Below are 144,179 nucleotides of genomic sequence, written 5' to 3'. Positions count from 1 at the left end.
AGCTACATGGATCCAGCACATTCCTCTCTCACCTGTCTACAACCCAGATGTTCATGTCGCTTTCACAGTGTTGCCTCCACAGTCATTTGATTTCCTGTTTTGTAAGCTTCTATTTCAGCTTGCCAATTTAGCTAGTGATTAATGAGTTAATTAATTAGCAAAGATTTTTAAAGCCTGATGAACAATATGCATACTATTTACTGCAAGGCTGAATAGTATAAACTCTAGCTCATTCAACTCTTTGACACTCTTGTAAAAAAAGAAAACAAAACACAAGGGCTTCCAGTTTAGTGCTGTGACTTCAGACATTGTGTTAATTATTTTAGCCACTGACCTACTGACCTTAGTCACATGAGGTTCCATTTTGTTTTAGTTTTTGAGACTGGGTTACACTGGATAGCCTTTGATGGCCTGTAACTCACAGTGTAGCTCTAATTAGTCTTGAACTCAAGATCCTTTGAATTTCTCCCAACACACTCATCTCAAGTTTTTTACTCCTTGATTTATTAGTTGATTTTAGTTCAACAATTTTCTGCTGGAGACAATTTCCCATAAATGCTTTAAAGTAATGACCATTACAATCAACATCTCTGTAATTACTCTGAACTTCACTATATGGAAGCTTACTAACGTCTATGCTCCATGAGAGACACACAAAAACATGCCTTGATTTTTTACCCTGTAATCTATGCCCTGTAAATTATCCTCAACGACTTTGTAGTGGACAGAAACTTGTGATTCTTAATGCCAAAAAGAGCTTCAGACAAGTCAAATAAGTGTTTCAGAAGTTACCGTGTCTGGGATGTGAAGAGAAAAGTATCAATATGGGTTTTCATAGGCCATAATGCCCAATAAAAGAGGTTCAACTTTAAGGTGACTTTCAAGGGGATCATGGCCTTTGTGGAGCCCATCCTGGACTGAAGGAAGGCAGCCCCATATGGAAGTGGGTTTGTTTTCCACATTCTACAGTTAGTACCGACTACACAGGCCTGACATGGCTGTCAGTGCCTATGAAAGAAGCTGTAAACCTGGAAAGAACAGCACAAATACCAAGCTTAGAAAAAAACTGTGATTAATTTATAAAGAAATAATAGAATTTCATAATATCCAGAGTTTTTAAAAAGCATTTATTTCGGGCTGGCGAGATGGCTCAGTGGTTAAGAGCGCCGACTACTCTTCCGAAGGTCTGGAGTTCAAATCCCAGCAACTACATGATGGCTCACAACCATCCGTAACAAAATCTGATGCCCTCTTCTGGAGTGTCTGAAGACAGCTACAGTGTACTTACATATAATAAATAAATTAAAAAAAAAGCATTTATTTCAACACTCTGAAAAGTGAGGAAAATAATCTGATTTGGTAAGATGGTTAACCAAACGAGGGCACAGGGAGTACACCAGGGCCAAATAAAAGGGCGAACAGGACTCAACGTGTGTCAAGGTCGGAACAGCATGAACTTCCACCTTTCTCTTTCCAATAATTAGACAAAGAAAAAGCAAATCTGTGTCAACATACATTCCATGTAACAGTGTTTGGGTTATTCTAATCTAGATGGAAATATGAATAGCTAACCACTTGGTTGATGAACCCAATAAAGTGAACAGGGCCCCTCATGTAAAGCCTAGAAGGAAATTTGTTGTTTGTTGTTGTTTTTTGTTTCTTTTTTTTTTTTTTTTCGAGACAGGGTTTCTCTGTGTAGCCCTGGCTGTCCTGGAACTCACTTTGTAGACCAGGCTGGCCTCGAACTCAGAAATCCGCCTGCCTCTGCCTCCCAAGTGCTGTGATTAAAGGCGTGCACCACCATGCCCTGCAGAAGGAAATTGATGTGGTATAATTCACTTTCTGCTTCATTAAAGATTAACTCATTTTTATCTATCCTTCTATTCTAAATTTGAAAGACAAATGAAGGTCACAGAGAACAACAGACAGAAAGAAAAAGAAAAGACAAATTAAAGAAAGACAGAAGCCTGACACCCCCTACATGTTAACAAGCAAAAATAATGTACTGTTGATTTGCTGTCCTTTGTGTATGGGAGTAGATAACCTCTTAAGGACATTTAAATGTTTTCCAGGTGGCTTTTGCTCTGTCAGAAACTACTATTTTGAAAGGGGGTAGAAATCTATAGCCTACAAATATCTAACTGATGAAAAGCTGTACTTGAATTATCTCTAAGTATTCTAGGAGTCACAGAATAGTTAAACACATATCTGTTTAGGAGTCATTCCCAATCAGTAGTAGCTGTTGCTTGAGTTGTCATTTACCCATAATCAGAAAAGGACTGGAGTTTGTGTCAACCTTCTCTAACCTTCAGCAAGAGAACAAGAGACTAAAGAAAATAGTCAGGATTGGTCCTATGGCCTTTTCATGTCACAAGACAATATGGTAGTAATGATTTTTGGACTGATTATTCATGAGTCCAAATTAACTTTCCTTTTGGCTGATTGGGCAAATTTGAGTATACCTTTAACAAGAATTTTTTTCTTGTCATTGTTGCTAAGATGCTAGTTTGTATATTGCATTTGAAAGGTGTGTAGTAAATGCATAGAGTATCATTATCTTTCAATATTAGCCATTATCCATCTTTACCATGAGAGCTCCTTCCAAAAGAAAATACCAATGTGGTTACAAGTTATTGGATGAGGGTAAGCCATGTCATGCTCCCCATCTAATCTATAAAATAGTAGATCAAACTGAACGATCTTTAAAGCTTAGCCTAATAGTCATTATGAGCCCATCTGCCAGTGAGCCCTACATGCCCAAATTTGAAAGATGGTGATGTGCTTGCTGTGTTTCAAATCCACTGAAGTGTGCATACTTTAATACAACATGGCCTATTTGTAGTTACACCCAGTGACTTCTCTTCCACAACCATTTGTCTTCCTTGTTCCAGTTTCAAGTTCTCAGTTTAACACTATGAATCTCTCAGGGACTTCTTGGGCTGATATCAGGGCTGGTCCCAGACTCAGGAAGATAGAAACTCTTGGTGGGAGTGAGACCTGGCTCTGCTCATGCTGTAGTGATGCACTCATTTAATTCTAGCACATGGGAACTTGAGGCTGGAGGATGGTAAATTCAAGGTAGACGTACTAATATATTAAGACCTTGCTTAAAACCAAAACCAAAAAAAAAAAAAAAAACAAAAAAAAAAACCAAAAACAAAAAAAAACCAAAAAAACAAAAACAAAAACAAAAAAACCCTAAAAACTAAACAGAAAAAGGAATGCCCAAGAGATGAAAGTGACAAGTTTAATTTCTGAAGTTGCTACTGATTCAGTTGTGTGCCCTGACAGCTTGCAGGTTGTATTACAGACACGAGGCACAGTTTATCAGAGGGGGTTGGGAGATACCATGACACCAGATTAGCTCTATTGCAACTTGCAATTTCCAGCTATTCACTTAAAGTTAAAAGGTATTCTATAAGCCTTCACAGCCTCTCAATTTAACCCACATAAGTGGAGCCTTTCCCTTATCCAGCCTTTAGTCAGCTCTGGTTTTCCCCACACTCTCTGTTCTTGTTGCCCTCACCTTAGTGTTTGGTTTCAGACACGGAAAACAAGGGCCTGAGATGCATATTTACATGCTAAAGCAGACCTGGCCTCCAAGTTCTCCCAGCAACCCTCAGTCCCTACCTGGCATACCCTGTCCTGAACCCTGAACTTTCCAGCCCAGGGGCTGGCTACCCTTCCCCCAGAGGCTCCTCCCTATATAATTTAAACTCTTTGGTCTCTTCTTCTCCTTCTTTCTCTCTGCATGCTCTTCCCTTTCTTTCTTTCTCTGCTCCCAACCCTATTTTCCCCATGTTGACTTCCCTGGAGTCAATGAACTTGTTCAACCAAGAGCAGCTTTCCAATAAACGTGACTTTAATATAATCTAATCTGGCTTAAATTAGCTCATGTATTGGTGGCAGAGAAATAACCTATCAGATGGTGCTGAACCGAGGAGAAATTGAGTCCCCAGCCCGATGGACCCGTCTTTTCTGCCTACATGGGAACCACTTCTGTGTCTCTATCCTTCTCCACTGGATACATCATTTCTTCGGACTCTGTAAATACCCATCCCCAGCTACTGCCTATCAAGGGCCCAGGACACTCCATACTCTCTCTGCTGAGTTGAGGCTGCTCCAGAGTTAGCCCATTCTGAACAAAGACAAGGTGTTTGTTTTAGGGGAAACTCTGACACAGAAATGCCTTATCTGGGATTATCACCCCCACATAAATCATTCCATCTCAGGCTATGAATTGGGTTTTCAATTTAACAGTGTTGGGATCTCTGGAGAATGCTGGAAAGATGGGTGCCATGGGATCTAAAATACAAATTTATTCAAATTTGTCTGAATATCTTGTGTCCAGTATTTTTGGAAGCTGTGCTGTTCTCCCACTCACCCTTCACGGCACTGAGCACAAAGTTTAGTTTGGGAGCCACTGTGCCACTTAGCCCTGCCCTACTCACCTAGCGCCCCCTAACCCCCGAGCCATCTTTCTTGTGTTTTCCCAGCATCAGCAAAAGCACTAGTACCAGCTAGATGTACAGTTTAGAACAGATAATCAGAGACAGATATTGTCTAACTCAGATATGCTTAGTAGGTGCTGGCCTCAAACCTGTCAGAGACCTGATGAATATGGCACTTAAAATCTTTTACTTATGATGCTTAAAAGGACAGAAACTACCAAATCCTAGCAGTGACATCCCCCAGGTCTCCAAGAAGATACAGACACAAGAAAGGACTCCACCCGGATTGTGGTATGATAGCTAAGGAGAAAACCATTGCCTTGGCTACTACTGAGGCCTGGCCTAACTGTGGACAAATAGGGACACCAGACATGCCTCCTGTTGCTTAAGTCAAAACAAGGTCAGTTTCCCAAGTTTCTCCTCCACAGGAAGGCCTCTCAATTTTTTTGGGCCTGGCAGCCAAAGATGGATCCTGCTCTGGGACCTGAGTTCTTAACAAAGCCATCGATATAACAGGAACCTAGTGGAGTGACTGTCTGGGTGGTAATGGGTAAGTCTATCATTTTAATTGACACATAGGACGTTTAGATAGATCCTTCCCAGGTCTCTGAGGGGTTTAAATTCAGTGATCAACCATCTATGTTTCATGGTAAATGATTAAATAGGAAAAGTTTATGCCATGTCTGAGGATATAAAAGCTTATAAGAAACTGTCTGAAGGTCTAGGAAGGTGTTTTGAGGTGGGTAAATGAAATTATGGTGGATTTGTCCTTTAGATAGGAAGCTTCAGGGAATCCATTCAAATCTGCCTTCCCTAGTCAAATGGCCTCAAAATAAGGACTGTCAATTAACAGCCTGTTTGCTCCTCCCACCTGCCTGCTCTTGAGAAGACGATCTACTCCCCTTTCCTTGGTCTTAGGAAACCCCCCCCCCCATCCAACTACAAAGACCATGGGCCTAAGAGTTTCAAATGTACACCCCACAAAACATTTTTCTCGCTAAACTGTATCTTCTACCCCAAAGAGCCACCGGGTTCTCTCAGAATCTGCATCCAGGAAAGCTCCAAAACTGTTCTCCACAGGTGCTCTGGCCACCCTCACAGACTGTTTCACCTGCTGTACAGTCTACCCCAAGATGGTCCCACCACCTGGACAGCAGTGAAATAACCAGCTCTTCACAGACGTAGGACATTCCAGCCTTTTGTCCACGCTTCAAAACTGCGCCTCAATGTCAGCAGGAAGATGACACTACCCTCATCCATTTATAATCAACTAAAGGCTGATTTCAGACCTTATGGTACAGGGACTGAGGTGCCTGTTGTACATGCCAAGGCAGGCCTGGCCTCCTGGTTCTCCCAGCATCCCTCAGTCCCTACCTGACACACTGTGCCCAGAACCCTGAACTTTCCAGCCCAGGGGCTGAGCTACCTTTCCTCTAGAGGCTTCTCCCTATATAATCCAGACATTTTGCTCTCCTTTCTTTTTCCTCCTCCTCCTCCTCTTTTCCTCTTCTTCCTGTTCTTTTCTTCCTCCTCCTTCTCCTCCTCCTCCTCCCCATCTTCTCTCTCTGCATGCACACTCTTTTCTCTCATTCTCTCTCTTCCCCTTACCCCTCCTTTCTCCATGGTGACTTCCTTCACCTTGGTCTTTGAGGCCAGTGAATTTGCCCACTGAAGAGCTGCTTCCCAATAAACCTGCCTTTAATACAATCTAATCTGTCTTAAATTGGCTCATTCACTATCAGCAGAGAAATAACCTATCACTCTCCACCTTGTTTTCTCTATTATCTGGAATGAACTCTACATGTGTCTCTCAGTCCAAACCTTCTGAGCCCTAGTGATAGCTACCGACTGAAACGTTCCCGCTAACATCCCTCATGCCCCACATGGGCCTGGCTCTGAGAATGCCCTTCACACTCAGGACTGCAACAGCCTTTGTCCACTGCACTTGTACAACTTGCTTACATGGAAGAGGGTTTTTAAACTCCATCTTCTCATCCTCCCCTCCAACTCCTGACTAAAACAGAACCTCCAGGGGCAGGGCTCTGCCTTCCCCCAGGTTAGTGGGGGACTCCCAGGCTGCTAGATAAGGTGTGCTAACTCTGAGCTAGATCAGAGATTGGCGAACTCATTTCACAAAAACACACTACATAAATATTTTGGGCTGAATGTTCTCAGTTCACAACTACCCTGCAGCATTTCCATTTGAGCTTTGCTATTAACTACAAAAGCTCCCACTAGATGACAGACAAAATATTCACACGTGTATGCAAATGAGTGTGGCTGTGTCCAATAAGGCTTTACTTATAATGGATGATGGTGGCTATAGTTCACTGACCTCTAAGGCATGCGATTATTTAGCTTGGTAAAAGTGACCAGTGTCCAAAAGGTTGTCTGCACTTGGTTTGTGCTTGTGGGACAAATTAATCAATAAAAGAACCCACTAAAGTGCTCTTGTAGCATCCCACTTTAAAAGAGAAGGTCACACTGTGGTATTACAGGAGGTTCTTGAATAAAGTCACACTGGCAGGTGGAAATTCTTTTAAAATTCTTTTCTAATATTAATTAATTAACTAATTAATTTATTTATTCACTTTGTATCCCAATATTAGCCCCCCCTCTTCCTAGTACCCCCTAACATTCACATAGATCCTCTCTGAATTTCCCCCTCCCCTTCTACTCTGAGAAGGGGGGCTTACCCTGTGTCATCAAGCCCCTGGAAAATCAAGTCACTGTTGGACTAGGAGCAGCCTCTCCCACTGACCAGATAAGGTGGCCTAGCTAGGGAAACAGGACTTGTGGAAAATCTTGGTGGTCTGGGTATATGGTAAATGGAAAGCATGGGACTCCTTTCTGAATTCAAATGTAGTCTGCACACGTTTTGGTTTTCTGTTTACAGAATATACTTGACTTAATTGGCTTCCGAACAAAGGGTTGGTTGAGGAATAATTTGTGAATTTTGAAAACTTTCTGAATAAATGCTGTTTCTGAAGGAGGAGAAGAACCAGGAGTCAGTCCCACTGAGGTTCCATTGAGTCCCAAGGTCAAGCTTAATTTACAAACCCCTTAGAAGGTGAAACATAGCCTCCCAACTGAACAGTCTCTCTGCACTCCCCGTTTCCTGGGCTGGGTGGGTGAAGCTGACTGCACTTTGCCGGCAGGATCAAAGTACATGAAAAGTCCCTGGGAGGAAGCAGCTGTTCTTCTGCGTCCTGCTAAAGAGCTTCAGAATTTCCAGGGAAATATAAACTTCCTGAAGGCCCCCGGGGATCTCCCCTTAAAATGCCAAGGCTTTGTTTATGCCGCTAGTAAGTACAATTATGGTGGGGATGGGTGGTTCTGAGGGAGACAGAGGCAAGCTACAGAAGATAAAGAACTTTCCAAAAAGAATTGAAATAGGTGGTATGGTGGGTGGGGGTGGGGGAGGCAGCATTAAGATTAGAACAGTCATTTCCCTCAATTCTTTGACTTGTTCCTTCAAATATTCAACGCTGTATAAGTCTGTTGGCTGGACTGCTTTTTCTTTAAGACCGTGGTAATTTAGGCTCCAGAGGTGGTGGAAGATTGATGCAGTCTAGGGGTCTTGATTTGATTCATTTTCTCTGCCAGTTAAGGAATTAAGTGGCAGGAAAAACCTAGAGTGCAACAGATAGCAGCAGAGAAAACTCAAGCACAGCAGACAGAACCTGCAGTTGAAGAAAGGCATTTCTGTTCATTTGGAATGAGGAACACATGCACATCCAGACACACAGAGAAAAATTCCCTCCGCAATGCACAGGAGTTGGGGTAGGACTTGGAAAGCCAAAAACACCAGTCTCTTCTCAAGGGCTGCTGGTTAAAGCTTCCGAAGGGTCTTCCTCCCAAACTTGGGGTTGGTCAGTTTGAAGGAATCGAGGATGGTTCATTATCCCACAACTGCTGTGTGACATGTTCTGAGCAGGCCTTAAACTTTTTGAAATAGTCCATCAATAGGGCCTGCTGATGGAAGACTCAAACAAACTCTACAAAACCATTGATTTAAGAAGCCAGCTTTTGTCTCAAGTTAGGAAGATAAGGATGAAGCTGTCTATCCTTGAAACTTACTACCTTTATTCGCTAGCCCTGGGCTCTCATCTTTCTCCCTACCAGGGAGTCTGTCTAATTCCCATTCTCTCAGGATGACTTCCCTGTTGACATCAAAGGCTCTAGTAACTAAGGCAAGCTTGTTCTTTCTGGCTACTCATTCTGGATAGATCAACGAGGGATTGACTAACTGGTCAAACAAGAAACACAGCTACAGTGGCATGGTGACTTGAACAGATAATCAGTGAATTAAGTTTTTAAAGTATTTTTAAATTTTGATTTATTAATTTAGGAAAACATCTCAGTATCACCATCATTTGTGAAGGCAAATATCAATAGGTTCAGGGAGAGGGCAGACCTAGAAAGTTATGTAGAATTCACCTGAGGATATGAAAAGTCTGTTAGCTGGCTTGCATTTTGCAGGAGAGGAAATTTACCTAAGATGTTCAATGCATTGTTTTAACTAAGAAATACCAAAGTGTCTTAAAGAGTAAGCAATTCAGGGAATCAGTGCTCAGTCATTTGTTGTAGACTGATAGGTAAGTCACCATTGTTTTTAAAAAGCTGGTATCTACCTATCATACCTGAGGGCACAGGGCAGAATGAATGGCTCAGTTTTAAAATAGTAGTGGCTAGTTTCCGAATTGTTTTTCTAGACATTTCAAGGACTTGGATGAAATATTTCAATTAGTCAAAGAAGCATGGCATGTCAGAGAGCATAAGAACTAGAAAGAACATGTATACTTTCATAGGCAAAAAGGAGATACACAAAGGATACTTTTAGTGTTGGAGAGATGATTCTGGGGGAAAAAGTAGTTTCGGATCAAGTATGAGAATCTAAATTTGACTGCCCAGAACCCATATAAAAGTCAAATGTCACTCAAGTATCAATTATCTCATAATTCCTATGAGTATGGGAAGTGGAGACAAGAAAATTCCAGGAAGGTAGAGGGTAAGCTAGTCTGGCATGTGTAGAGGAACAATAAGGAGACCCTGTTTCAAGGAAGGTAGAAGGTAGGAACTGACACCAGAAGTTGACAGCTGCCATGACATACTTGTGTTTACATTAGCATGCAGTAGGTTGTCCTGATGCTGCTTGTAGTATTCTAATGGTAATTTGGGCTCCCAAAACTGATTGCACCTGAGAAGAGAAAGTCTGAACATAGATTCTGTCTACAGTTAATTGTATTTGTTAAATAAAGATGCTAATAATAGCCAGTAGCTGGGCAGAAGGGGCAGAGGTAGGTAGGTTTACCAGGCTTAGGCTTGGAGTCAGAGAAGAGGAGGAAGAAAGAGAACATGAGGAGAGGAGAAGGTAGAGCCACCATGGGTTAAGGGTGAAGAGAACGTGGACCTGAGGGCTGCCTAATTGGAGCTAAGGGCACCCCTGCTATTTTATAGGTCAAGCTGGCTGTCAAATGAAGCACTATAAAGATACTGTGTGTACTCAACATGTAGCATGACTTCTTGATCTATTTAAAGAACCAAATGTTAACTTAGGGCTGGAGATTGACACGCATGTAAAATGCTGCTGGTGACCAGATTTGCTCGAGGTTCAGTGAGAGACACTGTCTCAAAGGAATAAGGCAGAGACTGATAGAGCAGGACCCTGAGGTCCATTTCTAGTCTGTGTATGTGTGTAGGCATACACATCTACAATTCATGTGTGTACATGACATACCTATACTATATATGTAGACACGGAGACAAGCGTTATTTATTAAATTGTAAGTTGTGAAGCACACACGAATAAGCAATGGAAAACTTTTTTTTTTCCTGCTCTACAGAAGCACAATTTTTAATGGGAGACTTCACTGTATGATACATGAAGATTCCATTCTTTTTGTTATTTGAGGAGTGAAAAGAAGGTTGATTTTTTTTTTTCTGTTAGCTTCCTTCTGGCAGAATTAACATGAATGCAGCCTTTGAGCAGTGCTTACCAAGTTCTAGTTCCTGCTGCATGTATTAATGGTGTGCTAATACAATCCTCCTTTAATCTTTTCAGGAGAGAGTTTTGTCAGTTTCTTAATTGACTTACAAAGTGTTTCAAAATGAGGAGTAATAGACACATGCAAATTAATTTATTTTCTATCAAACAATAAAGTTCATTGTTCAAAAGAAAACTTTGGCTTAAACTTTGTCTATATATTCTCTTCCATCTTGCTCGTATTATTTTCTTTTTGTGTGTGTGTGTGTGTTGAATCTTGTTATTTTGACCATAGGAAAAGAAAAAAAATTGTATCTGCAGATCCCCACTGAGAAGTATTTTTGTCTTGCTGAATGCATTAGTCAGGGTTCTCTAGAATGATAGAACTTATAAAATATCTCTGTATATTGAGAGAATTTATTGTGATGACAAAGTCTATTGTCCAATGAACCCAAGAACAGTCAGCTGTGAATGGGAAGTCCAATTAGCCATCCAGTCCCATGAGGCTAGTTCTACAGTTGTTCCAGCTGATCTTCTGTAGAAGTGGGTTCCAACAGATGTTATTTGTTGGCAAATAAATGCAAGCAGGCAAAGAAGAGTGAATCTTCCTTCTTTTGATGTCCTTATATAGGCCTTCATGAGATTAAAGATGTGTACTACCACACCTGTGTCTGGGACTTGCTTTGTCCCAGGTTGTCCTTGAATTCAGAGATCTCCTTGCCTCAATCTCCTGGGGTTAAAGGCATGTATTACTTTGCCTGGGCCTATGCTTTTCATGGCCACTATGCCTCCATGCCAAGATCTTCATGCCAAGATCCAGGTCAGAAACTTTTGTCTTCCAGACTCAATAGCTGGATCACAGGTGAGCCCTCCAGTTCTGGACTGTAGTTCATTCTAGATATAGTCAAGCTAACAATCAGGAATAGCCAGTACAGTTAACTTATAGATTTTACTTTTAATCATGTTGTATGCATGTGTATGTAAGCATGGGTGTGGCTACCTGTGTTGTTAGATCTTCTGGAACTGGAGTTACAGGTAGTTGTGAGCCATGCGATAAGAGTGCTGGAAACTGAACTTGGATTTAATGGAAATGAATTTCATGCTATTAACCATTTAATTACTTCTCCAGCATTGAACTTATAGCTTTTATTTTACTTTTTAAATCATTTGGTTTGTATTTTTTTCTATCAGAAAACCTTTGATTTTCACTTCCAAAGTTTTGGCCAGCTGTGCTAGTTTTGAATGGCCATCTTTTGACACTACAGTCAGACTGAAACCCTTTGAGGATTGGTTATTATTGTTCAGGACTGGCCACATGAGTTTCATGGGCACACTGTTACATCTGTACATCAGCCTGGGCCCTCTCAACTTCTTAGTGATACTTCTGTCAACTAGGACAATTATAGGAGATACAGATTTCAAAATTTTACATAAAGCCCAGAGAAAAACTTCAGATATATTCAGACACTCTCTTGAGAAAGTCTCTCACTGATCCTGGAGCTAGGCTGGTAGCCAGTAAGACCCAGAGATCCTTCTGTCCATCCACACCTACACAGCATCAGGGTTTCAGTAAATCTGGCATCATGCCTTAAACTCACAGTTAATGTAGACTGATTGGTTATGATGATGCCAATCTTATTGGAATATGCAGTGTAATTTGGTCCTGGATTAATAGCTGCACTGACCTATGCTCACTTCTTATCTTGTGTAATCAGGTCATATTAGGTAGGACTCTGCTGAGAACAAAGTAGTATTTCACTAGAATTACCCTCTCTGCCACTGCCTCAGCTCATATTGTATGTTTATAGGCTCAGCTATAACACTCATCATTCTTTTACCTGCTGTGCAACCTATTATCTGCTTCCCACCTATATTGGGCTCAAAATGGCTGTCAATTGGTAACAAAGGAAATGCCCCATAGCCTTGAGAATCTGAGGCGGACATTTTCTCAATTGAGGTCCTCTCTTTCTTGATGACCCTAGCTGTGTCAAGTTGATCAAACCCCTATCCAGCAAAGAAATAAAACATAGTGATAAGATTTCAAGATATTTGGAATTCAGACAAACTTGGGCATCTCCATGGTGAGTGTTTAAGAATATGGTGAAAGAGAAGCCAGAGTATAGCAGGGACTAGAGAGACTGGCCTTACTGTAGCTCTGTGAGGAAGATGTGGAATCAACCTTGGGAAGGAAAAGTGGGATGGAGATGGAGGAGCTATAAGCTCATGAGACTCTTCAAAGAGTCCTTATCTGCAGTACACAGCCTTAGATCTAAGATGTCAAAATAAGTTCACCTTGAGTTAACTCCTTGTCTTCAGGATTTAGAAGAAAGTCAACACATAAAATCTTCTTATAGGAGGGCATGGAAAGGTGGAGGGGATGGGCAGATTTTAGAAGATGTACTGCAGGGCCCTGAGTTGCTAAGGAGACTAAGAAAGTTGATCAGATTATGCAGAAAATAAAAGGTGTACTTATCTTTTGGCATCCTGTTGCTTAGTGTTTTCATAGATAATTCTCAAAGCACCTTGCCCAGGGAATTATTTAAATATAGCACTGAACTGCTTCTTGCTGAACTTGTTGCCTGTAACTTCCTCAATAAGGAACTCATATTCATCCAATGGAAAGTTGATAGAACTGTGGAGCTGTTACCCTGGGTCCTGCCTAGACTATGGATGCATTGGTGTCTGAAGGGACCAAAGTCTCCTGTGCTGAGAACTGATCATCTACGTATGCCAGGTTTTTAGCAACTAGTAACAATTTAAATTCATTAAAATTAAACAATTTAGTAAAATTACGTTTGTTCGCCATACAAACTTCTTGTCAAATGTCTGGCAGAAACCTTCAGGTCCTCAGAGAGGCCATGTTGGGCAGTGCAGATGATTGAAAAATTCTACTGCAAAGCACCCCTGGAGAGGAACTAGCTGCCACTGGGTTCAAGAGCAAATACAAATTTTACATCCTGAAAGATACTATTAAACATAAGATCTGGAACAAGGTTGGGATAAAATGTGGTCCCACAAGGGATCTGGGGCATGAGAAAAATAAAAATCTACTTCTGAGGATTAAACGTCTGGATGTTGGAGCCTGTAAAATGTAAGGCTCTCCTCATTTCATTTATTGAGATTAACAGTTCAAATTAGCTCCACACTCTCCAGAATCTCTCTGAGAATCTGTCTCCTTAGTCAGGAGTGGTTGGAGTTGACATATTGGTCAACAAGGGTATGTCCTCATTAATGCAATGGAGACTTGCTGCATAAGGTTGTTCTAGAGATGAGTTGGGCTTTCACATTTGATACAAATGCTAAATCCCTCTAGAAGTCCATGGAATGTGACTGCATCCAAAGAAGACAGAGGGAGCCAGGTGCTTATTTCATTCAAAGAATTTGAACACAGAAGCCAAATGCTGATGCTCTGAGTCTGGCTGAGTGAGCCAAACCCACCAACGAAGGGAATAAAAAATCCCACAGCAGCTGAGATCAGCCAGAATTCTCACAGTGATGGTGTATGCAAAAAGCAGTGGAAGAAATACAAGCCAGCCAGTCAGATTTTTTTTTTCCCCTTGGAGAAAACAGCTCTCTTTGTGTTCAGTGTCTCCTTTCTCCCAGGGCCTCTGATATGATAATATCTGAATGAGGCAGGATGGGGGGAGGCAAGCCCCACAGAATCAAAGCCAGCCTTCCCCCCAGATAATGGAGTTCTTTTCTTCCTGGGCCAAGCTTTTCTGACAGTCTCATTGAGTTCTTTCCCAGGAGGCTCCTCAGTTCCTGAAGCAATCTCCTGGCAGACCCACCCTGCCAGGCAGCCAGATACATCTGAATACCAGTAGCAAGCAATACAGCTGGATACTTGTTAGAACAGGAGTCACTGCAGCCTACCATGTGTCAGGATCTTTCAGGGTTGTGCTTAGTTGATTCCTCAAAATAAAACAAGAGAGTACCTGCTACATCCACTGGACCAAGAATTGAACTGAGATTCTGAGAAATTAAAGCTTGGTTAAAGGCTGGGAAGACAGCTTTGCTGATAAAATGCTTGGCTTTTGAGCACAGGGTTCTGAACTTGTCCCCCACAATCCCATATAAAAAGCTTGGTATGGTGCAGCATACTTGTAATCCTAATGTCGACAAAGCAGGTGAGTACTTAATTTATTGACCAGCCAGTGTAGCCAATTTGGATAGCTGTGGCCCAGTAATAGGACTTTGTCTACAAAACAATGTGAACAGTTCCTGAGGAAAGACATCAGATGTTGACTTCTGGCATCTACACAAAAGTGTACATGTAGTCACAAATACGTGCCCTCATCCTCACATAAAAATGAACATATCTGTTGAACACACAGGAATACACACAAACACATTTCCTTGAATCCTTGAGGCATACTTGATGACGAAGAATCTCAATCCAGATAGCCATAATGTTGAGTTTCTGACATTGCTATGACTACACTGCATTCTCAATCCAGTTTAACTGTCTTTGAAACTCAAGATCTGTTTTTTTCTGCTGTAGAATTTTGTGCTTGGAAGAATCATGAGTGGTAAGGAATGAGAGATAGAATTTAGCTTGTTGATATTGACAAGATTCTGGAGGCAGGGTCTCAATAAGCCTTTCCACCTTGTTCATTTTAGTCACAAAACATTCTCTGCAAATTGCTTAGAACTACAAATGTAGGGGGTAGAGAAACAGCTCAGTGATTAAGAGTACTGGCTGTTCTTTCAGGGAAATCAAGGTCAGTTCCCATCACATACATTAGGAAGCTCACAATGACCTGTAACTAATGGAATGGAACCCTTTTTACACTTGTGCATATATATATATACATATAAGCACATACACAAAATTTAAAAATTTAGAGAATTATATACCAATAGAAATGAGTATAGGTAATTCACATGGCAACCAGCTTTATGTTTTTCCCTTGGGTGTGTGTTTTTGACAAGATGGCATGTATAGAATTTTCTGGGGCTGACTTAAATTTATCTTACACGTGTTCGCGACCGGCCAGGAAAGACGCAACAAACCGGAATCTTCTGCGGCAACGCTTTATTGCTTACATCTTCAGGAGCCAGAGCGCAAGAGTGCAAGAGTGCAAGAGTGCAAGAGAGAGAGAGAGAGAGAGCAAGAGAGAGAATGGCGAAACCCCGTCCCTTTTAAGGAGAATTATCCTCCGCCTAGGACGTGTCACTCCCTGATTGGCTGCAGCCCATCGGCCGAGTTGTCCTCACGGGGAAGGCAGAGCACATGGAGTGGAGAACTACCCTTGGCACATGCGCAGATTATTTGTTTACCACTTAGAACACAGGATGTCAGCGCCATCTTGCAACGGCGAATGTGAGGGCGGCTCCCCACAAATTTATGCAGATAAAATCCACAATGATCAATCAAGTCTTGTTGGTGGTGGTGGGGGTCATATAAAAATTTAGTAAAATTCAACCGATGAGAGGCTAATATGAGTAAAATGTCTACTTGGGGTAGCTTTAAGATAATCACTTACCTCACATAAAACCTGACGCAGCAATGAATAAGAACCTGAGCTGATTGAAAATGAAAGAAATTTTCCCTTTTTCCTTTTTGATTTTAAAATATATTCATTGGTTGTACATATAGGTGCCTGTGTAGGCCAGAAGAGAGTATAGGATGCCACAGATCTGAAGTAACAGGTGGTTGTGTCCTGCCTGACATGAGGAATAGGGATAAAACTTCAGTCTCCTAGAAAGAAGACCAGCAAGTACTTTTTGCCATTTCCTCAGCATATGGAAAGTTCTTTCTAAGCAGTTATCCTAAAGTTGGGTTATTGTCTATGACTTTTGGAACATTTCTGCCTCCTGTGGCTGTCCTCTATGCTTCTTCTGGTAGAGGTGGGATTATCTAGGCAATTGATATCAACCCACAAAACTTCAGTAGAAGAGAAAGTTTGAGCCAAATGCTCAGAAAAATTCATAGGCTTATAAGAGTTTTTGTTTTTAAACTGTATGTTTAATATACCCAAATTTAAAGCAATTTTCAATGAGACCTGGCAATTCCATAAACTTATAATAGTCTCAAAACAAGATGCAAAATAAATTGACAGCTCAAAAATTTTGATTTTCTTCAGGTATTCTTTTCTCACTCTACATACTTTGGTTAGATAAGGACTATAGTGATGAGTCTATATATTCAATTCTTATTGCTATTTGTTGCCTTTTGGAAATAATTCTTGTAGGTCCCTACTACCCAACTGTTTTTAAATTTATTAAATTCATATCTTGGATTCAAGAACATTACTTAAGTGCCTCAGGCTACACATTGACCTGGCTTAGCAGACCACATTTCATGATTATTCAAGTCAACTTTATAAAACAGAGTGAAGAAAGCCACAAAAGATTATGAAGAGAAATAAAGAAATGAAATGCAGTCTTCGTCTGTCATGAAAAGAGAGGGTTAAAGTTAAAGGCATTAAACAGCAGTGGTTGATCAGAAAGGAGGCAAATACAGACTTCCTTTCAATGAGATTTACTAAAAGACCGGAAGGCTGTGATGGGTTTATGATGAGAAACAGGATATTAGACAAAAGCAATGTAATATATGGAGGGATAAACATGACGGGAAGGAACGGCCTCTTTTAAAACTTGAAGAGGAACTTCATCAAGAGTGAGAATAAGAGAAAAAAAAATAAGAGAGAGGAAAGAGGAAGTAGGAAGGAGGGAGGGAATCATAGAAGAAAACTTTCCTAACCTAAAGAAAGAAAGGGTATAAATGTACAAGAAGCTTACAGAACACCAAAGAGATTGGACCAGAAAAATCCTCCTGCCACATAATATTCAAAACACTAAATGTACAGAACAAAGAAAGAATCTTAAAATCTGCAAGGGAAAGAAGATTATAAAAAGAAATAAAGTCACATGCAAAGGCAGACATATCAGAATTATGCCTGACTTCTCAACAGAGACTCTAAAATCCAGAAGGCCCTGGAAAGATGTCTTCCAGACCCCAAAAGAGCAAAGATATCAGCCTAGGCTACTATAGCCAGCACAACATCCAATCACCATAGATAAAAAAAACCCAAAATATTTTATGACAAAATGAAATTTAAACAATATCTTCATACTAATCTAGCCCTACAGAGGATACTAGAAGGAAATGTCCAACACTAGGAGGGTAACTACACCTGAGAAAACATAAGAAATTAATCATCTCACAGCAAAACCAAAAAAAAAAAAAAAAGATAATCATCAGAACAACAGGAATTAACAAGAATTAGTCATTAATATCTCTCACAACCAATGGACTCAACTAACCAATAAAAAGACATAGGTTAACAGACTGGATACATAAACAGGATCCATCATTCTGCTGCATTCAAGAAACACACCTCAGCAACAAAGATAGTTACTTCTTCAGAGTGCATACCATGTATGTTCTTTTGTGGCTGGATTTCCTCACTCAGGATGATATTTTCAAGTTCCATCCATTTGCATTCGAATTTCATGAAGTCATTGTTTTTAATAGCTCAATAGTATTCCATTATATAAATGTACCACATTTTCTGTATCCATTCCTCTGTTGAAGGACATCTAGGTTCTTTCTAGCTTTTGGATATTATAAATAAGGCTGCTATGAATATAGTGGAGCATGTGTCCTTGTTATATGTTGGAGCATATGCTAAGTATATGCCCAGGAGTGGTATAGCTGGGTCCTCAGGTAGTACTATGTCCAGTTTTCTGAGGAACTTCAACACTGATTCCAGAGTGGTTGTACCAGCTTGCAATTCCACGAGCAATGGAGGATTGTTCCTCTTACTCCACATCATCATCAGCATCTGCTGTCACCTGAATATTTGATCTTGGCCAATCTGACTGGTGTAAGCTGGAATCTCAGGGTTGTTTTGATTTGCATTTCTCTGATGACTAATTATGTTGAACATTTCACTAGGTGCTTCTCAGCCCTTTGAGTTTCCTCAGTTGAGAGTTCTGTGTTTAGCTTTGTTCCCCATTTTTTAATAGGGTTATTTGTTTCTCTGGGGTCTAACTTCTTGAGTTCTTTGTATATATTCAATATTAGCCCTCTATCAGATGTAGGGTTGGTAAAGATCTTTTCCCAATCTCTTGTTTGCTGTTTTGTCCTATTGACAGTGTCCTTTGCCTTACAGAATCTTTGTAATTTTATGAGGGCCCATTTGTTTACTTTTGATCTTAGAGCATAAGCCATTGGTATTCTGTTCAGGATATTAACCCCAAAGCTCAGAATACCGAAAATACAATTCACAGAACACATGAAGCTCAAGAAGGAAGAAGACCAAAGTATGGAGGCTTTGGTCCTTCTTAGAAGGAGAAACAAAATACTCATGGGAGGAAATATGGAGACAAAGTGTGGAACAGAGACTGAAGTAAAGGCCATCCAGAGACTGCCCCATCTAGGGATTCATCCCATATACAATCACCAAACCCAGACACTATTGTGGATGCCAAGAAGGGTTTGCTGACAGGAGTTTGATATAGCTGTCTCCTGAGAGGTTCAGCCAGAGCCTGACAAGTACAGAGGCAGATGCTCACAGCCAACAATTGGACTGAGCACTGGGTTCACAATGGTGGAGTTAGAGAAAGGAATGAAGGAGCTGAACGGGTTTGCAATCCCATAGGAAGAAAAACAATATCAACCAACCAGATCCCTCAGAGCTCCCAGGGACTAAATCACCAACCATGGCTCCAGCTGCATATGTAGCAGAGGATGGCCTTGTTGGGCATCAATGGGAGGAGAGGCCCTTGGTCCTGTGAAGGCTCTGTGTCCCAGTGTAGGGGAGTGCCACAGTGGGGAGGCAGGAGAAGATGTGGGGGCAAGGAACACTTTCATAGAAGCAGGGGAAGGGGGGATTGGATAGGGAGTCTGGGTGGTGGGTGGGAAAGGGAATAACATTTGAAATGTAAATAAAGAAAATATCCAATAAAAAAAAGGGGGGGGGGAGATACTATTTCAGAGAAACAGTGTTCAAAAATGGTTTCCAAGCTAACAGACCCAAGAAACAAGTGAAAGTGGTCATTTTAATAGATAATAAAATAGACTTTCAGCCAAAAGCAATTAAAACAGATAGGGAAGGACACATCATAAAAATCAAAGGGAAAACCCACCAAGAAGACATCTCAATTCTGAACATCTGTGCCCCAATATGAAGGGACATCCACATTTGTAAAAGAAACATTACTAAAGCTTAAGTCACACATCAAATCCCACATAATAACATTGGGAGACCTCAACACAGCACTCTCACCAATGGACAGGCCATTGGAACAGAAACTAAATAGAGACTGAAGGTAGTCCACCAACAAACTACCAAACAGAAATCATCAGCCAACTTGAGCCCCGAGGTACCTTGCCAGTGGACTCGCCCGACACCCGCAAGGGCCCACACAGGATTCCCCACAGGATCCTAAGACCTCTGGTGAGTGGAACACAGCGCCTGCCCCAATCCAATCGCGCGGAACCTGAGACTGCGGTACATAGGGAAGCAGACTACCCGGGCCTGACCTGGGGCACAAGCCCCTTCCACTCCACTCGAGCCCCTGGCTACCTTGCCAGCAGAGTCGCCTGACACCCGCAAGGGCCCACACAGGATTCCACACTGGATCCTAAGACCTCTAGTGAGTGGAACACAACTTATGCCAGGAGTCTGGTTCGAACACCAGATATCTGGGTACCTTCCCTGCAAGAAGAGAGCTTGCCTGCAGAGAATACTCTGCCCACTGAAACTAAGGAGAATGCTACCCTCCAGGTCTGCTTATAGAGGCTAACAGAGTCACCTGAAGAACAAGCTCTTAACAGCGACAACTAAAACAGCTAGCTTCAGAGATTACCAAATGGCGAAAGGCAAACATAAGAATCCTATTAACAGAAATCAAGACCACTCACCATCATCAGAACGCAGCACTCCCACCCCACCTAGTCCTGGGCACCCCAACACAACCGAAAATCTAGACCCAGATTTAAAAACATTTCTCATGATGATGATAGAGGACATCAAGAAGGACTTTCATAAGTCACTTAAAGAATTACAGGAGAGCACTGCTAAAGAGTTACAGGCCCTTAAAGAAAAGCAGGAAAACACAGCTAAACAGGTAGAAGTCATTAAAGAAAAACAGGAAAACACATCCAAACAGGTAATGGAAATGAACAAAACCATACTAGAACTAAAAAGGGAAGTAGACACAATAAAGAAAACCCAAAGCAAGGCAACACTGGAGATAGAAACCCTAGGAAAGAGATCTGGAACCATAGATGCGAGCATCAGCAACAGAATACAAGAAATGGAAGAGAGAATCTCAGGTGCAGTAGATTCCATAGAGAACATTGACACAACAGTCAAAGAAAATACAAAATGCAAAAGGATCCTAACTCAAAACATCCAGGTAATCCAGGACACAATGAGAAGACCAAACCTACGGATAATAGGAATTGATGAGAATGAAGATTTTCAACTTAAAGGGCCAGCTAATATCTTCAACAAAATAATTGAAGAAAACTTCCCAAACATAAAGAAAGAGATGCCCATGATCATACAAGAAGCCTACAGAACTCCAACTAGACTGGACCAGAAAAGAAATTCCTACCGACACATAATAATTAGAACAACAAATGCACTAAATAAAGATAGAATACTAAAAGCAGTAAGGGAGAAAGGTCAAGTAACATATAAAGGAAGGCCTATCAGAATTACACCAGACATTTCACCAGAGACTATGAAAGCCAGAAGAGCCTGGACAGATGTTATACAGACACTAAGAGAACACAAATGCCAGCCCAGGCTACTATACCCGGCCAAACTCTCAATTACCATAGATGGAGAAACCAAAGTATTCCACGACAAAACCAAATTCACACAATATCTTTCCACGAATCCAGCCCTTCAAAGGATAATAACAGAAAAAAACTAATACAAGGACGGGAACCACGCCCTAGAAAAAACAAGAAGATAATCCCTCAACAAACCTAAAAGAAGACAGCCACAAGAACAGAATGCCAACTTTAACAACAAAAATAACATGAAGCAACAATTACCTTTCCTTAATATCTCTTAATATCAATGGACTCAATTCCCCAATAAAAAGACATAGACTAACAGACTGGCTACACAAACAGGACCCAACATTCTGCTGCTTACAGGAAACCCATCTCAGGGAAAAAGACAGACACTACCTCAGAGTGAAAGGCTGGAAAACAATTTTCCAAGCAAATGGTCTGAAGAAACAGGCTGGAGTAGCCATTCTAATATCGGATAAAATCAACTTCCAACCCAAAGTTATCAAAAAAGACAAGGAGGGACACTTCATACTCATCAAAGGTAAAATCCTCCAAGAGGAACTCTCAATTCTGAATATCTACGCTCCAAATGCAAGGGCAGCCACATTCATTAAAGACACTTTAGTAAAGCTCAAAGCACACATTGCACCTCACACAATAATAGTGGGAGACCTCAACACACCACTTTCATCAATGGACAGATCGTGGAAACAGAAACTAAACAGGGACACAGTGAAACTAACAGAAGTTATGAAACAAATGGACCTGACAGATATCTACAGAACATTTTATCCTAAAACAAAAGGATATACCTTCTTCTCAGCACCTCACGGGACCTTCTCCAAAATTGATCATATAATTGGTCACAAAACAGGCCTCAACAGATACAAAAATATTGAAATTGTCCCATGTATCCTATCAGACCACCATGGCCTAAGACTGATCTTCAATAACAACATAAATAATGGAATGCCAACATTCACGTGGAAACTGAATAACACTTTTCTCAATGATACCTTGGTCAAGGAAGGAATAAGGAAAGAAATTAAAGACTTTTTAGAGTTTAATGAAAATGAAGCCACAACGTACCCAAACCTATGGGACACAATGAAAGCATTTCTAAGAGGGAAACTCATAGCTCTGAGTGCCTCCAAGAAGAAACGGGAGAGAGCACATACTAGCAGCTTGACAACACATCTAAAAGCTCTAGAAAAAAAGGAAGCAAATTCACCCAAGAGGAGTAGACGGCAGGAAATAATCAAACTCAGGGGTGAAATCAACCAAGTGGAAACAAGAAGAACTATTCAAAGAATTAACCAAACGAGGAGTTGGTTCTTTGAAAAAATCAACAAGATAGATAAACCCTTAGCTAGACTCACTAAAGGGCACAGGGACAAAATCCTAATTAACAAAATCAGAAATGAAAAGGGAGACATAACAACAGATCCTGAAGAAATCCAAAACACCATCAGATCCTTCTACAAAAGGCTATACTCAACAAAACTGGAAAACCTGGACGAAATGGACAAATTTCTGGACAGATACCAGGTACCGAAGTTGAATCAGGATCAAGTTGACCATCTAAACAGTCCCATATCACCTAAAGAAATAGTAGCAGTTATTAATAGTCTCCCAGCCAAAAAAAAGCCCAGGACCAGACGGGTTTAGTGCAGAGTTCTATCAGACCTTCTAAGAAGATCTAATTCCAGTTCTGCACAAACTATTTCACAAAATAGAAGTAGAAGGTCCTCTACCCAACTCATTTTATGAAGCCACTATTACTCTGATACCTAAACCACAGAAAGACCCAACAAAGATAGAGAACTTCAGACCAATTTCTCTTATGAATATCAATGCAAAAATCCTCAGTAAAATTCTCGCTAACCGAATCCAAGAACACATTAAAGCAATCATCCATCCTGACCAAGTAGGTTTTATTCCAGGGATGCAGGGATGGTTTAATATACGAAAATCCATCAATGTAATCCATTATATAAACAAACTCAAAGACAAAAACCACATGATCATCTCGTTAGATGCAGAAAAAGCATTTGAAAAGATCCAACACCCATTCATGATAAAAGTTTTGGAAAGATCAGGAATTCAAGGCCCATGCCTAAACATGATAAAAGCAATCTACAGCAAACCAGTAGCCAGCATCAAAGTAAATGGAGAGAAGCTGGAAGCAATCCCACTAAAATCAGGGACTAGACAAGGCTGCCCACTTTCTCCCTACCTTTTCAACATGGTACTTGAAGTATTAGCCAGAGCAATTTGACAACAAAAGGAGATCAAGGGGATACAAATTGGAAAAGAGGAAGTCAAAATATCACTTTTTGCAGATGATATGATAGTATATATAAGTGACCCTAAAAATTCTACCAGAGAACTCCTAAACATGATAAACAGCTTCGGTGAAGTAGCTGGATATAAAATAAACTCAAACAAGTCAATGGCCTTTCTCTATACAAAGAATAAACAGGCTGAGAAAGAAATTAGGGAAACAACACCCTTCTCAATAGTCACAAATAATATAAAATATCTTGGCGTGACTCTAACTAAGGAAGTGAAAGATCTGTATGATAAAAACTTCAAATCTCTGAAGAAAGAAATTAAAGAAGATCTCAGAAGATGGAAAGATCTCCCATGCTCATGGATTGGCAGGATCAACATTGTAAAAATGGCTGTCTTGCCAAAAGCAATCTACAGATTCAATGCAATCCCCATCAAAATTCCAACTCAATTCTTCAATGATTTAGAAGGAGCAATTTGCAAATTCATCTGGAATAACAAAAAACCTAGGATAGCAAAAAGTCTTCTCAAGGATAAAAGAACTTCTGGTGGAATCACCATGCCTGACCTAAAGCTTTACTACAGAGCAATTGTGATAAAAACTGCATGGTACTGGTATAGTGACAGACAAATAGACCAATGGAATAGAATTGAAGACCCAGAAATGAACCCACACACCTATGGTCACTTGATCTTCGACAAGGGAGCTAAAACCATCCAGTGGAAGAAAGACAGCATTTTCAACAATTGGTGCTGGCACAACTGGTTGTTATCGTGTAGAAGAATGTGAATCGATCCATACTTATCTCCTTGTACTAAGGTCAAATCTAAGTGGATCAAGGAACTTCACATAAAACCAGAGACACTGAAACTTATAGAGGAGAAAGTGGGGAAAAAGCCTTGAAGATATGGGCACAGGGGAAAAATTCCTGAACAGAACAGCAATGGCTTGTGCTGTAAGATCGAGAATTGACAAATGGGACCTAATGAAACTCCAAAGTTTCTGCAAGGCAAAAGACACTGTCAATAAGACAAAAAGACCACCAACAGATTGGGAAAGGATCTTTACCTATCCTAAATCAGATAGGGGACTAATATCCAACATATAAAAAGAACTCAAGAAGGTGGACTTCAGAAAATCAAATAACCCCATTAAAAAATGGGGCTCAGAACTGAACAAAGAATTCTCACCTGAGGAATACCGAATGGCAGAGAAGCACCTGAAAAAATGTTCAACATCCTTAATCATCAGGGAAATGCAAATCAAAACAACCCTGAGATTCCACCTCACACCAGTCAGAATGGCTAAGATCAAAAATTCAGGTGACAGCAGATGCTGGCGTGGATGTGGAGAAAGAGGAACACTCCTCCATTGTTGGTGGGATTGCAGGCTTGTACAACCACTCTGGAAATCAGTCTGGCGGTTCCTCAGAAAATTGGACATAGTACTACTGGAGGATCCAGCAATACCTCTCCTGGGCATATATCCAGAAGATGCCCCAACTGGTAAGAAGGACACATGCTCCACTATGTTCATAGCAGCCTTATTTATAATAGCCAGAAGCTGGAATGAACCAGATGCCTCTCAACAGAGGAAAGGATACAGAAAATGTGGTACATCTACACAATGGAGTACTACTCAGCTATTAAAAAGAATGAATTTATGAAATTCCTAGCCAAATGGATGGACCTGGAGGGCATCATCCTAAGTGAGGTAACACATTCACAAAGAAACTCACACAATACGTACTCACTGATATGCGAATATTAGCCCCAAACCTAGGATACCCAAGATACAAGATACAATTTGCTAAACACATGAAACTCAAGAAGAATTAAGACTGAAGTGTGGACACTATGCCCCTCCTTAGAATTGGGAACAATACACCCACTGAAGGAGTTACAGAGACAAAGTTTGGAGCTGAGATGAAAGGATGGACCATGTAGAGACTGCCATATCCAGGGATCCACCCCTTAATCAGCATCCAAACGCTGACACCATTGCATATACTAGCAAGATTTTATCGAAAGGACCCAGATGTAGCTGTCTCTTGTGAGACTATGCCGGGGCCTAGCAAACATAGAAGTGGATGCTCACAATCAGCTAATGGATGGATCACAGGGCTCCCAATGGAGGAGCTAGAGAAAGTACCCAAGGAGCTAAAGGGATCTGCAACCCTATAGGTGGAACAACATTATGAACTAACCAGTACCCCAGAGCTCTTGACTCTAGCTGCATATGTATCAAAAGATGGCCTAGTCGGCCATCACTGGAAAGAGAGGCCCATTGGACTTGCAAACTTTATATGCCCCAGTACAGGGGAATGCCAAGGCCAAAAAGGGGGAGTGGGTGGGTAGGGGAGTGGGGGTGGGTGGGTATGGGGGACTTTTGGTATAGCATTGGAAATGTAAATGAGCTAAATACCTAATAAAAAATGGAAAAAAAAAAAAAAAGAAATCATCAGCCTAAGTCCAGCCCACTCAGGACACACCATACAGGAATCACACCTTCACTCCATGCTTTGGTTTGCCTTACACCACTTTGCTTAGTCTACACTGATGATGCTCTGGCACTGGTTAGCCTTGCATCGTGTTGCAGAACATTGCTTTTCATGATTTTGTAGAAAATAACTCACCAAAGAACTTCCTGTGATATTCTGGCAGCTTCTTGCCCCACCATGGACTTGTGTTGATCCTGCAGAACTTCAAGGTTTATTGTGGATATAGGTGCTGTTGCTGATTTGTGTTGCATCCCTAATATTTCAGACTGAGCCATTGGGAAACATCTACCTCTGGATCTCACCCAACCAAAGAATATTTATAATGTCCCTGTCTGCAAAGAATAACATGCACGAGTTATTTTACCAAGTAATCATCTGAGAGAATCTGTCTTATTGAGCTGTAACATTCCAGGGATTTCTGGTTTTCTTTCTGGAAACTTTCATCACTGAACTTTGGCCCCACCCAGCAGGCCTGGTTTGTTTTCCTCAACACAGCCACTTGGCTTGCCACTGCAGCTATCAGAAAATAGTCTCGATTACTTGATTAATTGAAGCCACATCCTGTCACTCGATTAGTGGCTCCTAGTCAGGCTTTTAGCTGCCCACCACATCTCATGTCTGGCCACCAGGTCTTCAATGACAGCAGAAGAGGTGCAGCACGTGACCTGCCCCCACCTTCCCTGCTAAAGAGCTGTAACATTTTTGCTCTTCCTGTCTGACCCAAGCCCCAAGGGACCTTTCTTCTCAGTTGGGCCACAGGTCCTCCTCGGATTTCTCTTGGCCTTCCCTGAATGGCCTTCTGGCTATGCTCTAATATGTAGACCAACAATGAAAGTCTCATTATATGCTTGAAAAGCCTTGGACAAAATCCAACACCCTTTTATGTTAAAAGTCTTGGAAAGATTAGGGACACAAGGTATGTACCTAAACATAATAACAAGCCAATAGCCAACCGACATCAATTAAAACAGAAAGAAACTTAAAGCATCCCCACTATATTCAGGGACAAGATGAAGATGCCCACTCTACACACTTATTCAATACAGTACTCGAAGTTCTAGTTAGAGAATTAAGACAACAAAAGGAAATCATGGGGATACAAATTGGAAAGGAGGAAGTTAAGTTAAAACTATTCACAGATGATATGATAATATATAAAAGCAACCCCAAAAAATCTATCAGAGAACTCCTACAGATAATAACAACTTCAGCAAAGTAGATAGACACAAATTAATTCAACACAAATAGTAGCCCTCCTTTATACAAAAGATAAATGGACTGAGAAAGAAATTAGGGGATAACCACAATAGGGAATAACTTTACAATAACCACAAATAATATAAACTATCTTGGTGTAACTCTAACCAAGCAAGTAAAAGATCAGTATGACAAGAATTTCAAGTCCCTGAAGAAAGAAATTGAGGAAGATATCAGTAGATGGGAATATTTCTCATGCTCATGGATTAGTAGGGTTAACAGTGAAAATGGCCATCTTACCAAATGCAATCTACAGATTCAATGCAATTCCCATCAAAATTCCAACAATTTTTATAGTTCTTGAAAGGGCAATTTTGAAAACAACAACAACAACAACAACAAAAACAAACCCAGGATACCTAAAACAATCCTAAACAATAAAAGAACTTCTGGAGGAATTATGATCCCTGATCTCAAGCTGTAGTGATAAAAACTGCATGGTATTGGTATAGAAACAGACAGTTTGATCAGTGGAATCAAATCAAAGACCAGAAATAAACTCACATACCTATAGACACTTGATTTTTGACAAAGAAGGCAAAACACTATTATGGAAACAAAAAAGAAAGCATCTTCAATAATTGGTGCTGGTCTAACTGGATCTCTGCATGTAGAATACAAATAGATCCACAATCATCATCCTACACAAAACTGAAGTACAAGTGGACCAAAGACCCCAATATAAAATTGGATACACTAAACCTATTCGAAGAGAAAGTGGGAAGTATATTTGATTGCTTTGGTATAGGAGACAACTTTCTGAGCAGAATACCCATTGCTCAGGCTCTAAGATCAACAATTGATAAATAAGACCTCCTGAAACTACAAAGACTCTGTAAGGCCAAGGACACTGTCAGTAGGACAACACAGCATCCTATGTACTGGGAAAGGATCTTCACTAACCCTATATCTGACAGAGGGCTAATATCTAAAATTTATAAAGAACTCAAGAACTTAGACACCAGCAACCCAAATAACCCAATCAAAAATGAAGCTGAATAGAATTCTCAACAGAAGAACCTTGATGAGAAGCATTAAAAAAAATGTTTAAAGTCCTTAGTAACCAGGAAAATGTAAATCAAAACAACTCTGTGATTCCATCTTACACAAACCAGAATGGCTAAGATCAAAACCTCAAGTGACAGTGATGGACCCTAAGGGGTTTTCCAGTCCCATACTCTCCTTACAGCTTCCTCTTCCCGCCTCTGTTCAAGGCTAAGCCAAGTTTCATTATCCACCAACAGGAACATTCTTGAGTAAAAAAATTTCTCAGAATGTACTGACTGATACTAACCTGACCCCCTGGAAAGTCCAAGGTAGAGTTCAAATACGTGTCATGCTTGCCAACCAATAGATTTAAAGGTCAATATGATTAGCCAATACGTTTGAACTGTAACCTTGTTGATGTTACCTGTGCCCCTAAAAAGTATAAAAGCTGCTTGTAATAGCCATTTAGGTTCACTTTTTCATCACTCGCCTCCAGGGACTGATTGAGGGTTGAACCCAATGCTTCAGAAAATAAACCTCCTGCTTTGGCATCGATCTGCATCTTGGTGTCTCACTGGAGGGGCATCTTGAAGTAAGTACAACTGATCCACAGTTGGGGGTGGGGGTGTGTTTTCCATTTGGGGGCTTGTCCGGGATATGAGTAGACCCCCCAAGTGACTGGAGGGGAAAGATCAAACTCAGGAACAGCAACAGGCATCTAAGTAAGTGTTTGTCTCTCTCTTCTGCTTTCATTTTTGGCTCCCGAGTATGGTGTCAGCTGGAAAGCCTCTGGTCTGATGTGGTCAATTGCTGTGGACAGATGTTCCTTAATGCTGTGACCAGGGGGGGGGGGGTCTGGAGGACACAGCAGGCACTCTGGAAGGAGTAGAGAGGAGTCTGCTTATTTTGGAAATGGCAAGACACAGTATCGGCAGGAGCTGAGTCTTGCTATACCCTGGCCTGGTTTCTGCACCCGAGGCAGGGGAGAACAATGTGTGTGTTGTCTTTCTTTGTGTTTGTTGGTGTTGGTTATTTCCATCTGTGTTCTTAGACTTAGCCTGATGACATTTTTAGACATGGGACATAGGGCAGACTGAATCTACCCCGTTAAACATTTTAGTTAACCACTGGAGGGAAGTTAGGAAAAGAGAAGAAAACTTGTCAGTAGTAGTAAAGAAGGACAAGTTAGTTATTCTCTGCTTCTCCGAATGGCCCAACTTCAGAGTAGGGTGGCCACCCGTAGGGACCTTCATCTTGCAGGTGATCAAAGCAGTAGAGGAAAGAGTCTTTAGACCAGGATCCCTTGGGCACCTGTGACCTTTACCTGGAAGAATCTAGTTGAGGACCCTACCCCCACCCCCCATGGACCTACCTCATATGTTCTGACCATCAGGAAAAAAGGAAACACAGCAGGAGGGATCCGGATGTGAGATGTCGATCCTCAAAGACCCTTCAACAGTGGGACTGTTGCTCCAAGACCATCCTCCTCCATATCACCCTACCCTTGCCGCAATGGCCCCATGAGTGCCAGTACTGGCCTGGGACCCTCAGCACATATGGAACTGGGGTCATTGTAACTCCCTTTACTTGAGGGAGGAGTGGGAGGAAACCCCCAACTTCCTGGTCTCACCAGGGAACTCGAAGTCTGAAAGCCACCTCCCCTGATCCCATGGTGGCTCTCTTGCTGAGGGTATATGGGCCTGTAGATGATAAGGGAATCACGTTGTGCAATATTGGCCCTTCTCTTTGGCAGACTTGTACAACTAAAAGGCTCAAGACCCTCCCCACTTCCTGATAGCCCCAAGGGGCTGATTATTCTCTTTGAGACTGTATTAATTTACTCATCAATCCACCTGGAATGGTATCCAACAACTCAGCAGAGTGCTCTTCATGACTCAAGAGTGAGAGAAGATAATGCAGCAAGTCTGAAAGAATGTCCCCTCAGACATGGAGGCACCATCGATTGAACAGTCTGTCATCGTTAGCAGGTTTCCCCTGACTAGACCTGACTGGGACTTTAATACGGCCGAAAGTAAGAGGCACCTGAAGGTCTACTGCCAGGCTCCATTGGCAGGTCTCAAAGGAACCATACAATGACCTCCAAATTTGACCAGGGTATGTGAGGTTAGACAGTGAACAGATTAATCATCTGCGGCCTTTCTAAATTAACTCATGGAGGCATTCCATTAGTATACACACTATGACCAGCAACAAGGAACACAGAGCTGGCTAATAGCAATATCAGGGAAAAGCTTCAGAGGCTAGAGGGAGGACAGGATAAGTCATTGAGGGATTTAGTGCAGGTTGCTGAGAAAGTCTACCATAACAGGGAGACAGAGGAGGAGAAGGAGCAAAGAAGGTGAAAGGAAGAGGAAAGATAGATGAAAAAAAGAAAAGTGGCAGGAAAGGAGTTTACAGAGAATCTTAGCTACAGTCGTTAAGGAAAGTAGAGAAGAGGAACTCTGACCAAAGAGATCCAGAAAACCCCTTGAAAAGGACCAGTGTGCATATTGCAAGGTGAGGGGCCACTAGGCTTGAGAGTACCCCAACAAACGGAAGCTGGCGGGTGGCAGGCAATCCCAGGCCTTGGGAAAAGCACCCCAAAATGTTGTAGGTGCTAGCCCTGGGTGAAGACAGTGATAGGAGAGACAGGGTTTGGACACCCTCCCAGAACCCAGGATAACTCTGAAAGTGGAGGGGAGACCCACTCAATTCTTGGCCAACAAAGGGGCTCAACACTCAATCCTCCTCCAAGATGATGGCCCCATTTCCAAGAACAAATCTTGGGTCCAAGGAGCCACTGGCACCAGAATGTATTCATGGACTACTCAAAGAACAGTGGACCTAGGGATGGGTTAGGTACCCCATTCATTTATGATCATCTCTCACTGTCCCTACCCTCTGTTGTGGAAAGACTTACTCTCCAAGATGAGGGCCCAGATACACTTTCTACCTGACAAGCTGCAACTGACTGACTCAAGAAGAGAGCCCATGGATGGAAGAAAGACCTCTCTGACTGACCCCTGCTGGGAGCCAAAGCTATTGGTTTTACAAACCTAAGCAGTTTTTTCCATGAAGGTCAGAGATGAGCGGGGGCTGCTGTGGTGCATGGTACAAATGTCATCTGGAATGGACCTCTAGCCCCCAGCACATTTGCACAGAAAGTGGAACTAATTGCCCACACCAAAGCCTTGGAACTTGGGGCTGGCAAGAAAAATAACAACTACATGAAGAGCAGGTATGCCTTTACCACAGACCACGTCCACAGGGCTATACCAAGAGAGAACTGCTCACATCAAAGGGAAAAGAAATAAAAATCAAGCTGAAAATCTTGGATCTAATGAAGCCAGCAACTGTAAGTATTATTTATTGCTGAGAACATCAGAAGGGAAGAGACTTAGTGGCCCGAAGCAATAACCAGGCAGATCAAGTGACTCAAGAAGTGGCTATGTAGGAGCCTATCCTGCTTATGGGCCTGGAAGAGACACATGCTGGTGAATGGAACTGGACTAAAGGATGAATTCACTTAAAATATGCAGAAGAAGAAAGGACTCAGATTGCTAGACACCCTACCCACTGTTACCCAGAGAAGGAAGAACAATGATGCACACAAGAAGGGAGAACTATACTCCTCAGAAAGCGAGCACAAGACTTGGCCAAATGCATAAATGGACTCATTTAGTGGATAAGCTCATACAACCAGTCAATGTATATGTAATAGACCTCATAGTTCTAGCCAGAGATAGTAGAACAGTGTAAGGTATGCCAGCAAGTGAATGCTTATGCAGTGAAGAGTAAACAGGGCAAAACAACCTAGTGAGGATGGCCTGAAGTATATTGGGAGGTCGATTTTACAAGTTAAGCCAGGAAAATATGGTGACAAATACTTTCTATAGTTTGTCGATACTTTCTTTGGTTGGGTTGGTGTTTTCCCCATGAAGCAGGAAACAGCAACCATGGTAGCCAAGAAGATATTAGAGGAAATTTCCCGAGGTTAGGAGTGCCCAAGGTAACGGAATCAGACAATGGTCCTGCTTTTGTTTCTAAGGTAATTCAAGGATTGGCAGAGACATTGGGGACTGATTGGAAGCTCCATTGTACATATTGTCCCCAGAGATCAGGGCAGGTAGAGAGAATGAATTGAACCCTAAAAGAGACCTTAAAAAATTTGTCCTTAGAGACTGGTGCTGACTGGGTGGTGCTCCTTCCCTTTGGCTGGTTCTGAGCCTGGAACACCCCTTACCATTTTAACCTGACCGTTTTTGAGATCCTGTATGGAACCACTCCCTTGACTCTGGTACTTGACCCCCCTTCCCCAGAGTGACTTTTCAGGCTGACAAGGACACTATGGCTGGATTGCAAGCTTTCCAGGTCAGCCACCAGGAATTGCGGCCTAAACTTAGTGCCCTGTATAACATAGGTACCTCAGAGTTTCTACATGAGTACCAAATTGGAGATTGGGTATACATGCTGAAAAATTGGAAGCAAAATGAAAAGGCTATTCCTGATGTCATTGACCACCCGACCTCCTTTAAAGTGGACGGAGTAACAATCTGGGCTCATGTAACTCATGTCAGACTAGCACCTGCTCCTGACGCCAACTGGATAGCAGCCAGACACCCACGGAACCCCTTTCTGCAATGCCAGAGAAACCATGAGATGGCTATGGTGTATCTTCCTTCTAGCGCTGAGCCTTAGCACCCCCTACAAGCCTACCAAAATGACTTGGCAAGTACTCTCAGCCGCTGAGGATGTAGTTTGGTCCACTACAGAGGAACACTCACTTTATATCAGGTGACTGGACCTTGACTTTGATCTCTGTAAGTTAGTGGTGGGGCTTGACTCCTGGGATATCCCCACCATAGAGACATAAGGGGAGGGATTACCCAAATGTGGGGGATAAGGGACTTGTGAATCTAAACTGTGTTTCAGAAACAGCCTTTAATCATGGCGGTTAGGGTTCGGACATCTGAGGTTGAGGAGTGTCCTACGAGAAGCCCCCATACATGTGTGCCCCTGAAATGGGAGAAAGCAGTCCCAGGCCCATCAGTGTTGGGGGCCAACCACTTTTTCTGTTCTACCTGGGGGTATGAAACATCGGAAAGCACATATTGGAGACCATTCTGGGGGTAGTTAAGGATTCAATAGCCAAGGTGAGAGAAGGGTTAGCCAAGGAGAAGAGAGAAAGAGAACAGAGTCTGGGTGAGCTCCAGTCTTGGCTTAACTTCCTCCCCTTGGTTAACCACCCTCATATTCACCTTGTTAGGACCCCTGACTGTTCTCCTGCCGTTGTTAACCTTTGGACCCTGCATATTGAACAAATTTATAGCCTTCATAAAAGAGATATCAGGAGCAGTGCAGCTGATGATCCTCCCCCAACAATAGGAGACCCTGAGGACAGAACCTCAAGGATGTTAGTTAGGTACCCAAGACCCCTGAGCAGGATTCAGGGTTGGCGCTTGTGCCAGAAAAGGGGCAGGGAATGAGGAGGCCTAAGAGTTTTTTCCAGTCCCAAATCCTCCTTATAGCTTCTCCCTCCCACCCGGGGTCAAGTCTAAGCCAAGTTCCATTCTCTACCCACAGGAACATTCTTGAGTAAAAAAATTCTCAGGATGTACTGACTGATAGTTACCTGACCCTCTGGAAGGTCACCGGTAGAGTTCAAATGCATGTCATGCTTGCTAACCAATAAAGGTCAATATGCTTAGCCAATAAGTTTGAATTGTAATCTTGCTGATGTAACCTGTGCCACTAGAAAGTATAAAAACTGTTTTTAATAGCTATTTGGGGTCAACTTCTCATCACTCACCTAGAGAGACTGGCTGTGGGTTGACCCACACAGGTCAGAAAATAAATCTTTTGCTTTAGCATCGATCTGCATATCAGTGTCTCACTTGGGGGCATTTCATAGTAAGTACCACTGACTGACATTAGGGTCTTACAACAGCACATGCTGTCAAGGATAGGCAAAAAGGGCAATGCTCTTTCATTGCTAGGGGGAATGTAAACTAGTACAACTGCTCTGGAAATCAAGCTTGTGGTTTCTCAAAATATTGGAAATAGTTGAAGACCCAGCTATACCACTACTGGGCATATACCCAACAGATTCTGTATCATACCAAAAGGACACATGCTACACTATAATCATAGTAGGTTTATTCCTAATAGGGAGAATTGGAAACAGCCCAGATATTTGTCAACCAAAGAATAAATACAGAAAATGTGGTTCATTTACACAATGGAATATTATTCAGCTATTAAAAAAACAAAGACATCATGAACTTTTTAGTCAAACACATGGAATTGAGAATATCATCCTGAGTGAGATAACCCAGACGGAAAAGCACATGTATGGTATGTACTCACTTATAAGTGTATATTAGCCATAGAGTGCAGAATACCCTCGATATACTTCACAGATCCAAAGAAGCTAAATAAGAAGGAAAGCCCAAGGGAGGATGCTTAGATCTCACTTGGAAAGAAAAATAAAATACTCATAGGAAGCAGAGGTTTGGAACTGGGTGGTAGAGGGAAGGGGATAAGGGAATGGGAATTAAGGGTGGTTGTGGTGATGTCAAGGTCAGATGTAGGGAGACAGGAGAGAGGACCAGAGGGCCAGAAGAAATCTGTTGCTGATGGGTGTGGAGGTTGGTGGAAATCTCTGGGAAGTGCCAAAAAAACTGGGAAGGGGGAGGCTTCCACGAGTCAATGCAGGTGACATTAGCTGAAATGCACTGCAGTGGAGATATGGAACCTGAGGAGCCACCTCCTATAGCTAACCCCCAGTGGAGGGATAAGACATCAACCTGCCCACAAAACTTTTGACCCCAAATTTTTCCTATATAAGAGAAATGTAGGGACAAAGATGAAGCAAAGACTGAAGTAATAGCCAAGTAATAACCTGTCCAACTTGAGACATATCCTATCAGCAAGTACCAATCCTTAACACAATTAATAATACTGTTATGCTTGTAGACAGGAGCCTAGCATAAGTCCTCTGAGAGCCTCCACCCAGCAGCTGACTGAAACAGATATAGATACTCCAGCCAAACACTGGGCAGAGTTTGGGACTCTTTAATGGGAGAATTAGGTGAAGGGCTGAAGAGCCTGAAGAGAATAGGAACTCCACAGGAAGACCAACAAAGTCAACTAACATGGACCCTTACGGGCTCTCGGAGACTGAGCAACCTACCAAAGAGCATTACATGTTGAACCGAGAACAGGGGCACATATATAGCAGATGTGCAACTCAGTCTCCATGTGTATTCCTCAACAACTGCAGTGGGGACTAGCTCTAAACCTGCTGCCTATCTTTGGAATCCATTTCCCAACAGGGCTGCCTTGTCTGGCCTCACTGAGAGAGAACATGCCTTATCCTGCAGAGACTTAATGGGCCAGGGTCAGGTGTGGGGGGCAGGGAGCTCTGGATGCCTAGAAGCTCTCCATCCTCTCAGAGGACAATGTGAGAGGGTAGGGGGTGAAATTCTGTGAGAGGCAGGAGAAGTGGGAGGGAAACAGCAATTGAGATGTAAAAAATATAGTGAAAATAAGAGAATAATACAAGGAAAGAGGGGGAAGAGGAAGAAGGAGGGGGAAGGTAAAGGAGCGGAGGGGTAGAGGAAAAGGGAGGTCAGGGAGAGAGAGAGAGAGAGAGAGAGAGAGAGAGAGAGAGAGAGAGATTGAGCAGGTTGGGGAGAAACAGCTCATGAGGAGAAGGAAGTGGGGAAGGCACCGGAGTCCCTTCAGAGCACAGCCTTCCCTGCTCTGAGGAGTTTCTCCAGACCAAATTCCCCCCATACATTTGAAACATTTGATGTTTTATTGCCTTTCAGGGGTTCTGGGAAGTTTTACATCACATGATAGTTAAGCATACCATAGATGACGAAGACTATTAGGGAGCTAGATCCTGGTTAAAATCACAAACTAGGGTCTTCTCTTGGAACAATGCACAGGCAACTTCTCTGTCAGAGAGAGCTATAGGGAGGCATAGACTGATCCAGACTGTGGGATGAGGCCTAAAGGCGCTGTCCATGTTCTAACAAAATGCCACAGCTTGACTCCTCAGTTTTAGTTGCAAACGATACTGAGGATCTGTCTGCAAGGTAGCAATGCACATCTTCATGCACTCGACTAGTAAATGCTTTCAGAACATTTCTCTACATCACTTCAGGGAGAGTTTATATTAAAATTTGAATTATATATGCATAGTCCACATGCTTTTTCTGTGATATGTATTCAATGCACCTCTTCTAAAAGCCCCACATTTTCCATAAACAGCTCTGGCACATAAATTCTCATGGCTCAATTGCTTAATGTATCTCTCTTTTAATTTTAAATTGATTTTTTATTAGATGTAATGTCTAATTACTATTGTATATCCTTATCTAATCTATAAACCCTGTACATTTACATGTGCATTTAAATGAAGTAGAGGAAAAGCTATGTTAAGCTCTGACAGGTCCTTAGGTGATGACACCATTATTGAGCTCTGTATCTATTTGATATATTTATATTTGCTGCAGATTTTGGATCTGGGAGAACAATCCCACCATCTCCTCTTCCTTCACATGATCTTATAGTGCAGATGTGACACTGTAATGAATAACATTTTAATCGATGTTCTCTCGAATTGCTTAGACTAAAAGAAGAAATTCGAGCACCGGTCTATGTTTCAGTGCTAAAGTTGGATTCCCAGTGTAGGCTTAGGGTGTTTTGATTCTGTTTTGGTTTTGAACTGAAACGGTTTCTGTGTGTATTACTGATGTCCCTACTTAGGGTCTGAATGGAAAGCTTTCTGGATTTAGAGACAGATTAATAATGGCATTTGGGGGATTATGGGAGGACCATGAAGGGACTGTATTTTAAAGAAGTAAACATATTTTAGTTGTTTTCTGTTTCTGTGGCCCATGGTAACAAAACCAAAATAGAATTTGCCACCTCTCTTGAAACTGAATTACATAAATGATGTGACCATGATTTTGAAGGGCTGCAATGAGCAATCACTAGTAGATTTCTCATAAGCAACTAAGGTCATTTTAATTCGCTGGACTAAAACATTTGGATGTTCTTTTGCCCAAATCTGTTACTGACCTGGCATATCTGCCAGGTTATCAATTTATTTTATTTCCTCACAGGTTTTCTTGAAATATTGAAGTGGAAATGAAGGCCAGCTGAAGAGCTTGAGTATTCAAAGCTGAGTTCTAATGGGGTGATGTTCAGTTAGCAAGGACAAAGAACATTTGCAAAACTAGCTCTGGTGAGTTTTAGGAAGTATTTTTAAAATATGAAGTAGGATAAGCAACAGAGCTTTACAGAGCAACTGGAGAAATAGCGGAATTTAAACTATGTCAAAGTCAATTAAGAAAGAACCATGGAAGCACATGCCCCCGATATGTTCTCATGGAAAAAAAAATACAGTCATGGAAATCCGCAGTCTTGGATTGTTAGCCTGGCTCCATGGTAATTACTAGCTGCTGAAACTTGAAGTAATAAAAAGTTTTCTCAGTTCTAATTTGCTTTATTGTAAATTGAAGATGATTCCAGAGACCTCATAGGCACTTCACAGTTAATAGAGAACATGGGTAAAAATTCCTTTTTAAAAATTTTTTTTTTTACTTTTTCAAGATTTGTTTTTAAATCTTTAACTGATTCTTTGTGAGTTTTACATCATGCACCAGAACCCTGTTCATCTCCCCATTCCCTGTTATCTACCCTTTTCTATTGCAACCTCCCCAACAAAACAGACACAAGCAACAACAAATAAAACATAGAAAACATCTCATCATGGAAGCTGTAGTGTGTCACAGTGTGTCCCATAGTATTTCCCTCTGTCCACACATCTTCACTTGCAAATGTTCATTGCAATGAGTCATTAGTCTGGATCGAGATCTCTGGCTTTTGTGACACCACAATATTGGATCTTCATGGGGACTCCTCTCTGTTATCCTGCTGTTGCCCTGAGTCATGGAGATCCTGTAGCTTGGAACAGCATGAGTGGCCCTTTCATGAATCTTAACTGTTCACAGATGATACAGATTTGGGAGTGGGCCAATTCAGAACCCAGGAACAGGGTTTAGGTGGTAGCTAAGCATTGGCTCTCCCTTATCTATGCCAACAGGGAGCATTCTCCAATACTGCTTTTGATAGGCCACACAATGGTGCTCTCATTAGACACTAGGGTTATCTATACAGCTCTCAAGCCCCTAGGACCTGCCGACCAGGACCCATGCCTTCAGAGCCAGCTCCACTGTACTGCCCAGTCATTGTGCATGGACCCACTCTCCCAAATGCTGTAACCTATGAGGAGCTGTCTCTGTCATTCCCTCAGGGCTGGCTAAATATGTCTTCACCATTAGAGCAAGTTCCACTGTGCTGCCCAGGCAGGTTTAAGGACTGTTCTCAACAGTGCTATAGCCAGTGAGGGGGCAAAGCTAACTCTCCCACTTTTATGACCCTATGGCTAGCTTTCTGGGCTACTGCGCATGGGGGTCAGGGAGTGTTTCCCCCCTGTACCTACTGCATCTCACACCAGGTTAGTGGCAGGTCCAGCTCACCTGCACCCCTCTACTAGGGCCAGCTCTACTGTGGTGCCAAGACAAGATGCAGGGCCTACTCTCCTGAATGCTGAAGCCAGTAGAGGACAAGTCCAGCTCACCTACTGCCATGACCTTGGGGCAGCCTTTCTGACTGCAGCAGGTAATGAGAGGTGTAGTATGTATGAGTGTGTGCGCGTGTGCATATGTGTGTGTGTGTGTGTGTGTGTGCCACCTCATGGCAGATGAGTGGCAGGACCAGCTTTCCCCGATCTTAGGGCTGACTCACCTGCCCCCTCTCTTAATGCCAACTCTACTGTGCTACCCAGACAATGTGCTAGACCTGCTCTAGTGAGTATTGCAGCCAGTCTGGGGCTGGGTCAGCTCTCCTGCTCTCATGACCCTATAGCAAGCTCCCCTGACTGCTGCAGTTGGTGAGGGTAAAGTGGGGGGATGCTTCACCCTAGCACCCATGCCATCTCACCACAGACAAGTGGTGGGACCAGCTCTTCCATGTTCTCGTCCTCAGGGCTGGTTCACTTCTGTCCCTACCACTAGAGTTAGCTCTGCTGTGCTGTCCAGGTCATGTGCAGGGCCTGTTCTCCTACCTGGTGAAGCTCGTGTGCATCACAGATAGCACTCCCAGCATCATGGATAGCACTCCCAAGCTCAGGACCAGCAGGCAGCCTTCCCCACTGACAGAGATGACAAGGAGCGGTGGAGGGGGAATCATCTCTGTGCCCATGCTACCAGCCTACAGCATACCTGTGGCAGGGACAGTTCTCCCACACTCATGCCCTCAGGGCTGGCTCACCTACACCCCTGCCACTAGGGCCAGCTCTACTGTGCTGCTGCCAGTGAGAAATGGGGCCAGCTTTCCTGAGCTCCTCATCCAGTGAGTGGTGGTCTAGTGGTTGCCGCAATCAACGACATCCTCATGTTCTGTAGTGATAATATGAACTACAGACACCTATACTACTGCATAGGCACAGACTCAGACATGACTCTCAGCAGCAGTATTTCTAGCTGGGACCTCATGATGGCCACAGGCTGGCCATATATAACAAGCTACTTCTCTCCATCCTGAGTCTGCAGTTCCATTTCCTGTCATAATGCTCAAGCTGCTCCACTTTTTTTTTTCCTCTCCCTTCTGACCACCACACACAAGCACATTGTGGTGGCTTCCACTTAATGCTGACCATGCTGCTGGCAGACCCCTGGGTGGCATCCTTCATCTGTGCTGTGTTATGTAGTATGACAGCAGTTGGGTGTCTATAGCACACTTGTGCCATGGGCTAGAGGGCAGGTCTGTGGGTCACATAACGAGCTACATGTCTTTGTCTGTCTTTCTCCACCCACTCTGTGCTGCCTGGATTTGATTTCACTTTTATGAATCCTAGGAACAATACAGTTTTTACCACCAAGTCAGGCATCAAGCTAAGATGAACAAAGGAGAGCTATCTGCTCTGCCTCTGACTGATACAAGAACAACAACAAGAAAGTGTCTTGTTGCCCATTGCCAAGGGGTATGGGCAAAAATCATTATCAAGAAGAATTGCCCAGAAAGAAATGAAATAGCAAAAAAAGAGAATGAAGCAGAGAAGGGACAGAGAACATCTGCTCAGAGGCAGAGCTCAGCAGTGAGTCATCTCCTCTCTTTTCCCGGACTTTCAGCTCCCCTCAAATTGTCTTAGGTCCAGGCTACCTGTGCTTCCCTATTCCTGGATTTCTGTTATTTTCTATGGAGTTTGCTCCTCCACCCCCTGTTAGTAGTTGCCTTCATCTTCTAGTTGTCTTCATCTTCATCTTTGAGCATTATGACAAAATCAATGGGCCTTGCCACGTTTTGAGTTCTTGGCTTAAGTCTAACTGAAGTCTTTAGGCTAAAGCCCTCCAAGCATCAAGGAAAACTAGAACTAAAACACTTCAGCTATCAAGGGGAGTGAGTGCCAGCCTTAGAATGGACAGAAGCATGTCCCCCTCCTCCCTTCCTTTCCTGCTTCTCTTCTCACAGACCAAAACAGGAGGACTTACTTCACCTGTTCCAAGTGGATAGCTATTTATTTGTCATTATTCACTTCTCCATCCCTTTCTAGCCCTTACTCCCCCATCTCTGTGTGTGTGTGTGTACATTTATGTGTGTCCACGTACATGACTATGTACATGTGTGCTCTCTGTAAAGAGATCAGAGGACAGCCTTGCTGGTCATTTCTGTGGTACCATCTATCTACTTGATTTTATTTTCAGAATAGGGCCATACCCTGGTCTGTCAATGGCCAAACCAGGCTGCTTCATCACTGAGCCTTGGGATCTGTCTGTCTTCACCTGTCCAGTACTCAGGGGTTGAACTCAGGTCCTCATGTGCTGCGCTGACCTAGCTATCTCCACGATCTCCGCAGGTGTTACTAAGTTAGTAACTAAGAGGGTACAGCAAGGCTGTCTGGGAGAAATGTAATATGAGCCACAGATGAGTCACAGATGTATAACTTAAAAGTTTTAACTTATATGCAAGTACAATTAAAGATTTTCTAGTAGCTTTGTGAAAGTAAAGGAAGGTTGAACTTAATTTTAATAATGTACTTAATCCAATATTTCTAAAGTACCTTTCTGTCCTTTTTTCCCTCTCCAAGTTTACTGATCAGGAAAAAGGATTCAGGGAGCCAAGGTAGACTGTCAAACATGCACTGTGTTTCTGCCTCTTCAGTCCTGGCACTCATTCGGCTACCCTCCTGATGCACAGCACAGCACTCTGGGAGGAAGAGGCATTGTTCCAGGAGGGAAAAGCCTGATAAGACTGTGCAGCTGTGTAGTCTCATTGACCTAGGAAAATCTTGCCTTCTGAATCTTATGAAAAAAGAAAACTGAAATTGTGGCTTGTTGTTGAAAGACTTTGCAAAAATCTTTTATTGTTTCAACCTCCTACTGGTATCTTCTTCTTGCAGGGCACAGCATACAGAGTCAATAAATATTTGCCAAGTCAATATAAGCATTCAGTAAATGAAAGACACAAACTAAGACTGGTGAAAATATCAAGAGCATTTAGTGAGGTAACTCTGGTATAGTACTTGTTCCCTTTTCTCACTCTCCCCTTTTTTGTTCACAGAAGGGAGCAGAAACTCTCCTTGACTCACACACCTCCTAATCGTTCAGAGTCCAGAACCCTCTGCAAACCAAGGACCCTTGTTTTTGTCTTTTTTAACATTATTTTTATTCCTCTGCTTAAAACAAATTAAATCAATGGGGCTGGGGATGGGGGAAGGTGCTTGTTGTGTGAGGACCTGAGTTTAATTCGAAATATCCAAGTGACAATGTGGACATTTTAGTCCTTTCTTTGTGGAGGCAGAGGTAGGCATCTCCATGGATCTTTCTAGCCAGCTAGTCTAGAGGAGTTGCTTAGTCTCAGATAGAGTGAGAGACTCTCTCAAAAATAAGGTGGAGAATGATGCAAGAATATATTTGACATTGACCTCTGGCCTCTATGTGCATGTGTACATGAGGCTGAACATCTTCCCAGGGCTGACTCTGGACAATCCTCAGCACAGTTATTTGTGTCCTAACTCACTCCTTGGCTCCAGGCTGCTAGAGGTTCAACAGTGAACAGGGTTCATGTTTGTGAGTATGTTTATAGAAGTAAGGATGGTTCTGCCAAGGCTGTGGAAAGACAGCTCTGTTGTGAAATATAATGAAATTAGGACACCATTTAACTTAGTCTTGTGCAGTGATGCTGCTCTGAGAAGCGAGGTGGTAGAAAATATCCCCAGGATAAGAGAGAACAGGATTTACGCATCAACACACACACACACACACACACACACACACACACACACACACAAAGAGAGAGAGAGAGAGAGAGAGAGAGAGAGAGAGAGAGAGAGAGAGAGAGAGAGACTCACATGGGGAAGGGAAGATAGAGAGGAGACATGCATGCATGGATAGCATACTCACAAACAAGAAAGAGAATTGGAACTAAATCTACTGCTAAGTTATGTCTAGTGGACTGAAGGAATTTGTTACCGCAAGATATGACATCTAATTTGGAAATGTGGGGGAGAAATTTTCTGCTACTGAAAGAACTGTGTGTTTTCCGAGAGTGCCGTTATAAAGAAACAGAAATGCAATTATTTTGGATTGTTTTTGGGCTCTGGTATTTTTAGATCTTCCTATAAACACCTCCCTGGAGGAGCACACTGCATTTGGCACGCCAGGGTAAATCAGCCTGTTCACAGGAAAGGCAACTGACAACTTGACGAGGTGTCTGGGCTTGTAGATGTCAGAAAGAGGCCAGGTGCTGAGGCAAGATATTCATGTATTTTGAGTCTTTTGGTGGGACAGTTTCTTCCTCCAGCCCTCTTACCTGAGGCTGAACATCTTCCCAGGGCTGACCCTGGACAATCCTCAGCACAGTTACTTGTGTCCTAACTCACTGCTGGGCTCCAGGCTGCTAGAGGTTCAACAGTAAACAGGGTTCATGTTTGTGAGTATGTTTGTAGAAGTAAGGATGGCTCAGGCAGGCCTGTGGAGAGACTGCTTTATTGTGAAATATAATGAAATCAGGACCATGTGAGTTAGTGCAGTGATGTTGCTTTGAGAAGTGAGTGGAAGAAAATATCCCCAGGATAAGAGACAAAGGATAAAATACCTTGATTTTTTTTTAAGTGCAGATTTTTCCTTTCTAGACCAATTGTTAAATAGGCCTTGTTTTGTTCAGTGGGGGCTGATAATGAAATATCAGGCTATTAAGGTTATTTCAGGTTCCTGTGTCTCCCAGGGTCACACAAGTCTTCTCATATGCATGTTAATCCATTTCAGCCTTCCTGCCAGTAGCTGCCTAAGTAGGGCAATCGGTTTAGTGTGCGCCCTTCCCCCACCTCACAGTTTAGTTATGAGGCAAAAGCTACTAATTGCCAGAATGTGCATTGAGGATCAATCCGTGCTTTTCTATTTCACAGACACAGCACTGAAATTGATGATTAATAAATGATTAATCTGGTGGCTGATTCCTCAGAAATGGAAAGCACCAAGTAAAAGCACAAAGGTGGCACCTCCTCCTCACCCATGTTTCTGGTGTGGCTTGCCCTGGCGAGCCCACGCATGCACTTGAGGAGTGTATGGAACTACATGGAGGATTTGCATCACAGACTGGAAACAAGGACTGCCTCACACCCAGCTCTGCTTATGTTCTCCTTTTAAGGATCATAGCTGCTCCATCTGCAAATATTTCCTAAAGAAAATCCTGCAGATGTGATTAAATCTCAGAAAACAGAAGACTGTACAGTGTGATTTTAGAATGACTCCTGAGTGTCTCCATCTCAGGGTCTTGTAGGGAGCCTTTTCTGGTTGCTATGATTTCAACCTGGACTATTCTCTATACAACAATTACAACAGAGCGGTAGCATTTAAACTATTGGGCTGAAATTCAAGCTCTCCCACCTACTAAACATTTGATGAACAGCAAATTAGTTGATCCTTTCAGGCCTCAGTTTCTTCTTATATCACAGGCAATAATTTTACCTTTATCAAAGTATTCTTCAGTGTTGATCAATTTATTTATTTGCTTATCTAGAAATAGGGTCTTGCTAGGTATCAGATTGGCCTCAGTCTCCCATATGCTGGGATTACAGGTCTGTACCACCATGCTCAGACTGGTAGGATTCTTCCAAAGACTAGATGAGGTAGTTCATGCTTAATAATCACTATGAGAACAGTTAAAATAAAGGAAAATTCCAGACATGTTTCAGTGAACTCTAACCACCTTTTGTCTATGATTTCATGCCAGTGTTAGATGTTTAATCCTAATGGTCAGTACCAAAGGGAGAAAGAATCACTAGCAAACAAGCCTCTTTCTAGCCACGTTTGTCATTGAGCAAAACTGTAAAGGTGCACTCTATTCTCTTCTCTTTTGATAAAAGCAAAGCCTGTTCACTGTAAGTGGCTATTAGAGAGCCAGTCTCTGTAGAGCCCATTCCATGTAATAGGTACTCAAAACTCATTCACACAATAATGGCTTAATATTTTCTGTAGTAAGGAGTGGCGGTAGAAGCCCTAATAAAACACCACATCGGCTTTGGAAACTCTGAATTTTGAAGCAGATGTTTTCTTAACATCCCGTAAATACTCCAATCATCTCAAACTGCCAGGCTTTCACCTTTGTGCAGATTTTAGAAATGTGCCCATTGAGTAATGGTTCTGTCTAATCTGCTTGACATTTATTGGTACTCAAAGAGAAGCAAGGTTAGAAGATGTAGTGGAGCCCATTCTAAATAAATCAGCGAGAGAAAGCACGCTGAATCGCAGGGGGAAATTACAGTGTCCAAATCATTTATACACCGGTGATTACCGTCTCACCTGGGTCCCCTGGATGCCACACAAGAGCCTGTGAAACTAGAGGAGCCATTCATCAACCCCAAGCCTAAGCCCTTACAGCTGCACAGTGAGATCCACTACTGAGGTGGAGACCAGCAGTGATACGGGGCAGGAGTGTGTCAAGAAGGGACAGGCAGGCCTGGAGGGCTTCTGGGACCATTTCTGTATTAAATTAATTGAAGGAGCTCTGGGAAATTACATCTATAGCTGCCTTAGTTCCCTAATAGAAAAATCTCTGCACGTGCATGTGTGTGCGTACAAGTCCGTGCAGTTGCCTGGAGGCCAGAAGTAGGTGTCAGACACCCTGATGCTGCCTTACACTGATAATAGGAAACTCACATCTCCTGGAAGAGCAGAATGTGTGCTCTTAACTGCTAATTCATCTCAACAACACCCTCACACCTACACTCACTCACAGTCACTCACACGTACTCACATACCTTTTAAAATGTCCTCATAAAGTAGAACCAATGTTTGGGGAAGGCAGCCCAGAGTAGACTAGACTTTTACTTGTATTCTGTGGAAACCCTCAATAGATTTAGAGATATGTAGAGTTCTTGGGACTTTGTGTAGGAACTTTTGGTAAATCTATTCTAATTATAGTTGGGTGGTAGAAAATTCTCCCTATGCCAAAATGTTAAACTTATGCAACAATATAACAATTGTTATGCAAATAATTTATGCAACAACTAATTTCAGAAGCTTGGTGTCAGTTTTCATGAATCTGTGTTCATGATTATCTTCATGCTGTGTATTAGACATACTACTAGTTATTTTATATTATTTACTTACGATATTAATTTGATATAGGTCAAGATATATTGTGATATGTTCATTACAGACATGTGATGTATCTAATTTTTCTGAATTGAAACATTCTGTTCTATAGGGAATGAGAAGTAAACTGGTAGAATTCACAAAGCTGAGGAAGATCAGAAAGTTACAAGATTGACAAAGAGCCTCCCCAAGGATACAAAGGCAACAGGAGACATCTGCTGGAGAAGAGGACTTATCAGCTACAGTGCTTTCACGCTGGGCAAGGAAGGAGCATGGGGCCACAGCTTCTTTGAATCGTCTCCCTAGCTGATGTGGGCTCTTGTGATACAGTTGTCAGAGAATCAGCCATGATCCTGTAAGGAACCTCATAGAACTCACTGGCTCACTAAGGTAGTCTTCAGAAGTCTTGCTTCTTTGTTCTTTTATCAGTTCCCTATCTAGGAGGAATTGATATGTGCTCCTGTCAATAAAAAGCATTCAACATACAATTTATTAATATTCTTGTATGTCATAAACTATCACGGATATTATATTTTTGAACTACTTTTGGCAGTGCTGGAGACTGAGCTAGTGCCCCACATATGTCAGGCACACATGAGACCAACAAGTTACCTTTCCATCCTGAGTTTATATTTTTGAAAACCAAATATAAAATCTTAACACAGTTCCTCCTATGTTTTGCCTACTGCCTTTATTGTCATTATAACAAATGGGCATGCTGTGCTGGGATGCTCATTTGAGGACACAAATTCCTTGGAACATCTGCTTCCAGTTGAGATGGAGAATGTTCCCCTGAGACTGAGGCTGTCATCTTAACAGCAAAAATAAATAGCATATCTACAAAACTAATGTTTTTAATCCACCAGAGAGGTCTTAGGGACTCAAAGAAACCTAGATGAATCAAACTCCAAGGCAGACAGTGGGGAATGCCCCATGTGTCCCTTCTCTCCTAGCGGAGAAGCAAATCTGACACTGATTGAGGCAAGCCAGACAAAAATTCCATTACAGAGCATGGGCTAAAAGCAGAATGAGTTCTCAGCAGCTTATAGTTAGAGGCTGGACCAGGGAACACTGAGGATCAGCGCCTCCCATGTTCTCACAGCCCAAGACTGGGCGAAGGGAGTGAGGGTCTCTAGCCCTAGTCTGATTAGATGAACACAATGCTACACGAGAAGGAGACTCAACAGAGTTTACTGTGAACCAGTGCTATACATTGCCAGAAATGATGATGAAGAGGGAAGTCTGCTATGGTGGCCATGGTTTATATAGGACTTTTAGTCTCTATTATGTTTTACCTAAGTAATAATTACATAATAAGTAGTAATAAAAATAAGAACTATAAAGAAATAATATAATCTTACTTGACAGTAATTAAGTCCGTGGATACTTCCAGGTTGTATGGTAAAATGAGGAAACATAAATCAGGACCATAAGAAAAAGGAACAGATGCAGATCAGCCCACAGCTTGGATGTTATAATTCTCTAAGCCAACAGATACATTGAAGGATGTTAACACCACAACATGGTGGAACCATACCAAGCGATCAATGGCAAACATGGACAAAACACATGAATTAGTGGAGTGAGCTACCAGAGAAAGGAAACCACTAAACAAACAAACAAACAAACAAAACAAACAAACAAACTGAGCTGGTGGCTCAGCTGTTAAAAAGCATTTGGGGCTCTTCAAAGAGAAGGAGGTTTGGTTCCCAGCACCCATATCAGACAGCTGACAACTGCAGCTCCAGTGGATTGGATACAATCTTCAGGCTTCTGCAGGTACCAGTACATACACACACACACACACACACACACACACTCTCTCTCTCTCTCTCTCTCTCTGAGTTAAAAAAAAAATCTTAAAACAACTTTTAAAAGTCTTTGTCCAATAGTTTTATCACATTTTTTGAATCGTTTGATTGTAAACTCCTTCCTTGATTTAACTGATGGTATTCCTCTTCCTTGTGTCCAGAATAATATTAAAAATTTTGGCACACTTATGGTATTATGTGCTTATGTTCATAAGTAGGAGTGGGGGCCTGAATGTGCCATTGCATGTGTATGGAGTGTAGAGGATAATCTTACATGTAGGTCCACACCTTTGAGATAAGGGTCTCTGAAGATTTCTTTGATGTTTACCAGGGTAGCTGGCCTTCAAACTTCATGTGATTCTATTGACTCCACCTTCCATCCTGCCATAGTAATGCTGAGAACAAATATGCAAGATACCATAGTGTCTGACTTTTCTGAGTTTTGGAGATTCAAACTCAGGTTCTTAGGTTTATGTGGCAAGTATTTTACACTTGAGCTAACTCCCCAGATCCCTACCTTTTGATTCAGTACCATACATTGTGGTGTTTCCATGTCTGGTACTAGATGTTAAAGCAATTTTTTAAGATTTATTTTTTTAAAATTTTATGTGTATACGTTGGTATTATTATAATAGACATTCTTATGTTTTACTTTCAATCATAATGAAGCTACCTGAAAATAATTTGGTCATCTTGGATTTGGTTTATAACCATGTGTACTGGCTAGTTTTGTGTCAATTTGACACAGCTGGAATTATTATAGAGAAAGGAGCTTCAGTTGAGGAAATGCCTCCATGAGATCCAACTGTAAGGCATTTTCTCAATTAGTGATCAAGGGGGAAAGGCCCCTTGTGGGTGGGACCATCTCTGGGCTGGTAGTCTTGGGTTCTATAAGAGAGCAGGCTGAGCAAGCCAGGGGAAGCAAGCCAGTAAGGAACATCCCTCCATGGCCTCTGCATCAGCTCCTGCTTCCTGACATGCTTGAGTTCCAGTCCTGACTTCCTTGGTGATGAACAGCAGTATGGAAGTGTAAGCCAAATAAACCCTTTCCTCCCCAATTTGCTTCTTGGTCATGATGTTTGTGCAGGAATAGAAACCCTGACTAAGACACCATGCTTTATTTGAGGAGGCCAAAGGGAACATTTCATCTAGAGTTAAGTTTACTGAGGAGAGGCACTTCTTAGTACTTTAAACTAGGGATGAGTGGGCACTGTTTTTAATTCTCAGCAGAGCCAAACTGCAAGCATTTTTAGCACAGTGGATTATGTGATCTCAGCCTTACCTCTCAGTTCTCTCATTGGGGCACAGAAGCAGCCATATAAAAATAAATGGGTAAAGCTGCATTCCACCAAACTTTCTAAAAGTTGTTGGCAGGCTCAATCTGGCTAGTTGCCATGGTCTGTGTGCCCATGCTCTGAGGTAGAAACTGTGAGCTAGCAGACGTTTCCCCTGGCTGTGGAGAACAGTCGCTATCACCGGCTCTGGGTGAGTCCTGAGAGATGCTCCTTCAAATATTTTCATTCGCTTTTTCATTTATGTACTTACTAGTACTTAACTAAAGAGTTAGGGAGGATCCTCTGGAAATCTTGAAGATACCTGTCTGTGTGTCTGTTTCTGTCTTTTTCTCTGTGCCACTCCTCTAACTCTCTGTCTCTCTATGTCTCTGTTTGGCTGCCTGTCTGTCTCTGCTTTTGTCTCTCTCTTCCTTGAACAGGAGAAACCTTAGCCTTTCTGTACTCCCACCTTGGATGGGCTACTTTTTTGTTACTGTGACAAAACGCTTGAGAATGGCTACTTAATGAGGGAAAGGTTTATTTGGCTCACGGTTTGAAGAAACTCAACCCAGAAGTTTGAGGGGCTGTTCTCACTGGATCCACAGTCAGGAATCAGACAGAAATCATCGGTGCTGGTGTGCAGCTCGATTTCTCTGTTTCTCAGCCCAGCACCCAGCCCAGGGGATGCTGCTGCCCACCTTCAGGCTGAGCCTTTCATCCCCTCAACAGCAGGCTAGAGGTGTCTCTCTTAAATGACTCCAAATTCTTCCGAGTCAATGATGATCAATCATCACAAATCCCCCCTTTCTCTGCTTACATGTCTGTCCGTGATGCTGAGTCCCTTTCTCTGTATCACAGCCCAGAATATTCTCCAGGAAATAAGTTGGGCACCCCAGGCCTCAACTCTTCTATTCCCACGTCTTAGGAATCAGTATCTTTTTCTGAGAGCTGTTTGTTCAGTTTCTTCATTGTATTAGGCAGGAAGAGTAATCCAGTCCTCATCTTCATTGGAATACATGTCACTAGTGTAAGATCTTATATCTATACATAGGTATTGGCTTGGTTTCTTTTCTTTTCTTTTCTTTTCTTTTCTTTTCTTTTTTCTGGGGGTGGGGGTGGGGGGTGGTGGTGGTTCGAGACAGGGTTTCTCTGTAGAACCCTGGCTGTCCTGGAACTCACTTTGTAGATCAGGCTGGCTTCGAACTCAGAAGTCCACCTGCCTCTGCCGCCCGAGCGCTGGGATTAAAAGTGTGCGCCACCACGCCTGGCGGTTTCTTTTCTTGTTGCTATGATAAAATACCCCAAGAAAATAACTTAAGGGGGGAGAGTTTTCTTGGCTCCCAGTTCACGGCGCCATGACACCTGAGGTAGGGCTTTGTAGCAGCTGTCTCACTACCTGCATAATTAGAAAGCAGTGAGGGATGAATGTATGCTGGTGCTCAGCTTGCTCTTCCTGTTCCATACTCTCCATGATGCTTTGAGTAAGGAGTGGTTTTTCTAACAATTAGGAGGACCCCACATCTCTAGAAGTATAAAGTATCAAGATAATCCCTAACAGGTACACTCAGAGGCCCATTTTCTTTCTTTCTTTCTTTCTTTCTTTCTTTCTTTCTTTCTTTCTTTTTTTTAATTAGGTATTTTCCTCATTTACATTTCCAATGCTATCCCAAAAGTCCCCCATACCCTCCCCCCCCCCACCCCCCTACCCACCCACTCCCACTTTTTGGCCCTGGCATTCCCCTGTACTGAGGCATATAACGTTTGCAAGTCCAATGGAGGCCCATTTTCAAGACGACATTAAATTGTGTCAAGTTGACAACAAACACTATCACAGTCCGCAGTGACTTTTCACATATGTTCTCTTAAAAAAAGACTTTCTCCACAGGCAGAATTAATTTGTATCAGTACACAGCAGGTGAACTTAAATACCTGCAAAAATAACTTGTGTTAGAGGGTTCTGGGTAAATAAAGCCTGGAGTAGAAAACTTGGGAAATACTTGGTCTGATCAAAGTTAGCATGGTGCAGTCTCAGAAAGTAGAGGTAAATTTCAAAGCTAAAACGTGGCCACCTAAGATGTATCAGGTCTGTCTGAAGCTATTCAGAAGCTCAGGCTTTCACTTCAATTTGTGTCATCTGTCTTTAGCCTTAGATTCCTGAGCTCTTGAATGCAAAAGTATTGGCCTCCCCCTCCTCCTTCTTTCAATGCAGACATCTAACACAAAGCATGGGGCTGATTTGAAAGCTCCCAAATAATAATCTAATATATGTGCAAGTGATTCTGTATTCATATGCTGACTGTAAAAATTGAGGTAACATCTTATACCAGAGACACTCCAGCTCAGAACTCTTCCTTCAAAAATTACTTGCAGATTGGCTTTCTATGACTCCAACACCAAAATGTTCCATAAGTGTACAGAATACATATAATATATAGCCATAGTAAAAAAGCTCACTCTCTAGTTGGCGAAACAAATGTGCATAAAATAATTAAGAAGAAACTCACGTTACATATAATTAATACCATACTAATTATATGTGAGATTAAAAACCGTAAGCAAAAAATTAGTTTAGGCTTGAGCAGTCAAGGCAAGTTTTCTCTGAAGAACTGTTTATCTTTGGTCAAATAAAATATTTCAGATGTAAGAAAAGTCTTGTTAGCTAGGTTCAGGTCCCCTCCTACCCATTATTTTAAAATGAATCACTGGCAAGCATGAGCACCTGTTTTTTTTTTTTTTTTTTTTTTTTTTTTAACAGGCCCCTAAAAGTGTTTCTTTTAAAGAGTCATTTTATTTTTTGACTTACATGAATGTGCTCGTCTGTGTGTGGATATAGGCGTGTGAGTGCAGTCATGGGAAGACGTCAGAATCCCTCATCTGGTTCCCTAGAGCTGATTGACTTGTATGCTTGTGAGTTTCCCAAGATATGTGCTTGGAGCTGAGCTGCAGACATATTTTCCTGCCTTTTCAGTGTTTGAATTCTCTTGCCAAAAGAGTTTCTTTGTCTCGAAGAGAACATCTGATACTTGTATTACTATAACCATTATATTTTACTAGAGCAAAACAAGCAAGAGGGTTTCATGTTAAACTAATTTTTTTGAGTTTTTAGGTTCTTTGAAGTTAAAGAGAGGTTGCCATGAACAAGTTTTTCTTTTTTTTTTTTTTTTTGTTTTCAACATGGGTGTTCACTAAGGAAAAATACTTAGCTGTATGCTCATGATCCTTTTACACTAGAGAAGGCCTTCTTAAACCTTTCCCACTTGAAATAATTTGCAAAAACCTTAAATTTTTCTCAAGTCTGTGTTTATAAACACATAAAACTGGTATAGATTAAACATTTCCTGGTAAAAGATTATGACAGGTTTATTTTAAAACAGCTCTTTTGTATGCCTATAGTTTTTCCACTTTTAAGGGAATGAAGTAAATTTACATACCAGTGGGAGATATATGTTTACTTTTACATAAAGAATGAAATCTTGATTGAATTTTTGACACTGCAGGACAAGAGTATTTTCAGTTTTTCATTGTTGGTGCATCTTTTGATTTTACAGTCAAAATGTTACATGTTTTAAGGGTGTTTTAGGCATTGCTGGGAATCAAACCAAAATTTATAGGAAAACCTTTCTCTGTTTCATTTGTTTGTTTGTTTTTCTTTTTGTGAAACTCTTGTCAGCAACTCAAACAGCAGTTTTTAAAGCCAAACAATCTAATACAGTTCAATATAGTGATATGTTTATTTGAAAGCCAACAGTGAGAAAATATTAATGGTCTTGTTTTCTGGAATGGCAGATACAATTGGCTTCAAGTGAACAGTACACAACAGCGGCTAGTCTGAACCATGGGATTTGGGCAACTTTCACTGTTGTTGTGTGTTGTGTTGGGCATCCTGTGAGGTGAGCACCTTGTGTGCCCAGAACCAAGGCTTAAGTGAAGTCACAGGACATTGCATGGGTGACACTGGCAGACACACCTGGAAGTTTGAACACAGTTGATTTTGAACTAACTTCTGGTAGTGTGATTACAGATCCTTCACATATCTCAAATTCTTTGTGATCCCTCTGCATTGAATTACATGGCTCTACATGGGGTTGTGACTCACAGTTTAAGAAACTAGATCTACTTTGGGCCTGATGGTGCATATCTTTCATCTTAGCACTTGGGAGACAGAGGTAGGCAAATCTCTGAGTTTGAAATCAGCCTGGTCTACACAGTGAGTTCCAGGAAAACTAGAGCTACACAGTGAGACCCTGTCTCAAAAAAAAAAAAACCAAAAACTATGACAAAAAAAGAAACTAGGCCCTAGCAAACAGCTTAAAATTAGAGCAAGATGTGAAAGTAAATTGATAAAGAGAGCCGTGTCTTACCATGGAGGAGTAAGCCTTTCTTACTTGGACTCTGGCATGTACTGTAAGCCAACCCTTGAGGAGCCCATCTCCTCTTCTGTTGCTGAGTTTCTGGGAATGATATTCAGGGCCTTCTCCCTTTTCACCTCTACATCCCTCAGCTTCCAACTTATAAAACTTGTGGGTGAAGCTGGGGGAAGTCTGCCCTACAAATCCTTCTGAGATCTGTGGAGAACAAACAACTCCTAGCACAGAAAAGAATCCTCTTGGAGAATCTTGCATCTCATGAACCCTCAATGCCTCTGGTGCTTGCAGCCTCCACCCTGTCTTTTATGTAACTGGCTCTCCTCTAGCTTGTTTCAGTAGAGACAGCAGGTGGTAGGACCTCCTGGGGGTCAGAGATAACAAGTCCTAAAAAAACTCCATAAAAACCTCCTTTGGAGGACACTTGTAACTTTTTAGTGGCTTTAAGGACTATGTATTTGTTTCACCATTTATTGTTTTACTTGATAAGAGGCGTTTCAGACTAAATTAGCCTCCAGATCTGAAATGTGGATGAAGTCCTCTTCATTCTCCAATTTCTGCTTCCTTCACTGAAGGAAGCTTTGGATTTGTTTTAACTCTATAGCTCAGGTTGGCCTGAAACTTACTATGTAGCCCAGGTTGCCCTTGAACTCCCTAAGAAGCTGGCCTTAAGTTCAAGGTGGTCTTAAGTCCTTCAGCCCCTCAAATGTTGCCATTACACACATGAGCCACGGCCCAGCTCCTCATTACCCTAGATAAGTCCTGCATTGTTCCATGATCCCAGCCTTCTCTCACCGCAGACTGGGAAGCCCTGTGAAAATAGAAATACTGTTGAAGGATGCCATCCTTGTCCAAAGAAAAACAGTGCCTGAACTTAGTGCTATTTATTTCAAAAAATTGTTTGGGACAATTGTCCCTGAGTTGCCTTAGAATAGACACAAACAAGCACAGACTCAAGACATGTTTTCAGCCGACCTCTGAGCCTATCTATTTTAAACAGGTTGAAATTTTGCAAAAGCCATGTTCTTGTTCCAAGAACTCAGTTAGTGCTGAATGGTCTCCAGTTGGCTGGGTGGCCCACTCTTTTAATGGTGTTGAAGATACCAATAATAGATGTTCCTCTTCATGCAAACTGACTCATTTTGTCAGGTGCCAGACTGAAGTTTCACTTCCAGAAGAGCCAGCAAATGAGTCTGGCTATCTGGCAGCTGAGCTTGGTGGCAACTTCTGTCCTCTCTTTCAGACACTGGCCTGAAAAGTGGAGCACTGTGGAACATCCTTACAGTCTTCTGCGTTTTCACTTTATTTGTCCTCATAGCTATAGACATGGACCATGAGTGTGGTTTTTAACAGTGGTCTTTTCTGTCCTTACAAATATCAGAAGAGATGTGTGTTAGATTCCTTCTACAGATGACGGATCTGCAGTTCCAAGAACTCCAACTGGAAAAATGAAGATTTCAGAAATTATCTTCATTTCATTGTATTGTACAAGACATACATAATCAGAGCCCTACTGGAAACATTACCCTGAGTGTTCCTAAAATATAGCAATCCTGCCTCCCATCCATTTACCCCTGGCATGGCTTTAGTCTCAAGGGTGTGACAAATCATACTCTTCTCTGAAGGGCCTTGTTCAGCACTCATTGTCTAACTCACCCTCTATTCTTTTCCTTTTCACCTGAAGTGATAGACTGTACCACTGAGAGATGAGTGGACAAGACACAACTAACATCTGTCCTTAAGCCCCAGTAATTCCCAATCTACAAACTCTGGTAGATGAAGTCACGTGGTACTTGCCCAATGAGGTACATGGGATAAAGTCCGAATGTAAACATTTTTATTTTCAATGTTCAGCTACCTTTAATGACCCCCATCCCCCTTGAAGGGTAGGTGCAGGCAGCTAGGCATGTGTTGCCGCAGTAAGCCTCCAGGGGGTAAACCTTCCCTTTAAGCAGAACTTTCAGGAATTGGAGGAACTGCCGAAGGAAGGGAGAAATAGTGGAAGACCTAGATTCTAATTAACTTCTCATCTAATTAACTGTGCCACCGTTCCTCTGTGGATACGATGGAGACTCAAAGATAAAAGGGCTGAGCTGAGGATGGCAGTGGATCAGCAAGTTCACAGGATCACCTTCATTCCTGAGAGTTTTAAAGAGAAAAATAGTTATCACAGGAACATGATTTAGTATTTGTGAAAGGAAACTGTGGCCTTTGTTCAGGTCAGTTGGGTGTATTTGCTCTCCACAACAACAAAGAGTGTTCTCATAGATCTGTCCACCCTTTCTCATTATCAGCAAGACCCTGTTCTGAGGTGCTTGGTGCCTCACCACTGGGTGGGCAAAGAGGATCCAGGATCATCAGTACAGTGAGTGGTTTTCTTGGTTGTTTTCTATCATCACTAATGGCTGTTCCTTGCCCAAAACAGGGCTTCAGCCTGACTTTCGTTTCTTCCAGGTCTTTCAGTTTATGGATTCTGCAGCTGAGTGATTAGCTTATCCTTTTTCCCAATGTTTTCTTCCACCATAGTGAAATTCTGCTCCAGAGAGTCTACATTTTGAGATAGTGATACATTCTCTTGAAGTTCTCATTCTGGTGTATTTTCTTACTCTCCTCTTAACCTACACCCCCATGTTTTAAATTCTAGGACACAGAGCTGGTTCAGCCTGCAGTTCATTCTTTCACTTATGTCTCCTCCCATTCCTTCTCCTGGTATAGTTTTACATCCCACAAAATACCATTACCCAGACAAGCTATAGAGGAAAGAGTTTATTTTGATTTCTGATTCCTGAAAGATAAAAGCCCATCAGGGACTGTGTCTCTGGAGAGGCATAGCTGCAAGTGGTAGGCATAGTGATAGGAGGGGGAAGCTGAGAACTCACATTCTCAATTGCAAGTGCAAAGCAGAGGGCAAACTGGAAGTAGCGTGGGACTTGTATTCTCAAAGGCCATTTTTCCTGCGCCATCTCCTTGAAGTAAGGTACCTCAGAACTCCCAAAGCTGTGTCACAAATGGGGAACACGTGTTCGAATACTGGAGCCTCTGGAAGACATTTCTTGTTCAACTGACCATAGTGTATATTTATCAATATGTATGTATATATGTATGTATGTTTACAACTGTCTGAATGTATGTTTATATATATGTGCATATATATATATATGTGTACATATGTGTTTATGTATTGTGTATATCCACAAGTATTCGTATGTATATATGCATTTGTGTATACATATTTTTGTATATCTATGTGCTTGTTTATAGGTGTGTATATATGCATATAGGTATATGTATATTTGCATCTGTGTGTGTTTGGTGCAAAATGGGGACAACCAGGATGCTTTGCTGAGGCTTATGCAATGAGTTAAAAGTAGACAGAGACATGACAAGGATAGTATACATTTGAAGGAAGAGTGAGGTTCAATATGGTCAGATCTGAGGGAATGTTTCTTAATACAGGTGTTATGGTTTGCATGTAAAATATCTCCCACAGCCTCATGTCTTTGAACAGTTGGCCCCTAGATGGTTGTGCTATTTGGAAAGTTGGTAAAACCTAGAGGACATAGTCTTGCTGTAAGAAGAGGGTCACTGGGTGGGGTCTGTGAAGCATTATAGCTGGGCTTCTCTCATTTACTCTGTTATTTGACTATGAATGTAATGTGACAAACTTCTCCTGCTCCTGCCACCATGCCTCTTCTGCCTGATGCCCTGTATTCTCTGTCATGATGGAGTATATCCCTTCAGAACTATGAAACAAAATAAACCCTGTCTCCCTTCAGTTGTTCCCTGCAGGGCATTTTATTACAGCAACAAAACAGCAACTAAGTGGCTGTGTTTTACAGCTGTCTCCCAGTATGCTAAATGTTCCACCCAGAAAATGATAGTTGTGATATCTAGTCATCAAGAGATATGAACACAAGTCTGATACCATTTCTAAAGACCTATGTAAAGGACAGGGTTGTGAGACTGGGTTAAACATAGTAAGAGTGACTTCATTCGGTGCCATTACCACAGCTACATGAACCATTGCAATATCTGTTTTGCAGAAAAAGAAAAAATACAAAGGGCTCAACTTCTAGATCCATGGCCCCACCTAGAAATTTATAGTAAGGAAAATATGGTGAGGGTCAGAGAATAGAAGATTACTAAAAAATAACATTAAGGGGAAGAACACTGGAACTAAACCTACCTAAAAGCAATCTTACTGAGGGCAGTCCCAGCAATTAGATGCTTTTTCAGGAATGCTGAGGGCATCAATCTGATCAGGTATCAGTGATACTCAGATAATAAAGGTGATCTGATATAAGAGACCAGAGAGTTGATGGGCTCTTGTTAACTAAATTTAAAAGCAATTTTACTAAAACTGAATTTTATGAGGAAATACTACCAATAAGTATAGCGGATAATTTAAGAACATAATGAGAAACATATTAAACATAGGCTGGAGCTATGGATCAGTTGATAGAGTGGTGGACTAGCATGCAAAAGGCCCTGCAATTCATAAACTAATTTTGTAGATGGATACCTGTAGTCCCAGACCTGAGATATGGATGCAGAATGATTAGAAGTTCAGGGTAAGTATGGATTATATAGTAGTGAGTTTGAGGCTAATCTAGGGTACATGAGACCCTGCCTCAAAACAAAATAAATCAAACAATGCAACCTCTAGTTAAAGTGTTTAACTGAAGCATCTTTTTGTCATCATTTGGAAGGTACCAACCTCCTGATGTGAGAGAGTCTAGAAAGGCCTGTTGAGGGGATATTGGTATCTTGGTAGTATACCACTTGGTAGTATTTCACTGGAAACTACTAGAGTCTCAGAGTGTGAAATGACAGAATTTAATTAAGAGTGCCTAAGATAATACGAAAGCTACTTTTTCTCTGACTATAAAGGAGTGGACAGGTTGGACATGCAGAGAAGAAGGTATTGCAATGATCCTCCAAAGTGAAAGACAGCAAATTATTCTGACTTAACTACAAATGTACTTCATGGAGCAAGACAAGCGATTAGATACAGGGTTCCAGGGGAAGAGAGAATCAGGAAGGGGAGAGACTTCAGGGAAGAGCTTAGAGTTCAACCTTGAGTCTGAGTGTTGCAGCTGTGTAGCCTACTAGGACAACTTTGGCTTCCAGTACCTACTAAGAGCTGCCACTGCCAAATGAATGTAAGGGACAGTATCTGAAAGAATTTTTTTTAATTTTGATTGTTTTAATTGGTTAGGGTCTGAAGTATACCTGTCTGACCTCAAACTTCCTATGTAACCTTGAACTTCTGCTCCTCCTGCCTTTACTGCCTGAGTTCTGAGACTACTGACTTTGGCCACCACACTGTGTGTGGTGCTGTGGACAGAATCCAGGGATTTGTGTATGCTAATCAAGTATTCTACCAACTAATCCCCAACCCAGCCCTTAAGGCTATCCTTTGTCTTTGAAACAATTGTTCCTTTAATAAGTTTACACAACCCTTAAATTACCCTTAGCCATTTCTTCTTCTCTTCCTCTTTGTTTCTTTTTAATTTTTTCTTTCCTCTATTTTTTAAAGACAGTTAACAGTTAGCTGTCATCATGTGAGGGCAGGCCAACTCCTAAATTGAGATTAGCCCGTTCATTTAGTGCAGGGACTGAGCTTTTAAATAAAATATTAGGTAATGGATGTACCAGGAACAAACTAAAAAAGATGCCAGCTTTTCTTACTGATTTCAGTTTTATCCTCTAGTGTCTCCCACTGAAAGAAAGTCATGAGGCCACATGACCCAGCACTGTGGGGCCAGAACTGGGCTTTGCTCTTCAGGGCTCCAAATTGTTCCCTTAAGTAAACTGAATTACACCACAAGCCGGTCTCATCACTGAAGGCTGCACAAGAGCTTCTTGTACCTTTTTAAAAGGCAGAAAGTGCCACATAGCCTTTCAAAGTGCTAACAGCCTGCTTCCTACAGCCATCTGCATTGGCAGACCCTGAGAAGCAGAGCAGGGCAGACCCAGATGGAGCAGAGCAGACCCGGGGGTGGGGGACAGTGTGTGGGAACTGGTGAAGGCAAATTCTGTCCACGTGGGAGCCAAGCCCAGTCCAAAGAGATTTCTATCACATGTTTTCTTTCCTTTGCCTGTGTTGACACATTTCTTTCTGAAAGCAGCCAGAGATTTTAATGGGTGTTTTCATAGAGTGAGTTCCTGACCCCTCCCGGTTCAACACTAGGGAGCTTTAAACAGGATGGAAAATGAACACAAACAGGAATATGTTGGGAAGATACAGTAGGGAAGAATTCTGTGGCTCCCTGTGCCAGTACAAATGCCTGCTTAATTAGAAAAATCAATCTTGGCTGTCCAGGTGACAGATAGGAATCCTCTTTTGGAGGTGAGAAAGTCCAGTCATGGTGAGATAATTTTTTCCCATTACTAAAGGCAGCCTAATGTATGTCTCTAAGCAGTTTGGCTTAGAAGAACTTGTTAAAAACCACCACATTCCTCCTCCCGTTAATTGAATCTTGGTGAAGCGGGGGAGGGAGAACGGGGCAGCTTGCATTAAAAAAAAAAAAAAAAAAAAAAAACCTCTTTAAAGATACCCAAGTTCTGAGAGATGATTTCATAACTGTTATCAAAGGAATGGCAGTGTTTTGATAAGGACCAGAATGGAAACTGTCTGTCCATGCTTATAAAACACTAACTTGAGAGGTTTTGCCTTGCTAGAGAAAATGATTGAAGATGTTGAGTCATCTGCTCTCTGTGACAGACTAGAGGTCTAGGATTCTCTCTGGATGGATAAGGAAACAGCAGCCCACAGGGCTGGTGCACTGGCAACCAAATCCGAATGAGTGTGCTTGCTTGGATGTCCTTTCTCAGGTGCCTTCTGCTTTTTGCTTGAGATGGGAGCACTCATTTGTCTAGTAATTTCCAAGTAGGCAAAACTAATTGTTCAGTGAGCTGGGTATCTACCTTCCACTATATCTCCTTTCACCATTCACTGCTGAAGTAAAAAATGTACACTCTACACCCATTTTATATGGTTTTCTTATATGGGTTCTGGGGATCTGCTTTGCCAGTTGATTCTGGGATTTCAGAGTTTAGCCTGATCACAGCTGCATGTATAGTGACTCCAAGAGCCAGAGAGTAAAGTTGTCTCTCCCCCAGGTCTCTCTGTATGTCCCAGACACCTCGTGGATTCTTTAAAGGAGGCTATGATGGCACCTGAGCTGGCTGTTTTCTTTCCTACTACAGTGTGGGTTTCTGTGACAGCCTTGGATCTCTTTGAGTAGTTGGTTTAAGCTCCATCCAAGACACAAGGTTCACAGCACGTGGCAGTGGAGCCATACTTTCCTGCTTCTGGACTGATTTGCCTCCAGTCTGAAATGTAAAACACCTGTTTTAGCTGTGGCTCCACTTCTGTTTTCTTGGTTTTATTTATTTATTTCTTGGGCTTCCATAATCCTGCCTTTGTAGCTTTTTCTCCCAGGGTGGTTTCTACTGAGGGTTCTTTCTGAGAGAAAAAGCCCCTAATAAAATGCCCAATGCAAAACTATCCTTTGAAGAAATTTAGAAAGCTCCTTGGCTTTAAAAAGAACAAATACAAACCAAACCTGGAAACAAACAGACCAATGCTTCCAAAAAGCCTACCCTCATTGCTTAGAAGGTCTTTCCATGGATTTTTTTTTGTTTCTTTGCCTTCAATATCTCAATTGTTCACTGTGATTCCAGTGATTCCAGGCCTTCCCCCAACCTACACTGGCCAAATATACTTGAGCTAAAGAAAAAAAAAATGTTCTCTGGTTTCATTGAAATCTTGCTAGTCAGTCGTCACGTGGATATTCACATGTGGATTCCATCTGTGGTGTTGAATCATTTCTGGAGAGCCCACAGCTGAGACGGAGCTCATTCATGACGTGAAGCCTGTGGTCCTTATCCCTCTCTATTTTAGGAAGCCAACTGAGTACAGACAGGAGAGGAAACTGGATACTGTCTACCAGGGAATGGTTGGTTAGATTATGAAGCATCTTAAGGTGTCTCTGTTTTCATTTTAGGCATTCGCTTCAGCTTAAAGCATTTATTATTTGATGATACAGGTTTTAAAATAAATCCTTGAAGCGGGACCCAGAGAAGATAGCAGCCTTTATTCAGTTACCCCCACCAAGGGGAGGTGGACGTATAGAAAATGTCTGGCTCTTAAAGGATCCGTGTGTTGTCTTCTTTGGGACACCCATGAGGTCTGGATGAGGTCTGAAGGTCAGTGGGGTGGTTTAAATGGAAAAGACAGAACGACAAAAGATGACCAGGATGACAGAGATTGTCCACGAAACACTGTGTATGTTTAAAGGAGCTAAAGGGATCTGCAACCCTATCGGTGGAACAACATTATGAACTAACCAGTACCCCGGAGCTCTTGTCTCTAGCTGCATATGTATCAAAAGATGGCCTAGTCGGCCATCACTGGAAAGAGAGGCCCATTGGACTTGCAAACTTTATATGCCCCAGTACAGGGGAACTCCAGGGCCAAAAAGTGGGAGTGGGTGGGTGGGTGGGGGGGAGGGTATAGGGGACTTTTGGGATAGCATTGGAAATGTAAATGAGGAAAATACCTAATTAAAAAAAAAGTGTAAAATTCCAAGGAGAAGAATACAACTCTGTGTGAGCACCGTGGACTTCTATCACTGCTTGTGTGGATGGAGCCAAAGGTTTGGGGAGAGTATGATGTTTCCTAAGCCAATATCAAAACTCCATTTCCTTAGTAACCCTGAGGAATCATCTAATGGTTCTTTCTGATGAAAGAAAATCTGAGACTTATCTTGTGTAGGAAATATTTGCTAACATCTCTAAAGCTGGCAGAAGACCCTTTTGTTAAATTGGAATTCTCTCCATCTGTGGTTCTCACCCTTACGTGTGTCTACCATATACTGCAAGCATGTACTACACACACACACACACACACACACACCCCAGATAAGTACTTCCAGATAATATTCATCAGTTTTCTGTTTACTCCTTAGTTGTAGCTTAACGATAGACTTCTGTTGAATTAAGTCATTCCAGGTAACAATTGTACATTTAAAGATTCAGACAACTTTTCTTTAGAGAATTTTGTTTCTTAAAACTTTGGTTGATATCACACTGACGAATGTAGGCTATTCCTGAAAAATAAAATGAGGGCTAAACAGCCCACAGCATCACCCATCTACAAAAAACACAGTCCTTCTTCCCTTCATCAATTACATTTATAGTTTTTTTGTGTGCCTAACTTGAAAAATTACAAAGGCAGCTCATGAGCATGCCATATGTTAAGTACAGTTATAGATGACATGTGATTTTATGTTTATTTCTTCAGTTACTCTCTTCTTAACACCAATGAATGTAGTAGCACAGATAACCCTGCACCGTCCTACAGATAAGCAGATATATTAGTAATCTATCTATCCATCCATCTATCTGCCTACCTACCTATCATCTGTCTGTCTGTCTAGATATAGATATAAGCAAAGAGATATTAGTGACATATTCAGTGCCATACAGAGACATTGATAGGGTTTGATTTACCATTACTGGGTTCGAAAGCCCCCTTTTCACTTATACTATACCACATTGTGTTTCTTAGTTACTTTTACAGACTATTTGTCTCTTTTGGCAAAATAAGTATAAGAAGTAAAGTCACTTATAGGGTCAAGTAGATCCATAAATAGCTACAACTGACAGATTTCACTGTGGATAGATGGCAGTTTGGGCTAGGGTGAGCTCCATTTTCAGTGTCCCTCTTGTCCATATTTGGGTAGGCTTAGCATGGGGTGGGATGGGAGGACTCATTTGGCTTGCTGTGAATCCTAATTATTCTTTGCTTCATTTTAAAAAGTATTTATTTCTGTTTGTGTGTAAGTGTATGCATGTGCACTTGAGTGTAAGAGTCCATGGATGCCCAAAGAGGGCATCAGCTTGACATAGTTTGAACTAAACTTACTTTCCTCTCCTAATGCTCCTATACCTATTCAATTAAACACTTTTTATTTCATATTTTTATTTATTTATACTTAACTCATCAAAATGCCTTTTGGCAACATGAACGTCTACTCCAGAAGATTGTTAGACTGGTGAGGTGCTTTTGATACACTTTAGTTCCATATCTGCGAAATAACGTTCTATTCAGAGAGAGCCATAGCTCTCAAAAAGCTTCCGGTAAGTTCAAAGCTCCACTTAGGATGGCTACAAGTGGCTGAGTTCAGAACAATGCTTGGGTATAAGTCACTGCTTGCCAAAAGTTCCAGAAAGACATTGGTGGAAAAAGGCTGCTGGGCTGCCAGAACAGCAGGCTTTAATGTCTGCTACACAGCCATACTGAGCTTCTTGGTAGACAGTTCTGATTAGCAAAATCTATAGTGATATGACAAAAACAAAAAACACTCCGTGAGCTCTAAAACATGGCAGAACTCTCAAGAGTTGACTACAGAAAAATTAATAGCAACAAAATAATTGATTGTATTGAAAACATGTCGAGGATTATCTGTATATGTATGTGTAAAATATTATTGACATATGAAATATATTTTAAATATATTTCCTATAAATAAATTTTCTACAAGCAAAAGAAATACAAGAAACATGAGGAAACATGAAGCATGCAGATATACACAAGTATGAGGTGTAAAACACCAAGCCTTGAGAACAGTCAAGTGTAAAATGAGATATAATTTTTAGGTTAGCAATTTGGAAAAAACATTTAAGATAAGAAATTATACCAAGTATTTTTGTATAACTTCTTAGGAAATGTATACACTGGAACAATTTAAACACAATTAATAATGCTAGCCAACATTACGCAAAAAGACCAGGGCCTTTTGACATAATAATTTCACTTCTAGGAATGCATCCAAAGTTGTGAATAGAGCTTTGTGTGCAAAGGTATTTATTATATTACTCTTTTGAACAGTGAATATAAAAAGTAAATTAAGGTATAATCCATGGAATGTTGTCCAGTATCATTATTTACCAAGTTTGATGTCATACACTGATATAAATGGGGGGAAAAGAAAAAAACAAAAATTATGATTACAAGATTTTTAAAAGATATTTATTTATTTATTTATTATGTATATGAGTATACTGTCACTCTCTTCAGACACATCAGAAGATGGCATCAGATTGCATTAATGATGGTTGTGAGCCACCATGAGGTGGCTGGGAATTGAACTTAGGACCCCTGGAAGAACAGTGAGTGTCCTTAATTGCTGAGCAGCCCCTGTAAAATTTTAAGAACGATACAAAACATGAAAATGCACAAAGAAAAAAAAATTAAGAGAAATAAGTTGTTACTGCTTTCTGACAAAAATGTATGTAATTTTGATTTCTTCTTGATAGGTTTCTGTATTTAAAAATATTACATAAGAATTATTATAATTGCCAGGCAGTGGTGGTGCATACCTTTAATCCCAGAACTTGGGAGGCAGAGGCAGGTGGATTTCTGAGTTCAAGGCCAACCTCGTCTACAGAGTGAGTTCTAGGACAGCCAGGGCTACACAGAGAATCCCTGTCTTGAAAAACCAAAACCAAAAAAAATTTAAAAAATAAAAAATAAATAAAAAATAAAAAAAGAATTATTATAACCATAAAACAATAAATATTTTGTATAGTGATAGAAATCTTTGGATACATAGTAGGCAGAACTAATACAGTCCTTACAAACGGATTTAGGGCTGTTGTAGACCAGAAATAACTAAACTTTCTGGCAATATATAATTCAGCCATCTTTGAAAATAGTCTAATATGGAATTTACCAGCCTTTCTGAGCATGAAAGTGCTAACACAGACATAAAGTAACTCACTCTGTTTTGTAAATTTAGAAATGCTCAGACATAATATCAGAAAACTTTTCTGATGGCTAAATGTGATCTGGCTAGGAACCTCTTTAGATACTTTGGTTCCTAGTTGGAAGTTAAAAATGACTTTTTGGGCAGCCAGTTATCTTCAACAAAACAGATTTTCAAAAGCATCCTTCCTGAGAGGTTAGACTTAATTGTCTTAACTCACCTGCCTCCTTGGGAAGAAGCAGGCAGATGTACTACATAAGGTGTGGTTGAGAAGTTGGAGGTCTGTTACAAAATAGTCTAGATTGAAGAGACAGCCTGATGTGTGGGTTGAATGCTGACCTATGAGACATTTTAATTCTGGCAGGCACAGAGTGGAGCCAGCTAAGAGAAAGATGTGTGCTGAAGGCTGGAGGGAAAGGACAACCCAGAAGCAGTCAGAGCTGTGGGGTTTGGGGTTTGCTTTCCTGAGCTGTGGTCTTGAAAGACCCACAACGTGAGGACTCCCCCACGTTCTGACTCAGGAGAGGCGACACCCCAAAATCACCCACAAGAAACGGGTCTTGCTGCAAATTGCAAGAGGATTTTTTATTCAAGAGCGCTCTCGGGCCCATGGTCATACACCACGCAGGGGTAGAGGACCGTGGCGCCCCGAGTAGCTGGGTAAGGGGGTATTTAAAGGAAGAAACCACAACTTAAGGAAGTGGGGAGGGCGTTGTTGGAAGATACCAAAGATACCAGTTAAGAGTCACAAGGAAGTGTAAAGTTACAAGAGTCACAAGGAATACCTGGTAATTGTTAACTCTCAAGACAGCTTCTAAGAGCCCCTAACAATAGCACATTTGCATTGCAGGTTCTGGGTGACTTTCTTTGAATGAGCACTCTTTGAACCCAGGAAGCGGGTGGATGGAGGAATGTTGCTATTTGTTTTATGATTAGCATACCTTTACAAAGGCCACATTCCCAAGCCTGGGCCTAAAGCCTAGAATTCTGTTTTTACGTTTTTATACTTTCATTCTGATCTTCTTTTCTTATTTTCCTTCTCCTCATTTTTAGAATAGGTATATTGATTCCGTTGATATATATTGGAAGCAGATAACTTGATTTCTTTTTAAACAAGGATCCATAGTTATGATACAGTCTTGAGTTTCAGGAGGGCTGGTGCTATCTATTACTGAAACAAGGAAAGTACATGGATAGTCAAAAGAACTTCATATCTCAAGGAAGAAGGAAGAACTCCAAGAATAAAGGAACTGTGAAGACAAAAAGATGTCTTCAAATGGACCAAGAAATGTATAAAGGCCTTGATCTTCAAAACAATAATTACTACAGAATTATAAATCATTGAATAAATACTACAAACACATGATATGTCAGATCTGGGAATTGAATGCTAGTTCATAAAGATGGAAGGAATAATTTTGTTAGATAAAACCATCATCTGTATCTGCAGCCAGGGTGGTAATAATTAAACAGAAATATCTATGGATGAAAATTCAGTGGGTGAAGATCTGAGTAGATAGTTACATAATGTGAGAGAAGTAGTTCTTATAACGCATTTGTGCGTTAAGAAGAAAACAAGCTCAGAATTTGGAAAGGTCTGGCAGGTAGTATCCTAACCCAGTTACAAACTTAAGTGCAAGGAAACCTGACAAAAAGCAGCTCTCAGGGCTGGGAAGATGCACCAAGCCTCCTAGAAAAGATGGGAGTTCAATTCCAATGTAACATCAAGTAGACTCAACCTGAGGACAGACTGCAGATAACTGGCCCTTCATTTCCAAAATGTCAAGGTCAAGATGGTTGGAAAGGATCCAAGGAAGCATTTAGGGAGACTAAGGACCTGTTGGCCAATATTGTGTCCTCTGTGAAGTGATTGGTACCGTCTGGATGAGGCTGAGTGTAAGCAGTGAGGATGTGCCAGTGTTAATTTTCTTGTTTGAATAGTTTTATTGTGGCTGTACAAAATGACATTCCTGTTTGAAGGAAATCCACACTAAACTGTCAGAGGAGTTGTAAGACAGCTGAAATTGGTAACCTGAAATTGTTAGGAATGATTACACTCTATATCACACTTGCAATTTTTCTTTAAGTTTGAAATTTCTAATTGAAAATTATTTAAGGGCTGAAGACATAGTTAAGTGGTTACTTCAAAGAACCTGATATTGGATGTATGCTATATGACACATAACCACTCATAACTTTAGTTTCAGGGAATCTGATGCCCTCTTCTGGCTTCCATGGGTACCTGCACACATATGCTTTGGCATATACTTACACATCACACATGCACACACACACACACACACACACACACACACACACACACACTTTAAATCTTTAAACCAAACTATGTATATTTTTATTAATTTATTTTCTCATATATTACTTCCCGACTGCAGTTTTTACTCCCTCCATTCCCAATTCCCACTCCCTCCCACTCATTCCTCCTCCTTTTCCCCTCAGATAATGATAGGCTTCCTAGGGATATCAACCAAACATGGCATATCAAATTGCAATAAGACTAGGCACCTCTCTCATTTCAATTGGGAAAAATCAATGTAGGAAAATATAGATAAGAATTAACTGGCCCACCAAAGTTCTGTCATAGATGGGGGAGATGCTCAAAAGGCTCCACTACTCCCAGCAGCTCTGGACATGTAATGAATGCTGAGAGAAAGGAGTCCTAACCCTCAGTAGTGTACCCACTGTCTGCTCTAGTCATATATGCTTATACCATCAAAAGATTTGGACATAGGGAGGGAGGTTTGTTAGAATAAACATGGTTGAGTGGGAGGGGGAAGGGTCAGGATTAAGAAGGGGAGTGTGATCAACATATGTTATATATGTATGTGTCATTGTGACAGAATAGAGATTAAAAAAGAAAAGAACTGGTCATGCTTTCAAAAGGTTAGGAGCTGGATAGAAAGCTTCCTAGTTAAGAGCACACATTGGTATTGCAAAGTACTTGGGTTGTCATCCCAGAACCCACATGATGGCTAACAACTGTCTATTTCTATTAGTCCAGTTCCAGGGTATTTGATGCTCTATTCTGGCTTCTATGGGCAGTATACTTGCATACATGTAAGCAAAATACTCACAATCATAAAATAAATAAATGTATTTTTAAAGGCTACTATAGAGTAGAAAGGCTAAGACACTGAAGTTGAGGTAGTCAGAAGGGGAAGAGGAGAGCAAGAGTGAGAGCAGGAGAGGGAGGGAGGAAAAGAGGGAGAGAGAGAGAGAGAGAGAGAGAGAGAGAGAGAGAGAGAGAGAGAGAGAGAGAAAGAGAGGTTCTGGAATGAAATGTCCAGTGTCCAATGGTGGTTTTTCTGTCAGTGTCAGCAAGGAGGTTTCATAGTGGTGGTGGTGAACATCTTACATACTGTAGTCCCTCTCATTCTTGCAAGGCAATATAGTAAAGGCGTGAACTCGAAGCTATGCAGAGCAAATGGCCAGGTGACTATAATTGTTAGTTATTATTAGCTATTGGTTATTTTAGTGAGAAAACTGCATCTACATTGTGGTTTTGATAGTTATTTGAATTTGAGAAGAGTTTTTGTTTTCCTGGGACCCAGGTTTTCCATTTAAACCAGAAACAAACAAACAAGCAAGCAAACAGACAAAAAACAAACTGTCTTAGAAGCCATTGAGTAATGCGATAGTTGTGAGAAGTAACTGAGGTGATGGAAAGTGCTTCATCAGTGGGGCTTGTCAGCTGGGCTTATACCACTATCTACTCACAAGGCTCAGTTCGAAGATCTGCCTGGGCTGCACAGAGTACATTTGAATAGATTCTAATCAGTCTAATGAGACTCTATCTCAAAATAAAAATTTAAAAGATATTTGAGATAGATCTCAATGGCAAAGTACTAATCTCATATGTGAAGGCCTAGGTTGAACTCATTATATAAACAAATGTTAATTACCTCTACATACATACAAGTCAAACCTAGTACATGCTACAGACAAAAAAAAAAAAAAAAGAAGCATAGGGTAATTCGGAGGAAAAGAAAAACAAAACAAACAAACAAACAAACCCCCCAAAACGCAAATGGAAGTGGGGGATGCACCAGGCTGAGCAATTCTCCAGAATGAATAGGAGGTAGTTACTCCTACAAAAGGACTGGGAGGCAGATTTACCACAAAGCAAGAGGCCTCATGCTTGCTCCTGGTACTCTGATGCTTTCAAACCATTCTTAGGCCCTAAGACTTACCCTGTAAAGCCTTCATATGCTTATACCAACTTTAAAACTTCTCTGTATATGATATTTGATTGGCAGGCAAAAGCAGTTTTTCTCACTCAGGATCACCTTTGTAGACAGTCAAATTCTTGCTTGGCTTTTAAACTCCAGCCTAGAGTTGGAGATTTGAGAAAATATTATTTGGTATGATTAACGAATAGTTGTATTGCTCTTGCTACCCACTGACCAACTTATCCGGCATTGACACCAACGTCCATATGTGTTTTGAAACCCAGAGTCCGAGTATCTTTTCTTGAAACTGTGCTAAAATACTCTAAAAAAGCAACTTAAGGGAAAAAGGACTTCTTTTGGTTTATGGTTCAAGATGTACTGTCCATCATGATAGAAAAATCAAGGCAGCATGATCTTGAAGCTGCTGGCAATATACTCACGCTCAGAAGAGAGGAATGCATGCATGTTGGTGCTGACACCTCTTTCAATAGCATAGAATCACCCCAGAGAATTGTCCTACTCACAACTAAGATGGGTCTTCCTACATTAATTAACATAATCAAGATAAATTTTACAGGCACGAGGCTTCCATCTCAGGTCATTATAGATTTTGTCAAGTTTGATTATCAACACACCCAACATTTGTAATATTCTGAACATGAAAACAGAAAATATTTGAAATATATAGCCAGGGTCCAGTATGGGGAAAGTCCTTCTGATCATGAGAAATGCAAAACTACAAGGAGCTAATCTTATTTGAGTCAGTCTGCATAGTCAGCTTGCAGATTCTCTCCATAGAGAAGAACATAAAACTACCAAGGTACCTCTGACAGAAGCCAGGTCAGTGGCGAGCTATTCAATGATGTCTGCCAGGATAACGATGAACTAGGATTATTCACCTTGAAAAGTTCTGAATTCTTTCAATCTGGATAGGAAAGAAGCCGGATGAGAACTTTCCAACAGTGACAAACAAAAATCCTACCAACACACTTTCCATCATGAAGTCTGCAATTATACTTTTTAAACTAGGAATATGCAGAACTGAAAAAAGAAACTGAATAAATAAAGAAGTAAACTAAGAACAGCTAGATAAATGTGGAAGAAATTGTGTAAGATCTTGCAGTTGGCAAAAAAGACATTCTTGTGTGTTTTCTGACGTTTGTAGTATTTATTTCTGAGAAGTGGATGATTTACTGCAATTTTCCTATTTATAAATAAATGTTTACTTTTGCATATTGACCAACTATGTAACAGGAAACAAATTAAGGAATAAGGATTTATATTGCAACATGGTTTGAGAGTATAGTCCAGTGGTGAATGAGAGGATCATGGGTGCTAGGGTGGCCCTACTACATCTGTGGCCTGTGGCAAGAAAGTTGAGTGCTGGGTCTCAGCTGGCTTTTTTCTTCCTCCCCCCCCCCCCCCCAGAGGGTTCCCAGCCTCCAGGATGGTGCTGCCCACAGCAGCTCTTTAGTTCCTCCATAGTTCAATCATTTTGGAAACATGCTCACAGACATCCCCAGAAGTGTGTCTCTTAGGTGATTTCAAACCCAGTCAAGTTGAATAACCGATGTACATCTCACTGATTATTTTACATCTTTGAACTCTTTATTTTAAAAGCTGACCAAAGAAAATAACAAAAATCAGCCTCAGGCCCACAAAATGTGGACCAACTCTGATGTTTCCAAAGTCTCAATACCTCTTGCTAATAGTTGACTTGGGCTTGAAGAGAAACAGCTAAAATCCCAGGTTAGTGCAAGGAAATATATGGAATAGTTCATGATCAATGACTTTTAGGATAGAGGTAATCTGGGTTCAATGCTAAAGAGAATATTTGTTGTAAGGGGGAGAGAGATACTGTGCTTGCGTCAAGGGTTAGAATGGAGAAGAGACAGTGAGTAGCATCCAGAGAAAGCAGTGGGAGAGGAGGGCATTAAAAATGGGTCTTGGGGGGCTGGTGAGATGGCTCAGTGGGTAAGAGCACTGACTGGTCTTCTGAAAGTCCTGAGTTCAAATCCCAGCAACCACATGGTGGCTCACAACTACCTGTAATGAGATCTGATGTCTTCTGGTGTATCTGAAGACAGCTACAGTGTACTTACTTATAGTAATAAATAAAAATCTTAAAAAAAAAAAAAAGAATGGGTCTTGGGTTAGCGTGTATGTGTGTGTGGAGGGGATTATTTCTGTGACCTTCCTGTTCTTGAACACAAAAGGTCAAAGTGTAACCTCAAGGTTGGAGGTTTCAGAGTCTGAGCTGGTTACTAATGACTCCTTTCCTAAGCAAACCTGTTGAGACAGTGATAAATCTGCTTTCACGAGAACCGGGTCTTTCTATTGGCCTTAGTCTCTGTATGCAGAAGCTCTGCTGCAAACTTGTCTGTAAGTAAGAGAGCATTTGGTTAGAAAATGACATACTCTTATTGTAGTGTCTTGAGGCAGTAGTCAGTTAATCCACTCTAAATTCTCCAGCGAGTACACATGTGCTTCTTGCCACACTCCAAAATACTCTTGATTCCAGAAAGAAACACACACACACACACACACACACACACACACACACACACACACACACAGAGAGAGAGAGAGAGAGAGAGAGAGAGACAGACAGACAGACAGACAGAGACAGAGACAGACAGACAGAAACAGAGAGAGACTTCTATTTTAATATGCCTAAAACAGAGCAATGGCTGAGAACTTCCAAACCTCTGCATTGCTAACATTCCCCACACCCCATATTCCTGAATCATTACTTACTAAAATCTACATTTAGTCTCTGCTACACAAGACACAGTCACCGGGAGCCACTCTTCTTGGATTCTTACATTTTTGTATGCTTTTTCTCCTGTAGCTCTCAGGCTTGATGCTTCTGCTTCTGCAGCACGGCAATTCTAGAAGCTCGTTCTTCTTCTTGTCCCTTGCCCAGGAAATCTAAAGTCCTACCTCTCTCTCCCTGCCAAGTGGTTGGCTGCCAGGAAGTTAATTTATCAATTAGAGCCATCTGGGTGCAGGGACACTCAGTGTCTTACAGGCAGACGTGAAGATTCCCGTGTGATTTTTGGAGCCGAATTAACACAAACAGCATTAGCATTAGAACCAATCCATAACACTGTCTGAGAAAGCCACAAGAGTAATAATGTATGTCAGTGAGGAGATGAGTGAGTGGGGGAACGTAAGCTGTTACTTAAGAAAACAAACTAAGATTCAGTTTACATGGATTTATTCTACCCAGGAGTTAAGGTTGCATACAAAATGACATGCAATAATAAAGTGAGATGCAGTCTGTAAGTAGAAACACCAAGACTATAAATAGCATCAAATGCAGAAGAGAAGAATTTCCAGTGTGAACTGTTAGTAAATGTGAGTAACTGAAGGGTTAATATGTGAAAAATATCTGGTACTTGGTATGTGGGTCCAAGAATATGGAAGCTGCTAATATGTTTAAGATGCGATAACAACTATAACAATAGCTACAAATTCACCATATATTGTAAGACAATCTGTTTCTCTCATATGTGAGAGGCTGAAAAGTCCAGGATAAAGAACTTGGAAGATTCAGTGTCAAGTTCAGGGACACCTGCTTCAGAGAGGGACCTTCTAAGTGGGATCTCATATGGCAGGGAGGAATAAGGTGGCATTCTGAGGTCACTTCAAAGGCCACAGTTTTCTTGACTGACTTGCACTCTTGATCCAAACATCACCAAAATGTCTTACTTTCAAAAACTATTATTTTCAGGGATAGGATTTCAAATTTTAAATTTGGGGGACATAAATACTCAGAAAGTAATAGAAAGGGGTTATAGTGAGCTAGTGTCAGCACAACATAAAGGAAAACTCTGTGTGGGTATTTGTGTGTATGCATGTGTGTGTTTCTTTGCATGTGTATAGGCCAGAAGCCAACCCCGTGTCCAGTTTCTTAGGAGCCATCTACCATGTTCCCAGAGACAGGGTTTCTCACTACCTGGGGTTTGCTAAGTGGGCTAGGCTGGCTGGCTAATGAGTTCCAGGGACCTTCCCTTGTCTCTGCCTTCCCAATATTGAGATTATAAGTATACACACTTTTGAGCTTTCAGATTTGACTTATTTTATTTGATGTGTATGTGTGTGCCTGAAGGTATTTATGTTTACTATGTATGTGAATTCTGTGCACGTGGCTGGTGGTGGTGGGTGGTGGTGGGGACAAAAGAGGACAAGGGATCACCTGGAATTGGAGTTGCATGTAAGTGTGAGCTTCAATGAATGTGCAGGGAATGGAACCAGGCTACTTCACTGACCACTCTTGACCACTGAGCAACCTTTCTAGGCCCCATTCTGGACTTTTTTTTTTTTTTTAAACTTGGTTTCTGGGGATCAAATTCAGGTCCTCATGCTTGTGTAGTGTTCTTGTTAATTTTTCTCATTTTGATACAAACTTGAATCACCTGGAAGGTGATTCTCTCAATAGAAGAATTGTCTCTGTCAGGTAGGCTTTTTTCTTCATGTCTGTGAGACATTTTCTTGATTAATGATGGGTGTACTGGAGCCTGGCCAACTGTGGACAGAGCCATCCCTTGGTAAATGGGCTTTGGCTATACAAGAAAACTAACTGAGCAAGTCATAAATAGCATACCAGTAAGCAGAATTCTCCCATGGCCTCTGATTCAGCTCCCACTTCCTGGTTACTTCCCTGACCTTTCTCCATGGTGGACGTGACCTGCATATTGTAAGATGGAATAATCCCTTTCTTCCCTAAGTTGCTTTTGATCAGTTTGTCACAGCAACAGAAAAACAGATCGGGGACACACAGAGAGCACTTTACGTACACGGAGTCATCTTTCCATCCCACAGCAAAGCTTCTTAAAGGATTGAGCCTCTTCACAAGACGATTGCTATGCATTCCTCTTCAGAGCTGACACTTAGAGCCAGCCAGGGAGCCTCCTTGAGCTGACTGATGAGATGGACTTGGACTGGCCTCTGCTGTGCCCAGGGGGACATCATTCCAATGTTTACATGAAAGTGTCTGTTCTAAAACTTGTTGTTTATATCATGAAATGTTCCAAACATCCTGCACAATAATAAAAGCTTGTCAAAAGTTTTTTCTCTGTTTCTCTGTGGTGTTGTTACTACCTTTGAAGTGCTACTGCAAATCAGAAACTCCAAATTTCTGAGGCAGAAATCTAACATCTGCAAACCGCAGTGGAGGGGTAGGGGTGGGATGGGGGTGCTCTTGCACTCTGGGTTATTATTGTACTTTAGTCTGAAGAGGTGTTGAACATCTAATAGTAAAGTTCTATTGTTCCCTGTAATATGGAGAAACAATGTTACTTCCAGCGGAGACAATACTGAGAAATCAAAGATAGTCTGTTTTTAAAGAACTTGTGACTTAGAATGAAAATGATAGCAATAAAAATAATCACAAGATTGCATATAAATGTATTCCTATATGATATTCTGAAGTGAGAGAAGAATGGATAGCTGTAGGTCCAAGAGAGCATGGACAAAGAACATAGTGGTGTTAGTGTCACAGAGGAAACTCTTGTCATTGTGGCATTCAGGTGAAGAGTATTTCTGGCTGAGGGACAGTGTATGTAGTGTGAGGAGGCTTGGGAATATTTGGGGACTGATTAGCATGGATGCTGGAAGCCTACATCTTGGTATCTAAAGCAGCCAGGGCAGCTCATAAGAAGTATTACAAACATTACCAAAGACTTTGTGGTGGTTTGAATGTGCCCAGGAGAAGTGGCACTATCAGAAGGTATGGCCTTGTTGGAGGAAGTGTGTCATTGTGTAGGCAGGGCTTTGAGGTCTTCTAGTGCTCATGCTCTGCCCAGCATGGAAGAGACTCTCCTCCTGGCTGCCTGCAGAAGAGAGTCTCTTTCACCTTCTGACTGCATTTGGATCAAGATATAGAACTCTTGGCTCCTCCAGCACCAATTCTGCCTGACCAATGCCATGCTCCCCACCATGACAATGAGCCCAACTTCTGAAACTGTAAGCCAGCCCCAATTAAATGGTTGTCTTTATAGAGTTGCTTCGACTATGGTGACTCTTCACAGCAATAAAACCCTAACTAAGAGACTTGAAACATACTGTTATGACAATGAACAGTTTCTATATTGGGGAAATGTGTGTGTGTGTGTGTGTGTGTGTGTGTGTATGTGTGTGTGTATGTGTGTGTGTATGTATGTATGAGAGAGAGAGGGAGAGAGAGAGAGAGAGAGAGAGAGAGAGAGAGAGAGCTTTTTTCCCATGTAAGAGATATGATCTTATTGATGTTTCACGCTTATATTTTTTTTAAAGAAAATAAATTAATGTTGGCTCTATAATCGAGATTATATTGAGGGCTGGAATAAGAATAAATTTGGGAGTTATCCATTATTCCATATTAGTGACCAAGGTAACTGTATTTGTTTCTTTTCTCTTGGTGTGATAAAACACCACTATCAAAAGCAACTTATGGAAAAGTTTATTTTGACTTACAGTCTTGGAGCATAGCAAGCATAAAGTTAAGGGGAGCCATGGCACCAGATAGCCAGAATAGAAAGCAAAGGGATTAAATATTGAACCACATGCAGAAAGCATGGAAAGTACATTGGAAGTGGGGAAGGCTATACACTCTCAAAGCCTGTCCCCAGTGATGTACTTCCTTCTGAACAGTTCTACCACATGTCAAACAGTTTCACCAACGGTTGAATAAATATTTCAACATGCAAGTCTATAGCAGACATTTGTTATTCAGACTGCTCCACACTAGATGGTGGAACTCAAGGGACTGTAGTGACAATTATGGAGAAAAGGAATGATTCTCAGGATGAGTATGTGATTGAAATGGATGAATTTGGTGATGAGCTAGCTGACCAGGAAGCTGAGGAATGTGACTGAGCCAAAAGGGGGTTGATCAATGGCGTGATTATTGCGTTGTTTTAAAAAGCCAAGTTTATGTTTAGTCACTGGAAAGTGAGTTTAGATAAGGAAGCAGCAGAAGGTTACATCTGTGAAAGGTTACATCTGAACTTATGTGTCATTTATTATGAAGCCTGTGAGCAAAGCAAATCTGTCTGCCTTTGATAAGAGATCTGCCAGTCTTAACTAGTTCACTAGCTAAACAGTTTTCCCATTTCACTGTGGTCTCCATTGCAGCTCAGGCAGAGGCAGTCTGGCCATCACACCCAGAAGGTGAGAGCAACGTGGGAAACATGTCTTACTCTGTCTTAGGCAATGTGAGACATTTAATTCCCTGACTGTCCTCTGTTTGCCCACGGTTTAGTATGAGCCCTGGCAGGGGGCAAAGCAATGGAGTGGTCTTTTCAGTGTTTATTATACCATAATTCAGGCAGTCTCTTTTTGCTGTGCCAATATCTTCTGGAAGACCTTGGGGAGTCACTGTTAGGATTTGGGGGTCTCTGTCATAATAAGCTTAAACATTTAACTTTTTACTTAGCAGATTTCTGACAAGATTGAGAGCTCATATCCATTAAGCATATCTGAGTTAGACAATATGTGTTTGTTTATTTATTTTAGAATGTATCTAGCAAATAAAGAGGTCATAACTTAATGACAGTAACAAAAACAAAGCTAAACCTTTCTTTAAGGCAGTGAACTTTAATCCTTTTACTCTTGTAAATCTTTAAATAGTTATTAAAATTATTATTTATCAATGAAACATAGAAATCACATGAAAACTTTGTCTTAATTGGAAGGTGGCTTTGGAGACCTTAACTCAGGCTGTTCTAAAGTAAGATGTCAGTAAAGTAGAAAACAAAGATGGCAGATAGTCATGAGACTGCCTTTAACCAAGAGGGCACTGAAGCTACAGCCAGCCATGTGATTTCCCTTAGCTAAGATGGTGCTGAAGCAATACTTCTACCTTATATCTTAGAATGGAACGTTGGAAGTGTTGTTATGTATCAGCAAAGACAAACAGACATGTTTTGTCTAGCAGACAAGTCTCTCTCTGTCACTGCAGTTAGCCTCTCTCACTGTGCTCTAAGCAGTGGATCTGAGCTGTGCACAGGGTGACTCAGCTGCTCCATGTTGTACTTAGGGATCCATTCTACTGCTAAACCTGGCTTAGAGCTGGTGTGGGCCAGAACTGAAGGAAGTTAGAGATTAGAAATAAAAATTTCCCAGGAAGTAGAAATTTAAAAGTGCCCCCTGGAACAAATAGCTGGCAACAATGGAGGTGGGTGGGGGCCTCATGTGTGTGGGAGGGCAGGAGTGTGGGGGCAGAGAGAATTAACTCTGAAACAAGGTCTAGGGAGTGATATTAAAAGTCAAAGGGTTGGTGAACCAGGAGTCGAGAACAAAAGAATAAAATGGTTGGGAGTGAAGGTAGGGAAAAGCCTACATAGAAATCTTTCCATTTTTCGAATTGCTGGTGTAAGATTCAGACCTGAAGCCACCAAGTGAGACACCTAGATGCAGATCGATGCAAAAGCAAGAGGTTTATTTTCCAGCACGTCAGGGTCAACCCTCCATCAGTCTCTCTAGGCAAGTGATGAGAAGGCGACCAAGAATGACTATTATAAGCAGTTTTTATACATTTTAGAGACACAGGTTACATCAGCAAGGTTACAGTTCAAACTTATTGACTAAGCATATTGATCTTTAAATCTATTGGCCAGTAAGCATGACACACATTTGAACTCTACCTGGGACTTTCCAGAGGGTCGGGTAACTATCAGTACATTCTGAGAATTTTTAACTCAAGAATGTTCCTGTGGGTGGAGAATGGAACTTGGCCTAGCTTTGACCCCAGGTAAGAGAAGGAAGCTGTGAGGAGGGTGTGGGACTGGAAAACGCCCTTAGGGTCCCTCACTGGGGAGAGTTATAAAGTTTGTTTGTTTGTTTGTTTGTTTGTTTTTTGGAATCTCTGTTAAGTGGCTATTTAGTTATTACCTAGTGGGTATTGGGGCCAAATTTAACCTGTACATTTGGAATCTTTTAAGACCAGGAGGCACCCGGGTAGGTAGCCTGTAAGTATTAGTGGAGACATTTTTCTTGAGTGAGGATGGAGGCATCCCAGTGGGGAGCCTAGAGGTAGAAATGAAGGGGAGACACCCATTGGGTGAGAGTAGAGGCTATTAATATTGTTTTCAGCGTCCCAAGGATAAATTAATAACTAATAACAAGCAGCCAGGATAGATTTACCAGGTCATCATGTGGTAATCTAGAGGCTGAGCTGTGGAACCAGTGACCAAGCTGTAGGGCCAGAGCCCGAGGGAGAATGGTTTACCTAGGCCTAGGACTTTCCAGCCATGTGAGCGAGAAACCATCTTCAAAACTGTCTTGATAGAGAGAGCTCACTCAAGGGTAGAGGTCCTAAAATAGGACTGTGGGTATGGGCAGCTTACCTGTTCACTAGGGTTTGAATAGAGAGTTCTAGTTACCCTATGGCTGGAAAGTCCATGTGGTATTGGGCAATAAGGACCTATGAATTTTGGCACCAAATATTGTGTTTCTTAAAAAGCCAAGTTTGTGTTTTATTGTGGGAAGCCGCAAACGCCATTATAAGATGGCGCTGGTTTCTTTAAGCCAACGCCCATGAATATGGGTAAACAACCAATGTGCGCATGTGCATAAGAGTTTTTAGCTGAGTCACTGCCTGGCCCGACGCATATTAATGAGGTACTGGTAGCATAACCAATCAGGTATGGACATGTCACTCCTAGGCCTATATAAGCAGAGCCATTTCTGGGGCTAGGGGTCTTTCGCCTACGTAGTCCATGCTCTCCCAATAAACATGTTGCAGAAGGATCCTGTTGTGGCATCTCACTTGCTGGCAAGTTGGGCGCACCACATTTTATAGAGTGTGGTATGATGATGTGGGAAGGGTGCCTAGGCAAGACCATGTGGAGGCATCCCTTCTCCCAAGGTATCAGCCATACAATGAGTCTGGTATAGAATAGAGTTTATTTGGGGACACAGGGAGGGGAGTGAGAAGGGAATAAAGGCAGAGAAAGTGAGGGGACAGAGAAAGGCAGAGAAGGGGCAGAGAGAGAGAGAGAGAGAGAGAGAGAGAGAGAGAGAGAGAGAGAGAGGAGGAGAAGGAGGAGGAGGAGAAGGAGGAGGAGGAGGAGGAGAAGAAGAAGAAGAAGAAGAAGAAGAAGAAGAAGAAGAAGAAGAAGAAGAAGAAGAAGAAGAAGAAGAAGAAGAAGAAACAGCAGCAGCAGCCAGCCAGGATCACATGGAGGGAGAAGGGGGAAGGAGAAAGGAAAGGGAAGGGAAGGGGAGAGAGTCAGGGAAAGAAAAAGGGAAGAGAAAGCAAGGAGGGGCCAAATAGTCTCTTTTATAGCAAGCCAAGCATACCTGACTGTTGCCAGGTAACTGTTGGGTAGAGCCTAGAAGGAATGCCAGCAGTGATATCAAGGATGCCATCCAGTAATGAAGCAGTTGATTCCTACTCCATTCACTGAGAACATAGCATAAGACAGGGCTAGTTTGAGACAATGCAATGGGGAAACATGGACATGTTCTTGCCTGTGCTGTCTGGGTTAGAGAAGTTGACTATTTAATGGATTCAAATTCAGCTGAGTGAACTTGAACCCAATGTTCTCCTGTATAGCTAAGTGTATCTTATTAACCAAGTAATGTGCTGGGTGCCACCTAGACACATATTAAATGTCCCCAGGGAGCTACGCAGTCAGTCATCTGTTATACTAAATAAGTGTTCAGATATCTAAAGGTCTCAGTGAATGTGAGAAGTGGCTAGAGGGAAAGATGAAACATCCCTAATTACAATGCAATTGTTCTCAAGACCCAGACTGCCTTCTAAACAACTGGATTACAATTGACATAAAAATTCCAACTCAATTCTTCAACGAATTAGAAAGAGCAATCTGCAAATTCACCTGGAATAACAAAAAACCTAGGATAGCAAAACTCTTCTCAAGGATAAAAGAACCTCTGGTGGAATCACCATGCCTGACATAAAGCTTTACTACCGAGCAATTGTGATTAAAACTGCATGGTACTGGTATAGTGACAGACAAGTAGACCAATGGAATAGAATTGAAGACCCAGAAATGAACCCACACACCTATGGTCACTTGATCTTCGACAAGGGAGCTAAAACCATCCAGTGGAAGAAAGACAGCATTTTCTTTTCTTTTCTTTTTTTTTTTTTTTTCTGCTAGGAAAGGCAAACACAATTTTATTTATTAATGTAGCATTTGCAGATTGAACATGATCCAGTGGTTGAAATGCATTAAACATATGTGGGCAGCATCAGCCATGTTTGTTTATTTCTTTTTTTTTTTCCCAATTTTTATTAGGTATTTAGCTCATTTACATTTCCAATGCTATACCAAAAGTCCCCCATACCCACCCACCCCCACTCCCCTACCCACTCCCCCTTTTTGGCCCTGGCGTTCCCCTGTACTGGGGCATATAAAGTTTGCAAGTCCAATGGGCCTCTCTTTCCAGTGATGGCTGACTAGGCCATCTTTTGATACATATGCAGCTAGAGTCAAGAGCTCCGGGGTACTGGTTAGTTCATAATGTTGTTCCACCTATAGGGTTGCAGATCCCTTTAGCTCCTTGGCTACTTTCTCTAGCTCCTCCATTGGGAGCCCTGTGATCCATCCATTAGCTGACTGTGAGCATCCACTTCTGTGTTTGCTAGGCCCCGGCATAGTCTCACAAGAGACAGCTACATCTGGGTCCTTTCGATAAAATCTTGCTAGTATATGCAATGGTGTCAGCGTTTGGATGCTGATTATGGGGTGGATTCCTAGATATGGCAGTCTCTACATGGTCCATCCTTTCATCTCAGCTCCAAACTTTGTCTTTGCAACTCCTTCCATGGGTGTTTTGTTCCCAATTCTAAGGAGGGGCATAGTGTCCACACTTCAGTCTTCATTCTTCTTGAGTTTCATGTGTTTAGCAAATTGTATCTTGTATCTTGGGTATCCTAGGTTTGGGGCTAATATCCACTTATCAGTGAGTACATATTGTGTGAGTTTCTTAGTGAATGTGTTACCTCACTCAGGATGATGCCCTCCAGGTACATCCATTTGCCTAGGAATTTCATAAATTCATTCTTTTTAATAGCTGAGTAGTACTCCATTGTGTAGATGTACCACATTTTCTGTATCCATTCCTCTGTTGAGGGACATCTGGGTTCTTTCCAGCTTCTGGCTATTATAAATAAGGCTGCTATGAACATAGTGGAGCATGTGTGCTTCTTACCAGTTGGGGCATCTTCTGGATATATGCCCAGGAGAGGTATTGCTGGATCCTCTGGTAGTACTATGTCCAATTTTCTGAGGAACCGCCAGACTGATTTCCAGAGTGGTTCTACAAGCCTGCAATCCCACCAATGGAGGAGTGTTCCTCTTTCTCCACATCCACGCCAGTATCTGCTGTCACCTGAATTTTTGATCTTAGCCATTCTGACTGGTGTGAGGTGGAATCTCAGGGTTGTTTTGATTTGCATTTGCCTGATGATTAAGGATGTTGAACATTTTTTCAGGTGCTTCTCTGCCATTCAGTATTCCTCAGGTGAGAATTCTTTGTTCAGTTCTGAGCCCCATTTTTTAATGGGGTTATTTGATTTTCTGAAGTCCACCTTCTTGAGTTCTTTATATATGTTGGATATTAGTCCCCTATCTGATTTAGGATAGGTAAAGATCCTTTCCCAATCTGTTGGTGGTCTTTTTGTCTTATTGAGGGTGTGTTTTGCCTTGCAGAAACTTTGGAGTTTCATGAGGTCCCATTTGTCAATTCTTGATCTTACAGCACAAGCCATTGCTGTTCTATTCAGGAATTTTTCCCCTGTGCCCATATCTTCAAGGCTTTTCCCCACTTTCTCCTCTATAAGTTTCAGTGTCTCTGGTTTTATGTGAAGTTCCTTGATCCACTTAGATTTGACCTTAGTACAAGGAGATAAGTATGGATCTATTCACATTCTTCTACACGATAACAACCAGTTGTGCCAGCACCAAATGTTGAAAATGCTGTCTTTCTTCCACTGGATGGTTTTAGCTCCCTTGTCGAAGATCAAGTGACCATAGGTGTGTGGGTTCATTTCTGGGTCTTCAATTCTATTCCATTGGTCTACTTGTCTGTCTCTATACCAGTACCATGCAGTTTTTATCACAATTGCTCTGTAGTAAAGCTTTAGGTCTGGCATGGTGATTCCACCAGAAGTTCTTTTATCCTTGAAAAGACTTTTTGCTATCCTAGGTTTTTTGTTATTCCAGACGAATTTGCAAATTGCTCCTTCCAATTCGTTGAAGAATTGAGTTGGAATTTTGATGGGGATTGCATTGAATCTGTAGATTGCTTTTGGCAAGATAGCCATTTTTACAATGTTGATCCTGCCAATCCATGAGCATGGGAGATCTTTCCATCTTCTGAGATCTTCTTTAATTTCTTTCTTCAGAGATTTGAAGTTTTTATCATACAGATCTTTCACTTCCTTAGTTAGAGTCACGCCAAGATATTTTATATTATTTGTGACTATTGAGAAGGGTGTTGTTTCCCTAATTTCTTTCTCAGCCTGTTTATTCTTTGTATAGAGAAAGGCCATTGACTTGTTTGAGTTTATTTTATATCCAGCTACTTCACCGAAGCTGTTTATCAGGTTTAGGAGTTCTCTGGTAGAATTTTTAGGGTCACTTATATACATTATCATATCATCTGCAAAAAGTGATATTTTGAGTTCCTCTTTTCCAATTTGTATCCCCTTGATCTCCTTTTGTTGTCGAATTGCTCTGGCTAATACTTCAAGTACTATGTTGAAAAGGTAGGGAGAATGTGGGCAGCCTTGTCTAGTCCCTGATTTTAGTGGGATTGCTTCCAGCTTCTCTCCATTTACTTTGATGTTGACTACTGGTTTGCTGTAGATTGCTTTTATCATGTTTAGGTATGGGCCTTGAATTCCTGATCTTTCCAACACTTTTATCATGAATGGGTGTTGGATCTTGTCAAATGCTTTTTCTGCATCTAACGAGATGATCATGTGGTTTTTGTCTTTGAGTTTGTTTATATAATGGATTACATTGATGGATTTTCGTATATTAAACCATCCCTGCATCCCTGGAATAAAACCTACTTGGTCAGGATGGATGATTGCTTTAATGTGTTCTTGGATTCGGTTAGCGAGAATTTTATTGAGGATTTTTGCATCGATATTCATAAGAGAAATTGGTCTGAAGTTCTCTATTTGTTGGGTCTTTCTGTGGTTTAGGTATCAGAGTAATAGTGGCTTCATAAAATGAGTTGGGTAGAGTACCTTCTACTTCTATTTTGTGAAATAGTTTGTGCAGAACTGGAATTAGATCTTCTTGGAAGGTCTGATAGAACTCTGCACTAAACCCGTCTGGTCCTGGGCTTTTTTTTGGCTGGGAGACTATTGATAACTGCTTCTATTTCTTTAGGTGATATGGGACTGTTTAGATGGTCAACTTGATCCTGATTCAACTTCGGTACCTGGTATCTGTCCAGAAATTTGTCCATTTCGTCCAGGTTTTCCAGTTTTGTTGAGTATAGCCTTTTGTAGAAGGATCTGATGGTGTTTTGGATTTCTTCAGGATCTGTTGTTATGTCTCCCTTTTCATTTCTGATTTTGTTAATTAGGATTTTGTCCCTGTGCCCTTTAGTGAGTCTAGCTAAGGGTTTATCTATCTTGTTGATTTTCTCAAAGAACCAACTCCTCGTTTGGTTAATTCTTTGAATAGGTCTTCTTGTTTCCACTTGGTTGATTTCACCCCTGAGTTTGATTATTTCCTGCCGTCTACTCCTCTTGGGTGAATTTGCTTCCTTTTTTTCTAGAGCTTTTAGATGTGTTGTCAAGCTGCTAGTATGTGCTCTCTCCCGTTTCTTCTTGCAGGCACTCAGAGCTATGAGTTTCCCTCTTAGAAATGCTTTCATTGTGTCCCATAGGTTTGGGTACGTTGTGGCTTCATTTTCATTAAACTCTAAAAAGTCTTTAATTTCTTTCTTTATTCCTTCCTTGACCAAGGTATCATTGAGAAGAGTGTTGTTCAGTTTCCACTTCCACGTGAATGTTGGCTTTCCATTATTTATGTTGTTATTGAAGATCAGTCTTAGGCCATGGTGGTCTGATAGGATACATGGGACAATTTCAATATTTTTGTATCTGTTGAGGCCTGTTTTGTGACCAATTATATGGTCAATTCTGGAGAAGGTCCCGTGAGGTGCTGAGAAGAAGGTATATCCTTTTTTTTTAGGATAAAATGTTCTGTAGATATCTGTCAGGTCCATTTGTTTCATAACTTCTGTTAGTTTCACTGTGTCCCTGTTTAGTTTCTGTTTCCACGATCTGTCCATTGATGAAAGTGGTGTGTTGAAGTCTCCCACTATTATTGTGTGAGGTGCAATGTGTGCTTTGAGCTTTACTAAAGTGTCTTTAATGAATGTGGCTGCCCTTGCATTTGGAGCATAGATATTCAGAATTGAGAGTTCCTCTTGGAGGATTTTACCTTTGATGAGTATGAAGTGTCCCTCCTTGTCTTTTTTGATAACTTTGGGTTGGAAGTCCATTTTATCCGGTATTAAAATGGCTACTCCAGCTTGTTTCTTCAGTCCATTTGCTTGGGAAATTTTTTTCCAGCCTTTCACTCTGAGGTAGTGTCTGTCTTTTTCCCTGAGATGGGTTTCCTGTAAGCGGCAGAATGTTGGGTCCTGTTTGTGTAGCCAGTCTGTTAGTCTATGTCTTTTTATTGGGGAATTGAGTCCATTGATATAAGAGATATTAAGGAAAAGTAATTGTTGCTTCCTTTTATTTTTGTTGTTAGAGTTGGCATTCTGTTTTGTGGCTGTCTTCTTTTTGGTTTGTTGAGTGATTACTTTCTTGCTTGTTCTAGGGCGTGATTTCTGTCCTTGTATTGCTTCTTTTTTGTTATTATCCTTTGAAGGGCTGGATTCATGGAAAGATATTGTGTGAATTTGTTTTTGTCGTGGAATACTTTGGTTTCTCCATCTATGGTAATTGAGAGTTTGGCCGGGTATAGTAGCCTGGGCTGGCATTTGTGTTCTCTTACTGTCTGTATAACATCTGTCCAGGCTCTTCTGGCTTTCATAGTCTCTGGTGAAAAGTCTGGTGTAATTCTGATAGGCCTTCCTTTATATGTTACTTGACCTTTCTCCCTTACTGCTTTTAATATTCTATCTTTATTTAGTGCATTTGTTGTTCTGATTATTATGTGTCGGTAGGAATTTCTTTTCTGGTCCAGTCTATTTGGAGTTCTGTAGGCTTCTTGTATGATCATGGGCATCTCTTTGTTTATGTTTGGGAAGTTTTCTTCAATTATTTTGTTGAAGATATTAGCTGGCCCTTTAAGTTGAAATACTTCATTCTCATCAATTCCTATTATCCGTAGGTTTGGTCTTCTCATTGTGTCCTGGATTACCTGGATGTTTTGAGTTAGGATCCTTTTGCATTTTGTATTTTCTTTGACTGTTGTGTCGATGTTTTCTATGGAATCTTCTGCACCTGAGATTCTCTCTTCCATTTCTTGTATTCTGTTGCTGATGCTCGCATCTATGGTTCCAGATCTCTTTCCTAGGGTTTCTATCTCCAGCGTTGCCTTGCTTTGGGTTTTCTTTATTGTGTCTACTTCCCTTTTTAGTTCTAGTATGGTTTTGTTCATTTCCATTACCTGTTTGAATGTGTTTTCCTGTTTTTCTTTAATGACTTCTACCTGTTTGGCTGTGTTTTCCTGCTTTTCTTTAAGGGCCTGTAACTCTTTAGCAGTGCTCTATTGTAATTCTTTAAGTGACTTATGAAAGTCCTTCTTGATGTCCTCTATCATCATCATGAGAAATGTTTTTAAATCTGGGTCTAGATTTTCGGTTGTGTTGGGGTGCCCAGGACTAGGTGGGGTGGGAGTGCTGCGTTCTGATGATGGTGAGTGGTCTTGATTTCTGTTAGTAGGATTCTTATGTTTGCCTTTCGCCATCTGGTAATCTCTGAAGCTAGCTGTTTTAGTTATCAATGTTAAGAGCTTGTTCTTCAGGTGACTCTGTTAGCCTCTATAAGCAGACCTGGAGGGTAGCACTCTCCTTAGTTTCAGTGGGCAGTGTATTCTCTGCAGACAAGCTCTCTTATTGCAGCGAAGGTACCCAGATATCTGGTGTTCGAACCAGACTCCTGGCATAAGTTGTGTTCCACTCACTAGAGGTCTTAGGATCCCGTGTGGAATCCTGTGTGGGCCCTTGCGGGTGTCAGGCGACTCCGCTGGCAAGGTAGCCCGGGGCTCGAGTGGAGGGGAAGGGGCTTGTGCCCCAGATCAGGCCCGGGTAGCCTGCTTCCCTATGTACCACAGTCTCAGGTTCCGCGCGATTGGATTGGGGCAGGCGCTGTGTTCCACTCACCAGAGGTCTTAGGATCCCGTGGGGAGTCCTGTGTGGGCCCTTGCGGGTGTTGGGCAAGACTCTGCTGGCAAGGTAGCCCGGGGCTCGAGTGGAGCAGAAGGGGCTTGTGCCCCAGCATTTTCAACAAATGGTGCTGGCACAACTTGTGGTTGTCATATAGAAGAATGCGAATTGATCCATTCCTATCTCCTTGTACTAAGATCAAATCTAAGTGGATCAAGGAACTCCACATAAAACCAGAAAACACTAAAACTTATAGAGGAGAAAGTGGGGAAAAGCCTTGAAGATATGGGCACAGGGGAAATAAATCCTGAATAGAACAGCAATGGCTTGTGCTGTAAGATCAAGAATTGACAAATGGGACCTCATGAAACTGCAAAGCTTCTGCAAGGCAAAAGACACTGTCAATAAGACAAACTGGCCACCAATAGATTGGGAAAGGATGTTTACCTATCCTAAATCAGATAGGGGACTAATATCCAATATATATAAAGAACTCAAGAAGGTGGACTCCAGAAAATCAAATAACCCCATTAAAAATGGGGCTCAGAGCTAAACAAAGAATTCTCACCTGAGGAATACCGAATGGCTGAGAAGCACCTGAAAAAATGCTCAGCATCCTTAATCATCAGAGAAATGCAAGTCAAAACAACTCTGAGATTCCATCTCACAACAATCAGAATGGCTAAGATCAAAAATTCAGGTGACAGCAGATTCTGGCGAGGATGTGGAGAAAGAGGAACACTCCTTCATTGTTGGTGGGCTTGCAAGCTCTACAACCACTCTGGAAATCAGTCTCGCGGTTCCTCAGAAAATTGGACATAGTACTACCGGAGGATCCCGCAATACCTCTCCTGGGCATATATCCAGAAGATGTCCCAACCGGTAAGAAGGACACATGCTCCACTATGTTCATAGCAGCCTTATTTATAATAGCCAGAAGCTGGAAAGAACCCAGATGCCCCTCAACAGAGGAATGGATACAGAAAATGTGGTACATTTACACAATGGAGTACTACTCAGCTATTAAAAAGAATGAATTTATGAAATTCCTAGCCAAATGGTTGGACCTGGAGGGCATCATCCTGAGTGAGGTAACACAATCACAAAAGAACTCAAATGATATGTACTCACTGATAAGTGGATATTAGCCCAGAAACTTAGTATACCCAAGATATAAGAGACAATTTGTAAAACACATGAAACTGAAGAAGAATGAAGACCAAGGTGTGGACACTTTGCCCCTTCTTAGAATTGGAAACAATCACCCATGGAAGGAGTTACAGAGACAAAGTTTGGAGCTGAGACAAAAGGATGGACCATCTAGAGACTGCCATATCCAGGGATCCATCCCATAATTAGCCTCCAAACGATGACACCATTGCATACACTAGCAAGCGTTTGCTGAAAGGACCCTGATATAGCTGTCTCTTGTGAGACTACGTCGGGGCCTAGCAAACACAGAAGTGGATGCTCACAGTCAGCTTTTGGGTGGATCACAGCGCCCCCAATGGAAGAGCTAGAGAAAGTATCCAAGGAGCTGAAGAGATCTGCAACCCTAAAGTTGCAACAACATTATGAACTAACCAGTACCCCGGAGCTCTTGACTCTAGCTGTATATGTATCAAAAGATGGCCTAGTCGGCCATCACTGGAAAGAGAGACCCAATTGGACTTGCAAACTTTATATGCCCCAGTACAGGGGAACGCCAGGGCCAAAAAGTGGGAATGGGTGGGTAGGGGAGTGGGGGGGGAGGATATGGGGGACTTTTTGGATAGCATTGGAAATGTAATTGAGGAAAATACGTAATAATAATAAAAAAATCTCCAGGGTGGCCGGGCGTGGTGGCATATGCCAATAATACCAGCACTTGGGAGGCAGAGGCACAGGCAGGCAGATTTCTGAGTTCGAGGACAGTCTGGTCTACAGAGTAAGTTCCAGGACAGCCAGGGCTACAGAGAAACCCTGTCTCAAAAAACCAAAAAAAAAAAAAAAGAATCTCCAGGGTGATCTTGAAGTTAACAGGAAGCCTGTGCTGCAAATATGATGTGACCTCATGACATTCCTGCTCAGGTCTATGAATATCACATTCTAGGGAAGAGTGTATAGATTTGTTTGTATCCCTGTATCCCTCTCAGACTCCTGGGCACCTCCTGTAAGATCTTTTGTTGATGTCTTCATCTCTACAGATAATAATTTACTCTATAATTATCACATCTGCATTTTAGAAGAGTTAATTAGAAAGATTTTGATAGCTTAGGATTTCCTGTCTAAAGTAGAACAGAGCACATAGCCTGGGTATCTGGGGATGATGGATCTAGTTACACACTCATCTCTCCATCACTAGTAATGACATGGCTCATGGCTCTTCTCAGTGGCCCCCACATACCACATTTCCCTAACTACCTCAACCACGACTCTTTCACACACACTCAGCATTTCCATTTAAATGTCATTGTCTAGATACAAAACCTGTGAGGGAAAGCATGTGCTTTTACCTAATCCTGGACTTCCAGAATACTTGTTCATCCTGGCACGCATCATTCTTCTGCTGAATTGTGTCTCTCACCTAACACTTGCATAGCATTATGAAGATTAGGTCAGGACCTGGGCTTCCTGCTTAAGAGCTCTGCATGGGGGGTGAGCTAGACTAGGGGTGCTGGTGGGGGCATTTCCAACTTAATAAAAAACATTCACTTCAAAGGTCCTGGACATCTGTAACTTGCTATTCTCACAAATGCTGAGAATAGCTTTCTCCATTGCCATGGTTGTCTAAGAGTTAAATTGTAGATTAACTCAGAAGGAGAGTGGACCAGAGTTCCCTAGTATTCCTTGAAATCTTAAAACAGAAGCTCCTGTCAGTTTCTCTTCACTGTCTGTCCAGGTATCAGCCTGGAAACTGGAGCAGAAGAGCAGAGGAGGTGGAGGGAATAGAGTCTGAATAAATGGCTCTCATGTAGTTTCTGAAACAAACTTTTAAAAAAAAAATACCAGTTTGTTGCTGGGGCCTGCCTAGCATTGCACAGGGTTCAGGGTCCCATTCTAAGAACTAGAGGAAAAAGCCTTGTGGCAAAATTCTGTAATCTCAGTCTGGAGGGTCCAGAGTTCAAGCCAGCCTCAGTCTCAGGTAAGTATGATGCTTCTCAATTAAAGAAAAAGAATTCACATTAGTATGGTTATTATTTATGTCCCAGGATTCAACATCCATATTGCTGAAGTCAGAAAGAGGGGCAAGAAGAGACTGTAATGTTTTTCCTGCTGCAGATTCTCTGGAGATGGCTGCCTGGAATATTGTATTGAGAAAGATTATGAAACTTCTTATGGGAGGACAGAAAATTAATTAGCATTCTGTATCCATGTTTCATAATTAACACTTTTCAAGAGAGTTCCTTGAAGGGCCTTGAGATAGACAATTCATGTTCTTCCCTGTCTACTTTATAGTCTATTTTGGACATCAGGTCAGATCCTTTGTAATGCACCTTTCAACATTCAGATTGCTTGGGTGACAACAAAGAATGGAACGAACAGACCATTGTGAGTATGGGTTTGAACAAGAGGTGTTAGCAGGTGAGGGGTGGAAAAAAACTTCAGTCTAGCAACCCTTGATGCACCACATCTTGAGTATTAACAACAATAAAAGGCATTCACTTCAAAGACCCTGGAGCATCTGTAACTTGCTATTCTCACAAATGCTGAAAAGCTGTCAGCCGTACCTGAGTGGCAACACATTTTTCAAGCAGGAGTTCCAGTAAAGAATGAGACATGCTCTGAAGTGAAACAGGCTGGGTCAGTCTTCCAAGAAGTCAGTAGTCTTGTTCTGGCTTTCACTGTGGACGATATTTTTATGAAGCCAACTGATAAAACATTTGCGGATCTCTCTCCTGGCAGAAATACAGAAACATAATTGTTATGAATGGTCTCTCAGAGCTGGGCTTATCAAAGATTCCACTCTGAGATCCTCAGAGAATTCTCACACATTACTGTTGTTTTGCTTTCGCTTCTACAGAATTTATCAATGTCTTGGGTCATTATTTGCCCGATCACAACAGCATGCATTCATGAATATGCATCAGCTAAAATCCTGCAATTTTACGTGATAATTTGTTCATGTCTTTAGGTGTTTATAGCAATTAAATAAGACCTTGATAAATTTAGAGGAAATTGACAAGGCTTTGCTACTGTAAGGGCCTGTGCATTTGGACGGCAGGTTCTGAGAGAAATTATGTTTTATGTAACTTAATTTGTTGATTGGTGTATCACATTACATAGTTCCCCATTTTGTTATAGTTCTTCTTCAGCAGTGAGTGCTCTCTTCTTTGTGTCTTTGGTGGGCCTTCTGCTGTTCATTTTAGCTTTTGAATGAAACTAGTTATTATCTTGGCTAATGTGAGGTTGTCTGTCCTGTTGTCTTTTTTATTTTTTAAATATTTATTTTTACTTATAATTTTGTGTGTGTTTGTGTGTATGTATATAGATAGGGAGGTATGTGTATATGAGTGTAGTTTCCTACAGAAGCCAGAGGAAAGTGTGTTATCACTCTGAAGCTGGAGTTATGGGCACACATGAGCCATCTGACTTGTGCCATCTGAACTCAGATCTTCTGTAAGATCAGTGCATGTGCTTAACAATGCTGAGCCCTACTATGTGTGTGTGTGTGTGTGTGTGTGTGTGTGTGGTCTATGTCCATGTCCCTGCATTTTACATGGGAAGTTGTGTATACATGTGGAGTCCAGATGTTGAATGTTGAAGTCAGATGTCTTCATCCATGTTTTTTAACCTTGTTTTTGTGTTTTTGTTTTTTTGGGACAGTGTCTTTCCCTGAGTCTGAATATGGCTGATTCAACAAGGCTGGCCAGAGGGACCCAGGAATGCTTTACTATGTCCCCAGTGCTGGGATTATAGAAGGACTGCACTATGTTGAGTTTTTTTTTTTTTTTTTTTTTTTTTAATCTTGGCACTGAGGCTTAGAACACAGGCCTTTATTCATTCCTGACAATCATTTCTTGCCTGAGCCTCTGGAAGCATACCTGTTGTGAACTAAATTAGGCCAACTCCTGTCTTAGCCCGAATAGGTCAGAGATTTCCCGGTAGGAACTGACTTTCAAGCTCTCTGTCACCATCAGTGCATGGCCCCTCTGACTCTGACTGCCTGAGAAGTGACAGCCTTACAGAGCACAATGGTGGGTGATTTCAACAGGCACTATTCTACAGGCAGGGAGTGCTGAGACTGAGATGGGGACCAGAGGCCAGAGATGATGTGTTATCCTGAGAGCTGGCATGTCCCAGGGTGAAAACAAAACCAAATGAACAAACAGAAATTAGGGCACAGACATTGGAGGTAATGTGGTCACAGTTACATGTGGAGGAAGAAACAGTCCAGGGCATAGATCTGCAGCCGTGTGGCCATCTCAACTCAAAACTCTAGTGAACAAAGAACAATTTTAGCACAGTATGTGTACTACACTCTCTGGGCCATTTTGTGTTAAGTATCTGTCAGTCTACCTACTTCCCTATTAACTAATTAATATGAATTTTCCATTTAATTTGGAAACTTGTATTCTATTTTGAAACTCTCAGTGTATGTATGTTGTAGGAAGACACTGGTTAGTACCTGTCCATGAAAGGAAACTGCTATAAGACAATGAAACTGATGGAGAATCTACTCTGGAGAGGCAGGCACATAGAGTAGACAGTTCTTGTTGTTGTTGTTGTTGGTGGTGGTGGTGGTGATGGTGGTGGTAGTAGAGTGTTGTATACTTATTCTCATAATCTCTCATTAGTTTGCTCCTGGGAGAACTTTACTGTTTTGATTTTCAAGAAGATATTACAGATGCCCTACATCAGAGACAATTATCTGCTGCTATGTCATGCAAAGTTATCCCGAGCTTTTGTCCCCGCCGGCAAGAGCACACTCAGGACAACCAGAATCTTCTGCGGCAAAAGGCTTTATTGCTTATTTCTTCAGGAGGAAGAGAGCGAATGGCAAAACCCCGTCCCTTTTATGGAGAATTGTCCTCCACCTCGGATGTGTCGCTCCCTGATTGGCTGCAGCCCATAGGCCGAGTTGTCGTCACGGGGAAGGCAGAGCACATGGAGTGGAAAACTACCCCGGCACATGCACAGATTATTTGTTTACTACTTAGAACACAGGATGTCAGCGCCATCTTGTAATGGCGAATGTGAGGGCGGCTCCTCACACAAAGTATTAAAAGTGAATGTGCTGGAGAGCTGCTATCCTAATCACAAGGAATATTTGACTGTCAAAAAGAGCTGTCTAGATGATTCTGACCCATGAGTATGTTGGGAGATTTTTACATTATTATTATCTCCTTTGCATAAAGCCCCACATGGCTGACATCACTTTCTACCTTCATTCAGATAGTTGGGATAGTAAAGCCAACCAATAAAGTTCATGCTCAGGAGAGAATGAGTCTCCATCTTGACGGGGAGGTTTATGAATCTCTTTTCTGTCTATTTGATAGATCTTCAGTTCTCCCAATCACCTTAGTGGTCTATGATCATCTTTCTAGCCTCTGCTCAATGCCTTGCACAGAACTTAATATACAGTAGAAGCTGAATAAGATTTTTAAAATGAGTGGATGGATAAGTGAATTATTTCTCAATAATATACACCACTATTCTAATAAATAATTTAATCTCCAGTGTAGATATTATGCTAAAGCAACAGAGAGCTATCTTGTTAGAATAGATGAAAGCGGATCAATATTTAGTGTGAATTGCTAGTCAGCAACTAGGCACGTACACATACACATATATATGTGTATACATATATATATATATGTATATATATATATATGACTACATATATGACAAATATAACAAATATTTTATATTGTATGCATATGCCTGTATCAGCACTCACAGTTCACATGTGGCATTCAGGAATTGAGCAATATAATATATGCATTATGTTGGACTCATATACATATACACACATGTGCCATTATAGTGATCTCATGAGGAAGTATTTGTTTGCAACCTGATTACTTAACTAAGCTGAGAAAACTCTTATGTGCTATGAAGCTAGGTTGGGACATCAGCTGGATCTGTCTGGACTGCTGATGGGTGTCACATTGTCCCTGGATGAGTGTGCAGTGCTCCTATATGAGTTTCCCCGTTTGGCCATTCTCTATGCAGAGCAGCCTCAGTACTCTACATGACTGACCCCTGCAGGACTCGTCCCTGTGAGAACAAGAGGCAAAGGTTTCATTTTCTGACTAAAATTTCTAAACCCTTAGAAAGCCAACATGCCCCTTTCATTCACGGGGAGGTCGCTTCATGCTACATGTAAGGGCATACTGGTATAATAGTTAAAATGTATAGGTCTTATAATTCATACCTTGCCCTAGTCAATGATTAGAGAATCATTATCAACAGGCAACTAATAATACTATATGTCAGGGGCCAGAGTATTGAAACAATAAACTATGTTTAGGAAGATTCTCCAGGAAACTGATCAACCTTGGGCTTCAGGCCTGATACCGAGAGAGTCCTTTAAGAATGTGATCCTTTTCAGCTGGGATGTGGCTCAGTTGTTTGAGGGCTTGTTTAGAAAGCACACAGCTTTGATCTTTGCCATTACATAAATGGGGCATGCTGGCTTACACCTACACAAGCAGCACTCAGGAGCTGGAGGCATAATAATCAGAAATCCAAGATTATTTTTATCTATACAGTGAATTCTAGGCTACCCTGAGCTAAATAAAACCCCCAAACGAAAGAAAATAAATGAACAATGCAGTCCTATATTCTTTGCTAAACTGTACAAAATCAGGTATTTTTACATTAATTTTCTTAAAGAACTCCCTGGCCCTCTTTGAAACTGCAGGTACTCAGACTTACATGTGTCTCTGTACAGTCCTCCTAGGACTTGGAGCACAGTCCGAAAGATTACCACCAACCATGAAAGGGCATCCAGGGGTCAGGGCAGCTAAAGCCATGGGCTCTTCTGGTACATGGGGGTGAATAGGCTCGACCCTTAGGGATGTGGGTATTGAAATCTAGCTTTTGGCAAGGAAGGAATAACCTTGGTTCACAGTAGTGGTAACTGATGTCTAGGTTCTCTGGCTTGGGCCTGGAGTAAACAAGCTAATGTGCCCAGAGGAAAGGGGACACAGGGAGAATAATTATGGTCCCTGGAAATTGGATGTAAAAATGTGTCTGCGTTCAAGTGTGTGGGTGCATGTATGTGCATGTGCATGCAGAGTGCAGAGAATAACTTTGGGCATGTTCCTCAGGCACTGTCTACCTTTCTTGTGATATAGGGTCTCTCACTGACCTGGCAAGGCTAGCTGGCTGGTTCACAAGCCACAGGCATCAGCCTGTCTGTTATCTTTCCAGTGCTGCGATTACAAACAGTCCCCACAGTACCTGACTTTTCTTGTGTGTGTTTTGGAGATGAAATTATGTCCTCGAGCTTGGATGGGAAACATTTTGATAATTAAGTCACTTCTGCTACCTCATTCTGAACTTTATTCCAAGAGCTGGGTTGTGTTGCTGAAGCAGGGTCCACAAGCACTTCACATTTTATTTTCTCACCCCACTCTAGCTCTAGGTGTGGAGAATGGATGTTGCTTTGCTTTACCTTTTTTTCTTTAGCATCTGTAGAAGTACAGCTGTAGTTGGGTAGACAAGGGTTATGTTGTATGGTACAGGGAAGGGAGGCAATTTTCTCAATATCCTGAACAAAGGAATCTGTGAGAATGGCAGGTAGTGCCTGGCTACTGTCAGAAGTGCAGGTGACCTCCCACCTATGATTGAACCAGGAGATGTCTGGATGGCTGGGTAAGATGAACTTGAGAGGTGATTTCATGGCATCTGGCATCCCTCTCTAGGATTGGAAGCACTAATCATGGAAAGAGACTGCAAATGAGTTTGAGCATCACTATCTTCCGTGTTGAGGAAAAGGACAAGGGCAATATCCGTGGCAGCACAAAGTCCCATGTGCCCATTAAGTCTCTCAACTTCTGCTGACAGTGGGTCTTTGTCACGCTCACTGTGACCATTAATCTTGTTTGTTAACTTGATGACACTTACAGTCACCATAGACACAATCCTATGGGTATATCTGTGATGACGAGGAAAGACTCACCCTAATGTTGTTATGCCCCCAAGTCACAGGGACCCACAAAGACCACCAAGCAAACAATTCTGATGCAAACACATATGGGTCTTTAGAACAAGGTCTCCCACCATCCCTGTTGCTGAGTGAGAGCCCTGAGTCTAGGTGTGTAGGATATTAATTGTAGTTACAGCAAACTTGGAGGAATTTCCATACAGGACAGCAAGTTAATATTTTAAAAACTGCATTTCTGGTGTAATCTGCAGGAACTGAACACTGGCCAAACCACCTGACAAACAGGATGGCTAAGTTATCTATTCTCTGCAGGATGCCATCAGTTATCTAGATGTCTACCTTGACGCAGCTATTGTAACTTGACTGGTTATTGCTAAGTGGTCGTGGTGGGGTTGTCATGGAAGGTTTGCTCGGAAGGAATTTGTGGTTTTCTTCCTGGAATTGGAGTTTAGCCCCCCAGTTTCACACAAAATGGAGTTCCTTCAAAAACAGGGTTGGTTGGGCTTTACAATGCAGGCAGCGCCATCGCACAGGGTGGATTTTGAACAGAATAAGAGGAGAATGTGAGCTGAGTGCTGGTACCCATTACTCTGCTTCCCAACTGCAGATCCAATGGGACCGCCTGCCTTTCCTTCCCTGATACAGTGACATGATGTGCTGTAGCTGCTGGAACCCGAAGCAGAAGTAAAATAAACCATGCTTTTGTCAGATGCCCTGGCTGTTTCTTCTGTTTCTTTTTGTTTTGTTAGTTTTTTTTTTTTTTTTTTTAACTTTGAACAAACTAGAGTCTCCTGAGAAGAGAGAAACTTAAATGATAGAATGACCTTACCATACCAACTTATGGATAGGTCATTTTCTTAACTAATGATTGGGGTGGGAGGGCTAATCCATCATGACCCCTGAGTAGTGTAAGAGGTCTGAGCAAGTCATGAGGAGAACTGCTTTAGATCCTGCCGGAGGTTCCTGCTCTGCCTTCCTTTGCTGCAGACTGTGATGTGGAACTGAAGCTGAGATAAACCCTTTCCTCCCAAAGCTTTTGTCACACTGTCACCAGAGCACGAGAAACCCTAACTAATACTAGAGGCATTTTGTCCCAGAAATGAGAAAAGTAACCCAGTCACTAGACAATTCCATTCCTTGTCTTCTCCAGAGTCATCTGCCGACTGTGGCTCTCATCTGCCTTCTCAAGGCCGCTTTCTGCCCTCATTGACTCCAGCTCTTCCCATTGATAATGGTTCAGATGTCTTTTACTGTCAAGTGAAACCCCAATATTGGTTTGATCCAGTGGCATCTGTATTTATAACTCTGCTACCTGGAAGGTGAGAAACAGGTATCCCACCAAGCAGACCTCATTAAAGGTCTGTGAACAAGTCGGGGCCTCCTGAATCAGCCTTACTTGAACACACACAAATGTTTAGTACTAGGTTCCAAAACAGTGGCCCTGGAAAATGAAGAAGCATGAGTACGATTCTGGATGTATCATCTATTAAGAGAGGAAGTTGAGATATATTTGAGATAAAAATTTGTGCTTATAAAAAAAGATTTGTCTATAAAAAGATAAAGTATATCCATAAAAATAAATGATTTACAGCATTTAGGTTTGATGATAGTAGAAAATGAGCTGAAATTTTTATAATTTCAATATCTCTAGACCCTAATGAGAATCCACACAGGAAAGAACAGCAGCTGCCTGCTGCATGAAGTCAAGCTCAAAGAACCACTAGACTCACACCACCATGAGACATCCCAGAACCCCAGGAGCTAATGCTAAAGAAATTACATTCTGGAGAAATCAGTAATAAGGCTTTTAACAAACTCACTGACTCTCTACCTGGTGAGTTATTTAATTTTGCTCTGTGTTCCTGATGAGATGAAGGAGGGATGAAAAAGTCAAAAGAAGCAAGTAGAAAACAGGAGGAAAAGAAGGGTTGGAAGGAGAGTGGGGCAAGCAGCTACAGCCATAACTGTGACCTAGTTCTTCAAGCCCTAAGAGAGATCCCTGCCCCTGCTCTCTGCAACAATGACATTACCTTTAGGCACATCTCTAGCCAAGCCTCATGAAGTGGGTAATAGCTGTCCTTGCCATTTTCGCAAATGTCACTGGCAAAAGTGACAGTTCCACTTTCCCAGAGTGTACCTGCTTCACTTGTGCATAACTGGATACTTAGTTTTATTTTCACAGTATCCATAAATGGGAGATGGAATCAGAGAGAAATGTTTTGTTTGTTTTGTTTTGTTGCTTTTTGTTTAATATGTTGGTCTCTGCATGACAGTGAAATGCCTTTCCTGCCATCAGGAGAACCACTTCAGCTAGGAATTATCTTTAAAGCTATGAAGGCAGATACATAAAAGACTACATGGGCATAGTAGTTTATCTTAGCTTCACTGAGAATCTGCAACTCCCAAGTATCCTGGGGATGGAGAAGAAAGCCGATGCATTTGATTTATCAATACTGTGTAAGTGCAGGTCCATATCTGGAGGGCAGGGTAAGTGTTGTGGAGACATTTCTCCCCTTCCACCTTTGTGGGTCTTAGGGTTGAATTCAGATCATCAAGCTTGGAGGCCAGTGCTTGGCTAGCAGAGTTGTCCTGCTGACCTTGTTTTCAGTGTGTGGCCTCTGTTCGGTGCCAGAACTCATTCTTAACTGATTCAGGCCTTCTCCCCTTTCTCTGCAGTGACATCTATGTTCTTGGATGAGAAGACACATACACTGTTGAGCACCAAGCATTGGAGGACACAAGTGTGGGATGTGGGGGTGTGACACTTGGCCCTCATAACGTAAGTCCTAGCTGAAGTCGACAGTGAAGTAGGACAGTCCTTCAATTCCCACTTCACTGAATGCTAGTTGGATCCTTATACCCACATGCTTGGTCTTCTTACAACTCTTGGTCATTTTGCTCCTCTTGAGCGAATGGGTTTTGACACCACGATGAAACTATTGGAGCCTAGAAAGACTGCCAGGCCCTTGCAGAGACCCCACTGCTTGCTTTCTTTCTTTTGCTTGTTGAGAATGAGGTATATCAAAAGGGCCTTCCCTTCTTCTGGGATTCTCAAGGGCTGTACGTCAGAAGTTTTGTTTTATACTGAGCCCTGCCCTAGGTGTGTGTAAGAGTATTTTCCATTTGCAAAGAAGGAAAATGTGATCCAGAGAAGCTGTGCACTTTACCAGAGCCACAATCTAGTCACTGAATTCAGTCTACTCTTCAACTCATGTAACTTGCTTCCCAGGGTCTGGGAAAAACCTTTATTGTGCAGGCCATGGTGTGTTTTGGTGTGTATGTGTGTGTGTTCATTTTCCTAGTCTGAGGTTCTTGGACAGCAGATATCATATATTTTTCTCTGTATCCAGCCTCCTTAACCTGTGGGATCTTAATCTAGAAATCGTTAGGATACAGAGCAGTATGGTCAGTAAATCCCTAAATCAGTGAGTGTTTATTCTGTGCAACTATTTTCCTCATTTGTATGATTTCACTATAGTTACAACCAGTAAACTCCAGCAAAGAGGTTAACTTCTTGTAGGTTAGTGAACCCACTCAGAAAATAGACCCTTCTAGACTAGTAAACCTACATAGAAAGTAGATCCTTAGGTTACTGAACCCCCACAAAGAGTAGACTCCTGTAGGTTAGTGAACCCACAGAGTAGACCACTGTAGGATAGTGAACACTTACAGAGAGGAATCCCCACTAGACTAGTGAACCCACACCAAGAATGGACTCCTAGACATTAGTGACTTCATACAGGAAGTAGAGTTTTGTTACAACTTCAACTATCACCATGACAAAAGCCTAGAGTAACTTAGGGAAAGGGCACTTCAACTGAAGAACTGTCCAGATGAGACCTGCCACACCTCCGAGCATTTTCTTCATTTCTAGTTGATGCAGAAGAGACAAACCCACTGCAGGCAGGTCGACCTAGTAGCTGAACAGCCTTTCTCTGTACTCCTGCTTCCAATTTTATGCCTTGATTTTTCTGTTCTAGCTTCCCTCAATCATGAGCTATAACCTATACGTTAAACAAATCCTTTTTTCTTTCAAGTTGTTCTTGGTCGTGCTGGTTGTCTTAGCAATTGAAAGCAAACTAGAACAACCCTGTAGTTTACTGACCTTACACAGGAGTCCCACAGGCTAGCACTCACAGAAAGTATTCCTCTGCAGGCTAGTTCACCCACATACAAATAGACCTTTGTCAATAGCCCCACTTTCAGCTCTCTCTGTCACCCCCAGTTTACACTGTGCTGTGAGAACAAGCATCCAGCAGTGAGGAGACATCGTCCCAGAAGCCCCTCCTCCACATTCTGCAGACCTACCATTAGCCACCAACCTTGAGTTTTCTATTTTACAACAGCCTGGTGGCATATCCAGGATCATAGACATAGGGCTCAGCCCAGTTTTGATAAGACCAATCATTTGGAACCTGTGATGGTTGGTCCCAATTTCAGGTAAACAGATTTAGTGTCAACCTATGGGACAGGGCTCAGTGGGAAGGCCTTCTCTAAATGGGCAGTATTATCCAATGGAGTGTGGTACTGGACTGAATACAAAGGAAAATGTGAACATTTACCTTTTTGCTTCCTGGTTGTAGATATACTGTGAACAGCTGCCTTATGCGTCTGTTTCCATGCTGGTCCCACTATGATGTACATATAGGCTCTAACTGGGGCCCACAGCAAACTCACCCTTCCTTGAGTTGCCTTTGTCAAGTGATTTTTGTTACAACAGTAAGAAAAGTAGCTAAATATATAGGCCTTTCCATTTTTACTTGTGGACTTCAAGTCATGCTGTAAGATGGAGTCTCTGTTCTCTATTTATTTAATTATCATAGTACCTAAGATCAGCCTTCTGTCTGGGAGGCTACCAGTTCTCTCTCCAATCTACAACAACACAAAAATTAGGATGGTAATGATAACTACTGTGTCCTCAGGGTACATCTGAAAAATATAAGCTAGTAATACAAGCCCAGAAATACCTAAAGTAGAAAAAAATAGTTTACATTAAATTCTCCCATGCTATGGAAGACGTGACATGATGAGGATGCAGAGACATTCCAAGACAAAGTGAGTGTAATGCTGACAGTTGCTGGCAATCAGAGGGGATGGTTATCAGGTGGAGGTGGGGCAGGTACTCTCTCCTCCTAGCTTCTGATTTGTTCTGCAGACCATTCACAGTCAAGGCCCTCTCCTTGGAATACTGGACAGCTGCACAGAACTGTTAACCTCTGAGGCAGTTATCTTCCATCTCGTCTGAAGAAACAAATGAAGAAAGAAAAGTTTCTGAAGAAACTTCTCCAAAGACATATACTAACTAGTAATTAACAGAATGTGGAGTTAATCTGCAGTCTGGTCTTAATTTTATCTCTTAAAATAGTATGCGTGAATTTTTTTTTCAAAAATGGTAAGTCAGTGAGATAGTTTGAATGAAATGTTCCTTATAAGTCTTTAATACTAGTTCCCAATTGGTGGTGTTGGCAAGCCTTATTGGAGGAAGTGTGCCCCTGGGAGTGGACTTAAAGGTAAAGGTTTCCAAATATCCTACCATTTTGAGTAAGCTCTCTTTGTTTCCTGCTTATGATAAGAGCTCCAAGTGGCTTCTCCAGCTGGCAAACCGCTGCCTCCACTCTGCCATCACAGACTTTAACCCTTGGAACTAAAAGCCCCAAATAAACCCTTTCTTCTGTAAGTTACCTTTGTCATGATGTTTTATACGAGCCATAGAAAGCCACTAAAACAGTCAGGAAGGAATTTCTGATCTCACCCATAGGCATGTGCAGCTTGGTGGTATTCCTACATGATACATATGTGTAAATCATAAATCAAGAAAAGAAAATAACATTTAAGAATGCTAGAAAACAGACTCACTATGTATAATTATAGCAGTTTTCAGAATGTCATCTTCCAGAATGTGAAGACCCAAACTTTAAGATGGGTAAGTGCTGGGGTGACTACTCAGGTGTTAAAGTAAGAAGATAGCCCTGAAGTAGGAAGATTGGAGTTTAGATCCCAAGAACCCAAGTAAATGATGGGTGAGCATGGGAGCCTACCTAGTATTCCAGGCTTGGAAGATGAAGACAGGCTTGGAAGATGAAGAAGATAGGTGGTGCTGGCTAGCAAGGCCAGTCTTGTTGGAGAGCTCTGGGTTTTACTGGGAGACTTTGCCTCAGTGTTATCAAGGATCATTGCACCTCCAAATGCAAACACACAAATGTGTGCATACTACCCTACACAGGAGCCCACACATACAAAAAACATAGACACAGGTACAACATGACACATGAAAACAGAAAGAGGAAAAAAAAAAAGAGAGATGAATTACTGTTTAACGATCCTATTTTCCTGAAAACATAAGCTTACAATCTTATTTGCCTGGACTGAAATTCAGAGTCACATTGACCGGCCCATGGTTTACTTGAGCTCCAAGCTTTCTAACAAGTAATGTGTATTGTCTATTGGGAATTCAATCATTGATTACCTGAAAAGCAATTTTTAAAGTCTAAGCACACAAAATCATATAAGTACCAGGATTCAATGGCTGCTTTCATTTCAAACAGCTCTTAACATTTTGATAAGTTAAGCACAAATGAATCATAAATGCACAGATTAAATTTCCCTTGGAATACAAATGGGTTTCAATTGTAGGAATAAAATGTGGTTGACCAAGTTCATCCCTGTTTTGCTGAGTGAAGAACTTTTGGAACCTGTCTGCAAAATTTAAACAGACCCCAAATAAAACCAAAAATGTGTCTCTTTCCATTCCCTGGTGTTCTGCTTCCATCTCAGAGTCAAAATGGTTTAAGAAGAATGTTTGAAAAGAAATTCTCTCTCTTCCCTAAATTAATGGTTTGGTCTTTCTTTTTAGGCATCCCTTAGCATATTACTTCAATTTCTTTGCTTCGTGTTTTGTAGTTTAATGAAAACATTCACTGACTGTGTGATAAAAACTTTGCTCTCCCATGAGAGCACAGGCTCCTTGGCTTGGCAATTCTACTGCACAACAGAGACACTTGTGTCGAGGGTCCTGGGGGAAAACCCAAAGAAAGAATGCTTCCAAATTACATGAAAAATAAATTAGTGCTTCATCTTAGATTCTTTAGAAATGTGGTTTGCCTTCACCAAGATACACTGAGATAGCAGTTAAGAGGATTTGATATAAAAGTAAAGTAATTCATATGTATTCAAGTCAGGTATTCACCCAAACAAAAGAACAGCTGTTCAGACATGGAGGCCTGATTCCAGATGTGGAAACTGCTGCCCTTATGTCTCTTCTCACAAGAGGAAAGAGAAGACGCCATGTTTCTAGACAATGAACTAAAGTAATTTTGGCTTGAGTAAAGATCAGAAGGATCCTGTAGCTTGGGGACAGGGCTAGTGAGAGCTAGGGAATTGGATATACAGAGAATGGAGATGTTAGCGAACAGACCTATCAATATGGAATCACAGGAAAAGCCAATCTCTTAAAGGTCCTCGTTGCCTGTCAATGGTAGAACATAATTTGTCTGGATGTGGCGAACCCTTCCTTTCTGTGTGAACTATAAGGTCTGATTTTATCTCAATCCAGCAGAAAGCTGAAAGAAATGTTGAGAGCAGGCACTGCACTTGTTTGACAACAGTAATGGCACAGGTTCATGTTGAGTGACTTTGAACTCCTGTTCAGTGTCAGGAGACCTCCTGGGTCTTTCCAAAAAATGGAACTGGCCTTACTTTAGCTTTGTCATGCAGTAGTTGACACTGAATCTTGTGATCTTCGCACGTGTTTTCTTTCTGCTTTTCTGTCCTTAGAATAAAGAGCTGAGGGCTGGCAAATCTCTACTGATAACATTAAACCGTGTCTCCTCAACCCTCAGTGAGCCATCTTTCTCTGTGTTTTAGATTACTTGAAGGTACTTTAGTCTTTGACCTGACCATCTGACGAAGTCCTCCTGATCAGAAATATAAGCTACACTTAGCACCTATCCTTGGTAGTTTCTTTTTCGTAGCTCCGAAGTTTAAGGATGAATCTAGACATCATCCATTAGACAGCTTTCACAAAAAAAAAAAAAAAAAAAAGTTCTGTTCTGCGATAGGAAGGAAACACTGCTCAGCATGTCTCCATTCAGTAACCAGCCAATCAGAATAAAAATATAACCTCTATTTTCTTTAAATTTCTGAACAGACTGTGTTGAAGATTCCCTTTAAGAGAAATGTCTGTCTTGACCACATACCTCCAAGAAATACTTTTCTATTTAGTCTTTTAAACATAATAAAAAAGAAATAACTTGGTATAAATAAAACATTGGCCATTTATGTGGACAGGTGGACCTGGGTTTTAATCTTATTTTGTTACTCACTATACTGGTTAATTTTTATTGTCAACCTGATAAAACCTAGAGTCATCTGAGAAGGAAGCTCAATGAACAAACTGCCCAGATCATGTTGGCCTGTGGTCAGGTCTGTTAGATAGAGTCTTAATTGATAATTAATCTGGGAAGGCTCACTATCGGTAGCACTATCCCTAAGGCAGCATAAAAAAAGGTAGCTGAGCATGAATGAGAGAAGGTGCAAAAAGCAACTTTGCTTCCTGATTCCTACTTCAGTCCCTACTCTGACTTCCCTTCATGGTATACTGGGACCTGGAAGAATAAGTTAAAGGCACTCTTTCTTCTCTGAGTAGCATTTTGGTCAGAGTGTGTTACCCCAACAATGAACACTCAAATGACGATAGAATACTCAGTAACTTTGGTTCATCAGGCTCATCACTTTTAAGCTTTTAGAAACTCAGCCGGTTAATCTGAAAACTGGGCATTACCTACCTTTGAACACCAGTATCAAAACAGATATTATAAGGCAACAGTACCTATGCAAAGAGTGGATGTCTTTCCAAATTTCTTACTCCAAATTTCACCAAATGAATGAAATATTTTTGGCTAGTGTGTTGGTCACTTCTGTCACTGTGACAAAGCATTTAAGAGAATCAAAGATGAAAGCTTTATTGTGACCCCTGGTCTCAGACTCTGGTCACTGTTGCTTTGAGCCTGTGGCTGCATAGTGGTTCATGGTAGAAGGGCATGAATAAGGAGGCTAGTTTACCTCATAGAGACTAAGAAGTGAAGAGGAAAAGAGAGAATTGGATGTTAGCATCCCAGCTTCCATGAACTTCCTTATGGAAGGCCCTATCTCCTAGAGTCTCTACCATTTCTATACCACACACTAGAGATTTAGCATTCAACACCTAGCCCAAGGGAAACATTTATGATCCAACCTTAGTGGCCTGTGTTTTTCAATACTCTCAACAGTTCCCTCAAAGTTTGTGATAATAAAAGAAGGACCTCACCGAATGAACATTTAACAAGCTCCCCCATAAAAGCTTTGAGAGTGGGTTTTATTTCTTTTAAAGATCACAGGGATTCATACAAGAACAAAATTGCAACATAGCATGTTTTCAAGCAATGGCTTTCTTGTGGCTAGGAGGTTAAGTAACAAATAATATACAGACTTTTCCAGCTCTAAAGTTCTATGCTTTCTTGAAATTGAGGTGGTAGTGCCACCCAAGACAGCCTTTACAACTCATAAAAGAACACACAGGTGTGGCTGGCTGCTCAGCAGAGAGAGAGAGAGAGAGAGAGAGAGAGAGAGAGAGAGAGAGAGGAAGAGAGAGAGAGAAACATGTATAGCCACACAAAAGTATTCAAAATTATGTCATTTGCTGGAAAATGGAAGCAATTGGAGATCCATCATCATATTAAGTGAAATAAGCGACACTTTGAAAGATACGTATTGTATATTTTCTTTCATCTAGGTTGTATGTAGATACATAAAGCTATATAAGCAGAAGAGGGAATAAGGAGAGAAAGGACATTATCGGGAAAGAAGAGAAAAAGAAAATGTGGGGGACGGATATTGTTGAAACACATAATACTTTTAAAAGAAATTGCCTATGATATTCAGCACAGTGTGATATTAATATTCACATGCAAATAGGAAGAAATACTGAGAGTATCAAGATAACAAAATGTTTCTGCCTTTCATTACAGCCCAGAAAATGAGAAGTCATCTTGTCTTAAGTGAATAAATCTTAATTATATAATTTTTGCAACTGAATTTTCCTGAGAAAATTTCTTGATTCTATATAAAGAAATCATTCATACAAAATTAAATACAAACATTAGAGCTTAACATTTAGGTACTAAGTAAAACTTCAAGCTAGTAAAAACCAAATCCAAAACCAAACAGAACAAAAAAAAAAACCAACATACAAATAAGAAGTAAGTTACTCCGTAAGAATAAATCCAAATACCGTATTTCTTTTTCTTGTTGATGTTTATTTTGTGGATGTTGAATCATAAATGTTTGATAATTTTATTCTTTCCTTACATATTTTTTAGACTAAGCAAACATTTCTTGTATATCTTCAATACGTAAAATATTTATTTAAACAAGAAAATGAAGAAAAAAGGAAGAATGAAGATAAGAGGAGAAGGTAAGGAAGAGAGAAATGGGAGATGGGTAGGGCAACATGTCTGGGATCGACACTCTTCTCTTGCCTGTTGGCTTATAAGAACTGTGGTAGTTGAGAACAAGACCTGCTGCAACTTGGTTTGAATCTACACAGCCACTGGTGAAGCCAGATTACTGTGCTGAGAAAGTGGACAGATGATGCCTGGTGTAAGTCACTCCAGGAAAAAGAGCATCAAAGTTCACAGTTGTTTCAAGGAATAAATCAGAAACAAGTTAGAACCCAAGGAAGAAGGGGGTCAGAGCCAGAAAGAGGAGAGTAGCAACAGCAGAGAATGAGAGTCATGGGGAGGGGCTGGCAGTTGCATTGTGGCAGAGAAGGCACTGTGCAGGAGATGGCTGAGAAGCAGAAGTAGGGCAGAAGTTGTTTCAGATGAGTGTGATGTGTGTGTGTGTGTGTGTGTGTGTGTGTGTGCATGCATGTGTGTGTGCATGTGTGTGTTTGTGTTTCCATGTGATCTGCTAGAAGGACCTTAGTGTTCTTGGGGCATAATTGATGACTTCTTGTCAAAGAATTTTAAGTGGAGCCTCAAGGGGCATTGGCTTGGGTTTTCATCTCTAAGCAGAGTGTGCTTTGGAGGAGGCTCGAGACTGACAGTCTGGATTCTGGTCCGAGACCTTCTGTGTCTCTGCCAAAAGCACTGGTTCTTCATACTCCTAGAACCAGGTGATAGCCCTATGCCTATGACCACTGTAGGTGCTGCTTCTCACATCTACCCTCACATGTCCTTTGGGCTAAAAGGCAGTAAAATACATTGGGGTGAGAACTGTGGTTAATATTGCCAGTTTAACTGGATCTGGAATCAACTAAGAGACATGCCTTTGGGTGGATCTGGAAATATTAAATGACAGAGGGAGACCGCTTCCCACAGTGGATGGCACTTTCTGTCTATGGCAGAGAGATAAGGTCCAAAGGAAAAGGTGCTGCTTTTTTCTGCCAGCCCCTGCTCCTGGGTGGTTATTGTCTGTTCTGCTGTAGGCATCCTCCAGTGACGTTACAAGTCAGGTTCTTATTGGCTCTTCAGGTATCTTCTAGACTTTCAGCTCTCTGTTGGTGTTGCTGAGGCTTCCAACATTGGGGACTGGGCAGCTACCAGGCTCCCAGCCTCTTTCTCATGTACAAAGCTACTGTGGGACTACCTGGACTATATTGTGAATGCTAGTCAGATAAATCCCCTTTGTAATGTGCATTCTATCTGTTCTGTTTCTGTAAAGAATCCTTACCAGTACAGGAGTCAGGTCAGTTTCCATGATGTATGTGTCCAATGAAATACAGTTTATGAAAATCAGCATAGTTGTCAGAAAAACAGAGTTTTTTTTTTTTTTCTTGCAAAGTGACAATGAAATAGAGATGAATGACATTGTCCATGGGTTTTGCTCTTTTCCTGTGACTTGAATTGGCAGAGGGGTTGTCATGGTAACTGGCAGGGAAAGTACACTTAGAAAAAGAGTTTATCTTTTTGTTGCATATAGCTTGTTTGCATATGTATATTGAACCAAGAGATCAAACAGTGAGTTAAGCATAGGTTACCAGGCTGAGAAAGTCAAAGAATTGGTTCCTGGGACACGAAGTCATAGCTATTGTATCTGCAGGCATCTTGTTCAGTACAGCAGTGCATTTGCTAATTCTAAGTTGCATTTTGCTTTCTCAGTTCAACATCTTTCAGCATATGTTCTTTGGTGACCATGTCTTACAATCACTGTTGGCTAAGGGTGGTCCTGACCTAGCTGTCATTTCCTGTGCATGTGTCAGTGTGATTGTTACCTCTGTGATGTGAATGACGACTAAATCTCCTTTGCCATTCAAAGGCCCAAGAGGAGGAATTCTGCTTTCCATCTGACGATCTCCTATTGACATCTTCTCAAATGATCTGAAAGCACCACCATCAAGTCTTGCATAAGGGTCAGTCTTTGAAATGATTTCTGAAACATGGGCATGGTAGCTCACACCTCAATCTTCATCTTTCAGAAGCTAAACAAAGGAAAATCAGGAGTTCAAGGTCATCCCTGACTACATACTGGCTTTGAGATTATCACTGGCTTTATGAGACTCTGTCTTTTTTTTTTTTTTTAATTACGTATTTTCCAATGCTATCCCAAAAGCAATGTTGTTGCACCTATAGGGTTGCAGATCTCTTTAGCTCCTTGGGTACTTTCTCTAGCTCCTCCATTGGGGGCCCTGTGATCCATCCAATAGCTGACTGTGAGCATCCACTTATGTGTTTGCTAGGCCCCGGCCTAGTCTCATAAGAGACAGCTATATCAGGGTCCTTTCAGCAAACGCTTTCTAGTGTATGCAATGGTGTCATTGTTTGGAGACTCTGTCTTAAAAAACAAATAAAAGCAAATGCATCCAGGAATTGAGACTACAGAACAACTGTACAGTGAGAAATATGATTATTATAGTTCTGGATTTAAAATTTGACTCTAAAGGTTTGGTTATGAACACATTTTGGCCATAGTAAGCACTCTGGTTGGTGGCAATGGTAGATAGAAATTAATTATATATAACACTTACACTATAAATACCTAAGTAAGTTCCACATCTTTCCTCCAATAGATACATAGTTTCTTCTCATCAGAGAACATTGTGTCAGTTTAATTGGCAATGCTCTTTTCTTTTCTATGTGGTGGATAAAAATAATGGGCTATGTTTCACATTTGGTGAAACCAGGAATGAATTCCTCATTGTGGCAGTTCAGACTCAGCTTCTGGCCATCAAACACATGCAATGCTATGACTTAGACTTTGTGAATATTTTATAGTCATCATGTTTTTCCTTCCTTGTGGATTTAGATCTATAAAGGGAAAGGGGTAGTAGAATGCATGCTGGTAGCATCATTAGAGGAAAGGGCCACCAAACCATGACTAGACATTGAGGTTGGGAGAGGTCTAGAAAAGAATAACAATGTGTCAAAATTAGGGTATGCAAGGCTTAAAAGCAAGGAAGGCTTCCCTTTAAAACCTGGAGAGGAACCTCATAACACTTGAAGCAAGAGTAAGAAAGAGAGCCATCAAAGGATGACAGGGTAGATCCAGAAAAGAATCTTTAGAGAAGTTCCTTCAACAAAGAAAACATCAGGCTTTTATAAATTTTTGAGGACCAGGAATGAGGTTAGTTAAGTATCTTAAAAAATTATGTATGTGTATGTGTATGTGTATGTGTATGTGTATGTGTATGGTGAATATATGCCTTGAGTATGCTGGTGTCTATGAAGGCTTGAAGAAGGTGTCAGATTTCCCTGAAACTGAGTTCCAGATCATTGTAAGACACCATGTGCCTCCAGGGACAATAATGTCGATCAACTGGAGGAGAAACATGCTCTCAACTACTGATCCATCTCTCTAGATCCTGGAGGGATGCCTTACATCCCTAGATTGACTTCCTCATAGCAGATGAGACAAAGAGCCTGGAAAAGCTAAGTATTTGTTAAGACCATAAGTCAGGAGCTGTAAAACCACAGCACAGAACAACTTCTCAACTGTCTCCTAGAGGATTCAGGAGGAATGGCCTGATTTCTTCAGACTGGGGTATCTGTCTTCTTAAGAAACTGTCGTCTGGATAGGGCAGGGCATGGTCTATCAAGTAGAGCAGGTAAACCAGAAGAAGTAGGCAAATTTATCTTCTGACTGCATAGTAATAGTTTGGATATAAGGGGCTCAGAGACACTGTTTTCAGAGTTTTGCAGTGTGGTGGGTGAATGGAACAAGGGTCAACTTGTCTATGTTAGATCTGAGAACATGTGAGTCCATCCTCTCTTCTGGAAGGCATGTCTAGTTATAATGATATGGTAAGGAGCAGTTATCTCCCAGAGTGAAAATGTGCCTAACCTTTGACTCACAAACCAGCTTACCTGGCTACTCTTGTCGTTTAGTGGCGCCTTCCTCAGATGCTTTAGCTCTGCACGCATCTCTTTCCGTGCTCTGATTATTGTGGGTTTAGGATACACTTTGATTAGTCTGTGGTAAGCTTCTCACATAAGCAGGAATCTGAGAAATTGCCCATGGCACACGGTTTCATTGCTCCAACTTGGCTGCTGACTCTTTCATCCTTTAGCATCTAATTCCTTCTAAACAATAGCCTTAATTACACCAGCCATTTCTTCAACAGCTCTAGCTCTGCTCTTCCTGTGTGCCTTATCTCTTTCCCTTGTGATTAAATACCATGACTAGAAGCACGTCAGGGCAGAAAGGGATGATTTCCTCTTAGGGTCATAGTTCACCAACCAGGAAAGCCAAGCAGGAAATCATGGTAGGATCTTGAACAAGAAACCACTGCTTACTGGCTTGATTCCCTGGCTTGCTCAGCTACTTTTTAAAATTTATCCCAAGCTTACCTGTGGAAGGATAAACTGCCAATAGTGGGCTGAGCTCTCCCACACCAATTAGCAATAAAAAATGCCTTTCAGACAGACATTGCCACAGGCCAGTCTTATGGAGACACTGTTTAACTTGAGGTGCCCTCTTCCCAGGTATGGTGACAACGGAAGATAAGTAGGCTCCTATGTTTCTTCCTCATACACAAAATGTGTGGCTTGTAATCAGAGAGCATTCCCTATACTTCATTCTTGTTGGGTGCAGTAATTTCATCATTGTTGGTTTTTTTTTTTTTTTTTTTCGGCTCTAAGTAGTAGAGGCTCCAGCCGCTCAGATAGGGGAGATGAGCATTCATCATATGCCAGGCCTCTTCCAGGAAGAGCTGTAGCTCAGGGGGTTTCCTCCCTGGGAGAAAATGACCACTTCTTATTAAATGGCAAGTCTTTTGAAAAGGTTGAATAGAATACTGTTTTCACAAAAAGAAATTCAGCTGTTTAAATTTAGCATCATGGGGGAAAAAAAGCTTATTTTGAAGAGAAAAACAACCCAAGAATAGTTTCTGGCTTTGATCCCACAGTCTGCCTTTTCTGTGTGTGCTGCATGTGTTTTCATTCACTGTGTGCCGCTGCGCTCATCCGTCTGCAAGCCTGGAGTTGACAGCTTTGAGGTTCCTAAGAATACTTGTCACCAAAGCCACATATTTGGATTGTTTTATTGTCAAAGAAGAACCTTACCTTCACATTTAATGTTTATGTTACTTCTGCCTTTTTTTTAAATCTCTTCTTCCATAAATGTGGACACCATTTTTCCTGTATCTGTGGTCATCTCTTAGTAGAAGTTATGTTTGCTTCTTCTCCTAGCATCCCTAAAACATCTAGTTTTGAAATTCAAAACTCCTGTTTTTCTAATTATTTGTTGAAATTTGAAGACCACCCATGTCTTGGTAGTCCTGGGGTACCCCAAGGTTTCTTTCTACATCTGTTCAGTTCTCCCCTGGAGTTTGGAGAAAGAAACTTGTATTGATTGAATGTATGTTTTGTGTTTCTCGGTCCTGCTTTAAGTGTTTTATAAAAGATATAATTCTGCTTAATCCTGCTAACTACCTTAAAGAAAACTATTATTTTCCTTGTTTTCAAAGTGAGGAAACCAAAGACAAAAAGTAATTAGGATATAGCCTGGGGTTATCAAGACAATTAGTGGGGAAGTGAAAATTTACAACTGCCTTTGCCAGAATCTGAACAACTCCCGCCTGTTATGAAAGTCAACTTCACAGCCCTGGACAGAATGTGTTTTGTTTCTCAATTAAAAAATTGTCCTCCATATTGCACCAGGGTATTTTTTTGTTTAAAATTGTGCCAGAGTGTTGGGATTTAATAGAAGGCTGTTTCATAATCTGTGTGAAAGGTTAAACTGGAGGTCAGGTTTTCCTAGGACAAGATAAACAAGATAACGAGCCTTCTAGAGTGGAGTGTGTGGCAGTATGCACTCAGCTGTTCAGGCTTCAGACTGCAGACCCACACCAAACACCATTTATACAGGGTACAATGATCTCATCCTGATTGGTTTGTTCCAAGTGTGTGAGTACGTGTGCGTGCGTGCGTGCGTGTGTGTGTGTGTGTGTGTGTGTGTGTGTGTATTTGGGGGTATGTGTATGGTGGAGGCACAGCATTTCCAGCTTCTTGCTCAAAGTTTTCAGACAGCAAAGTATAAAGAAGTTTGAATTAAAGAGGTAGAATAGGATAAAATGTAAGGGAGTAAGTAAATAGCAGGTCATTGAGCTAGAGTGCCCAAGAGCCTTAGTTATTGTTTAGGGCTTCCTTTTATGGTGCCCCATAGGGGACCATTTGTTTTTAAGGGGCCTGATGTGGGTGGTTCTTTGCTTTTGATTGGCAAACTTGAGTTATATGAGACTTTCTCTGCCATACTTGTCCTCTCCAAGTTGCATTTGATTTAATTCATAAGTATTCAAAATTATGCACAGGCATGAAGTGGTAAACAGTGGATTTTTCCTAAAGTCCACTCAGATAACAATTTGTCTTACTATACATATATTCAAAACCAGTGCAGGTTGGATTGATACATTGCTTGCAACATATTTTAGCATATGTTTGACTATAAAGGAGGGGACCCTGGATAAAGGAAGGGTGGCCACCTATTATGTTGCTTGGAGCAGGATGTCTATACAATTTGATGTAGGTGGGGGATCCCTGACTGTTAGATGCCTTGTTAAGAAGGGCATGCGTGCGCATAGCTCAAGCCACGCACAGACACAGGTGGTTAAACTAGATCCACACTCACCTGCCTTGACTTCATGAGCTTTCTCAGAAATGCTCTGAAAATAACAAAAGCAAGGTGCATCACCAGGATTCATTAAACCCGGACTGTCACTTCACCACAGAGGAAGGGCTGCTGCATGTTCCTTCTAGGACTCCTCACATTCACACTGCTTCTGGGTGTCTGGGATTTAGATGATAAATAGCTGCTCCAAGATGGAAAAGATGAGAAGCCAACTTATTCTTGGAATAGTCTATTACAGGGTAAGACAATCTCTTAAATATTTTGAACTCTTTTCACAGAGGAAGCAAGACATGAGAGGCCAGACCTACTACATCTTGTGACCAGCCTCCACCTTAAAAGAAAAAGAGCCTGAGAACTTGACCAGCAGCTGAATCCGAGCTGCACCCAAGTCCTGGGAAGAACCCCATGGCTTGGCCTTGGCCAGTACCCCAGAGTTACTCCCTTGTTACTTCCTAGCAACAGCTAATCAAAGAGTGGTCTGATTGTTTCAGATGTACCATTTGTTATTGTTCACAGTCTTGCTTCAGAGCACTGTCAGCTTCCAATAGTCATTCAATTAGATGCTTGCTGAGATAAATTGCCCCTCCCTTTCTCCCATCTCCCATAAAACCTTGTCCCGATGAGAATTCGGGGCTGTGTCAGGGTTGACGAGGTACCCAAGCTTGAGTTTGTGACTCTAATGCGATTACATTGTGGTCGGCTCTTTGCTGGTCTATTGGGGTTCATGAACACTTCCTGGCACAACAGACCAAGGATTTTCTAATCCCAAAGATTTGAGGATAAAGGACACAGACCCAAGTCATGATGGCCAAATTAATTGTAGCCAGCATTTTTATTCATGTACATGAACTATCTTCCCATAAGTCAAGGTTCTAGAGGTCATCCTTGAACATGGGGAACATAGGCTTTTATAGTTCAGGGGTAGGACATTTCCAAATGGGGGATTTGGCAGGCAAATAGGTGGGGTTATAGAAGCAGAACGTAATAAGGTAGTCATAACACTGTAGTCATAATAACACTTTGACACAAAGATAGGTTTTCAAAAATGTACCTGAAACAAAGGCTTGGTTGCAATGTGGTTTGAAACAAAGATAAGGCTGCTGTTTCCAGGAAGAGACAGTACAGAACCACTTATAGTAAAAATTGCAGATGAGGCATAGCCTGGTCTTTGAGATACAGAGATTTAATCATAAACAGGAATAAGCCTAGTCTTCATAAGATGATTTTACAGCCTAAGATAGAGGTAGTCAGGTTCATCACAAGAAACTTCAGAACTCCAGGGAACAAACCAACTAAAACATTTGAAAAAAGGAATACGAAAAGTTTTATGTGGTTTTTGACAAATTTGCTCATTATTGCTTTAATGTTTTCTGGGCTGTGAACCGTGATTAGTATACAGATTAGTTCCTGGTTGTGTTGCTTGACTCAGTTAGAAAACATCAATGAATTTTAACCCAAGGCTTAAACTATCTAATAGGAGCAGGTGTTTCACACCCACACCAATCCCTGTTCTTCTGTAACCTCCTCTAGAATTAGAATCAAACTAGAATCTTGGTCCTGTGTAGATCTGAGAGCACCTTAAACCCGGCTTTTAAGACACTAGATACTTTTCAAATGTATAATTATCAGAATTCAGATCTGAGTCTTGTTTCCAGCAATGCAACTAGATGTGCTCAGCCCCTGTCCCTAATAAGGAAACTGAAAGAGCTAACTTACAGTGAAAAACAGAGATTTGTTCAATGTAATCACACTGGGAAGAGAGAAAAAGAAACTGAGCCATTAGAGCCCTAACACAACATTAAGTAGATGGGAAGAACTATGTATAATTCATCAGGTCTTGTTAAAGTGTGGTTTCCCCATCATTGACTCACCATTGTCTGGGCTTCACCAGGTTTCACAAGATGGAATATTTTTTGAAGAGACAAGTTCCTCCACTGGTTGCCCTGAGAGACTCAGCCTTTCTACTTTAGTAGGAGAATCTTGAGGAAATTTCAATGTCCTAGGGGATAGAACAAGTATGTCTTTAAAATATCTTCAGTTCTACCAGAAAGTTAAATGGAATTCTATCTTCAATAATATACTGAACTCAGACTGTCTCCTGAGTGGTCAAAATGCATCAGCTATCCACTGGGAATGCCTCCCTCTGCCTGACATGGCAATAGTGGGGTAGTTACTGCAATTCTGAACTTGTATTTTTTTATTTGCATTTATTTATTTGTAGAAGACTTTCTCCCCCTTATTTTGTAGGTACTTCTCCCCTCAGAACATTTGGGGATCCTGTGGCTTTTCTTTCTTATACTAGTCCCTGAATTTGTACAGATGTGCAGGTAGTTCTCATCCTGCATGCCAATCTGTCACACTGCCAGCTCCTCTGAATGGTCGGCAGCTTGGAAGATATATTTGAATTGATACGGAGACACTGAATGGCACAGACTCTGACACAATCTGCTGAGTTCAAATATAAAATTGACTCCGGCCACTAAAAAAAACACTCCAAGCTCTTTCATTAGTAAACCTCAGAAAACCACAATAAATCAGCCCATTAGGATGCAGCCGCATGTGCAAATTGGTGTCTCAGCTAATGTAGATAAAGATTTCAGTAAGCACTGCATATATCAAAAATTTAACACATGCTGCTTGCAGAGTTTTAATGAATGCAGAAAGCTCAATGGCTGAAAATCCACACAACGGGGCCATTATTTCATTTGCTGTCAATAAAATTGTTGCTTATTTTATTTTCTAATGGTTTATCAATACTGGTAATTTGCTCTAGGTGGGTTATAAAAATGAGGAGAGGGGAGCAGAAGGAATTTAAATAAGTTCTGCTAACTAGGGAAGAGGCAAGTGAGAAAACTGGACTCTTCTGCATCATCTGCAGATCAGCTGGCAGGGAGAGGTGGTCCCTTGATCTGGAACTTAACATCTTCTTTGGATCACTGACATTAAGACATGTCTTGACTAAGAAAAAATGTTTTTTGTTCATTTATTTTATTTTATTTTATTTTATTTTATCATTTTCCCTTGCTTTGTGTATAATGTCTAGTTAACTAGTTGGTACCAAGGCCATAATCCCTGCCTTCATACTTTGTTGGAGGATGTAGAGTTAACTTAGAGCCTTTTTCTTGGGGAGGAAAAAGGAGGAAATCCTACCATTATAGAAGAAGTAGCAAGTTTGTTATGTTTTCCGTTCAATAATAGCTGTTTCTAAGCACTGCTCTCAAAGGCATGGTTGTGTAGATATTCAGAGAACACCTTTACCCCAGATCACATGAACACAGTTTTGACTAAATAGATTCATGATAATGAACTAACCACAACAAGAACATATTCACTGATTGATTCATTCAGTAAATATGTATGGCAAGTGAATAGTAATTAGCTCCCTTACTTTTTTTTAATTATTATTTTCTTGCTGAGGAGCTTTATTTGAAAGTCCCAAAGTCTTAGGTGTACAAGGAAAATCAGACCTCAATGGCCATTTGTTTCTGAGGGTTTTTTTTTCTTCATAAGACAGCTCTTCTGTTCCTTCTCTTTTTTTCCTCTCTCCCTTCCTTCCTCTTGACCCTTAAATAAAAGTTATAGGCAATCATTGTTTTTGACTGAGCTCCATCTTCAGACCCTAAAAATGTAGGGTGTCAAATCAGAATGTTCACTCACACTGAATGTATATAGCACTATGCTCAAGCATAGCAGCTTGTCTGGCTTTCTGAGAAAACAGGATTGTAGAGAAATGAGACAGCTCTCTAGGATGGACAGTTTTTAACTGAAGGATAATGCTTTCATCCTCACACAAGAAAAAGGAGCCCAAGGTACCATAGTGCTAACCTTTTATTCTGTCCTTCTGACTCCTTGTTCTGACTGTACAGGGAAAGTGACTTTGACATGACCTGCCTATTTTTACTTTCTGGTTCTGCTTTCTTCAGCCATTTCTGGTCTATAATCCACCCTCCTGGGCTAGGCTTGTGAAAACATTTATCCTGCTCCAAAGATGAAATGTTGCCCATTTCTAGAATTGAAAGAAAAACAATGACGATCATGAAAGGCATTTTGTAATCTTCTTCTCTGACGCTTTCTTTCTTCTTTAAAAAAATAAATAAATATTTCTCTCTCCTTCTCTCTTGTTTTTTTCCTCTTTAGAGACTCACTCTAATGGGGGCACATGAACTCAGTGTTCTTTATTGTCCTCTTGGGGAAACGTCTGGTTCACTGAAGGAAGTTAATCAAAACTACAAGTTAACACAGACCTGTTTCTCCTCTCATCTTATTTCCTAAAGATGCTGGTAATGTTTAGACTCCTAAATAGTTCTCCATTGCTCAATGTCCCCACCCTTGAGCAGAGCGGGGATACCTGTTGTCAGGCAAAGGAGTCTAGAGAGACCTACAGCTCATCTGATTGCCATGGAAAGTTGAAAACTCAAAACAGAGTAAAGTTTGATTTAGAAAGATGAAGAATCCTGTTGCTGCTGGTATCTTTTGCTTGCGACACTGAGTTTTGTCTGTTTTAACAAAGCCTCATGAAAGTGGAAAGTTCTTTGACTTTCCTTGGGGATGTTTGAGACCAGTTGAAGAGGCAGAAAAATGAACAGACGTATGAGCAAAAGGAGGGGACTGCACGGAAAGGAACAGAATTTCAAAGGTATTTATAGAGAAGAAAAGGCAGTTCATAATGAGGAAATACAAGTTGGTTGTTTGAGTAAAGGTATAGCTTCAGAGTACAGAGGGAGTCATACGGTAGACACTCTCTTATGGCCCTGACACATGGGTACCATCCACTTTAAAGGCCATTTATGATTGGTCAGGGGTACATATCAGTTATAGATTTAAGAATAGGGCCATCTTCTTAAATTCCCTGTTGTATCTTTAAGGTCAGTAAAGAATGAACACTGAATTAGATCAGAGGCATAGGTAAAGTGGCCACATTCTTTGCCTAAGGGAATGAGAATACAGGTAAGCTCATAATTCACACACAAAGACAAAAGAAATTTTACCAAATTTTATACCACCACAAAAAATGCACATGACACTACTAAAAGTGAAGTATGGGACTAAAACTGGATTAGTCACCATTAATAATAGATTTTGATTAATCATGTTCTTATAAAATCTGAATTATCTTTTTAGTCTATCTGTTAAAGAGGATATTATAGAATTTTGGCATATGAAGACACAGTTATGAAGTATGTAGCCCACAACATAGAATATAAGCATATATGGAGATGCTTGTTAGATAACTAGTATACAAATCAATATAATCTTATCTTTGTGATATTTCCAGTAATTGTTAACTATAATAGTTGATGTTTTAGAAATTGTTTTCTCATTTTACTATTGGCTTATATAATATTCATGAAACTTTTGTGGCCCCAAAATTTAGGTGAGCAGAGTAGAAGCAGGGCCTTCTGGGACAGAGGTGGGTTAGTATAGAGTCTAAAATTCAAGAGATGCTAGTGCACCTACATGTCGACTAGACACAGTATGTCTTCACCTTGCTAGAGGAACCTGGGCCCAGAGAAGTCACCCATTCACAGAGGTCTTAGACTCCAAACTGGCACCCAATCTTTGGCTTACCTTCTGTGTCTTCCTGTGTGTTAAGGTCAGCAAAGGGTGAGTATTGATCATGTGCTTTTGCTAGTACAAAGTTGAAAAATAATCTAATATTAATATCTTTAGGTGAGATTTGCTTACCACTGCTCCCATATTCCCTTCCACTCCCATCCCATTATACTTGGGTGACAGATGTCCTTGCCGTGTGTGCCCAGGAAAGCCTCTAGATAGGGACAGTCATTCTTTCAGAACAGAGTGATTAGCAGGCTGAGGCTCATGCCACTCACACTCACTTCCCGGGCTGTATTTCAGGGGAAACTTATGCTTTGATGTTAATCTGCCATAATACCATTTATCAGTAGCTCTGGTGCGTCAAGCCCAGGTAGAACAAGAACAAAGCTGTATTTCACCTGTCAGTCACCCCTAGTTGGAGAGCTGGCCCTGCTGGTTCCAGAAGTCGAGGAGAATACAGCCTCTGAGAGAGACACCATGAGTGGAATGGCAGCAGACAGCTCAGAGAACTCCGCTGTTAGAAGCTGTCCATGTTTAGTGTAGCCTCTGGCTGCACCCTGACTGAGAATTTAAGTTCTTAGGAAAACACAATGTCTCAGATGTTCTCAGGATAACAACAGAACATGTTTTCAGAAGGAAAGCAGCTAAAAATTCTGTAACAAAGGACATGAATCAAAATCATTATATTACTGTAAAACTTGGCTGAGATGCACAGGGAGCAGGCTCCATAGCTGCTAGGCAAGTGAACATGGAGAAGAGCTAAAAATAATGGTTGTGTGTTTGGCAGGGCCTTGTTTTCTCCTGACACCAGACTAAAAGCCCTTCTCTAATGCACCTCAGACCATTTTGTTCAAGGACATTCCTAAAGATTTAACATAATCAAGAACTAGGAACCACTTATAGTGCTCATTGTAAAGTCTACACTTATCTAAGACCCCAGTGGATACTGCAGGCTTTATATTTACTATACAAAATTCAAAACAGCCTTGTACTCTTTTCATATTATAACTGAAGAATTTCAGGCTCAACAATGCTGTTATGGTTGTATCCATGCACTTAGCTGAGCTGTGAAAAGATTAATTCTAAAGTCATCGCAGGTTGGCACCTTCATACAAGTATCAAAAGGGACAGCTAACACAATCTGTCCTAGAGGGCAGTGCTATTTTCAGGACTCCTTTTATTTGTTACCATTTGAAGTTATTATTTTTTAAATTAATATCCATACAATATATTAAACATATTCCCTCACATGTTCCATATATTGTCTGAGAAAATTTCTCTTCCATGTCCCACACACACATGATTTTATGAATCTATATAAAATCTAGGATTGATATATAAGAGAAAGCACATAGTATCTGTCTTTCTGAGATTGGTTTAATTTGCTTAATATAATTATCTCCAGTGTGTGTATGTTAATGCAAGAGATGATTTTGTTCCTCTTAATGGCTGAAAAACACTCTACTATGTAGAATATACCACATTTTCATTGCCCTTGCCCTATGATAATTGGATACTGATCTTTGAATAACTTACTGGTTGTGAGTAGTAATGCAGTAGACATTATTGCTTCTTTGTGCTGTGTGGATTTTGAGATCTTTGGGTAAATATCTTCAGGGCCATGAGAAGCTCCTTTTGTTAGTTTTTTTGAGAAGCCTTTATAGTGATGTCTGTCGTGGCTGGGACAGTTGGTACCCCAAGCCATGTGCCAAGGCTGGCTTCCTTCCTTCCTTCCTTCCTTCCTTCCTTCCTTCCTTCCTTCCTTCCTTCCTTCCTTTCTCTCTCTCTCTCTCTCTCTCTCTCTCTCTCTCTCTCTCTCTCTCTCTCTCTCTCCCTCCCTCCCTCCCTCCCTCCCTGCCCCCTCTCTTTCTTTCTTTCTTTCTTTCTTTCTTTCTTTCTTTCTTTCTTTCTTTCTTTCTTTCTTTCTTTCTTTCTTTCTTTCTTTCTTCTTGTGACTACCATTCTTTTTGGAGTATGGAATTTCAAAATAGTTTTGGTGTACATTTCTCTGAAGTTTAGTAAGGTTAAACTTTTTCCACCCATGCTTATTGACCATTTTTTATTCTGGATTTTGAGAATTTTCTGTTTCTTTCATTAGCACATTGATTGAGTGTGTGTGATTTGTGGTTGTTCTTGGCTTGTTTCCTGAAAGCTATAGATACTGCCAGGAATTGTTCTGGGACTGAGGCATCACCCTCAAGACTGGTCAATGGCACAGCCTATATGATTCTGATGTTGATATTCTATGGACTGGCTGCTATGAAGATGATGTTCACTTGATCTTAATCAGAGGAATTTCTTGCCAGGGAAGTCTGCAACATCAAGGGATATGTTCCTCACCCTTCAGCATGCAGAACCTGGAGCATTTCATCCTCCTTTTTCTGAAAAGACTTTGCCTATAACCTCATAAACAGCCCAGGATAGGAATGTGCCTAAAACAGACAGGGTCACTGATATATTGGGATCTGAGATATTGCACATGAATTCCCTTAAAATATTATGAACAGTTCTGAATCACAACTTCTACATGCTAGGAGAAAATAAATCATGGGTCCATTTTCTCAAGTCCTCTTCCACCATCTTACAAAAACAATTTCAGATATAAATCTTAGAAAAAAAATCAAAAAAATCTTCAAAGGCACATATTATCTCCCCAAGAAGAGTGGGTAAAATCTTAAGTAGAAAATGTGGATTGATCATAATCAGAGACAATGATGAAGTAATGCTCTGGATGTCACCCAGGATTCTGTTTTGCTCTGATTTTAGCCATTGAGGAAATGCAGGTTGAAGAACTGGCTATCTATTATGAGAGTGTTCTAAATGGGAGATACTCTTGAGAACTAATTATTTGGAAGTACTTATATATTTATATGCATGTAGGTATGTTTCATATGAATATGTGTATGTGTGTGCATATATGTGTACGTATGTCATCTTTTCTAAGCCACTGTAACTCCAATCCATAGCCAAACAAGTCCAAGACAAAGTACCAATGTATGTTGGGCCAAGGGACATTTTGATAGTTCCATTTCTTGTTATAATGGTAAAATATCCTGAAACTAAAACAAACAAACAAACAAACAAACAAACAAACAACACTAAGGGAGAAAGGGCTTACTGAAGTTACATTTCCAGGTTATAGTCCATAATAGTAGAGAAGTCAAAAGTGGTAGTAGCTTGACATAGCTAATCACATAGACAAGAGCCATGAAGTATATGGATGCATATTTGCTTGTTTGCTTGATAGTGTTCTACTAACTGTCTCCTCTCTTACATAGTTCAGTATCTATCTCCATAATGGGCTGGGTCTCTCTACATCAACCAATAAAGTTAATTAGACAATTCTTCATAGACATACCCATAGCTCAACCCAATGGAAACCATCCCCCATTGAGACTCTCTCCTTTGGTAATCCTAAGTTATATTAAGTTGGCAATAAGCTAGCCATCACAAATCATGACATTTCCATGCTCTTTATATGAAGATCACATATTGTTTATTATCCTGGCTAGTTTTTATATTCTACTTTACACAACTTAGAGTAACTTGGTAAGAAGGAACCTCAAACAAGGAACTAGTTAGACCAAAATTTCCTGTGGTTAGATATGTGAATACACTGTCTAGATTGCTAATTTTTATAAAATGGGCCACTTATTGTGGGTAATCACTAGGTAGATGGTCCTGGGCTGAGTAAGAAAGCTAAGGGCAAGCCAGTGAGAACGCCAGCAAGGAGTTCCATGGTTCTGTCATCTAGATTCCTATTCTAAGTTCTTGCTATGACTTCCCTTAATGGTGGATTGTGACCTTCAAATATAATTGAAATGAACCCCTTCTGCCCCAAGATTCTTTTAGTCAGAGTATTTTATCACAGCAACAAAAAATAACTATTATGCTCATTACTGTCAAGGAAAGGAATATAACATAGACATTAGACAACTTGGTTAGGTAAATAAGAAAAACTACCAGAGAAAACAAAGTATACATCTTAACATCCAAATGAGGCTACTGTGGAAAATTATCACTTATGGGTATTCTGATGCATTGTTCTCAGTTTACATATACTCATAGAGAGATGAGCAATTTCCTATTAGAAGAAACTATATTATGTAATGCCAGTGTCATAAAAGAAAAACAAAGGCTATGGATCAAAGGAAACAAACAGAACATGACAAATCTAATACTTGATCTAGTCAAAAAACATTTTTGTGACAATGAAAAGAATAAGAATTATGGACAGATTAAGATTTTATATTATGTTATATTATTATGATATGATGATGTTATATGAAAATATGATGCTAGTCATCTAGTGAACTGAGTAACTGTGCTGTGTTTAAGAGAGTTTCTCCTTAAATAATGCACATTGAATTATTTGGAGGCAAAGGTATGTTATGTATTGAATACACATATAGTTCAGAAGAAACTCATATACATATGTCATGTATAATGTATAAAACATGTATGTGCAGCCAGAGCTCAGTGTATGTACAAATGATAATGTAAATAAGATAAGATTAGCGGCAGGTATATCATTATCCAGAAAATGACAATCATATTTGTATTCATTCTATTATTATTAATTCTTTGTGAAATTGAAATTATTTTCAAATTAAAAACTAAACGGTTAAGACAGTCAAGCAGAGAGTGTTGGTAATTATATAGATCTGAATGTGTGATCTACCTGCTGTGTGATCTTCCACAAAACATGTACTTGCCAATGCGTCTCAATTTTCTTCACTGGAAAATTATAATATTATTACCTGATGCCTAGGAGGTTTACATGAAAGGATAGAAAAGTGTTTTGTTTTATCGTCTTCAACTTTTTTCATTAAGGAGATGCTTAGATTCTGGCAAGTAAATTAGGAGAGGTAGATGCTGAGCTGAGTTAATAGCTCTTTGGCACAAAGTCTTCGAGATGTTCCTGGACAAATACTCAGCCTGATCTTTCGCATCCCTGTCCAAATCAAAGATGTGAATGACAGCAGAAATGGCAGTCAAGAAACATACATAAACACTATGAAAATAGCAGACTTTCAGGTGACCAATCCGTCATCAAGCAGGATTCAAGAGCTTCTAGCTCTTTCTAGAAAGTGGTTGAGAGATACAAATGTTCCCAACAACAAGAACAGAAGTGCAAAAAGCCAAAGTTGATGCTTAGAAATAGTGCAATTATAAATAAACTTGGTATACATTCTTCAAAAACTGAGGATGCCTTGTGAAAAATCCACCAGATAATGAGACACTGCTCAAGAGACTGTGTCAGGCTAGAGTTGAAGGTTGACAGTGTGTGGGAGAGTCTGAAGGCCAGCTCTGTGGTAGTTTCTTCACTTTTCCTCCTGCAAGTTCCTTACTTGAATACAGCTTGGCAGTGTTATTATTAGAAGCATAATCTAATCTGCGTGTGCCTAGAAGGCCAAGCAACAAAAATCATAAGGATTTTAGGGATGACTGCCGAGGTCATCCCTGGAAAGCCTCCTTCCTGTGACCCAGGATCAAGTCATATTACCATTGATAGTCTTGAATAGTAACTGTAGTAGGTGGTCAGAAAAGGCCTTACCAGTCTCAATTGTCTCTCTCTCTGCTCTTACCTTCCTTGGGACTATAAGAGACAGAAGATTTCCCATGTGGTTCTCAGAATGGCAAGGCAGGGTATGACTTGTGCCCTGTCTCTTTTACCAATGGCTTTTCAGGCCATGTGTTTTACTTCACAGCAGAAACATCCTTCAACTGGGGATCCCAGCCTTAATCTGGCTACTTGGAAGCTTGAGACACCATGGGAAAGCTTCAGCTTTGAACTTCAATTTTCAAAGCTATCGAATATCATGATTTCTGACAAGGCTGTTGTGAGGATGCATGAGGTAATAGGCATCAGATATCTAGGCTCAGAAGAATAATCATCAATATATAGTTTAGAATATCATCTTCAGTATCATTATTCTTAGTGCTTCAAGAGAGATATTTTAATTTTTTAAAATTTGAGATTATAATTTAATTACAATCTCTCTTCCCATTTTCTCTCTCCAGATCTCCTCATATCCCATCTCTTACTCTCCTTTGAATTCATGGCCTCCTTTTCTGCTAATTGTCATTGCATGCATATATCTATATGAATATTTTTACATATTTCTAAATATAGCCCATTTAGTCTTTATAGTGTGACTTGAACATATGTTTCCAGAGCTGGCCATTTGGCACTGGACTATTAATTGGTATTCTCTTCTTCCCTGGGGAAGACCATCTCTCCCACTCCCAGCTGTTCTCAGTTCCCTATGATTTCTTTTTCCTTTGTGTGTGTGTGTCAGGTTGAGGCCTCATGGGCCTTTCTTTATCCAGTTTCATTTATAACATCCTTGGTCAGCTCACATTTGGGCAATTATAAATTCTTCTCATAATCACAACACTTTCACTAGCACTGATTAGTTAGCTAAGTTTTTAGTACCAAGCATAGTTTTCTTCTTGTTTAGGAGATCCTAAGTCCAATTAAAGAGCTGTTGGTTACTGCCAAGGTATGTATGCCACTACTACACCCATAGGGTTGTTATTGTGACATGGTTCTTGTTGGTATAGTTCATAAGCATCATAACTGGGTGGTACTGTGGCTTATCTGCCTCTTTTGGAAGCATTCATGTCAATTTCTCGGATCACAAAAGCAGTCCTTAGGGAGAGGGCATTCAGGACATTTTTGTTTCAGGGTTCTCGGGATTCTGTTTCTGAGGTATCTTTACTAATATAGACTAACCTTCCAATTCTGGGGGTAGAGTAACCAAAAGCATTAGCAATAGACTGTGTGTTTTGTGAGTCTCTTAGTTAACACTAGGGAACAATTCAAAATAGTGCATCTTATGTCTGGTACTGTGGCTTTTTTTTAAAAAAAGGTGGTCTTTGGCTCTTAGAGGGAGCACCGTCAGTCCAGATGAGAAAACTTTGTCAGAACTATACATATAAACCTGCCAGGTTCTTTAGCTCCTTAGCAGTTCAAGTTAAACGTGCTTATTCATAATGTAACTGATGTTTAACATTTGGATTCCAAATCTCTGCTTCAATTGTGTTCCAGCTAAACCATATTCGCACCTGACTTGTATGTCTAACCTTAGAAAGAGCCTTACTTCTTTTTCTTGGAGTCCAGATGATCACTTCTATGCTCATAAAATTCAGAGATGAAGATTCATATGCATATGTGGCTTCATTGGTAGGATGCTCACCTTGCACGTACAATGGGTTTGATCCCCATCATGACATACATGGGCTGTGATGGTACCCTTGCAATTCTAACACTTAGAAGTAGTAGTAAGATTTAAGGTCATTTTTTTTTAGCTATGACAAGTTCCAAATCAGCCTGGATTGAATGAAACACTGCTTCATAAGCTAAACCAAACTAAACCAAACCAAAAATTTCAAGAGCTATTAAATCTGATGTTATTATATAGATAAATATTTAATTTCAGATGAAAGCATATCTTTTTTGGGTAGCTATCCTCATATTTTCCAGCTGAGGCTTAAATGATTTGAATGCATTCTTTTCCATCTTCTTCTATACAAGAGAAGGTATGATTTGCTCCTGCCTAGTCTGAAATGTGGATAAAATGCACTCTGATCAACTTCTGCTATGAACATTATCAGCAGTAGAGTTAGAGTCAGAAGGCCTTGATGGGAGCCTCTTCTTCACCGTTTCTTAGAACTACAAATTTAATTTTGTTAGTTCACCTCTCTAGTTGCAAGTTCACATAGAAAACAGAGATAACAGTATTCTTGCTTGAAGTGACACAGAGGGTTAGGCATGGTATTTTAGAGGGAGTCGTGGTCAGCTGTGGCATGCCAACATTAGTTGAATTTGTTGTATTTGTTGATTTTTCCATGATACAACTGAGGACTTCAAAAGTTGGACAGGACAGGATTTCTGTGTTCTGCAGGTGGCATTAAAAAACCAAAACCAAACCAAAAACAAAAAAATGAACAAACAAACAAGAAACAAAAAACCATGGAACTATCCTATGTTGATGAAACTTTATTGCCTCTCCACTAACTCAAAAAATGTGGCAGTGTCTATCTCTTTGAAAGGACATCTGAGCCAATGACTAAGCGAACATTTTGTGCCCAGGGAGGAAATGCAGCAGGAACCTTAAAGGCAGAACTCTCATTGTTCCTGTTACCTACCAGAGTCAGTTTTGTGCTGATTCAGTGACATCAGCACCATCCAAAGTGGAAACAAGGTGAATTATTGATGACTTTGCATACGCTTGCTGGATTCCAGGAAAGGTTTGTGAAGAGTAAGGACTCAAATCAAACTCTCTAAAGGGACAGTGAAAGGTGACTAGAACCCAGGGAGAAAGGAGACCTGAGGAGATCAGCTTCCAGACATTGTGGCCAAATGAATAATTTAATAATAATGTTTTGGGTATCCTTTTCAGCATCTTAAAAAACAAAAAAACAAAAAAACAAAAAACCAACCTTCTTTATCATGGTGAGGTAGCACAGCCATTCAGTAGCACATTAAGGTTTCTGTCTTGCCTGTATATTTCACTTGATTCTGTCTAGTAACATAGTGAAGTATATATCTCATGTAGATCATGATATATATGCTCATTAGATCAAAATGTTTATTACCGTTTTAATAACTAATCGGAGAGGCATGTTTTAGTTACAGCAATAGAGTATTTTATACAACGGATTTCCAATTTTGTTTGTAAACATTAGGATAAGGTTAGAAAAATGGGAATTGTTTGGGATACAGCTACTTACTTGATAACCTTGCCTATATTAAATGATGTATACATTTTGAGGGGCAAGCTTTTTAGTTCTGTAGCCTCGATGGCATTGCTTAGGAAGTCTTACTAAACTTATTCAGAAAGGCTTTAAACAATTCACATGTCTGGATTAGAAAAGATACTCACAGTAGGTTAATAACATGTCTGTATGCAAGAAGACAGGAGGGGTGCTCTCCAGTCTTTCTCTTTGTAGGAACCGTCTTTATAGCATATTGACAGCCTTCCCAGTGTGATGTGAGAACTCCCAACATGTGCTTACATAAACAAAGGCGATCCTTCATTGTCAGACACAGACTGAGAAGAGTGTGAGGTTGTGCGTACAAAGGCACCGATGTAGGAGAATTAGAGCCCTGGGTGATTTGGGTGCTGGGTTTGGCTTTCCCTGACTATTATCCTCCAGCCATCTCTAGCATTATGTACTCCCACAATTTACTCTTGTGTGTGCTTTGGTTGGCGACCGGGGGAGAAATGGAGCCTGGAAGATGAATGAGTGAAGAACACAAGGCAGAGAAGTTGGAGGTTTCACTTGAGGTCTGGTTTCAGAGATGGCAAAATGGAAACGAAGCTGAAGGAAACCAGGTAGGAAGTTACACCTTCCATTCTTGTTGCCGAAAGTAGCAGGAGCCATGCACATTCTGCCCTGGAATTCCCCTGCAGCCAGAGAAGGAAGTAGCACAGCTGTTTCCCTCAGAAGAGAAGAGAAAGTGAGCAACATCCTAGGAGATTAAAAAAAAATTTAGCTTTAATTATGAAGGGGTTTGTTATTATGCAAGATTTTCATGAAAGATTCCAAATGAGGTAAGAAAGGAAAACCTCAGAAACAGGTAAGTATTGGTGATGAGTGTATAAGTTTGCAATGGCAAAACCTACTGTTATAAAATTAACATATGCTACTGATTAAAGGTATTTTGGTCATGTGGAGGCAGATATTTGTGTGTGTGTGTGCACATGTGTTTGTGTGCATGTGTGTTTGTGTGTATGCTTGTGTGTGTTTGTGTAGCCTTTGAACTTTCTTTTACTGAAGTCCATAGTACACTCTAGAGCACAGACAAGGGAAAAGCACTTCTTCATATGTGGTGAAGGAACGGAGTCTGTGGGTGACACAATGTGCAGAGCACAGTGGTAGCTCAGATGTTGACAGCATGCCATCTGACTAGACCATGTGAGGTAGGTTCATTGTTTGTGTCCCAGTCACTCAGGAATGATCATGTGTCCTTATCATGCTCTTGGAAAGTTGACTTCATTTTAAATAAGAAACGAAATAGGGGAGCATCTTTTCCTGCCATGGGCCTTTGCTGTCACTGGCTGCCACTCACTGGAATGAAACTAACACTGGGGGAGAAGATGGAGTGGGCAGGGAAAGCCTCTTCTTGGGCTCCTGACTCAGTCACCCTCAGAGGCATTCTTGTCCCATGCCAGCCGAATTATTTCCTAGTTATTTAAGTCAGTGTGACAGGGAAATTGTGTTACCTGCAGACAAAAAGTATCTTGAGTGATGTATCTTATAATACTCTATTTTTATCTAGATGCTAAAACAATAGAAGTCATTATAGGTAACAGAGGCAAGAGAGTAGGTTGGGGCGTGGCCCCTGGGCTTGCCTTGCCAATCTCCCCCATCTGTCTTTTTAACTCCTACACTTTTTATACTCCAGGAATACTTAGTTCACTTTCTCTTCACATCACCCTTTTGTACAGGCTGTACTTTTCCCAGAAAGGCTCAAGTTCCTTGAAAGAAGTTGCATGTACACACAGACACAGACAGACACACACACACACACAGACACACACAGATACACAGACACACAGACACACACACACACACACACACACACACACACACACACACTATGCACACTTTGATCACATGGCAACTGCTGCTTCACTCTTTGAATTTTGTTTATATACTATCTCCTCTGAGTTGGAGGTAGAGTTATTCCTTTGCGAGCCCTCTTCAGCCCCTTCTATTTAGTGATGCTTTAGTAGACATTTGTTTGTTGATCTTAATGATTATCACATCTCAATGTGACATCCTTGTGCTACCTCCTGTCTTTGGTGTGATCAGGACCAAGATTCACATGGCCCTACTGCAATGAAAATGATGTTCACATCTATTTATCAGGACTTTGGCTCAGATCTCCAGCATTCTCTCTCACTTTTTATTGCTCTCAGATCACCAATTGTTAGAGCACTGTCAAAATTTATAGAGATGATCAGGAGGAAATGATCATGCTGGTAGCAAGCATGTCAGAATACTTGTAAGCAAATATTTTCCAGGTCTTCAAAAAGTTCCTTAACTGAGCAGGGAAACCAAGATGACTTGTAACCAACTGAGTCCTTGAGGGAAGCCATAGTCACAACCTCCTGAGGTCTTCAGACAGATGCCAAAGGCTAAGTCACAACTGAGATTTTAACCCAAAGACACTGAGATAAGTAGGACTTTGTATTTTGGTCCTCTAAGTTTTGGTAGTAGTCTATTACACAGCACAGCAAAAAATTCAGTTTCCATTGAAATGTCTAGTTCCCCCAAGACAACATCCTCACTCTATGTTATAATTAGTTAGGGATATACTTGCCTGCCTTACTAGATTATAAATCCTGTGCACACAAGGCATTGCTTGTCTTGTGTACTACTGTATCTTCAGTAAATCATTATATTATTATACATAAAAATATGGAAGTCTCACTAGATAAGAATGAACACTTGAATCTCTTCAGTATGTAGTACAAATAGTGTTGTATAAATAGGGAGTTGGCCAAAGGAGGGATAAAATGAATTTAATGTCAAATTATAAGTGCTTATCAGGCTAACTGATGTGAAAAGATTGGTATTATTAAGCAAAATATTTACTCTGTAAACTGGCACTGACGTGGAAGTGATGTCATTCACGAGGCGAGAGGGAATTCACACAGCATGGCGTAGGGAAGACTGGCCAGGGTGGCAGAGAATCACCTGGGAGGACCGCTCCCTCTATAGGCATTCTGTTGCTCAGTGATAAAGCAGAAGGGGGACCTGCATCAGGTTAAGCTTTTTTCTAGTGTAATCTCTTTGCAGGTATATGCTCTATCATTCCTCAGTTGAGATTATTTCTGAAAGGAGGTTTTCCATATGATTTGTGTTTGTCAGCCTTCTCTAGAGGAACAGAATTGATAGAATGACTGTGATGGTTACTTTTAATTTTCAGTTTGATACAATCTGTACTCACCTGGGAAGAGAGTCTTAATGAGAGGTTGTCTACATCTGGACCTGGACATATCAGTGAGGGATTATATGAACTGAAATGGGAAGGCACCATCCTGGGTAGCACAGTTCTTGGGGCAGGGTCATCCTGAAGTATATGTAGAGTGGAACAGTGTGCTGAGTATAATATACACACATTCAGTGTTCTCTGCTTCTTAGACATAGATGCAGGATGGCTAGCTGTCTGGAGCTCCTGACATCACGACTTCTCAACAGAATGGTTCCGTTAACTACAATAAACTGTTTGTTTTATTAAGTTGTTTCTGTCAGAGTATTTCATCACAGCAATGGGAAAAGAAACTAAGACACCATCACCCTATTTAAGGGGACATGTGTTCCTGTGCAAGGTACAAGGAGAAGAGGATTCAGGAGGCTTGCAGAAACTTCTGAACAATATATGAACTGGGCAAAGATGAAATGGGTGCCTCTGATATGCTATATATTTCTATGCACTTCTGAAAATGTTCTGACATGAGACTAAATGACAGACCAGTAGATAGTTATCAGCAGTCGAGACATCCTGCAGATTGATAGAGGGAGCACAGCAGAACTTAAGTGCAACTTCACTAGGAGCTTATAAAACAGTTGCGAACAGAAGGGGTTGCTACTGAGATGATATGGGGTCCATACTCTGATGTCAACAAAGGAGGAAGGTCACAGGATCCTGGGAGGTTGAAGACATTGCCAACCTCTGATGATACAGTTGATACACTTTATTAACTCACACAAATATCATTGGGCCGACAAATGCCAATGAGCACTCAGGAATTTGAAAAGTATTGGTCACGAAAAAGTGGGCATGGACACATACTCAGGCTAGTATAGAGGGTCCATGTATACAGGTCTACACTCAAATGCACATAGGCAGGCATGTGAAGGCAAAGGTTCGGATGATTACCTCGTGCCCCAAGACTATAGATAGACACAAAAGCCAGGGATGGTTATGTAATGGATTACATCACTGTCTGTGATTCCCGATATGTGATGTCAGCGTTATTTTGTGCTTAGTCATAGCTCCTGGTTGACCAGGGTTAGCTCTCTTGGCTCATATCAGACATTCCTGTCAGCACTATGTTCTCTAAACATCACTGTGCCCTTGTGGCCCTCTGTGCTGATAGATGGCTCAGTGGGTAAAAGAATTCACCTGACAGTTTGAGTTCACTTACTAGCGCTTACATAAGAGAGGACACACCTGACTCCCACAGGCTGCTCTCACCTCCACAGACACATTGTGAAGGTCACACAGCTTATCCCACTCACACTGCAATGCAATAAATGATGTAATAAATTCTGTTTGTTATAATTAAGAATGAAGGTTTTTTTTTTTATAATAGATTCTAATCATGATTTCCTCCTCTCATGTCTCCTCTCAGATCCTCCCCACTCCTCATTCATTTAACTCCAGGCCTTCTTTATCTTTCTTTGTAGAAATTAAAAAAAAAAAAAATCCAACAAACAAAAACCCAAACCAACCAATATTATAAAAAAAGAAGGAAAAGAAACGCTTGAAAAACGCACATGCACATACCCCACAAAGATGGAAACTATTAAACACATGCAAAAGATCATTAAATTAAAAACAATGCCTAAAGAAATATGAGACAAAAAGATCTCCAAAAATATCATTGAGTTCATTTTGAGTTGGACATGTACTTACTGCTGGGCATAGGGCCAGACCTCAAGTATAGGTTATACACACACACACACACACACACACACACACATACACACACACGCGCGCGCGCGCACACATTTATCCAGTGAGGCTCCATTGAAGAAAACTAATTTTTCCTTTGTGAGCAGTTTTCAAATAGAGATAGTTTCTCAGCTAGGGATGGGGGATGTGTCCACTTACCTTTCTCAGTGTTGGGACCCTGTCAGCTTTGGACTTATTGCTGCCACAACTCACTCTGTGAGTTCTTATGTGCATGAGTCCTGTTGTGTCTGGAAGACACTGTTTCCTTGGTGTTGTTTGCTCCCTCTGGCTTTTTCTGCCTCCTTTTCTGCATAGCACCCTGAGCCCCGAGGTCAACACTGTGATGAAGACATACCAATTAGGACTGAATGCTTCCAGTTCTCTTACTCTCTGTGCATTATCCAGTTGTCTGTCTCTGTAATTAAATAATGTAATTTTTTCTTAAAGAATAGATATCAAGAAAAGAATTAACAAGGAAGTCACTGCATGCAAAATATTGCTTTCAGAATCTGGATCTTAGCAATGCCTTCACAAAGTTTCTTTTCCCTGAGAGTGTCAGAGACCCAGTATACACATGAACATTTAAAACTGATAATCTATCCTGTTTCAGCAATAGTTGAGAAGGTAGTACTTCAAGGTATGTGTCACATCATCAGGACCTTCTATATCTACAAGGGATAACTCTCACTCTTCTCAAGTAGAGAGTATTTGCATTGTTCTTGACAGTTTAATAGAGTCCCTGGCATAGCATAATAATGTGACCAATAATGATACCACCCAGCATCTGAGGAATTCCTTCATTTCTCAAAATTCTTTCTGCCATTTTATTAGCTTTACATTGTACTTTTATTAAGTAGTTCACATGTCCTAAAAGCAAAGTTTCCGTGCAAGTTTATTCATTTCCTCATTCAACAAACACACTAAGACCACTCTGTGGGTGGGGGCCCAATGGGAATGAAGTGATCAGTAGAGATGGTTGCTACTGTTGGGGACTCTAATTCTGGGTCAGGCAGATACACTGTAGATAATTCCAGTATTGTGAGGTATTGGCTTTCCTTACCCACAGGGCATCTGTCTCTATCCCTCACCCAGCCCATACACCCTTGGAGGAGTGGAGCCCTTTAGTACTTTTGACATCAACAAATTCAGTGGCAATCTTAGTCATGCCTTGAGAGAGAACACTGCCAGGAGCCACTAGCTACATAGACCATGACCTTACTTTTTATAGGTGTTAATGGCAGCTTTGCCTATAATCAGGTTTCTCTCTTAGTACAAGCTCTTAAGTTTAGAAAGGTGTGAGGTATGGTACATTTTAATCTATGAAGCAAGCCAGTGGCTCTGGAATTTGTGCACACTGGCTCCTGAGAGTCTGATGTGCTCATCACTTTCCAGCTTGGTCCTATCCCTCCCACTTAGTGGGAGAATTTTCCCTTAGGAATCTGGCCAAGCTTGTAGATCAGAGTTTTTCTCACCACAGAGTGGCTTGCCCAGTGTTTACCAGCACCGCCTTTCACCTGGGACTTGATTAAGTTAAAGGATTTACTAAACTACTCTGCATATGATATTCATAAAAGCCTCTTAATTTTAGCTGGAATATAATTATACGGAGTGTATTAATTACTTGTTCCTTCTCCACACACAGGGGTTAAAACTTCCTTAATTTGGCATGTAAATATATGCAAAATAGCAAACAATTCAGGTGTGTGCAGAGAACTCTGGAGTATTAACAAGGCAATCTTGATTACCCAGCTGCCAAGGAAAGCTCATTCCGAGCCTCGCTCCTGCACCACTACCTACCTCTAGGAACAAACTGATGAAAGCAGCCTTCTCTTAGTGACAAAGACCTGTCTTCTCTTTGGAGTAAAGGAAAAGAAATGAAAAGGAAAGAAAAAGCAAGTTGAAACAGAAAAATGCAGATGTCTTCATCATGAAGTCTTTTTTTTTTTTTTTTTTTTTTTTTTTTAAGAACTTCAGTTTGAACACCCAATTCTGTGTTGGCAATGCATGCTCAACACATAGCACTTCCTTAGAGAGGTGAGTATGTTTCTTGTCTCTATACAGTTTTCCTAATTCCCACACTGGACATTTCAGCATTTATAGTACCTGCTACAATGGATTTTGATAGAAGAATGTGTTAATAACTTTTTTTGTAGCTGGAACAAAATGCCTAACAACAGCAACTTGAGAAAGTGAGCGTGTATGTTGGTTCAGAGTTCACATTTACTCTGGTTCAGTATATCATCGTGGTGGGTGTAGAGAGTGTGGCTTGGAGAGGGGGGAGGGAGTGGTCACATTGCATCTACATCCAGAAAGCAGGCAGAGGCAACTGCTGTCACACCACTAGCTTTCTTTCCTTCAGCCCAGAGCCCTAGCCTGTGGGATTGTGCCATTCACGTTCAGAGTGGGTGTTTTCACCTCACTTAAACTCTGGAAATACTTTCACAGACACTCTGAGAAAAGTTTCTCCTGTGTGTTTCTAAGGCCTATCCCACAAACAATGAAGGCAAACCATCACAATGAAATTTAGTAAATATATGCTGAATCCATTATCTAAATGCCTCAATTTTCTCTTGCAAGAAATTAGAAAGTCCACATATTTGCATGTCAAAACAACCACTTCTCTTTCTCTGCCTAGACAAGCACATATCCTTATTACCACAAGGATTTCTAGTGGACTCTCTCATACTTGTCTCTACTTTGCAACAGGCACACTTTAGGGATATTGTGTGAGTAGGGATGAGTGTGCCCTGGGCTCAGCACCCGCATGTAATAGATATTATGTCATCAAAGTAGGAAAGACATGGAAAGATTTGTAATCATTTCCATAGTATCACCAGGGCTGTAACCACAGCAAATACAGGGGAGCAGAGGGGTCTGGATTCTTTCAAGTACTAGAGTCCTAAGCTGAGGGCTACATTGACACCTAGAGCTTTGGCAGAGGATCAAGTTTAGGAGCACATTGCCTTAGTTGGGGAAACAGAACGCCATATTTGGTTTGAAGCAAGGGCAGAAATATAGAGAAGACCTCAGGCTTTGCCAGACTTGAGTGACTGCAGATGAATAAACCAAGCTCACTGACAACCATCTGGTATGGGCTGGGGGCAGGTTGGGGGAGGGGATAGCTTACAAGGTTGTGAGGTAAATGGATGTGAATTTTGAGGGTCTACAAGGGATTTTGGAAAATTATGTAGGTGAGCTAGCTCTAAGTCATTCTGCTTTTAGGAAGGCCAGCAGGAGAGAATTATCATCTCTTCAAGGGGAAGCACAGACTGCTGTTAAAGGTAGTTAGCACCCATGGAAGGAGTTACAGAGACAAAGTTTGGAGCTGAGACAAAAGGATGAATCATCTAGAGACTGCCATATCCGGGGATCCATCCCATAATCAGCTTCCAAACACTGACACCATTGCATACACTAGCAAGATTTTGCTGAAAGGAGCCAGATAGAGCTGTCTCTTGTGAGACTATGCTGGGGCCTAGCAAACACAGAAGTGGATGCTCACAGTCAGCTATTGGATGGATCACAGGGCCCCCAATGGAGGAGCTAGAGAAATTACCCAAGGAGCTAAAGGGATCTGCAACCCTATAGGTGGAACAACAATATGAACTAACCAGTACCCCAGAGCTCTTGACTCTAGCTGCATATGTATCAGAAGATGGTCTAGTCGGCCATCACTGGAAAGAGAGGCCCATTGGACATGCAAACTTTATATGCCCCAGTACAGGGGAACACCAGGGCCAAGAAGTGGGAGTGGGTGGTTGGGGAAGTGGGTGAGGGAGCGTGTGGGGGACTTTTGGGATAGCATTGGAAATGTAAATGAAATAAATACCTAAAAAAAAAAGGTAGTTGATTATATCTACAGACTGACATTAAAAGGAAATGCTTTAGCCAGGCAGTGGTGGCGCACGCCTTTAATCCCAGCACTTGGCAGGCAGAGGCAGGCAGATTTTTGACTTTGAGGCCAGCCAGGTCTACAGAGTGAGCTCCAGGACAGCTAAGGCTATACAGAGAAACCCTGTCTGGAAAAAACCACCACCACCACCACCACCACTACCACCACCAAAAACAAAACAAAACAAAACAAAACAAAACAAAACAAAACAAAACAAAAAACCAAACAAAAGGAAACACTTTTCAGGGCCCTGTGGTGTCCACAGCTGAAGCCTCTGTGTTTGGCAACATGCTCGTATACAAGTCAAGCCCCTGCCTTCACTTAGGGCAGTCAACAGGGCCACTGTTCCCCATACGGACTGCATATCAAACAGTGAATCCCCATCCTTCAGAAAGAGGGCATTCTATGAACATAATGGAGCATGTGTCCTTCTTACCGGTTGGGACATCTTCTGGATATATGCCCAGGAGAGGTATTGCGGGATCCTCTGGTAGTACTATGTCCAATTTTCTGAGGAACCGCCAGACTGATTTCCAGAGTGGTTGTGGGTAGGGGATTGGGGGGGGGGGTGGGTATGGGGGACTTTTGGGATAGCATTGAAAATGTAAACGAGGAAAATACCTAAAAAAAAAAAAAAGTTAAAAAAAAAGAAAGAGGGCATTCTCTAGAAAGACTAACACTGGTATTTTGTGGAAAATATGTTACAAGGTGATACAAGAAGAGTTCTAGTTAGCATGTATTCTGATGTAACTGATTCAAGAGAGGGATAGCAGAAGTGACCCTAGGCTGTCACAGATGGTGCAAGCTTTTGGCAGTAAGCACTGCAGAGGAGAATTTAAACATACAATGGGTTGGTGGTAGAGATGTATCAATGGTCTTCATAATCTGCCTTGTAATAAGCTGATATTGAAGTCTTGTTAAGAGGAAGTTTCAGAGGTCCCTGACTAAAGGTTCATGAAAGAGAATCTTTGTGAAGGTATTTTCTTTCCTATTGTATGATGTCTAAGGCTCCTTGGTTGACTTTCTGGAATGTTGTAATTCCATTCCTATGAGTATCTTGTATAGGAAAATCTTGTCTTAGTATTTCATAAGATTATTTTGCATGTGCTATCAGTGGACTAGGCCTAAGATTAACTGACCTCAGAAGCCAGAGCTCACTGGAAACCCTCCAGGTCCAAGGTGGCAACAAGTAGCTACGTGAAGGAAGTAGTTTACACAGCTGAAGGGAGAGCTGAGTCAATAAGGAATTTGTCTGGCAAGCATGACAGTTCGAATTTATACAGTCAGTTCCCGAATAAAAAGCCAGCATGCTATGTGTGCATGCAATCCCAGTGCTGAGTAGCAGAGACAAGGGAGTCTCTGCTTCTTCTTGACAAGCCATGCCCGCCAAATTGGTAAGGCCCACGTTACAGTGAGAGTTTCTAGTTTCTGTCCAAATAAGATGAACATCTCCCAAGGAATAAGTGTTCACTTCTGAGGGTGAACCCTGTCCTTAACATATATGCAAATATATACACGTTCCCCTCCCACACTCCTTCAAATATGTATCCTCCCCACCCATACTCACAAACACACTCACACAAACCTATGAGAAAACAAGCAGCAGTTCTGGGGTAAAGCTCTACTGGACTCAAATTGTACCTTTGTTCCTATTTGGCCAAAGGATTTTGTAGACAGCAATACAGTAACTGTCTCCTCAGGTTTGTTAAGGGGCAAGTACAATGACAAGACTGAAGGTCTGGGGCTGAAGTAAGTGATCTATTGATCCTTATATCTCCTAACTTTAAATGTACCCGGCAGGCAGACCTTTCAGGTATCAAGCTGAGCTTTTCCTGGTCAGGCATGACTGGCTCAGCAGAAGAATGTACAGACACCTTCTGTATCCAATCTGTTCACAGATACTGCTTCTGAGAGTGGCTCAAGAAAAAGAAAACCCCCCAAACACACCCTTCTCCAGTATTGACTGTGTTGATGATGCAGTGGTAAAAGGACACATCTACTTGGATTTTCTCTCATATTTCCCTAACATCAATGATAGCAAAACACAGACAAATACACAAATAAAACCTACAAGGAGCTTAAGAAATGGAAGCTAGAATTCCATCCTTTTGAAAATCAACTGGACTCCTGTTTTCTGCTTTGTCCCTTCTCTGCTACCTCTTTCCCTTTCTTCTGGTTTTCTATCCAGCTTCGGGTTTCCCCCCACCCCCCTCTAGATCAGTTTTATAATCAGATTAAATTGTACTCAAATTATTTAATTTGCAATTGCAATTTAGAAGAAAATAACTTAAATTTTCTTCCACCTGAAAATTGTTGACTCCTGCAGTGTAGCTGTCTACTTAAATGTTAGTATGTACATATGATCTCTTCATTCAGAAATTATGCCCACACTATCCTAGCTTCTTGGTGCAAAGGGGCATTGTTCTTATCTGCTTCATGGAGCTAAAGGAGACTAAGATACAAACCCAGAGCAGTAAGGAAACAGCCAGCTCTCCCAGAATTTGACCCGCATCAGTTTTCTTAGGTTCCCAAAAGCCAGAATATTGCCCCAAAGTCATGAGGAAGTCATTTAAAGAACACAATGAACTCTCTCCTGTCCCACACCTTTCTAATTTCTCATTTTTAATTAAACAAGGGAGAGGAATGACAGTTAGCAGACCATTCTGCTAGGCTCCTCCCAGAATCCTAAGGTGTGGCAGCAGAAGCTTATAAAGCTGCTCATTACCCCAGCCCCTCTCCACTCTTCTCTCTTCCTCTCTACCCCCAGCGCTCTCTCCCTGGCCCCTCTCTCTCCAAGTGTCCCTGGCGGGCCAGCAGGCTTCTCTTTCCTCCTCTATCCCCTCTTTCCCTGCCCTTGTGGCTCTGTCTGCCTCTCCCCTTTCTCCAGATTCCTGCTCCCTTCCTTTTCCCCACAATAAAGTTCCCTTAAATCAGGGCTGTCACCTGTCGTTATTTCTCAGGGGGACACCTGGGCAAGGGCCCACAAGATACCTCCTTACCCCCATGACTGCTCTGTTAGATTTAATAACAGGAAGGAGCAAGTTTTCTCCTTCGTGTTACAAATCCTGGGTGGAGTTTGAGCCTGAGGATGTGGAACCATCCTTCCTTGACTAGACTAATAACTCTTGCTATAGAATCTTTATGTGTATGTGTAGGGTTGTCTGTGTGTATGTTACTTTATCACACTTGCTCCCATTATTTTTCTGTTACTACTACTGCTACTACTACTACTACTACTACTACTACTACTACTGCTATTTCTAACCTGCTGCCTCAGATACTGGCTCACAATGTGGACTCTGCAGAAACAGAAGAGGAAAACCTTTGTAATGAATATTCTGCTTAAGATTGGTTTCTTAAGATTGCCTTGAAAAATAGAAGGGTTGATGAAATGGTTAAACAGATAAAGATCATTGGGGCCAAACCTGACACCTGCATTTATTCACATGGTAGGAGAGAATGGATTCCTACAGGTTATTTTCTGATTGCCAAAAATGAACTATTGTGTATATATATATATATATATATATATACACACACACACAAGTTGAGGAAAGAAGGAAGGAAGGAAGGAAGGAAGGAAGGAAGGAAGGAAGGAAGGAAGGAAAGAAGGAAGGAAGGAAGGAAGGAAGGAAGGAAGGAAGGAAGGAAGGAAGGAAGGAAGGAAACAAAGAAAGGAATAAAAAGTAGAACCTGGAAACGGGTCTAATATCAAACCACAGTATCACTCACTGAACACACCAATGTCTTGGCCTATTGAAGAGGGCAAACCAATGGGATTTCATAGGCAAAACCAAGAATAATAAAATTAATACTTAAAGGTCAAAGAGCCCATCTAATCTCTAACATATCTGAGAAACTTAATTTTACCATGTGCTGCATGCATGGGTCGAGACACTTTCCCAACTTCAGTGAAATCTGAATCTTTGAGCAACATGGTCTTTGCCTGTGGCTCAGCCTTCGAGCAGCACCTCTTGGCTTGCCTCAAGTCCATTGGCATGATCCTCTGACTACAGGTCCAAAGGCTGTGATTTTTCATGTACTCCTTTCTGGATTGCTTTCACAAGTTGTTTCCCCAAGGTTTCGCTGAATCTTGTCTTCTTTGTCCTGTCTGTGGATCTTCATGGCTCTTATGCTTCTAGATTAGAAAGGAGGCTGCCGGGAAGGTCCTTACACCATCTGTTTAGGAATAGGAAACCTCTTAGGGATGTTTCCTTTGCTTTATGTGCTTCATTCTAAATCTGCATTTAATTCTACCAAGCCTTCTTTCTTTAGTTGGAAAAGGGAAAGTTCTGTGCTTTGGAATTAGGCAGAATCCCCAGGGCCTTTGTAGTATCTCCAGACAGATTTTTATTCTAATTTGCTTATTTTTCAATTTTTGGCTTTTAAGTCAAGGTCACATGTTGAGAACTTTTCAAGAATTTTAAAAATAACAGACCTACTACCATTGAAAATAATAAGATCTAATAGCCTGGGTTGTGACTGCCAGCACTGCGATCTGAAAATAATCCTGGAACTTTACCCATATATTAACCAAAGAGCTAAAAGCAGGTCCAGCATTGCAAGTTCTCAATGACTTTACACCATTTGAATTTGATCCCTGCTTAATATGTCTCAGTCTTTTTTTTTTTTTCTTTAAGATATATAGTTAACTAGTAGCCTTCCTTACCTTGACAGGAAAGTAAAGTTTTTCTCTCCTTAGGCTTTTGTGAGACCAACTGAGAAAAGAACAAAGAAAAGTCTGCCAGAGGCACAGGAAGATATAAAGGATACTTTGAAGAGATTAAATGCTTTTTTCCTAGTCACTAATTTTTCTAAATAGCACATCAGGTTTTAGTGGATTAGTGAGACAACACAGTGGTAAAGAAGGTGCCTCCAATTGGACCTGCTCCCTTTCATATAGTAGCTGCAGGACTCTTCCATAGTTCCCATTGTATCTTGCCCCATTCCAAATCACCTGACTATTATACCAGAAATACTTGGGTAACCATCTGCTCTTCTTTCCTCTCCTCTTATGTCTTATAAGGCAGGGTTTCTATGCAGTAAGAGTGCATCTCACACTCCAACTGGACAGTATAGAGAGCCTTTCAGTTTAAAATTGTTCAATATATTAAGCAAAACAAAGAGAAAAGGAAACAGAAAAATTAGCACTGTCACAAGTGGAGATTAATAGCATTTTTCTTACGCTGGGGTTACCCAATTGATTCCAAGAGTGATATGATTGTTTTTGAGTTTCCTGTTTAATGTATTTGTAAAAAATTTCTCAGAGTAATTTAAAGTGACAAAACATAGCTGTATGGTTTTACTCAGTGACCTTGGAGGTTGTATAGAATGAAATTATTCTTTAGAAATTTATCCTTTTGTCTTATGAGCTGAAATATGCTGTACCAGAGAGATCAAATTCCTTTCCTTTCTGTCCAGGATTGTGGTATGATCATGAAAAACATTTAGAAAGAGGGAACAGGTCAGCAACTAAAATTTTATGGAAAAGAAAGCAGTCAAACTCTAGAGTCAGGAGAACACTGTCAGGGCTTCTGAGGGAGGATCATGCTGGGGAAGATGAGGTGATACATTTAAGTGTTAGATGAGGAGTCTTAAATCATTTGGTTATCACCTTAGATATGGATTAGATCTTTAAGATTGCATGGAAGTCTAATGAGGCAAAAGGCTTCATAGCTGGTTCCCGAAGCCAGAAATCGTGATGATTTCCTTTATAATTATCCCAAGGAGTCTGTTATCATTAGGGTGGTGAAAAGTTTATGCTCTGTAAAGATGTGTTTGTTTGTAAATTTTTATTAGGGAAAAGAAAATGGCTTCTACTCAGTGTGGAGATAATCCCAAAGATTGTGGTTTAATAGTCAGATGTGCTGTATTAATAAGGTCTTATTTTAGATACAAAGTCACCCTCCATGTATTTATATCCCCGTCTTTACTTCTCTTTTGAATCAGTATTGCCTTTGCTTCAAGTTGGCACACACACACACACACACACACACACACACACACACACACACACACACAAACACACACACATATTGCCTTTTATCCTCCAATATGGAGAAACTATCAGTATATCTATTTTAAGTAAGTGGCAAGCTGATAAGCAGTGCCTGTACTTTGGGACTTTATGTGTGCTCATGAGAGGAAAATTAGATTGTATTTGTTGTTGCTGTGCTTTTCATAAATACTATCTGCAAGAATGCTTTAATGGATAACTAGGGGTTGCCTTGAAGGGAAAGAAGGACAGGGAAGACAGGGACAGAAGCAAAGATGAAATGTCTTACTAGTCATAGTTTATATTGTTTTTACTTTTCACAATCCATTCATTATTGGCCATCACTTCCACACATGTGAAAAACAGCTTTGAAGCAGAATTAGTGTTCATTAAACACCTTTCCACACGTCTTCAACACAGGCTAATGAGAAAGATGCCTGGTAAAGAATAAGACATGCTAATGTAGTATAGGCTTCTGAAGGGGGGGGGTCACTTAAAAATACATTTTTTACAAAATGGATCTTTGAATGTAAAAACAACAGCAACCACAAAGATGTAAAAACTTGTACTGGACTTTGTGGCTAATTACGTGGAAAAGTATTGTTATTCACTTGGTTTAAAAAAAAAAATGAATTCACCTCTAGTTATAGACCAAATTGTTGAAATTGAATAGCATTGCATTTTCTCACTCCAATCCTGGTAATCAAATCCTTTTCAAAGTCTCATTGCATAAAGGTGGCTGCTTGGCTAGTTCTGTTAATTGCACTTCCAAGGGTGGCCTGCCCTAAGGAACCTCCATCTTTTGCATTGAACCCAAGGCATTTTCTCAACATATTGTTAGAAAAGTCAATATTTTAAGTAATGAGACTTGCTGTGCCCTTGAAGTACTGCTGGGTGCTAAAATAGCTTTATATAAAATTTTGTTTCTCTGAATGAATTATTGATTGCTTCCTGAGTGATTACTTGTGTGTGTGTGTGTGTGTGTGTGTGTGTGTGTGTGTGTGAGAGAGAGAGAGAGAGAGAGAGAGAGAGAGAGAGAGAGAGAGAGAGGAGAGACAGACAGAGACAGAAAGACAGAGAAAGAGACAGAGAGTGAGAGAGAGCAGTTTAGTACTCAAGGAGTCAAAAAACATACTGTGTGTGTGTGTGTGTGTGTGTGTGTGTGTGTGTGTGTGTGTGTAAAACACTTGTCAGTCAACACTCTAAGTGCAACCACTAAATGACATGCTATAAACCCAGGCTTTAAAACCTCATCTTTGCCTACTTCTTACAGTGTGAACATAATGATCCCCCCCTTTAGTTTATTTATTTATTCACTTTACATACTGCTGGAAGCCCCCCTCCTCGTTTCCCAGGCCCACTCTCACACCCTCCTCCCCCTTTCTCCCCTTCCCTTCTTACATGCCACGGAAAAAGGATTCAGGGAGTGATGAATTTTACCTTGGGTGGCATGGGAGACAAGAAACCAAAGACCTCAGAAACATGGTCACATGTGAAAAGGGTCTAGAAGTCAGAACAGCAGTATATTCCAGTCATGTTTTGGTGCAAATGAAAGATGGAACTCACAATTGTTGAAAGAGTTGTGGGCCGAGCTGTTTCTCCAGTGTCCTGTTATTTCTCTAAGGCTATGAGGGTAGTAATTTTAGACTCTGCATGGTGTTTGCAAGCTAATCAAGTCACCAGACCCACATATCTAAGTGCTTTTAGACTCCTCTCTGGGACCTATCTTTCCTCTTCTGTTGGTGACTGGAGCCTCCTCTAGCTGGTTGGTCTACACATTAAGGTACCCACGGGGTGTTCAACTGTGCTATGTATTTTACCCCCTAACTTGAATGAACTGTGAAGGAGGAATTTCCTTTGTGCATGTTTCCCTGTATGTTCAATGGCCACAGAATGTGTCCTTGGCAGTGGAATTGTACACTAGATGTTGGTGAGTAGATGGATTGCTCTACAACATCTTATTTGCTGTCAGCTTAATTAAATATTCTTGTCCTTCATTGGTGTATACACTGGCTTGGTTTCCTATATAATGCTCACTTCTCCTTGCAGATATCTTGCATCTGTGTAAACACATATGAATACCCTCACACACATGTGCATATAGGTGTTTACCCTAACACTCATGAACACACATGTGCACACATGTACACACACACATACACAAATCTAGTGTGAAGAATCCCTAAGGACAAAATAG

At 41.1% G+C, this 144,179-nt stretch overlaps 1 long non-coding RNA gene across 2 annotated transcripts; it reads left to right on the top strand.

Moving 5' to 3' along the window:
- The first annotated feature begins 49,077 nt into the window (after window positions 1–49,077).
- Gm31610 lies at window positions 49,078–116,950 on the top strand. 2 transcript variants are annotated; one of them, XR_880697.3, is made up of 5 exons: window positions 49,078–49,204; window positions 98,417–98,519; window positions 100,896–101,132; window positions 106,096–106,190; window positions 113,119–116,950. It is a non-coding gene; the product is annotated as a predicted gene, 31610 (long non-coding RNA). The 2 variants fall into 2 exon arrangements; XR_389615.4 differs by lacking the exon at window positions 100,896–101,132.
- The last annotated feature ends 27,229 nt before the right edge of the window (window positions 116,951–144,179 follow it).

This window comes from Mus musculus, chromosome 3 (genome assembly GCF_000001635.26).
Source record: "Mus musculus strain C57BL/6J chromosome 3, GRCm38.p6 C57BL/6J".
Taxonomy (NCBI): Eukaryota; Metazoa; Chordata; class Mammalia; order Rodentia; family Muridae; genus Mus; species Mus musculus.
This window is presented reverse-complemented; position numbering and strand designations above follow the sequence as displayed.